Here is a 140,528-nt window from a genome sequence, read left to right as displayed (position 1 = left end):
TAGCTGGGATTACAGGCATGCGCCACCATGCCCAGCTAATTTTTTTGTATTTTTAGTAGAGACGGGGTTTCACCATGTTGACCAGGATGGTCTCGATCTCTTGACCTCGTGATCCACCCGCCTCGACCTCCCAAAGTGCTGGGATTACAGGCTTGAGCCACCGCGCCCGGCCGGATAGTATTAAACCTAAAGTGCAAGCCCTTACATCCTCTATATACTAAAGGTATGATACATATTTCATTCTGAGCTTCCTTGGGGTCAAGTAAAAAGGAGAACCCTCATCTGTTGCAAAGTGCAAAGACTCCATGCAATAAAAAATAACTTAAAACAATGCTGTAAATGCTCAATATGTATTGATTGAATAAAATTTTATATCATTGTTTATATGTCCATTATATTTTAGGAAAATAGAGCATAGAAAGATTACTTCTGGAAAGATTAATGAATCATGAAAATGGGTCAGAGAAACTTCTTACCTATGTTTGGCTTAGTGTAACTCTAGATCAATTACTTTTCTAGATCCAGAGTTGTTAGCCTCAGATTTCAAAACAGTAGATAATTCTGAAAAGAGGATACTGATGAGATAAACCATTCACTTAATACATGCATCTTTTATAAGCTCTTTTTAAAAATATTATTTAAATGCATATCAACACACATGACAAAGGATTTTACATTAGTAAATTCTTAGCTGAGAGGTGAGAATAGTACCTCCACTCATTTTGTACAAATCTTAAGGCAGACAGACTAACAGAAAGATGTTAATAACTTTATTCTCTAAACTTTTAGTGTAACAAAGTAATTAGCTGTTAGCGCTCTAGTTACATATTTCCAAATTAACATGTAAAACTGTTAAGCATAAATGTATATAAGCATAGAAGCTTGTGAGATTATGGATCATTTTTATCTATAATTTGCTTTTTTCAAAGTATTCAATAACTATTTTTATAATCAGAGAAATATACTTTTGAAATATAAAGATTCAAACACTTTGGCATTTTTATTCAGTCTTTTCTCCATATTACCTATCCGCTCTTACTTTATCCTCATTGATAACCTTGAACTGCTTATAAATATAATGGTCATCTGGATTTTCTCTGAAAAAAGAGATAGCATCATACCATGTATTACCCGTTTACTACCTCAGTCATATAAAGCTTGAGGACTTATTTATTATTGTCACAATAAATAAGCCAGATATGCACATAAAATACAAAATACTCAGCATTTTCACCGGCAGAATTCATAGAGAAGCCCACTCCTAGTTTATTTCTATTTACTCCTGCCTCAACTAATGTGCAGCAGCACCTCAGCCTCGATCCTGCAATGTCCTTGTTTATTTAATATGATCTTGGATTTGTTATATTATCTCTTTTCTCACAGCCAAAATTTTCAAACACTTTTTCTATGCTTTATATTCATTACCAAAGCTACACTACTCATTTCCAGAAAGGTACCTCTACTTCTAATAATTTACCTTAAAGAAATATTAATGGATGTCAGTAATGTTTGCTTAAAATGGCATTTATTATAGAATTATTTATAATCTAAACTGTTAGCAGCTTTGATTTCAAGGTAATGTTTATCATGCCTTTTATTTTGTTCTTGATAGCTATTTAAAATATTTAAATCTTTTGTAACTTTTTTTCTGTTATCACATATACACATTCCAATTTCTGATCTGAGGATCTACAGGCAATTGGCATGATTGGTACTTTGCTCAATTTTTAAGCAGGTTATTTGGGTTTATATTTTGCTATTGAGCTATGTGGGTTCCTTATATACTTTGTATATTAACTCCATGTGAAATATGTGGCTTGCAAATATTTGCTTCCATTCCATAAGCTGATTTTCTATGTCATTGTTTCTTTTAATGTGCAGAAGATTTTTTGGTTTGATGTAGTCCTATTTCTTTATTTTTGCTTTCTGTTGCTTGTGCTTTTGGTGTTATATCTGAAAAATCCGCTAAGACTAATATTAAAAAACTTTCTTTCCAATATTTTCTTCTAGAAATTCTATAGTTTTTGATCTTACATTTAAGCCTTGAATCCATTTTGAGTTAATTTTTATATATGGTATAAGACAAGGGTCCACTTACACTCTGTTGTGGATATCCAGTTTTCCCAGTATCATTTATTGAAGAGACTATCTTTTCTATATTGTGAGTTCTGTGTACCTTTATCAAAAATCAGTTGACTGGCTGGGCGCCATGGCTCACACCTATAATCTCAACACTTGGGGAGGGTAAGACAGGCAGATCACTTGAGGTCAGGAGTTCGTGACCAGCCTGGTCAACATAGTGAAATCCTGTCTCTACTAAAAATACAAAAACTGGCCAGGCGTGATAGCGTGCATCTGTAGTCCCAGCTACTTGGGAGGCTGAGGCACAAGAATCACTGGAACCCGGAGGCGGAGGTCGCAGTGAGCCGAGATCATGCCATTGCACTCCAGCCTGGGCCACAGAGCGAGACTCTGTCTCCGAAAGAAAAAAAAATTGACCATAAATGCATGAATTTATTTCAGGACTCTCTATTCCATTGGTCTATGTGTCTGTTTATGCCAGTACTAGATTGTTTTGATTGCTACAGCTTTGTAATATAATTTGAAATCAGATAGTATGATGTTTCAAGCTTATTTTCAAGATTGCTTTGGTTATTCATGATATTTTGTGGTTCCATATACATTTTAGAATTTTTTTTTATTTCTGTGAAAAATACCATTGGAGTTTTAATAGAGATCACATTGAATCTGTAGAAATTTTTCCAAAGAAGACATACAAATGGCCAATAGGTATATTTAAAAGTGCTTAACTTTATTAATTATAAGGAAATGCAAGTCGAAACCGCAATGATGTATCACCTTACACCTGTTAGGATGGCTGTTATCAAAAAGACAAGCGATTTGCAAGTGTTTGCAAGGATATGGGGAAAAAAGAACCCTTTTAATCTGTTGATGGGAATATAAATTGGCATAGCTATTTTGGACAATGCTATAGAGATTTTTCAAAATATTAAAAAGAGAACTACAACACAATCTAGCGATCCCATTTTGGTGTATATATCAAAAGTAAATAAAATCAGTATCTCAAAGAGATAATTGTACTACCATTTTCATTGCAGCATTATCCACAATAGCCAAGATAAAGAAACAAACTAAGTGTCCATCGATAGATGAATGGTAAAGGAAGAGAGAGTGTGTGTGTGTGTGTGTGTGTGTGTGTATGATGTGTCTTCCACACATCATAAATATATGAAAGAATAGTATTTAGCCATAAAAAGAAGGAAATCCTGGCATTTGTGACAATGCGGATGAACCTGAAGTACATTTTGCTAAGTGAGATAAACCGGATGTATTAAAAAAAAAAACTAGATGATCTCACTATACAGCTAGTGCTCGACTTACGACCATGATTGGTTCCAACAGACCAGTCGTAACACGATTTGGTCGTAAGTTGAGTAGGCTGTATGCACGTGGAGATGGTAGTGCTGCCGGAAGCTGGTCCACACTGTTGTACGTCCAGCTGGGCAACGTTTGCGCTGCCAGACGCGGAGCAGTCATGAGTAGCGATTGTGGTCGTAAAGTCGAATGGTCGTAAGTTGCATAGGTCGTAAGTCGATCAATACCTGTATGTGGGATCTAAAAGAGTTGAACTCATAGAAGCAGAAGGTTGAATGGTGGTTAATACGGACTGGGGGAAATAGGGAAATGTTGGTCAAAAGAGGCAAACTTTCAGTTATAAGATGAATAAATTCTGGCATTATAATGTACACATTGGTGACTATAGTTAATAATTCTGAGTTGTTTACTTGAAATTTGATAAAAGCAGATTGTAAGGGTCCTGACACACACACAGACACATACCAACACACACACAAAAGGTAACTGTACATTATGATGAATACACTAATTAATTTGACTGTGGTAATCAGTACACGATGTATATGTACAACAAATCATTACGTTGTACACCTTGAAAATATACAATTTTTATTTGCCAATTAAATATTTTTCAAAATTGAGCAGTACTAAGATGATAAACCCAAATAAGCTCACCTTTCTTATAAGACTTTTTCCTCCAAAGTCAGAGAAGGGTGTTGTCAAAGCCAAGATGCATTTCAGAAGTGTCTATGTTAATCAGAAGGAGGGCCACAAGCAGGTTTTTTAAAAGTCACTTCACATTTAAATGATCTGAAACAATTTCTGCTAAAGTCCTAATTTTCCATTTAGTTTAATAATCCATATTCTCTCTTATACAGTTATAAACCATCAGCCTCCTGGTTTAGTTTTACTTATTGAAAATGGTTCAATCATCATACAAATGTAGAAGTTTCATTTTCATGTATTAATGTTCCTGGGAATAGCCCTTGGTCACAGGTGGTAGCTGACAACTAGTGGCTGAGTAATGCCAGATAATAAATGCCTAAAACCCTCACCTAAATGTATAAAAGTCTCTGAATCAGTGTTTCAACTCTAGGGGTCCCTACGAAGCTGACTGTGGCAGCAGTATGCTGGATCCAGGTCATACCTACTCACAAAACCTAATTTTTAAATATTCAGGAAAGGTACAGTGGACTTCGTTATCAGGAGATACGGGGGCTGGAATCTGACTTAGAAATTAGCTTACGCTCTTGAGCAAAGGTATGTAATCTCTCAGAGCCTCAGTTTGTCATCCAAAAATGGAATAATTTCTGCCTCACAAGAAAATTGTAAGGTTTAAGTAAGAAAGTTCCTGGCTCAAGATTAATATTTGTTACAGCAGTATGTTAGCAAAACCAGTAATTGACCACAGGGTAAATGTTTCAGCGTGGTCGGTGAGCTCTGGCTCTCTTTTTTCTGTTTTCTTTGGCATTTCCTTGGCTGGTAAGGTCATGTCCTGGAAAAAAATGTTGCTTAGAATAAAGACTTAACTTTTAATCCAAGCTTTGAACCTGTGATTTGGAATAATCTTTTATGGGTTAGAATGACCTTAACTGCGCAAGGTGAGCTATTTAAGGTCCCTTCAAGTTCAAACATTCTTTGATCATATATCCTTTCAATATTTTCCATAAACACTTCCATTGCGAATCTAGCTTTAAGCTCTTTACTTCTCCCTTTTCTCACAAAACAGTTTCTTCCTCAAGGAGTCTATTGCAGTCTTTAAATATTCTAGTCACATCTCCAGTAAGCCTGTGTAATAAAGGGTTAGAGAGAGATCTCTGAGAATGTTGTGATGCAAATTTCAACTTAAATTGCTTCCAATGAAGACATTGGCAAACAGATCTTTCTCTTCCTCAGTTACACAGTCATGCATTGGTAACTAATTGGGTCTGATTTATTACACGTCGCAGCTGACCTTCCAGCTCACTGCTAAGCTATTAGGTTTGTCTTGAAGTCAGTAAACCTTGGGTCCCTCTGGTCCTCAATCTGGGCCTTAGGCATCATACGAACATCATTCACCTTGATTGTCTCAGTCAATGACCTTTCCTTTTAACTCACTAGAGCTTCTGGGATGTTTTCTTTTTATCTTCTACAATGAAATACCTTTCACTATTGAGACCTCAGAGCCTCAGATAAGAAACCAGTTAAGGTGCTTTAGGCCTTTTTTTATACCTCAGAAAAGATATTATTGCGGTAATATATTGTTTTCTTTAAACAGAATTTCCCCTGTGAGACCGTTGTGTACCTCTTGGTGCCTCGGATTATTCCTGATTTTGAATAGAAGCATTCTAAATTTAATACAATAGCTATATACTGAAAGTCCATGCCAGAGTCCAAGTTGCCTTGGAGACCATACTTGTAAATGTAACTGGTACCTAAAATTTATTAAATGTTGCTTTTTGGTTATAAGACCAATATTTTATTTTTTTTTATATTTATTTCACAGCAGTGAAAATTCTATAATTCACTTAAGGGATAACATGGGAAGGAGGAAATAGCCTATTATTTTTAGTTCTAGGTTAGATCCTGGATCTATAGGTTCTAGAAAGAAATTCTGAGGCACCATCAAAGAAACTCCCTGTGAGCCATGTAATAGGCTGAAGCTCCTCATCAGTGGTAAAGCTTGAATATATATTAAGTATGTACGTTAAGTATGTATATTAAGAGGAAAAAATTCAGACAGTTATAGAACTACTATTTGAGGAACAGGTACCCAAGAGCGTCATAAGGCATAACTTATGCTACACATATAAGCGTTGTCCAGCCATTCTTTTTGAGACAAAGAACTTCACTAGCTAACAAGCTCTTTATGAATTCCAGAATGCTCAGTAGACTGGTAGCTTCTGGAAAGCAGCTGAAGTTGTAGCACTGATTAGAACAAACTTGGTGTTATCTAAAGTCTATAGCAACAGAGATTTATGTGCAGGCCTTCATGACAGAAGACCTATGTTTTTGTTGAGTGATGTCTAACAGACAAGGAGTCTGCGACATCATGAAGGTGGTCCTGATGTCTAGTGGCAGAGCTGGGGGCTTACCCAATCCCTCATTGTGGCCTTTGCATTACTATCCAGAGGTCACACCTTTGTGTTGTATTGATGTAAACCAACATAAAGCAATCCCAAATGGAGTAATTCTTGCTTTTGGTCTTGGTTGAGTAGAAGAGTGTTCCAATTCTAGTGCCAGTATTCATCAGCAATATGATTTAGGCCAAGTTCCTTCAACGTTCTAGGCCTGGCTTTCTTTATCAACATCTGTTGAGCATCCCTCATGCCAAAATGCTTGGGATCAGAAATATTTTGGATTTTTTCAAATTTTTGCATATACGTAATGAGATATGGAGAATGGGACCCAAATGTAAACACAGAGTTTATTTATATTTAATAAACACATTATATGCATAGCCTGAAGGTAATTTCATACAATATTTTTAATCATTTTCTGCATGACTGTGACCTGTCACATAATATCACGTGTGGAATTTTCTACTTGTGGTGTCATGTCAGCACTCCAAAAGTTGTGGATTTTTGAGCCTTTTAGAGTTTAGATCTTTAAATTAGGGGTGCTCAACCTGTATACACCTTGAGGGGTCATTATATGAATTAAATTGGATTAAAGTACTTGAAAAATAATGTGTGTTTAATAAATAGCAACTGTCATTACTATTAGGATAATGATGAATATGACAGTTGGAGATACTGACTTTTGAACAAATTTTTATCACAGAGCTTGGCACATAGTAAAAGCTTAATATTCATTTCCTTTCCTTTCCATTTTGAGATTACTTCATGTCAAATATTTACAGTGCAGCCTATTTATAGTCCGTTTCTCCCTGAAGCCTCAAAGAAAAATGTCTTGCATCTTTCTCTTTAGGAGTTATCAAACACCTTCTCTTCACAAGATACTCCATTGTGCTGTGTTAAGAAGTGGGGGAAAAAAATGGCCTTTGGATTCGGAATAGCTGGAATTTTTTCTCTCACTGCCCTCCCAAGTATTAATAAACATCTTTGTTAGTCATATTTCTCTTCTTTTATATTCAAAGGCCGTGAATCACCCCAACACTCCTGATTCTTATTCCATTTCAAAGCATTATATAACGAGAGTAGCTACCATTTGAGAACATTTACAGTGTTTCTGTACCATCTCATTTAAAGTTTACCATTTTATGATGTGATTATTACTGCCATTCTCGTTTATACATGAAAAACAATTGGCTAACAAAAGTAAAATAAAACCAGACTAAGGTCACATAGCCAATATGTAACAAGAGTTGGGATTTAAACTTCTGTCTGACCTTAAAGCCTTTGTTTTCATCAACTGTGCCATCCAACCTCCTCACCAAAGATGGAATCTCTAGGAAAGCTGATTATCTCAGTAAACCAGATGTCAGCTTCTTCATTAAGGTAGGAAGTATACACAATATAAAAATGACAAATCATTGAATTTTTTCTTTTTACAACCTCAGTGTTCCATGAGAAAACTAAACTCATCAATCTTCTTCCCAACTAATCTTCTCAACATTAATCATTCTCTTCAGTAAATTAGAAACTGGGAATTAATTTAATGAGTTTTCTTCCCAATGACACAAACCTCATATCATTGTGGTTTCCAAATCAAATTACCATCTAAGTAATCAAAGGACATAGACTGCAGACTGCTATGACACTCAGAGTTAAATATGCAATTGAATAATTAAAATTTCTCACTGAAGTGGACACTTTTCATTCTTGGAAATAATGTGTTTGAACATAGCCAGAGGTCTCATTTTCTTAGCAATGTAAGGATGTTTGTTTCTTGTCATGTGTTACCTGATCCACAAAACACATGCTGCCAATATAACATATGGCGTGTATACATTTTTAAATATGCAATTATAATTTTCGATGAGCCGTGTACAAGAGATGTATTGATTCATGTCATTTGCATAAAATGTCAGTCATATTGGCAGCTAGTTTATCCTTTTGCTGTCCTTGAAGCAGAGTACAGAATGCTAAATCCCACAGTGTCATTAGTAATGCCAATCAAAATAAGAATCAGTCACTCATTTTTAACTAAAGAATGAAAAATTGAATTACCCCCATTTGTCAAATTATTTCACTATTAATAAATCATATTAATCCTACAAAGGGACCAGCATTCCCACCATAACATTTACAGGCAAATCATTACATTTGAGGAGGAAGAAGATTAAATCAAAAGATTTGGATACTTTAAGTAAATTAGTACTTGAAAAGAATTGAATAACTTTATTCTTTCCAGTCAATGTATATGTTTCTTTATTTGTTTTAATATATACTCTGGACAAGATACCCTTTTCATAAGGGGAATGTCAGAACAGTTAGAAAAAGTTCAGAGTTGTCGCTGTACTAAAGGACATGTGATTTACAGTTTACAAAAGGGGTTGAATTATAATGATGAGAGACTGAAACGTATGAGGAATCCTTGAGAAAATCGGATTTAGCCTCATGAAAATTCAGCAGAGGACGTGCTACATGCTTTAATTTATTTGAAGCTGTCATGGAAATGGATTAATAAACCAAACAAAGGTAAATGGGTAGAAAACACAGGAGGTAGATTTTGGCTCATCATAAGAGAAGATTTTGTAAATGTAGGAGCTGTGCATTGCTATCTAATCTGGATATCATTGGAAATATTCAAACACAGTTTAGAATACCATAGAGGATAGAAACTATTTCATATAAGAAAATTAAATAAATAGCCAGTGATATGTCTTTTAATCCTTAACGTGTCTATTCTAGAGAATAAGAAAAAAAAGACATGAAATTACCCAAGAATAATTTTGAAAGAAAATAACAGACTAACAAATACGAAAGAGTAAAATTCAAATTGAGTAGAAAATATTATCATAGGCTGTGTTCCTCCGGAAGCTGATTCTAACACTGAATTTAGTTGCTACGTGTTTACTAAAGAGCTCATTTAGGGATGATCCTGTGAAGGAGACAGAAAGGAAATAGGTTTGAGTAAAGAGAGAAGTCGATTTGTGTGTCAGAACAAATGACAGCCTCAGCCTACGGCAAAAGTTGCTCTGGAGCTAAAATACTCCTTTAGACTTGTTCTGACTTGCGTCAAGATAGCCAAGCCTTTACACGGTTTTATAAATCATCCATTCTATTATATGAGCAACCCCAGGAAGGAATGCAACCCTGGGCAAAGTGAGTCTGCAGCTGAAGCAGAACCTAGAACAGCTGACAGCTAAAACACTAGTGAACCAATCTCATGACTCTTCCTCTTCTATCAGGTAGTCATATGGTGTGATTTGATGGAGAGGCGCTATGCAAGAGTTGTAGATTATGTGTGGATCTTTGGCTAGCTAATAGAGGACTCGTACTCGTTTCTTTTCATTTTCTGAGACAGAGTAGAGCTGTTACTCAGGCTAAAGTATGGTAGCACCATCATAGCTCACTACAGCCTTGAAATCCCAAGCTCAAGCAATCCTCCCACCTCAGCCTCCTGAGTGGCTGGGGACTACAGGTATGTGCCGCCATGCCTGGCTAATTTTTTTATTTTTATTTTTGTAGAGACAAGGTTTCATTGTGTTGCCTAGGCTAGTCTTAAACTCCTGGGCTCAAGCAATCCTGTCTCGGCCTCCCAAAGTGCTGGCATTATAGCTGTGAGCCACCATGCCTGGCCTCAATTCTTGTAACACTTTCATCTTAAAATTGATAGTTGCTGGACCCACCTGGCTTTATAACTTGATGAGTCTGATAAGAGAACCTAGCTAATAATGGGAGCATATAAGGGCTTGGTAATAAATTAAAACTGGCTCAGTGGAGTCCACTGGGTGCATGGGCCCACCTAGTGGTCATTTCTCTGATCCCAAGTATGACAACCTGAGTTAACAGCACAATACTTACATTGGATCTGTAGGGCAAAGTCTGTCAGTGTGAAATTCGAAGAGGAAGCCTCCGGTACTGCAAAACTCACATCCAAGAGAGCAATTAAAGAAGTAATACCATATCTCATGAGGTTGGCAGAAATTAGAGCCAATATAGCAGAGTGGAGACTTTGTGGTCCCTGCCATTTCTCAACTTAATTCAACACTCTGGCCTCTCAATGAGATGAAGGAATCTTGGAAAATGGCATTACATTATGGCAAATTTAAGCAAGGAGTAACCCTGATTGCAGCCACAGCCATTATGCTAGATGAAGTATCTTTGCTTGAGCAGATTAAAATAGCCCTGGAGAATGGGAATATAGCCATTGAATTATCAAATGTATTATTTTTCATTGCTATCAGAATAAGGGATCAGAAATAGTTTGAATTAAGACAAGACTATCTATTTACAGTTTAGTTCCAGGACTACAGTAATCACTCTTCCCATTTGCTATCATAATATGCTATGAAGAGGTTTTGACACTCTAAATCTCTTGCAGAAGAGCGTGTTGATCCACTGTATCAATGATAGTATGGTCACTGGTCAAGATGAACAAAAAGTGGCTAGAATATTAGAGGCCTTGTTAAGACACACATACTTCAGAGGATGGGAGATAAACCCCAGAAAGGCTCAGGGGTATTTCACATCAGTAAAATTTTAGTGGTTCAGTGGTTATGGGCATTCCAGAACATCTCATATAAAGCAAAAAATAAATTTTGCATCTTGTACCTTCCAACACAAAAACAGAAGCCCATCATTAGCTAGATTCTCTTATCAGACTCACCAAATTATAAAGCCAGGTGGATCCAGCAACTATGCATTTTAAGATGAAAATGTTACAACAAGAATTGAGGCTTCCACAACTATTCTAGGCCCCCCACCCCCTTTTTTTTCTCTCCCTTTAGCTGGAAGAGAGAATTTCTTGGACTTTTTTTTTTTTTTAAATCCACACCCACTGATTTGGGATACACTGAAACCTAAGGTAGGAGACATAGGAGAAAAAACAAAACAAAACAGGAAGATGTGTTGGTTATTCTTTGAGTTTTTATTTCCCTCTCAAGTATGCTTCAGAATTCTCAGTTAGTGACTTCATGTATTTTGTCCAGGGCTTTTGGTTATAATAAGTGAGAGAGAGAGGGTGAAGTGTATTTTCTCTGATTTAATTGGAACTTCAATCCCAAAAATTGAAGTTTGAAAAATATAAGAATAAGTATTTGTAAAGCTTACAGAAAATATCATGTATTACTAAATCATTATTATTTTGCTACATTAGAGTCATGATGTTTAAGAAAAATAACAGCAAGAAACATTCAATAGCCTTTTCTTACTTGATTATTTTTTACTTAGTTGGTTGATTTTGAATTATCCTGTAGTTTCAGTTCTTTTCATGCATTAAATGATTTTACCAATTTTTTTACATAACAAGGATTTTAAGTGTCCTGGTTTGACAAATGATTCACTTGACCTATTTATGAACAAATAAAATTGTTTGGCATTTCTACTGCAAACTGTAAAGATCTCAATTTTTCTATATTATTTTTCATCCTAAGTGAAATGACTCCTTAAATGTTAAGTATTTTAGTCTTGTTTGAGAATAAACTGCTTCTCAGCAAAAATGATTTTAACACCTATATTTTATAATAAATTACACAGTAACATCTATATGTGCTATATGTAACTTACACATTTTAAAATGCATTATAATAAGCAGGAATACTGACCCTATTACTATCCCTAATGACGTATTAAATTGGTTTTTATAATTTTTACCTTTTCAAATTCCCTTAAATATCTTCTTCTTGACATTAAAATTCAATTTTTAAAAACTTGCTCTATTCTGCCTCTGTCATTCTGTGCAAATTATTTCAACTGTTTATACTTCAGGTTTTCTGCTGTAAAATTGGAAAAGTTCCTACCACTTTACATGACTATTGCTAAGGCTGAGGATAAAATATTTATAAAATTGACAGGCACAGTAATTTGTAGTTATTAGTACTGGAAATGTATTCTCATTTCTCCATACTACCATAGCTTCCCATGATCAAATCCACCCACTGTCAATAGATGACATTTGGGGCTACTGTTTGTATCCAGGGCTGGCCAAGTATAACCCACGTGGTCCTATCATCTAGGTGCTCTTACTAGAGTCCTCCAATATTCTCCCTTTAAAATGTATGGGGTGGACAATGTTACCTTCTGTGTCAGTTTCTAGTGATGATCGGTTCAGTGTAGCAGGAAGGATGTAATGACAAGCTTGTATTGATGAAATTACAAGGCTAAAATGAATCAAAAGGACAAGTAACCTACTTTTCAGGGATGCAAAGAGAATTGATGTGTTCAATATATATTTCCTGAAATCCAATGTATACCAAGAACTGGGCTGAGATCTGGAAATCAAAAGGGAGAAAAAAAACATATCCCCAGATTTGTGGAGAAATTAGAAATCCCCGAACTAGATTATAAGTTATTTCAGGATAGCTATTTCATTTTATTTCTTACTGTTCTCTGTGTTTAGCAGATTTGCTGACATATGATAAGGTAGTAAGTACTTCTTCTTCAATGGATGCATGAACTATCAATTGGAATATCGTTCTAATAGTGCTGTGATGGAAGTATGCCTTTCAATTATAAATCACCAGGCAAACTGTTAACTTTCAATCATTCCAGGTTCCCATGTAATCTCTTCAGGAAAAGAGGCCCACCTTCAAGCTCTTGCAGCCTTTTTTAATATTCATTCAAGTATCCATTCAAAAAAATATGCATTGGATAATTACTACACTGTACTATAAGTATTTTATTATGTGCCTGTTCCACTCTTTCCCAATAAATGTCCTTCTGGTTCACCCTTCCAACCTCCACCAGCAGAACTAGGACCGAGTCTCAGTTCTCTCACACATTCTTTCTTGGCAAAGAAAATAATAGGTACTTCTCAGAAATTACATAGAGGTTGAACTACAGTTTTCAGTTAGCTTTCACGGCTACATTTTATTTTCAGGTAGCATCTTTAGGACATACTGGACCTACTTCTAATCTAAACTGAGAGGTCCGGGTCCCCATACATTCTAATCTAACTTTCTGATTTCCCAGCTGAAATCTCTTCTTTCTCATTTTTGTGTCCTTCTTACCACCCTAAGATAGGGAACAAACAGATACACATTAAGTAGGGCTTAGTGCTACTATACCAACCTATTCTAAAGTTTTAATTTTTAAAATGTATTTAAATGCTTTTTAGAGTCACATCTTCTACAAAAAAAAAATCTGTAATCCAATAGGAAAGAATAAAACATCTCTGCTATACTCATGGACAGGGACTCAAAATCATTTGGCTGCTCTCAGCCCCTTGGCAATATGTCTGTGAAACCCTAGGCAACACAATTTGAAAACCGTCACTCTAAAGAAATACTACTGCTTGTCTTCAGCTGTGAAGGATGCCCTGTTGAACAGTACCTGGGCCGTCTATATTTTCTTCAGTGCCTCCTATTTTCTCGTATGTAAAAATATTATCAGAACAGCACACTGTCATTGCACCCAACAAAAATTTTAAAAATTATTCTTTGTTACATTTTGATCAAAATAGTGAGAGTCAGGGGCCTGATATACAAAAAGAGAAGAATGAATGATCTTATCTGCCTTGAAAGTAGCTGTGCTTCTAGCAATTCCTACGAAGTCTTGTGGATTTCAGGGAGGGTACACTTCTGTAAAAAAAATTTGATTAAGCCTCTCTGTTTGGTAATGGTTTCTGTAAGTATATTTGAGTGAGATATTATAAATCCCAGTCGTGTCTATTCTCTAATTCCTTGTTTCAATCCACGTGCCTCAGAGTTCTCCCCTTTACATGATATACAGAAATATACCAATACAGAGTAGAGACATGTTAAGCCCCATTGTCTAAGGTGGTGGCAGAAAATAAGTGAGATTGAAGTTAAAATGTGAATAAAAATATTACATATTTAGAAGTATTTCGATCTTTTTAATATCCCTGACTGCTATAGGACCGGTGAAAAGTTAGAGAAAGACTGTTTTTTGATGTCCTCTGTAATTCAGAATTCAATTTCAGCCACTTTTTCCCTCCCTACTCACTCGTTTCTTGACTCCATGTTAGCCCAGTTCCTAGGACTGAGTTACTTTCTTATTTGGTACTCCTGTTTTGATTTCCTGGGAATGGAGCTATGTAAATGCAATTCAAGTCAATCCCCCAGGACTACCTCTCTTTCCAATCATATTCCATGTCTAACGTCTCCTATACACACAGCCGGCTCTGGCCTTTTAGATAGACATATTTACTAATTCATTCAGTTATGAAATCTTATTTATTCTCTTTAATATGTTATACTTAACAAGATGTCTATTAAAGTAATATAAACAAAAACATCAAACAAAAAAGCACCAAAAAGAAAAGTATTCAAGAACACCGAACATTTGGAAAAGTGTTTATATTAATATATCTTACAGGGAACAAGATTTGGGAGGAGAAAGTGTATAGCTGAGGATACTGATAAGAGCCACTCAGAGTGGTTGAATAGACTGTGTCCTGCTTTGGCATGAAACTATGTGTGTGTTTGCAGGGGGAGGGTGGGAAAAAAAGGCAGATAGATAGAAAACTATTCAGAAATGATGAGCTGACCTTTATGTTAAACCCAGCAACTTTTTAAAAAAATAAAGCCTACCCAGTACTTTTCTGATGAGACAATACCATATTACTCTGTGACCGTAGGCATTCCATCATGCCTTGGTTTCTCTTACTGTTCATAATTGCCTAACTGGCTTCTCTAGGCAGAGAATGAAGACTATTCCACCCCAGTGCCTTCTCAGGAATTAGCCTGTTAGTTTTTTCTAGGCTCTGCTCCTCATGGCCCCCACTTCCTTTGCCCTCCTTAACACCTATCTTGTACTGACCCCAATATACCCATATTAGCAGCCTCTTTCAACCATCAAAAGCTTTTACCCATAATACAAATGTTTCAGAACAAATATATAATTCTGTTCTCCAGTGTTGAGGCAGGCCATAAAACATATTCAGCATTGTTATTTAAAGTTCATCTTGGCCTAACTCCCTGGTAAGAGTGGGGTTAGAAAATTCAGAGCATGAAAAGGTTACTAGCAATATGTATAGATTAGGAAAGCTCATTTATATAATAAATCTGGAGGACAAGTGTAAAAATCATCCACAGATAAGTTATATCATGACAAGACAATGCACTAGTCTACATAAACTATGCTATCTTAGAAAATATTATAGTTTTCTTCTGTCAGGATAGAAGATATTGTGAGCCATAATTTCCTAAATATTATTTTTGTTCATTTGTGGATTTGTCCACAAAAGAGGAATATTTGAGCAAAAAGAAAGTGCAGCATTATAGGTTGTTCCATTATGAATCTTGTCTTAGAATAAAGTCGATTTGCCGTGTCTAGCTGGTGGAAGTCATTTACACAGCAAGGAACAGGTCTATTACAATATAAATGATGCAAACGTGTAGTAGAATGCATGGTGGAATTTCTACTCAAAGACAATGAAATAGGAAGGTCTCTTCCATAATCATTTGATCAAAAAGAAACGTACTCAAATAACTTCATGGTACTGACACAATGGAAAGAGGAAATTGGTAATATAAATTAGGACAGACAAATAGAAATGGTCTAAAAGGGTTACTCTGGAAATAGAAACCCAAGTGGAGAGTGGGAGAGAATTTTTTTAGGTATAAAATATAAATCTTGAATTTCTTTTGCCATGCCCATGTACACATTATAGCAGAATTAAATATTTAAAGTAATTATAATGATGTAATTGAAGGCTTGAAAAGAAAAAGAATGCCCTGGTATAATTGTAAAATTCTAGCAATAAAATTTACTATGATACTTAACATATTTTCAGTATTGGAAAGATCTTAAAGGCAGAATTACACATTTGGTACTAAATTTATAAATGCTTTGAAAAATAGTCATTTAACAAATAGTTATTAGATACCTACCATGTAACAATACCAACCTGGCCTATGTGGTGAAACCCCAGATCTACTAACACACACACACACACACGCACGCACGCACGGACACATGTGCGCGCGATAGCCAGGCATGGTGGCGCGTGCCTGTGGTCCCAGCTACTTGGGGAGCTGAAGCAGGAGAATTGCTTGAACCTGGGAGGTGGAGGTTGCAGTGAGCTGAGATCACACCACTGCAATGCAGTCTGGGTAGCAAAGGGAGACTTTGTCTCAAATAAATACAATAAAAAATATATATGACTTTTGGATATTTTCTTTTACAAAATATGAACAATTTCCATAATTATTTCTATGATTTAAACATAAATGCATTCTATCCCAGTTATAGCATATACATATATATACAGCATACATGTATTTACGGAGGGTATATGCATTCAATGATGGAACGCATTAAATTATGCACATAATTAAAAATTATGTAGTACAAGAACATTTGGAAATATGTAAATTGTTCAAAATGTTAACAAAATATATTTAAAATGCTCCTTTTAAATTAACAAAGTATGTATTATGGGCTGGGCGCAGTGGCTCTTGCCTGTAATCCCAGCACTTTGGGAGGCTGAGGCGAGTAGATCACCTGAGGTCAGGAGTTAGAGACCAACCTGGCCACCATGGTGAAACCCCTGTCTCTACTAAAGATACCAAAAATTAGCCAGGTGTAGTGGTGGGTGCCTGTAATCCCCGCAACTCAGGAGGCTGAGACAGGACAATTGCTTGAACCCAGAAGGCAGAGGTTGCAGTGAGCCGATATTGCATCATTGCACTCCGGCCTGGGCAACAAGAGTGAAACTCTGTCTCAAAAAAAAAAAAAAAAGTATGTATTATGCATGTAACAGAAATATGAAAAGTTCATACACGATAATGTACACTGGTTATAACTACATAATGACATTATGAGTGATTTTTATTGTCATGTATTTTCAATAAATACATGACTAGGTATTTTCAATAGTGAACCATATATTTTTGTAAAGAGAAGTTGTTTACAAAGGATACAATCAAACCTTGTCCATCCTTTTTTGGAATTGCAAAGGCCAATAAAAACAGGCGTCAAACTATTCTATGATTAGTTATGCAAGAGGGAATATGGGTGTATTTGTCTATGTTTGAATTGGTGACTGTACATCATACATTACAATAAATCGTGTGAACTTGAGAAGCATACTCATATTTGATTCTTAGCTCTGTGTACATTGTTAGACTAGAGTGGTTTATGCCAGAGTAAGTTTGGATTTCTCCATGTTTTTGGAATATGATTCCTCATCCAAAGTTCAGATTCACAAGGCAGCAATCTGAGCAATGAACAGCCAGTGTTTAAATGCACAAGTGAAGTTAATTTAGCCTGCACATATGAAGTTAATTTAGGCTTTGAAGTTGACTTTTTCAACAGTATGTCAGTAAATTAGTAGCTAAATTGTTTCTAATTCCGTTTTAATGCTTCTAATAAAATTCACAGTGCAATAAATTTAACATTGCAGAATTATAAACTATGATTATAAATAAATTTTATTTTGCACGAAATACAGATTTGTGGCCACCTATTAATTAGAATGTTGACTTCTAATGGAAATGTGGTAAACATTACTGTGCTGTATAGCTTCTTTTGTTTTATAGAGCTCACTTGTGTATTGTAAATATAACCTATTTGAATTCATTACAGATAGCTTGTCAAGTAAATTTTTAAATCAGAAACAATGAAAAGCATTTAAATTTGGCACCACTGGGATACAATTTGGACTATATATAATTTTAAGTGGAAACTTGCTTTGGAATTCATTCACTGTGTGATATTACAAATATGACATATTTGTAGATTTTTTCTTATGTTTTTAAAGCTGCAATATAGTATATGGTTGTCTATAATTATTTGTGTAAACAATTACCATGGATTTTAAAATTGGGGAAACAAATGTACCTTTTAGATAATTTATGCAGTAAATATCATACATTTACAAAAAGAGGTCACATTCTGTGTGCTAAATCTAAGCTTAGTCTACTATGAGATGAAGATAAAAATGTTTCTTCCTAACTAAAGTGATTGATAAAACCAATCATTGAAATGGACACCAATGGGAAGTGATATAATCTAAACAGGGAAATTCTAGGCTTTGGGATGGCACAGGCCTGTACTACAATGTCACTTCTATCATTTATTAGCTACGTGTCCTTGGGTACATTACTTAACTAACCTGACTCTTATTGTCCATATCTGCACAATAGACCTGATAATATCCACTTTTTGAGAATGTTGTAAGAACTAAGCAAAACCTTTCAAAGTGTCTACCAGAGGCTGGGTGCAGTGGCTTACACCTATAATCCTAGCACTTTGGGAGATCAAGGTATATGGATCGCCTGAGGTCAGGAGTTTGAAACCAGCCTGGCCAACATGGAGAAACCCCATCTCTACTAAAAATACAAAATTAGCTGGGTGTGGTGGCACGTGCCTGTACTCCCAGCTACTTAGGAGGCTGAAGCAGGAGAATCACTTGAATTCAGGAGGTGGAGGTTGCAGTGAGCCGAGATCGCGCCATTGTACTCCAGCCTGGGCAACAAGAGCAAAACTCTGCCTCAAGGGGGGAAAAAGTGTCTAATAGTGAATACTGCACAAATGTGAACTACAAATTGTTAGCTACTCGCTTGATCCCGTTTCATATGGACAAATAGAACATTAGTACTTTCTTAGTGTATATTTATGGAAACAGTATGAAAGCCTCTCTCTCTGCAATATCCAAACATTTCCTAACGAAAGTATGACATTTTGGCACATCTCAAAGATTGGTTCTGCCCATTATGCTGGATTTGTTGGCCCGGTACATCTCAAAATCTATTGATTGCTTTCTTTCAATAATTAATTTTTACATTTACATTATTTTATAATCTTTAAAAATTTTTTAAATATTGATTTCAGTGGTCACCGTTAAACTTTTTAAACTGCAACTTCTCTATTGGATTCTACATTTTGATATATCCATTGAGCAGCTGAACTATTGCTTTGAGTTCTTTTGGGGTTTGTTTTTCTCATGGAGACTGTGTGGATGATACTTTTTATTGAAGCTTTGCATGATTGGGAGTGACATCCTGTTGCATTCTCACATTATTAGCAAATTTGGTTGAATATAGAAATTATGAGTTTTTCTCATGTAGATTCTATTCAAATATCTTCTGCTATATAATATCATGAAGGAGATAACCAGAGACCAGTCAGAATTTTTGTCTTCTGTTAGGCATTTTTGCCAAAAATCTTATGAGATTCTTTATTTACAGTTTAAAGTGCATGTGTATAAACAATTTAATTTGTATATGTATTTATATATATACATATACATGTGTTTCTATGTATCCATGTTATGTGTGTGTATATATATATTTAAAGAATTTGTGTTTTTCTCTCCATTAAGCATTAAAAATCCTCAAAAAGACCTTTTGAAGTCGAGCCTTTCTTCACCTTAGGAAAATATTATTTCCTACATCTTTGTTTTTATCTAGTCTCTTTGTTCTTGACTATTGTTCAAGAACTAATTATTGTGTATTAGGTATCTTTTAGCTGAACTCTCAGTTAGAAGTATTTTTAACTTTTAATTTTAATTTTTTTCTTTTTTTCTGTAACTGAAATAGTACTTTATGTTTGTTTTCATAATATTGATTTGATTTTTCAGACTGAACTACTTCTAATGTAAATTTTAATTCTATCTGCTTTTTAGTATTATGATGAATTTTCCTATGCAGTTTCCTTTGCATTTGTCTGCTCTTATCATTATTTGACTTTAGGCTATTGTGTGGTTTAATCATATCTTTCTCTTTTCATAAAATTTATCTTGTTTCATAAACAGAAAAAGGAAAAGCCTAATTCTGAATTTTTGTGTATTTAATATATTAAAATACTTACAGTGTATTTATCTCTGCATTTTGTGTATTTAATATATTAAAATACTTAAAGTGCATTTATCTCTGCATTTAAGTACTTCATTCTTTCTATTTTATATGCAGCATGCAGAAGAACTTTATATACAATATTCCGTTAGAATCTTCCTCTCTTACGTTCAGATGGATAGCTAATATACTGACATAAATGTGTCTAATCAGTTCAGACTTGGCTGATCTGGAAACAGGACAGAGCCAGGTAGTTCAAGTAGGGAAATGTTCTATACTCACTAGATTTCTTGAGTTGAATCAACTTTTTCACCAAATGTCCTTGGTGTCCCAGCATATCATTCAGATACAAACTTTGGTTGTTTCTAAACTTCTTAACAAGTTATGCTTATAAACATTATTTTTAAAAAACATAAAATATACTACTATGACAATAACATGACTGAATTATTTGAATGTAAAAGAACACTCAGAATACCCACTGTTCTATAAGTGATTTCACATTTTTGCATACTGTTTTTAAGCTTTATTTAACCTTTTAAAACTCTACATGGTAAAACAAATACTTATACGTAGTGTTTTCCTAAAAGCAATAAGAAATAATGAAACATGCAGGTTTGTGGTTCACCAAGAAAATCTTTGTAAGGCATTTGGGGCCAAGAGTTTGTTTCCCCCTTAGGGTATAATTTTCTTTTTGTCCAGAGGGGAGCGAGATAGGTGAGTGGACCATGCCAAAATTGATTCAATATTGTCTAAACAGAGTCTCATCTACTTTTCAAACTATATAAAACGATGCTGCTGATTGATGAAACTTAAATAACTAGACATGTGAGAAGCAGCATAAAATCTGACAAAATGTTGCCTTGAATTATTTTATAAAAATAATTGAATGGCATCAGAAACAAGCTAGTGTTCTGTTACATTGGTGCAAAAGTAATTGTGGTTTATGTCATTGAGGGTAACAGCAAAACCTGGCCAGGTGTGGTGGCTCACACTTGTATTCTCAACACTTTGGGAAGCTGTGGTAGGCAGATCACTTGAGATCAGAAGTTCGAGACCAGCCTGGCCAACATGATGAAACTCCATCTCTACTAAAAATACAAAAATTAGTCAGGTGTGGTGATGCACACCTGTAGTCCCAGCTACTCAGGAGGCTGAGGCATGAGAATCCTTGAACCTGGGAGGTGAAAGTTTCAGTGAGCCAAGGTCATGCCACTGCACCCCAGCCTGGGCAACAGAACCAGACTCCATCTCAAAAAAAAAAAAAAAAAACAGTAATGGCAAAAAATGCAATTACTTTTGTACCAACCTAATATATTTACAGTAAGAGTTATAGACATAAAAAAAATTACCAATGAGAGAAAGATAAGTGTGGAATAATTTTATATGTCATTCCAATATAAATCTTGTTTTAGGCTAAAGTTGATTTGTCATATGTAGGTTGTGAGAAGTCCACTGGAGAACTCTACTACATAGCAGGGATAGGTCTATTACACTATGGAGAATGCAAATAAGCAGTAGAATGCATGATGGAATTTCTGCTCAAAGACAGTTAAATAGGAAGGTCTCTTCCATAATCTCCTCAATCAAAAATAAATATACTCAAATAGCTTTATGGTACTGACACAATGGAAAGAGGAAATTGGTAATGTTAATTAGAAACGATTAAAATAGAAATGATCTAAAAGGGTTACTCTGGAAATAGAAACGTGAGTGGATAGTGGGAGGAATAATTTTTTTTATAGGTATAAAATGTAAATTCTGAATTTCTTTGCCATGCCTAGGCACACGTTATTTATAATAGAATTTAAAAATATTTAAAATAGGCTGGGTGCGGTGGCTTACTCCTGTAATCCCAGCACTTTGGGAGGCCGAGGCGAGGGTGGATCACCTGAGATCAGGAGTTCGAGACCAGCCTGATCAACATGGAGAAACCCTGTCTCTACTAAAAATAGAAAACTTAGCTGTGTGTGGTGGTGTATGCCTGTAATCCCAGCTACTTGGGAGGCTGAGGCACAAGAATGGCCTGAATCAAGGAGGCAGAGGTTACAGTGAGCTGAGATGGGGCCACTGCACCCCAGCCTAAGCAACAGAACAAGACTCTGTCTCAAATAAATAAATTAATTAATTATAATGAGGTAACTGAAAGCTTGAAAAGAAAAAGAATACCATGGTGTAATTCTAAAATTTTATTAATTTTATTAGTACTTTATAACTTTGTTCCATAGGCATGTAATGCAAAAGCTATATGTTGTTTGATGCATTTCTTTTTCTGTTTTTTGTTTTTCTTTTTTGAGACAGAATCTGGCTCTGTCACCAGGCTGAGGTACAGTGGCATGACCTCAGCTCACTGCAACTTCCACATCTTGGATTCAGGAGATTCTCCTGCCTCAGCCTCCCAAGTAGCTGGGTCTACAGGCATGCAGCACCATGCCCAGCTAGTTTTTGTGTTTTTAGTAGAGACGGGGTTTCACCACATTAGCCAGGATGGTCTCGATCTCTTGATCTTGTGATCCCCCCACCTCAGCCTCCCAAAGTGATGGGATTACAGGTGTGAGCCACCACCCCCAGCCAATGCATTTCTTTTTTAAGGAAATGGTGAGTAGCAGTAGTCAACATATAGCTTGCCTCATATTATTTAAAACACATGATCTACAAAGTGACAAAGTGATGCTGATACCTCTCCATATAGTTGCTGTCTACTTATTTTGTATTCTGAATTGCACCAGTCAAAAGTAAGAAAAATTTATATTGAAATCTTTTAACACTGAATTATATACATATAATTATATATATAATTACATACATGCAGCATATATATGTGTGTGTGTGTGTATAACACACCAGTCTACACTTATTTTTCTCTCATTGGTAATGTTCTTTTATGTCTACACACACACACACACACACACAACCACTTGAAATTGTGTGCTTTCATTGCAGAAAGAAATTTGGAATAAGAATGGCAATTTGGGTGAGAAGTTAAAAACTAGAACTGAAAATCTATGAAATCTATGACCATTTGTTTTAAGGGAAAAATATATATGAAAACATGAAGATTACTAATTGTAGTTTCAGCAGAATTTGTCACAAACTGCACATGGCTCAAACAGGCTTTTGTACCAACACACTAAACTGTTGTTTTTCACTTTAAAAAATTCAGTGCTAAGAAATGCTTTCATTTGTGACAGTTGCTACACTTTTTAACTTACTGTGCAACATATCTTTTTATCTGGATTATTTGATAATGTTTCCTGTGAAATGTTGGAAGTCATCGTTATTTAAAGTATTTGGAAGTAATTATGCCTACTTAGATTCGTTTGGTATTACTCTTCCAAACTTTTTATTTCCTTTCAGAGAAAATAAATGACTTAAGTTGCTCACTAGAATATTTTTAGCTGAAAATATAAGAGTCCAAATTCTTTTCTCAGATGAAGCAGAAGGTCAAGGGCTTAGCTTGGGCTATAGTTCTGGGAATGAAGGCTGGACCTAGGAGTAGGGTAGAAACAGGGTTTCAGAAAAGAAATTGCAGTTTTAGGAGAAAACTGTCCTACAGAAATACTAACAAAAGACCTACAAGGGTGGGCAAGTGATTCAAAACCAAAAGACGCCTGCAGTGCTGCAAATCTATAGTCTCAGCTACTCAGGAGGCTGAGGCAAGAGGATCTCTTGAGTTCAGAGGTTCGAGACCAGCCTAGGTAAAATGGTGAGACCACCCCATCTCTAATAAAAGTTTTTAAAAAGAAGACCATGAAAAAATATAAACATTAGGTTTGTAGTCAGCAAGACTTGAGTGGGGAGGTTCAAGAGAGAAGAAAAGAGAAAAGCACCTGAGGCATGGATGAAAGAATGAGAGGAGCCTCAAAGAGAAATGCTAGTTCTGACACAGTTACCCAGGCTCTAAGTTTCAAGCATCGAGTATAGGCCAAACTTTATTACCATCCTAGGTTCTGAGTTAGGTCTGCTCTGGTATCCATAAGTTGGACAAAGCAGGAGGCAGCAAAAATTGTAGCAGATGTTCACTGTGTGCCTGCAACTGAAAAATGAGTGAATTGACAATTTTTACATTTTGAATTTGAGTTTGAATATATCAGTTTGCATATTTAGCTATGGATAATGCTTTGTAAACAGAAAAGAAATCAGAAGGCCAAGATAGTTTTCGGTGTGGTTCCTTTTCCCACTGATTTTGTCTAAAATACAGGGAAAATCTTGGATTTGCCTTTGTAGTATTTTTCTCTGTATTTAGAAAAATTTTAATTATGTCTCTGGCTTTTGCTCTTGTTACAATTGTGCTAAATTCTCAAGGTTAGATCAGAGTTCCACATCCACATTAAAAAAATTTTTGTCAAATTGCTTTTCTCCTGATTGATCATTGTTTTAGGATCTTTGTTTTAGGATCTTCTAATTTTCCAGTCAAATCAGATTTGTTAGAAAGACAGAGTTTAAAGTCAAATGCTTTTCTCCATCTAGTTGTAGAACAGCGTTTCCAGCTTCTTTTCTTGATTCTATTTACACAAACTATGACCCAGGCATATAGAAATATTTTTAGTTCCCCAACCTTTAATGTTTCATATTTTCATCCCTTATGCATGTCCTTCTCTCTCCTCTGAAATGACATTGTCTTCTGCTACCAGTCAAGGTTCATTCATTTTCCACTTTCATCTAGAAGTATTAATAATCAGAGCCATCATGCCTATAGCTGTCTTACAAATAGACTACTTGTGATTTGGTTACAAGTACTGTAATGGATATCCTGAAAAACCATCAATTCTACCTCTTGCCCAAGTGCTTGAGATTTCTTCAATTGTAAATTCATGAATAAAAAAGCTTTTTAACAAGTCTAACACTTTCCATTTAGAAGTACTTGTTTGCTAGAAGAGGTAACTGGAAACATTCACAAAACATAGATATGATAAGTGCTAAAGGCAGTGGATGCCCCAAATCCCTTGACTTGATTTTTACACACTCTGTAGTAGTCCATAAATATGTATACCATTATGTATCAAGTGAAGAAAGAAACATTTGTTAATCCCTCTGTGTCAGGTACTATGCTAAGTGTTAAGAATAAAGTAGCACATTAAACATTCTCCCTGTCCTCCTGGATTTCCATGGGGTATAACAGGGAGAGAATACAATATAGTAAGTATCCTGAGAGGTCTTGACATACTGAAAAAGTAGGAAAGAGGCAGTATCTCATGCTATCTGGCAGCAAGGGCTTAGTAGATGTACCATTAAATCTGATACTTGAAAGAAATAAGTTAAAGAAGTTCCTTAACATTCCTAAATTTAGATTGCCTCGTAGTGAAAATAATTATGGGGTTAAATCAGACAAGCTCTTTAGGAGATGTGTGTGTGCGCGGTTGGGTGGAGGTAGGATTTAATTTATACAATCCTTTCCTACTATGTTTCCTGTATTTTGTTGGTAATAGGAAGATAATTTAAAAAATAGAGAAGTCTAAAATAAAATTTTTGGTATTACAATGTTTCATGTGAATGTATTATCATATGTGAGGTGACATAAACAAGAATTCACTAATTCAGCAATTCCTGATTGATAGGAAAGACTCCTAAGTGCTAAGCACTAATTTTGGAACTGAAAATACTAGAATAAGCCTACTCTCCAAGTCCAGGGAGTTGGGTTTGTTGGGGTGACAAATTAATCCAAAAGACATGATAAAAATATAAGTGGAAATGTACAATTGAAATAGCGTAGAATAATTTTGATTTATGTTAGTGGTGACAGAGTTTAACATTTTTTACTACCTTATATGTGTCAAGAAACTGCAAGAACATTTACCGTGTTCTAATTTGGCTAGCAGTCTATTATCATATTATCATTTGCACATTATGAAAGAGAAGGCACAATAAATAGATTACATTACATTTAGCATTTGTGCAGGACTTTGAGAAATTCTAAGCTAGGCCTAAATGGAAAGAGCTATTACAACTAGCTTTTCTTTTCTTTTATATTTTTTTGAAATTTGCCTGTGATATATTAAGTAAAACCAAGCATTATTATTGTAAAACATTTTGTCTAGTATTATATTTAGGCGTAATATATATACATACACACATATTGCTATATAAATATATATTTACTATTTTCTATTACATATTTGCTGTAGATATTAAACAGTAAATTGTTAAAGGGTGTACATTTGTAGAGGATGGTTAGATTAAGGAGAGATTTCCGTTTTTAACTTGCATTATTTAAATTCTGTAAAATAAACGTGTTTCATTTGAATAAGCCAGCATTTTAAAGACATTTCTATTTTGAAGGAAAGTAAATGAAGAGGGAAACTTCATGTGTTGAGAAATAAATAAGAGTAAGATTCTGAGATGCCAGAGGGAGGCTTCTGAAGGTCATGGGAAATTTTTCAAGAGATCATAACATGGAGTGTTGTGGGGGGCTGGAGGAGGCATTGTGATGAGGCCGATTTAGCCACATATTGAGCCTTCAGTAGATACACAGTGATCAAGTCAGCAGGGCCTCCTGGTCTATGCCAGCTAGCTTTTCTTAGTCCCAGCGTCAAGAAGGGTGTTCTGAAGCTGTCACTGTTTGGGACAATGGGGAAAAAGCTTTACACAAAGTATAGTAGGCCACAGATGAGAAATACTAGTAAAAATTCTCTGAGGAAACTGTTACTGTGGAAGAAACTTTCATCAGAGAATAATGATCCTGTATACAAAGCATGTACAGTTTCATATGCTACAGTGCAGTCTTCAAGCAGTTTGAGGGCCTCTGGGGAGGGGTCTTAGGATACATTCTCACATCTATAATGTCTTAATATTTAAAATATTTAAAATTTTGTGCTTTTTCATTTAATAAGTTTAAAAATGAGTATAGGCATGTTTGAGGCTCATCTTAATAAATAACTTGTATTGATACAAGTGATTTCACTGCGTGCCTTTATACTTATATAACAGTATCCTTAGCATGAAGTAGGAGTACTTTAATGCAATTGGGCCGTTAAAGAACAGAAGTGTTCTTAGTATGTACATGGTTTTGTCGTAGTAGGTGATGACAAAATACCATACTGTACAAGATTACAGTGGTTTACATTGAGAAAAGTGGTGGGAAAAATGAATCATGACATGTTCATAATATATGTTATCTGCTCTGTAGTAGATAGTATCTTAGTCTCACTCCATGCAGCAACTTTATTTCACCCCTTTATCTGCATAATTAGATGTTGAGCTAAATTTTGTTTTCAGGGTTGTTTGTAGTTATTGTGTATTTTTTGTTATTTTAGTTTAAAAGAATGGAAGGCAAAAGAGTTCATTTCAAAGTTTATGATCCTATATATTTAAGTAAATCTGTGTAGGAAGTTTTTGTTTCCTTTCGTTTTTACATTATTAAATGGCATTTTAGAAATACATGTTGAAAAATCATGAACCTTGGGATTGAAGAGATATATTCAAATTCTGATTCTGCTGTACCTCCGTTGAGGGGAGGTAAATTAACTTCTCTGAGCCTGTTTTCTTATCGATGAGAGTAATAATGACAACTTTGCTGAGTTGTTAAAAGGAGATAATAGATGAAAACTGTGTGCAGTCAATGTATCCTTGATTTCTTTCTTTTCCCTCTTTACCCCGAACCCACATTTTTCAGTCTAAATTGTTCAGTGGCAAGGCACCGGGATAGCGTGGGCCATGGAGTGGCAGCACAGTGCATTTTTGCTTCATTTAGTCCTAATAGAAATTATGTGAGAGAGGCCGTGGAAGAGACGGCTTAAAACATTGGAATTATTTATAAAAGTAAATTACCTGTGGTCTTGCTGATCCCACAAGGCAGAGGTAATCAGGATATGTTTAATACCTGCTTGCTTATGCTGAGCTAGAAGCAATCGCAAGATAAAAATCTTTTTCTCCTCCATTAGATTTCTTTTTCCTTTTCTTCAAATTAACATCTGCCTGGAATTTTCAATTCTAAGTAATTAGCAATATAATAGATTTCTATAACTAAATTACTAAAGGATTTAAAAATTTGTCTTTGATTAAAGTTGGAAGATGTGAAAATTAAAACCTTTCAACCTTGAAACACAATAGCTCAGGCAATTCATATGCTTTTCCCACATATAAAAATAGAATAGGAAGTAATAGGTGCAATGCTGATAGTATTGATTTTTTTTTTTTTTTTTTTTGAGACAGAGTCTTACCCTGTTGCTCAGGCTGGAGTGCAGTGGTGCGATCTCAGCTCACTGCAAACTCTGTCTTCTGGGTTCAAGTGTTTCTCCTGCCTCAGCCTCCCAGGTAGCTGGGAGTACAGGTGTCTGTCACCATATCCAGCTATTTTTTTTTTTTTTTTTTTTTAGTAGAGATGGTATTTCACCATGTTGGCTAGGCTGGTCTCAAACTCTTGACCTCAGGTGATCCCACCCGCCCCAGCCTCCCAAAGTCCTGGGATTACAGGCATGAGCCACTGCACCCACCCACTATTGATTAAAAAAAAAAAATCTTTAGAGAAAAAAATGTTTCCAGCATAAAATCATTGCTTACAATATTTTACTGTGAGATTTCATTACAAGCATGGCTGTATGGCAAAAATCCGAATAGTAGCTTTTTGGAGCGTGAATATGGATAAAACAATCTCGTACTAGTCAGTCTGCTAATTCATACAGTGTGGCACATGAGCTAAATGATTACCATGGATTCTTCCATCTCTAACTTGATTCATTATACTCATTAATTAAACAAATAATCTTTGAGATTAAGGCATCGAACAGGCAATGTGGGTGCTAACAAGATGCACAGAGTTTACACACTATTAGAAGAATTAAGACCTGTTCAGTTACCACTGTCATGAAGTCATTTCTGCTAAATACCTGATGGAAGGAAATGGGAAGAGAAAGATCCACAGAAGTGGTGATGTTTGAGCAGAACCTTGCAGGATGAGTACACTGCTGACAGAAATGGTATAGAGTGATGGTTCCACATTGAGGGGAGAGCAGGAGCAAAGACAGAGACAAAGGAATGAACTGTTTGGGAGGGGCAAATGTTCAGACGGGGTGGAATATTGAGTTCTTAAAGTCAATTAAGTTGAGACAGACTGGAACACTAGAAAGTAGGTAATTAGAGAGCTTAAATTTCAAACTGTTTAAATAGGGTAGTAGTGTGGTCTAGAACTACTATGTAGCATAGAAAAAGAATGATCCTTGAGGTTTGAAAGAATTTTAGAAGATTCTTTGTGCCTGTCAAGTAATATAGCCTATGGGAGAAACCACATAAAAAAAAGTTGTCTTGTAAAGGATAACATTTGAGTCCCCAAGGCATATAAGAAAACTTAGGTTTTTAACTGGTAGCAAGAGAAGGGACAGTTTATGGCTACCATTCTGCCATACATTTAGGCATTAGTAGCCACATTATCTCACTAGACTGGAATAAAACGATCCAGTTACATGAGTCTCAGGACCAAACCAAAATCTTTTTCTACCATATATTTAAATCTGTCTCTCCTCACTCCCACCCATGCATGACAAGAAACAAGAGAATATTGTATGTATGTATGTATGTATTTGAGACGGAGTTTTGCTCTTGTCGCCCAGGCTAGAGTACAGTGGTGTGATCTCAGCTCACTGCAACCTCCGCCTCCCGGGTTCAAGTGATTCTCCTACCTCAGCCTCACAAGCAACTGGGATTACTGGCACCCACCACCACGTCTGGCTGTTTTGCATTTTTAGTAGAGACAGGATTTTATCATGTTGGCCAGGCTAGTCTTGAACTCCTGACCTCAGGTGATCCACCTGTCTCAGCCTCCCAAAGTGCAGGGATTACAGGCATAAGCCACCGCACCTGGCCAGAATATTGTATTTCTATGCAAGGGGTAACCAAATGTTATCTCAGCTCCAGATATAAATTTAGGAGTATTCCCATTCATTATAGTGGTATAACAAGAGTATGGGCTTATCAACTAGACAGTCTGAATTCAAACGTTGGCTTTTCTCCTTTCTAGCTGTATAACTTTAGGCAAACTGAGTAACTCAACTAGAATTGAGAACAAAGAGGAAGTTGGGAAAGGGAGAAACATTTTGAAGTCTTTTCAAATAACGTGAATATTTTTCCTTAATACTAATGATGTGACAATAGCTTCTTAAAATCTAGTTGCAATGTGGAATCTGAAACCATATCAATAAAGTTTTTGTTCTCTGTAATATTAAAACCATTGATCATTCCTGTACACTGAATATTTTACCCACATAATGAGTTTGCAGTATCACACATTGGCCACTGAAAAATACCATTCACTGAATTATGCGTATTTCCAAATTTGTTAACACATTTCATAATACAGTATCAAAAAAACTTCATTTGTTAATATTTCTGCCAGTTGTATTAGAAAAGTCTTGAAATACTAAGATATCTCAAGCTAATAATGATGAATATAAGTTTGCCAAAATTCTAATTTTCATTTGAAAGCTGCAATTTTATTATTGGCAACAAATATGTCAGGTTTATATGACAGGCTCACTTTGTTCAATTCTGAGAAATGGCCAGCGAATACCATAAACTAAATAACCATAGTTTGTCTGTAAGACATCAGTTCAAGTAAAAATGGCATTCCTTGGAAAAAAAAGCATTTATATCAGACTTCAAATAAAACAACTGCATTTCTGTAACATAACTATGTTTTGCTATGCAAAAGTGCTTTACATATAATTGTCATTTCATCATACAGATTATTCAAGACATGTAATCAGAAAGTTGAGATATTAAAAATTAGTAATCATTGGCTGGGTGCAGTGGCTCATGCCTGTAACCCCAGCATTTTGAGAGGCTGAGGTGGGTGGGTCACAAGGTCAGGAGATAAAGACCATCCTGGCCAACATGGTGAAACCCCCTCTCTGCTAAAATGCAAAAAATCTTAGCTAGGTGTGGTGGCATGTGCCTGTATTCACAGCTACTCAGGAGGCTGAGGCAGGGGAATCGCTTGAACCCGGGAGATGAAGGTTGCTGTGAGCCAAGATCACGCCACTACACTCCAGCCTGGCAATGGAGCAAGACTCCATCTCAGAAAAAAATAAAAATTGATTATTATAGCTGTATTACAGACAGAAAGTGCCATTAAAAAATTCAAATGTGTGGCAGTGAGAAATACAATCATTACAAGCACAGTGCGTTGCACTATCTTGCATGCTAAGGTGTCTTCAGTTTTACTCAGTCTACCACTCAGTTGACCATTCATGCAAATGTCAACAAGTGGTTTGCAAGGAAGGGTTCTTTATACATTTTGGATGCAATTCTAAGTGTATATATTGTAAATAATTTCTCGTATTCTGTAGCTTGTGTTTTCATTTTCTTAAGGGTGTTTTGAAGAGATTTTTTTTCAACTTAATTTTGATGAAGTTCAATTAGTCCATTTTTTTCTTGTGTCTTCTTTGTCCTAAGAAATCTTTGCACAATGTAGGGTCACTATGTTTTCTTCTGAAAGTGTTAGAACTTACTTCCGGGCCTATGACCCATTTTTATTTTTGTACATGTTGTTAAGGGTCAATGTTGACATTTTTTTCATGTAAATATCAAGCTGTCAGCACCATCTGTTAAAAAAAAAAAAAACTTTGTAATGGCTAATCTTTTATAATGTCATTAGATTTAATTTGATAATAGTTTAAGAATTTTGTTCCTATATTCATGAGGATTACTGTCCTTTTTTATTTTGTAATGTCTTTGTCAGGTTTTATTATTAGAGCAATACTAGTCTAGTTACAAAAAAGCTGGAAAGTGTTTGCTCCCCTTCTGTTTTCTGAAAGACTTTGCATAAGATTGGTGTTATTTCTTCCTTAAGTGGTAAAATTTATGAGGGAAACCTAGAGTATTCGTTGTAGGACTGGAGTTTTCTTTGTGGAAATAATTTCAGTTTCATTAGTAGATGTGAGGCTATTCAGATTTTGTCTATTCTTATGTCAATTTTAGTTTTATTTTTCAAAGAATTTTTCTATTTTGTCTAAGTTGTCAAATTTATTGGCATAAAAATGGTCATAATTTTGTATCTTTTTAATCCAGGTAATCTTTTTAATCCACAGTGGCTGTTCTACTTTCATTCCTGATAGTGATTTGTGATTTCTCTGGTTTACCTGATTGATAAGGATATACACATTTTGTTGACAGTTGAGAACTTGATGTGGGTTTCATTGTCTCCATTGTTTTATATATTATGGATTCCTGTCCTTTATTATTTCCATCTTTTTACTTGGGTTGACTTTGTTCTTATCTAGAATACAGGTTAGAGTAGAACCTTAGGCCATTAAGTTTGTGGCTTTTTGTTTTATAATAAAAGCATATAAGTCTATCAGTTTCTCTCTAAATTTTTAAAATTGAAATGATACCAAGTATGATCGCTGACCAAATGAGAATTAAATATCATTCTAGTTTAAGTTAAATAGAATTCAAGAAGAAAAATATACTTGGAAAGTCTTAAGGAAGTTAAAAAATACACTCCACCAAAAAACCATGAGTTTAAGAAGAAATGTTCAAGAAAGTAAATTAGAAAACATTTTGAACTTAAAATGAAAATGGAACATGACAAAATCTGTGAGATGATCCTGAAAGATTACTTAATAGGGATGTTTGTAGCATTCCATGCTTATCAGAAAAAATTAGAGTTCTCAAATTAATAATGTAAGCTTCCTCATGAGTAACTAGAAAAGGAATATCAAAGTAAGTCCAAAGCAAGCAGAAAAAAGAAAGTAACTAAGCTAAGAGCAGAAATCAATGAACTGAAAACAGAAAATGAGAAGAGAAAGTTAATGAAACAAAACACTGGTTCATTGAAAAGGTTAATAACACAGACAACAGATAGACAAACTTTTATGTACCAAGACTGACAAAAGTTAAAGACACAAATTATCATATTGAAAATGAAACAAGGGATAACTGGAGAACCTGAATACATCAAAAGAATAATAAGGGAATACCATGATTAACTCCACACACAAACTTGACAGTTGAGATGAAAGACAGTAATTCCTCAAAAAGAAGAAACTAAATTGCAATTCATCCTATATAAAATAGAAAAAAGATATAAAGTAGTCCTATAACTACTAAGGACATTTTTACTAATAATTTTACCACCCACTGCCACCCTCCAATCTCCAGAGCCAGATTATTTCACAGAATTCTACCAAATATTTAAATAAGAATTAACACTTGTTCTACATAATCTTCCCGAAAATAGAGGGAACATTTCTCATTCAATTTCATGAAGATAGTATTATCCTGAAACAAAGTAGAAATAAAGAAAACCACGCCAGTGCCTCTCATGAATACAGACATTAAAATCATGACCAATGTTGCGCGCAGTGGCTCACACCTGTAATCCCAGCACTTTGGGAGGCCAAGGCTGGCAGATCACGAGGTCAGGAGTTCAAGACCACCCTGGCCAATATGGTGAAACCCCACCTCTACTGAAAAAAAAAATACAAAAAGTAGCTGGGCAGGGTGGCATGTGCCTTTAGTCCCAGCTACTCAGGAGGCTGAGGCAGGAGAATCGCTTGAACTTGGAAGGATCTCACTCATATGTAAAATCTGAAAAAGTCAAACTCATAGGGAGTATAATGTGATTGCCAAGGGCTGGGGACCAGGGGAAGTGGGGGAGATGTTTATCAAAGAATACGAAGTAATAGTTATGTATGATGAATAAGTTCTGGAGATCTATTGTACAGCATCGTGACTATAGCTAACACTTTGCTATATATTTAAGATCTGCCAGAAGAATAGATCTTAAATGTTCTCACCATACACATAAAAAGGTAACTATGGGAGATGATTTGTTAATTAGCTTGATTGTAGCAATCATTCCACAATATATACAAATATCAAAACATCATTCTGTATACTATAAACATTACCACATCCTGTGGCACAACACTTGTTCCTTGCCCCAGACATTTTAGCCTGTCATCCAGTCCAGGAAGGGAAGTCACTTCCTGAACGATGACATGTCTGACAACATTGCCCAACCAAATGGAAAGATCAGATGTCCCTGCACTATTAGAAGGACTCTAGCACTCTGGCATTCCTTGATCCTTTCCACCCTTGAGGGATCCCATAGTGGGGGTACCTGATGGAAGCATTGACTCCACATTAGAGTTGGGGGTACCTTTTTGGGGGTACTGTGGCACCCTGAATTGCAAACCACCCACAGGATGTACCCTCTAAAAAAAGAAAATGGCTAGGATCACTGGAATTTTGATTTCACAGGCAGAGGCAGTCATCTGGTCCACATCTACCTCCTCCAAGCTCAGTGTTTCTCAACATGTGCTGCAATCATGTGGTTCCCTTACCCTGGAGCACAGTGTTCTGTGTTCCTACTGCCCTATTCAGATGAGGTGGTACCACCCTACTAGTAGGCTGTCTTAATGTCCTTTCTTCACTAGTTGTGAGCTGGCTTTCCATTAAACAGCTCTATTGGCTTGAGAATGACAGGGTGCATGGAAAGCCCATTGTGTTCCATGAGTGTGCCTGCTGTCATGTTCTTTGGGGGCAGTAAAGCAGTTTCCTTGTCAGAGCAAAGTTTCAGGGGTATCCAAAAACATAATTTAAGTTCCCCTAAAAAGTGGCTATGGTATTCCCAGCATCCACAGGGGACACGTATTTGTCCTTTCCAGGTAGCAACTTTTTGCCATACTCTTTGTAAACACACAGATCTTTTTACACTTGGTTGTCATTTGTCTGACGAGATAGCCAGGCTGTTCTTTTTGACAAGTAGTGAGAAGTGGGGGAGCAGTGGATTGGTCCAAAGTCACCTGGAGAACCATCTTGCAGGTAGTGGTCCAAATCACAATTCAATTGTATTAGGGTAAATGGCAAACTACTTGTCTGTTTCATAAAGAGCCTCTGAGCCCTTTCTAGGGCTAAATAAACCTTTGTAAAGATCTGAAAAAACACTAGCAGTTTGGATTGCTGGGTCAAATCGAATTCCTATTTCTAGGTCCTTGAAGAATCGCCACACTGTCTTCCACAATGGTTGAACTAACTTACACTCGCACCAACAGTGTAAAAGTGTTCCTGTTTCTCTGCATCCTCTCCAGCATCTGTCTACAGATTTTTTAATGATTGCCATTCTAACTGGCGTGAAATGGTATCTCAGCATGGTTTTGATTTGCATTTCTCTAATGACCAGTGATGATGAGGATTTTTTCATGTTTATTGGCCTCATATATCTTTCTTTGAGAAGTGTCTGTTCATATCCTTCATTCACTTTTTTTTTTTTTTTTTGAGACGGAGTTTCGCTCTTGTTACCCAGGCTGGAGTGCAATGGCGCAATCTCGGCTCACCGCAACCTCTGCCTCCTGGGTTCAGGCAATTCTCCTGCCTCAGCCTCCTGAGTAGCTGCGATTACAGGCACACGCCACCATGCCCAGCTAATTTTTTGTAGTTTTAGTAGAGACGGAGTTTCACCATGTTGACCAGGATGGTCTCGATCTCTCGACCTCGTGATCCACCCGCCTCAGCCTCCCAAAGTGCTGGGATTACAGGCGTGAGCCACCGCGCCCGGCCCTTCGTCCACTTTTGAATGTGTTTGCTTTCTTTTTGTAAATCTGTTTTAGTTCTTTGTAGATTCTGGATATTAGCCCTTTGTCAGATGGGTAGATTGCAAAAATTTTTTTCCCATTCTGTTGGTTGCTGGTTCACTCTAATGATTGTTTCTTTTGCGGTACAGAAGCTTTGGAGTTTACTTAGGTCCCATTTGTCTAATTTGGCTTTTGTTGTCAATGCTTTTGGTGTTTTAGTCATGAAGTCCTTGCCTATGCCTATGTCCTGAATGGTTTTGCCTAGTTTTCTTCTAGGGTTTTTGTGGTATTAGGTCTTATATTTAAGTCTTTAATCCATGTGGAGTTAATTTTAGTGTAAGGTGTCAGGAAGAGGTCCAGTTTCTGCTCTGCACATGGCTAGCCAGTTATCCCAACACCATTTATTAAACAGGAATCCTTTCCCCATTGCTTTTGTCAGGTTTGTCAAAGATCAGTTGTTTGTTGATGTGTGGTGTTGCCTCTGAAGCCTCTGTTCTGTTCCATTGGTCTATATCTCTGTTTTGCTAACAGTACCATGCTGTTTTGATTACTGTAGCCTTGTAGTGTAGTTTGAAGTCAGGTAGCGTGATGCCTCCAGCTTTATTCTTTTTGCTTAGGATTGTCTTGGCTATGTGGGCTCTCTTTTGGTTCCATATGAAGTTTAAGGTGGTTCCAGCTAGGGGAGGGACAGCAGGGAGGTGGGGAGGGATAACATGGGGACAAATGCCAGATAGGTGACAGGGGGATGAGGGCAGCAAACCATATTGCCATGTATGTACCTATGCAACAATCCTGCATTATACCCCAGAGCCTAAATTAAAAAAAAAAACAAAAACAAAACCAAAAAAAAACTAGCAGTTCCTAACAGCTCAAGGCTACATCCATAGATTGACTTTATCCTCCTCCTGAAAGTGCTTACCTGAGAAAACTCAAGGTTGCTAAGAATTTACTGTTTCTTCTAACCAACACTTGAAGGTAGAGTCCCAGTCTCTGGGAGGGTAAGAGCCTAGCTTGGCATTAGGGGCAGTTAACAAATCCAAATGGGTTTCACATCAGCCAACTCCCTTTCCTGTTTATATCCCTTACTCTACTAAGCCCCCACTTATCTTCCTCTCTATTCCCTCATTCTCCCTTTAAGACACCCAGTCACCTCAATACAAATCAAAGTTGAGTTCAGTTCATACTGGACTCTTCTTATTGCAAGAGTATGTTACTGATGTAAATCTATCCTTACTATTTTTACTAGTATCTGGCTTTGTCTTTGATATGTTCTGTATCTTCATAGTTCAGCAGCCAATTACTTTGGCTAACTCCATCTACTTAGATTGAAGTCATCTACTCAATCTGGGGACCTCTTTCTCCAGGTTCTCGTTATCCCTTCTGAGATTTCTCCTTCACTCTCTGGAAGATGTGGTTATCCCAGATCCCATCCTTTAGTTTTCCAGACCAGAAACCCTCAGGCTTTCCACTGCAGCCTTAGCTTTCCTACAGCTGCATGGTGACTACAGCTGGTACTTAGGTCAAAAACATGAACCTTAGCTTGTGCCTGTCTCTTCCTCCAAATTTCATTTCGTATCCAAAATCTTTCTAGTTTTTCTTCAGTTTCCTGAGTTCTCAGGTAGTTGTTTCTACAATATATATTTACCATCTGTGGGAATGTTGGACTTTAGATTATGCCACCGTATTGGAAGAGAAAATTTCATGTCTTTGCTTTGCATTTGCTGTGAGCTTACTTGAAATGCCAAGACTGTCACCACCATAATGAACCGTCTATTCATGTGGTTGAGGTTCTTCTTTAAGATAACATTAATGTTGTACATACTTCTCATACAAGTATTTTTCTTAAATTTATTTTGTACAACAAATACAAATGTTAAAGCAGTCAGTGAGGTGGTATATCTTAGGTTCTGGAGACAGGCAAGATCTTTACATGGGCCCTGGCACTCACTCACTGTATTATCACCCTGAGCAAGTTTCCTAATTTTTCTACTCAACTCAATTCCTCACACAGTGCTGACAACAATATTATCTGCCTTACTAGATTACTTTGAGGATCAAATATGAAAATACATACAAATGATAACAGCAGCTAATGTACAGAAAAAGCTTGGTAAATACTAGTTAACTCATATTACTGCAGACGTGTGAAACAAATGTCTCCAACCCCCTTAATGTCTTCCCTCTAATAAAAAAAAACAAAACATTACTCACAAACATTTAATACATGTTTGAGGATTTTCAAAGATCAAGGTTATACAAGACAAAAATTAGAATGCATACACACAGAAAACTTGTAGCAAAGGAAATTAGTACATCAGTCAAAATAGTCAATTTCCTAAATTATTTTTAAAACATTGACTAAAACAGCAATGGAGTACCACTTAATAACTATTAAATCAAGAATAAAATTAACAGCAAGTAATGACTAATTTGTATACTGTGGTATACTTTAATGTTGACAGTGTGAATTGATACAATTGTTGGGCACAGTTTGCAATACATTTGAAAGGAAACAAAAAAACTTTATTATACGTGACATTGGACTTTCTGTAACTCAACATTTACAGCATTATTTCCCCTCCCCTCCACAGTGGACAGAACTAATTCCAGATTCAGTTCTTTCCAATGTGTCCCATAGTATCAGTTACTGCATGTTTTCTGATATACGTATGGAGAATGAAGGATGAGAAATGTCAAGCCCAGGGCCAGGAAGTACAACATATACCAGAGAAAGTATGATAATAATACTAAGGAAATAAGACTCAAAAATCAGGAAGAGATGTGAGGCCAAAATCACATACAGAAGATCAGATTACATCACATTAGAGCTTTTATGACTCAGTTTGGAGTCAATGTTCTAGTGATGTACCTAGAGATACTAAGAACTATATAGATAGTATTCTCATGATGTTTGCTGGTGTCATCTTTTAAGTACTAAAGGAATTTCATCCCTTTAAACTGGAAAGCAGAAGACACAAATAATCATCCAACTTTTGAATTATTCTGCTGTAAGAGATGGATTGATTTATTTATATTTATATATTTGTCAGGCTCAGGAAACAAATTTGGTTTAGTCTACTGGCTCCTACATTCTCATTTACCAATAGGTTGTTAATGATTGGATTATGAAAAGGCTGACAAAAATCTTAGAAAATATTAATAGACTTCAGATAAACATACAGGAGACAGCACCACACCACCCACCTCCTCCTCAGCTTCGATTTAAAAATACTTACAATGCTTAAAAAAAAAACAAAACACATTAAAGTTGTAGACCAATTATTAAGCATACAGGAACATGATATTCATATACCATTAAAATAAATCTTTTAAGACCTGTTTTCCATCTCAGTCTAAATCAGGGGTCCTTAATGAACTAACCTCAAAGCTCCGTGCATGCATAATAACTTTCTATGTGTTCCCTTTAATTCTTCCTTACCTGAACGACTTCATTACAATAGAAAACACATTAATATTGCCTTAGGAATTAAATGAATTAAACACTGATAATCAGCTACATTTATCACGTAATTTAATTTGCTTTTTTGTATATTAGCTTTTACATACAGAATCAGGTATCTCAGGATCCCTAATATATAAAGGACCTGCATAAGAAAAAAACATTTGATGATATGCATACAATCACAGCCGCAATAATTGGACCATAATTAGACAAGAGATGAGGGAATATATCCTCATTTATAAATGATTATATAAAGAGAAAACATGGGTTAAGTAACATAACAACATTATTTTTATATAAACTATCTCAAGTCCTTAAAAGTTTAAGTTTAAAAAAGCAGGTCAAGGTGAAGAAATACATTTGTAGTTTAAATGTCCATATGTGCTCCTTTGGGTGCTTTTGCCTTAGATTTTGCTTCCTTTGAAATCTTTCCATTTTGACATTGAGTAAATCTGGCTACTGTAGAAACACCATCCACAAATTTGGTTTTGAAAAGAACGTTTGCATTGTTGAACATACCTTCTTTTAGTGACACCACAATGAACTTAAAGAAAAAAGAAAAAAAGCATAAAAAACTTTTGTGATATATTTAACGTTTACTCCTTTATACTGGGGACAAGAATTGTTTGGAGATCATTTTGCTTTTCCTATTTTTTTAAACAGTTATATTAGGTACCTGAATGAATGCTAGCTTTCCATATTGTTTTAGAAATCTCTTAATTTTACTTTGAATCCTTTGTTACCCAGTTTTACTACTTCCTGGTGGTTGACTGCTTGTTGCTATCTTTTGTAGCTGGCATTCAGTTTTGCAGCTAACTACAGCTGCTCCAGTGAAATATTTTTTCTTATATATTTTAATAATGTTAGAGGTTTCAAGTTCCTATAGCACACCACTAGCCCAAATGGAACTTTTGAATACTTAGGCACCCCCTACCCCCCAGTTCAATGTTATTTGCCAAAACACTGCTATAATAAATACTCAATCCATGGTAACTATGAGTGAAGTCCCAAGAGTTGTCCGATGCATAATTTATGCAAACATATTTGGCAGCCTCAGCTCCTAAAGCAATAGTGCAATAAAAATAAACTGTTCTTAGCTTCAAGAGGCTTTCTTCTACTTTTTGGCCATAGAAATTAAATTCTCCCATCAAGTGTCATGTGATTTTCCAATACCTGAGTTAAATATTCCTGAGACAGTTTTGACTGTACAACTTTATGGCAGCTAACTAGAAAAACAATAATATTAACCCTAAATCAATTCTGTATTATGACTAAATTGGAATCTCCCTCATGCTACAACTAACATTTTTAATGCCTAGCTCTTTCTTTAAAAGGAATAGTGAACCTTTTTCCCTTCTATGCCTATTAAATAAGGGTATATTTAAATAGATACACAATGCTTTAGTATTTATCAGCCCTAAATATCTTACTAACATTTGACTACTACTAAAGAACAGTTTTTAGGAGACATTCTTTTCTGGTTCTTACCTGAGAATGTGTGAAATGAGTACGCAGCATCTGTCCAATATTTTGGGTATGAGAAAGATCCAAGGCTGCATCTACCTCATCAAGGATATAAATTGGAGCAGGTTTGAAGAGGAGCATGGACAGTATTAATGACAAGGCCACTAAAGACCTAAGAAAAGATCAGTGGAAGAAAAGCCATAAAAAATTGATCTTATCATTTATCAAAAACACTGAAGCAGATATGTGATCCTATTATTGTGAATACAGCAGATTTATGTGAAAGGTAGTCATTTAAAAAAAATAATCTTGAGTTTCAAACTTTAACACTTTTGTTGTATTAAAATATTTGATTTTAGCTTTCCATTTTTCCTCTTTTCAGAAGCATGCTAGTTTCATAAGACAATTTTAATACTGTCATATTACATTTGGTACCTATTCTTAAGATCATCTTAGTTTTAAAAGTTCTTTTTCTTTTCCTTCCCCATTTCGCTTATTAGAGCACAGGTAGCAGGTGACTAAGGGCTATGTAATTATTTAAGACAACAGCTATTGTCTTGGTAACAGTAACTGGGTTAGATGTCATTTTTCAAACTTTCATAATGTACACTTATGTAAGCATGCATATACAGACAGACACACACTCTCTATATAGTTTTGGCACCACTGCGAGGAAGTTGTACAGATGATGGCCCATTAGTCTAAGTACATCACTGTCAGAAGTTCAAACAAGCTTACGTAAAATTTATAGTTACACAGCATATTTTCAGTTCTCTTCTAGCTCACTGCAGTTCATTCTAATCTGGTACGAAGCATCATACTTCTATTTTTTTCTTAAAAATATATAATTCATAAAAAGTCTTGATACAAAATATTTATAAATACTTCATATTAGACTAAAAATTAGAGTAACATTTTTAATATTCTGTAACTAACTTCAAGTATCTCCTGGCATATATAGTACGAGAATAGGCAACTCAATGCTTGCTGCATTGTTTTCTTTTTGAGACAGAATCTTGCTCTGTCACCCAGGCTGGAATGCAGTGGCATGATCTCAGCTCACTGCAACCTCCACTTCCTGGGTTCAAGTGATTATCTCACCTCAGCCTCCTGAATAGCTGGGATTACAAGTGCCTGCCACCACGCCTGGCTAATTTTTGTAGTTATAGTAGAGACGGGGTTTCACCATGTTGGCCAGGCTGATCTTGAACTCCTGACCTCAAATGATCCATCTACCTCAGCCTCTCAAAGTGCTGGGATTACAGGCGTGAGCCACTGTACCCAGCCCAAGGCTTGCTGCATTGTAATACAGGTATTTATTAAAAAATATGTAAGTAGGGAAAAAAATGTGTGCACAAGTACAGAAAAAAAGAATCCTAGCCAAGAAAAAAAAAAAAAAAAAAAAAAGAATAAAACAGTATAATCAAAACCAATCACACTGAGACTGTTAATCACCTCTATAAATGGGAGCTAAGGTCATTAAGCCAACCTAAAATTATGTTTCATTGTCTTTCTCTGTGATGAGTGTCTTAAGTATTGAATTTTAAACTTAAAATCTGCTATGCTGGAGGGTTTAACTGCCATGCTGTATAGTGGTATAACTATAAATAACTTTATAGCATCTTAATTATGGAAGTAATTTATAGGTCCCAATAAGAAGAGAAGCATACATTTTTTATTTTCTTCAAAACATTTTCTAGGGATTGGCAAATACAGCTAAAGATATTAGGATCTAAACTATAAAATTCAATTTTGATGAACATGCAGCAGGAGCTGTCTTTTCGATTCTTAAATTATTTACAAACCTTATCTATCGTAAATATATAAGTAAAATATATATCTACTCATAAAAATGATAAAAGGGGTTATAAGAAAAATTAACAGGTTTCAATATTTTCTATGTACATAAAAAAGGGTTACATGATGGTATTACAGGACATAAACAATTCAAGGTTTATGGATTATATATCCTGCAGGAGCAAAAAAATTATTAAACACTAATTTCAATTATGTGAATATTCACAACCTCCTTTCAGAAGGTTTTAATTGGCTATCTGCAGGTAAGGAGTGAGGACATATGACCTTTTGGGTTTCTGTCACTATGCTGATTTTCTGAATCACTGTGTAAGGCTGGGTGAAAAGTGCCCGGAACTCCAAATCCACACTATTTTCCAACACTCTTCCTTTATACAGATCCAAGGTTCCAGTAGTATGGTTCTGCTAAATCAAATCCTTTCAGCTTTTGTTTCTGTCTGAAAAGTATTCATATTGTCTTCAATTTGAAGAATATTTCTGTTAGAGATGCAATTTTAAGTAAGTTGATAGGTTTTACTTTCAACACTCTACGGATGTTCCAGACTTCTGGCTTGCATAGTGTTTAACAAGAAGTCTCAAGTCATTTCTATTTTTGTTCACTGGTGTATAATATGTCTTTTTCTCTAGCTACTTTTAGGATTTTCCGCCTAATCACTGGTTTTCAACACTTTTGTATGTTTCTGTTTATCCTTGAGGTTAAAAGAACTCAATTCTGTGGGTTTACAGAATTCATCAAATCTGGAAAATATGGAGCTATAATTTCTTCAAGTATTTTTCCATCTTCCCTGTTCCTCTCCTTTGGAACTCCAATTACTTGTACATTAGACAGCTTCCCATAGGACACTGAAGCTGTTTTTTTCCCCTGTTTTTTATTTCTCAGTGTAGCTTGAATACATTGTTTTATTGCTGTGTCTTGAAATTTACTCATCTTCCTTTTACAGCTGTTAATCTCATGCAATGAACCTTTCTTTTTTTAATCTCCGGAAGGTCCACTTAATTTTTTTTAGTAGCTTCTATTTCCCTCAGTATGCTCATGTTTTATTGTAATTCTTGAAAATTAATGTTAACTCTAACTTCCTTGTTTCCTACTTTGATCATCTGTCATTTCATAGTCTTGTTTCTACTCACTGATTTTTTTAATTTAATTTTTCATTACATGCTGGACATTGTGGTTATGTTGTTTAATATCTCAATTTTTTTTTTAAACTTTCTTGAAAGAACGTTGGCCTTTATTCTGACAAATAAGTAACATGTAGATCAGTTTCTTAGGGTGTGTCTAGATTAGTCTTCAGTTCAGGGACAGTAGAGACCTAATACCAAGGTGTAGCACTCTGGGGCACTGAAAAATTCTAATCTGTCTTTTTAAGTTAGTTAGACCGCTGACCTCTGTTTGGGTTCCCATTCTGCATCTGAAGTCCAAAAACATAGGTGAACATAGGGCTCAGCATTTCTGTTTCATCTTGTCCTGGACTATTCATTTTCTAATATTTGAAAATAGATTTTTTTAAAAAACATTTTGTCTAATTTTCTATGTACTTCTTATTTCTCCTTTGTCACCTGCTATTTAAATCAAATGTTACCAAAATGTTTAGTCTTATATCTGAGGCTCCTTAAATTCTACATGCAAAGGTAGTTAAGCAAATTAAAACAGAAATACAATTGTGAGGTAATGAGATGAATTATAATAAAGTAAGAGGAATTAAAATTCTAATATTGCAAAGTGATTCCTCACCTCTGACCACCACTAAGTTCGGTTAGGTTTTCCTTCCAGGTATTTCCTAAGGCAACCTTGAACTCCAGGCCATCCAAAACAGTTTGACCCTCTGGTGGTGCAAGCATAGCATTAGCACCAGGCAAAAGAGTAGAAAATATAGAGCCAAAGTCCTTGTTCACCTGGATTAAAAAAATTAAAACATCAGCAATGCTTTCCAAGAAGAATCAATTGTTGATATATGTACATGCAACACAGCAGGTCTATTTTGTTGTCTGCTACTCTAACTGAGGGGCTGACAAACTATGGCCCATGTGACAAATCTGGATATGCTCACAAGCAAAAAATATTTAGTATCTGGCCCTCTACAAAAATGAATTCCTGAATCCTGCTGTAATTTCCAGGGGAACTAGAATGTACACCTCTAACTCTACTCCAAAGTTTTGATACTTTGGTAGAACATACTGCAGGAATCATCAAGATACACACAATTGTATCCCATGAGAATAAAAGACAAAATAGAGAAGCAAACAAAAGTCTTTTTGGAATAAAGTCTTCTCTTATAAACTTTTCTTTTTCCTCTTGACTGATAGAATGAGTCTATGGTTACTAAAGGCCTAAGCAGATTAGGGTGAGACCCAGGAGAAAAAGGGGCATGAAATCGAAGGACCAGATCTGTTCAAGGTGTTAAAGGTTTCTTTTCTATATGCCTCATCTCCTAGATGAAGAGGTTAGGCTGGTGAGGGCCAGAAATAGGATTAGATCCCAAGAGAAAAGAAAGCTGTTTGGCCTGCCCCCGTTTTGCCACAGAAGGAGACAGAGATTTAGGACCAAAAACCTAGCTTCTAATAGGGTTAACTAACTTTTGTTCACATGCACTTGATTGATGATTTGGGAATTTGGCCATCTGTCTTAAAAGACATGACTAATATTCTTAGTGCAGCAGTCAAACTTGAAAGGGTAACACACACACATACACAAGGACTTGACAGCCAAGTTCTCTAGAGAAATCTCCAAATTCAAATGCAGGTACACAAAATTCAAATGTAAATACAATTTTTAATGAATATTAACAGTAACAAGAAAATCTCAGACTCAAGCAGTACTACTAAATATAGATTTACTCAGCAACACACATTTTAAGAGCAATCCCACACCTGCTGAATAATATCCTACAAAGTGGAAGCAGGTTCTAAGCCAAGTGGGGGAGCGGCAGCTCAGGACCAAGAGACAGGAATGCTCCTAAACCTGAACATAACCGTGGACCCAGTGTGAAACTTCCTCTAAAAGAGAATGGACAGAGAAGAATAGAGCCCTATGCTATATAGAAAATAAGTAATATTCATAGATTGATATATAAAGACAAAATAAAATAGAATTCTGCAAGTCTGTCGAGGCTAAGAAGGAAACAAGGAAGAAACAAAAAAAGCCTAGAATACTCTGGCTTTGTCACTTAGTCAGTCAAGTCTGCCTGAAGCCAGAGGGAAGAATATAACGCTGATGATAACCGTACCTACTTCACTAGGTTACTGTGAAGATTAGATGAGAAAATTAATTTGAGAATAGTGACTAGAATGTAATAAGCACTGAATAAATGTTACTTGCTTTGGAAGAACTGTGGTTACTGGGGAAGAGCAGGTTATGCGCAGACAATAGACTCTGATTTGTACTAAGTCCAGGAACCCTGGCGGGAAAGAAGGAAAAAACCTCTAAGATCTAGTGTTAAATCGACATGCTGTACAACAATAACAGGGTCAGCCTTTTGCTTCCATTTTTAAAGGGGACAAATACTACAGGGAATGGAGCATTGAAAATAAGGCTTAGAGAAGAAAAAAAACAAGGTGACTAAAAGAGATAATTGTGCTGCATTATTGAAGATAAACTTCCTACAGAATTACAAAGAGAAAAAGAGGCAATGTGCCCAATTAAAACCCAGAAGGCACAAGAGTCTTTTACTATGGTAAAAATGGAAAAACTTCTGCATGAGAGGCTAAGGAATTATCCTACAGGAGACAGATATATGAAGTCAGGGAAGAGGAAGTAAAGAAGCCTGAGATCTGCCCATGTTGTCATAATACAAAAATGGAATTGGGATTTTGTTGAGTAAGCATCTTGTAAAAGAGAATACTAAACTTGCCTTGTTTATTGTCCAGTTTCTAGAGGTACAAGAACGTCTGCATCGGGTGGCAATCAAGTCGAAAAAGAAAAAATGCATTTAAAAAGTCTGAGGTTTTAATTAAGGTGTGAACATGTGCCTCACTCAAACAAAGATCAGCCATTTCAGATTTCTCACTGAGTAAAAATGCCCTGATAATATATTTTTATCCTTGCCACTTCAAGTAAAACAAAACAATATTCTGGGGTTCAAATACCTTTTGCCATGCAATATTTAGGGCTTGGTTTTTCTTCTGGTCAAGGTCTTCTATAGTTGTAAGAATTTTGGATTTGTCATTTTCCACAATTCTCTTCTTCTTCATCAAGTCATTATACTGTGAGAATGAAAACATAATTAACTGAAAATATAAAATCACTATTCTGGAATTCAGTCAGAAATAAACAGGTTTCATTGTTTTTATATTATGATATATACATTCCTATTACCAAAAAGATATAATGCACTAAGAGTTATACATACTCTTGTAATATATACTATATATATGCTATATGTGCGTGTATATATACACACTCTTAAAAAATTAGTAAAATCATCCATATATATATATATATATATATATATATAACAAAATTAAATTGCTAGAACCAAGAATTTAGAAGACAAGTTCTTAAAATATTTTGACTCCACTAATACTTCCTTATCTCCTTAGCACCCAAGTCAAAAAAAAAAAAAAAAGTGTTATATATAAACTTAAGTAGCCCTGAAAGCTCTCATCTTAACATCAGCCTTAGCAGTGACGTGAACAAAATTTTGATCCTTCACCATGATGAGAGTCCTACATAAATAGAACCTTATTGTTGTTTTTATTTTAGGTTCTGGAATACATGTGCAGAATGTGCAGATTTGTTACATACAAATAAATACATGTGCCATGATGGTTTGCTGCACCCATCAATCCATAATCTAAGTTTTAAGCCCTGAATGTATGAGGATAAAGAGATTTGGACTTCATTTATCCCTCGATTGTATGGCATTAAACTGCTCCCCAGGTTCTGGCCATCTGGTCCTTGATAGCTCCTTTGAACGTAATTAACTCACTATTGTCTTATGGCCCCTGCACTGTTCTCCCTTCCTGAATGCTCTTTCTCTATATCTGACTTAACGGTTCCCTGAAATTTCAGCTCAAATAGTACCACTTTAGAGTAGTCTTCCTTTGAGCAAGGCTGTAGAGGGGTAATCATACCACCAACAGCAGTGGGACTTACTAACACATTTCTCTTCAAAGCCCTATATTTCAAGGAGGCTTCATATTTACCTTGAACATCTCTAGCCTGCCCTGCTGTCTTCCTTGCTGTCCCTCTCCTTTATGGCCACACTCCCCAAGCCTCCTCTCAACATTTTTACCTTATTTTTGCGTGAAAATCCATGTAATTGCTTACGTAGACGGATACAAAACACAAGAAAAAAATAAAAGCCCATCTGCTGATCAACAATACAGGCTTCCCCTCTGCTAAAGAGATGGGAGTTGATAAATTATTTTGAAAAAAATACTAGACTCAGGTCTCATTAATAGAAGTAAACAAGTAAAAGTGAACAAGTTTCATCATGTTGTGCAGATCAAATTCAGACCAAACTTTTCCTTCCACAAATATGCCACATATTGCAAAGCTTTAATGTAGAAGTGAAAACCAGCAGGAACATTTTAGAGAGAGATCACAACACCTGCATGATTCATCTGTTTGGTATCTAACATAATCTAGACTCTTCATGCATATTCATGCCAATAACAGTTAAAAAAATGTTATGGTAAAATTCTTAAAAGTAATTGTGCTCTTATTATCAGTGTTGCAGATGAATTTTTTACTCTATGATTTGCAAATTCAAACAGAATTCTGCAAAATTAAGGAAGGTAAGGAACATTAATATAAAATTACTAAGCGAGCTATTTCTTATGGTTATCTTAAGAGTAGGGAGTGCTTCCTCTGCTGGGTCTTTCTAGTGATAGAAGTTTATAACTAGATGACAGTAAATTCTCTTCCCAGACTCATAGTTTTGTCAGGTTAGGGGAGATGAATAACATTATCAAGTAAATGAGAGCATTAAAACTGAGAAAAGGCTGCGGGATTTACAGATTAGTGAAACAATATTTATGTATATAATGGATTTAGTCATTACTTATATAATAGTTTCAGTAGACAGTAGAGTCAAGAGAAAGCAGTTCTGGAATGACTGGTGACTAGGCAAACAGCAGCGTACCCTATAACAGCAGCGTATCCTATTCATGGATTTTCAATGCAAGTAAAAGAAATGATAGAAATGTAAGGAGTTAGTTAGCAAGATTCAAAAATGTCTGACAAAGAACAAAAGCCAGCGGAAAAGTCATTCCAGGTGTAAAAGAATGTAAAAACAACTAATGACACAAGAGTAACAAGAAAAAAATGACAAAAAGAGAAAAAAAAAGCAGAAAGAAAAGTATCAAGGACATCTGCAAAAGGTTAACTCTAGTAATTGCTATCAATGCTAGTCATGTCCTAATGTGGCCAGATATTCATAGGAAATTGACTCACCCGCTCTTCAGCTTCCGTCAGTACATTCATAGCTCTCATATTGACATTTCTTCCTAGTTTCTCCTTCATTTCTTGCAACTTCTGAAGTCTTTGACCAGCTTCTTTAGGGTTGTTAGTTTTGAAATCATAGGCAGTATTGGGTTGGCCAAAGAGGTGTCTCTCTGTATTAATCCAGTCATAATCTTTCAACATTTTGGATACCTAGCCACATATAAAAATAGATGGAGATCAGATCTATGAAAGTTTACAAAGCAATATATATAAAGCAGTTTCTTAAATATTTAATACTTTTGAATCAAATACTGAAGAGAAAGAACCCTCAATGACTCATTTTTAAAAATGAGTTTCATTACTGACAGGAATAAAGATGAATATTTTTACCTGGAGCACAGATTACAGAAACAAGAGATTGTATAGCAAAAGATCTTCCTATTACTTTGCATTAGAAAAGTCAACTCACAGAGAAATTTTTACAAAGTACATGCAAAGCACCTCCATTAGAGTGAAACATAAGTCAGATAGAACTCCTTTAGAACTTACCAAATTCCATCTACTGCTTCAAAAACACAACTTGTGAGAAGTTAAAATTCTTTTCATACTTAAGTCATAGATTTGGTAAAATTAAGGAAACTAACGCTGACTGAGACCTAATAATTTTTGTCTCAGAACTATATTCTAAGAAACTGCCCTAAACCTGGACTCTGTCCCTGCTCCCACCCTTCTGAAAAAGGCACAGTATAATACTTTTTCATGTAATACAACTGATCATACAGTTCAAATTATAGTGCTTAAAGAATACTTTATTCTACTAGAATTATGATTCATTCTCACTGGCAGAATCCAATCTTTGTTAATTTGTTAACCTGTTTTAATTCCATGGATATGGTCTCACCTGTAGGCCCCAAAATAAAATTATCATTTCTAGTGTATCTTCCCCTTTTGACCTGTAAGCTCTCTGAGAGCATTCTGTATAGTTTGCTCATCCTTATACTGTCAGTGCCTGGCACAGTATCTGATACTAGCAGGTACGCAATAAATCTTTGATTAATAATGTTTTTCAGAGAATCATTGACTTCTTAGCAGCCCCACTTGCAAGTCTCTCCTTTTACTCTTTCAATTGTAAATAAAATCTCCTAGCAATCACCAGTACTAGCATTTTCAATGACCAAAAACTATTAGCAGTAACATTGGCGTTGGCAATATTTCAGTCAGTCCACTATCACTAAGCTAATGGGAAATCAATAGTAATAAAGTGGGAGATTATAATGTAGCCATAAAAAACGTTTTTTAAACCAAGTTCCACGATTCTTTCAGAAAAGTGAGAGACTGCTTTGTATGGTTCTTGATCTTTCTGAAGTTAAAGTTCATGTATTTTTAGGATGCTAAAAAAAATCCTGGACATAAGAAAACATGCTGGATGAATTATTAATACCATGTGAATGCAGCTTCTCAACCAAGCAATGAATTTCTGCAAATGCACGTGTTCTCTTTAAAGCACTAAAGTAAACGCGCTGTGATACATCAAAGCAAGCAAGCATGGGATAACCTCGAAAACATAACTGCTTGGCTAAACATCAGATTTTTTTTTATAAAGTTGCAAATACTGACAGCAGTGACACTCAAAGACATCTGGAAGCCAATTCAGTCCTTTTTCAGGTTACCTGTATATACAACTCTGTGAGTTCTTTAAATTCAATTTGAAACAAGGTATAGAATCATTACTAGCACATCAGTAATTAGTTCTATCAACATTTGGTGGTGAAAAGTTATTTCTATGGGAGACCACCAAACATTTGGTAAATACACCTTGTAGATGGGAACAAATAATTAAAATGAAATCTAAAAACAAAACATTTGTGCCATTTGTTGAAATTTGGCATTGTTGAAAAGCAGTTAAGAGCTGCAAGCTCAAATTTATGTCAAGCTGTAATTCTGCCATGTATATTTATAGAGTTCTCCATCAAGCAGTTTTCTAAAATTTTTCAAGAGCTCAGAAACAAAAATTTGATTAAGTATAAAAAATGAACACAAACGTGCCTTTGCAGCGCCATCTTCAGCCTCCCGTTTATGTTTGCTGATGTTGTGGTCTAATTCCTTAATTTTAAGCTGAGAATCATTGTTTTGCTCCTTGTGCTTTGCCACTTCCATGTATTTAGCTTTAATTACAGTGTCTTGGGCTGTTATCACCTCTTTTTGCTTGGTCACCTCTTCTTGGGCTTTATTTACTGACTCCTGAAACAAAAAATTAAAATATGTGGTGAGGTAACATGTAAATATTTTTAATTTACTAAAAAACTATCTGGCAGATCCCTAGGCAAGATGGCAATGTGATTACAGGCAGAGAGATGATCACCTAATCCTCTAAATATCACCATTAAAAGGACTAATGAATTAAGAGAGAAGAAAGATTACCTCTGGAAAAAGGGGTTGGGGTACACAGTGTTTATGCTGGGAATTAGAGCATTTCTGCCTGATGTAGACAGAATCAACTGGGTGAGGAATAAGAGGGACTGCTAGAAGCTGACTGACCTATGTGACTCCAAAAGTGGCAATTCTGGATGAGTGTGCCTCATTCTCTCATCATGACGAGCGAAAAGACTGAGAACACTAAAGTCAAACATCTTAAGCTAACGTTTCATAAAAAGATTAGCATTTTCGAATTCTCCAATTCAATAAATAAATCCTACCTTATTTTTAGCCACCTCAGCTGCCATTACTTCAATCTGACTTTCATAGGATTTGATAGCTTCATTTACAGCTTCAAGCTGTTGCTTGTAAGAGGTATGTTCTCTCTTGAGCTCTTCCAGTTCCAGAGTGATAGCTTCAACTTCCTATAAAAAACACAGTACTTGGGTATTCACACGGGTTATTGACTACTAAAAAGCAAATATGTACAGGAAAATTAAATTAGTAATACTCTTATACAAGTAAGACCCACAGCTTTGTTACTACTCTGCTACCAAAGGTACAGGTTAAGCTGCTTTCCCAGGAAGAGGAAGTTTATTTTCCTATATTAAAAAGACAAAAGTATGTGTAATTTTTATAAGTTCAAAGAACTCTGCATAAATTATTCCTTTATCTTTATTCCTACAGGGAAAACAATGTAAAATTCTATGTAACAGATGAATTAGTGGAAATAAAGCTTTTTTAAAAACAAAATTGTTCAATGTGTAAAAAGTTTTTCAATATTCTTCTTTCCCACTATAGCCTTCAGTTCATTACAACAGCAGTCCCCAACCTTTTTGGCACCAGGGACCAGATGTGTGGAAGATGATTTTTCCATATGGCAGGAGCAGGCAGAGAATATGGTTTTGGGATAAAACCACCCCATCTCCGATCATCAGGCATTAGATTCTCATAAGGAATGAGCAACCTCGATCCCTTCCTTGCGTGCACAGTTCTCAAAAGGGTCTACACTCCTATGAGAATCTAATGTCGCTGATCTGACAGGAGGTAGAGCTCAGGTGGTAATCCTCATTCACCACACATCTCACCCCGTTATTGGTCTGTGGCCTGGTGGCTGGGGACCCCTGCATTAGAAAAATATTTTGTGAAGCTATTTAATGACAAGAGTCTTAGAGTGGGCTAAAAAAAAAAATGTGAGGAAAACATATTTAGGTGAAATTGCATAAAACAGTGATTCCAAGTAGCCTTTGGAGAAAAAAACCTACGTTCAAATTCCAGCTTTGTCATTATCTAAAAGATATAATAAAGTATCATCAGTTTACAACTGAACAACACTTTGTAAATATAACATGCTTTGTCTTACATCATGCTCTTACAGTGCACATTCAATTAGGTGCTTACCAAATAAAAATGTCAACTTGCTGAATCTCTGATATGACATCTATAACATCAAATAATCCACTCCTGAAGAAAGGCCATCCACTCTTGAAGGAAGCATTTACCAACTGTCAACTTTGCCCTTTCCTTAAAATTAGCATTCCCTACTCACAACTATGAAACACTCAACTGCAGGGTTTTCAGAAAAAAATACGGATTAAATATCCCTTATTCAAAATGCATAGGACCGGAAGTGTTTCAGACTTCAGAGTTTTTATTTTGGAATATTTGCATTACACTGACTAGTTGAGTATTCCAAATCCAATCTGCTCCAATGTGCATTTCCTTTGAGCCTCAGGGTAACACTCAAAAAGTTTCTAACTGCTGTATTTCGGATTTGAGATGCTCATACTGTGTATTCCTTTGACTTTTAAGAAGCGTAATTTGTTTCCAAAGAAGGCTGCTTTCTTTTAGATTTTGAAATTAATTCTGAGGAATAAGGTCAACCAATGATCCTCTACCACTGTCAGCTCTATGTTGACTTTAAAAGGTTGGTTCAATTTCAAAAGTAAGTTATTACCTGCTGTTTTTCTTTCATTTTCTTGCTAGATGCATCTGCCTTTGTTTTGGCACAATCCAGTTTCTTTTGAGCATCCTTCAGTTCTCGCTCTCTCTCAGCTTCTGCATTTTTCATTTTATTCTCCAGTACTTCATATTTTTCTTCTGCTTTTTTCTGGATTTCTTTAGTGTTTTTCAAAGTCTCCTCACTTTCCTCTGCATCAAAAAGTAGGCAAATGTGGCTAAATTAACATTTATAGGTGAAGAAGGTTTACAAATTCAAGTTTTAATAGAAGAAAAGGTTTGGAAAATTACAGGCTAGAATTTAATTAATGATCCCAATGATATTCTAGAAATGGTATAATGAAACACAGATCCTACCTAAAAGCCATACTTGAATATTCTAAAGATGTGTAACAGAATAATTTTGCTTTGGAATTAAACTTTACCTACAACTTTCCTTTTACAAAGGTATTGAAGCAACTTATTTAAAAAAGAAAAAAAATTACAGATCCTATTTTTAACACATTTATATGCTTCCTAAAACCAGAACAGTCTAACTATGGTGTTTTTCCTATAGTTGCCAGAAAGAGTATAATTTCATAAACAAGCTTACTTTGTGTTCTTTGCCTGTTTTATTCAGGGAACTTCTCATTACAGTTGACAAATAATGTAACAGTATGTCTAGGATACAGCAAAGGAAGAATATCCACAAATTTGTGAAAGAAAAAAATAAAAGAGCAATACTGAATGAACACGTTGCTGTAACAACTGATGTATATTGTGAGTGTTAGGACCCAGGTGCAAATATAACCTCGGAAGTCATTACTGAACAATTTCTTACGCTACTTTTCGTTGCAGAAAATATTATTAAAATATTAATGGAGAAGCAGGTGTGTGGATATTGCCTTAATGAATGACAAAAATTAAAACTACCATATACAATTAAATACTAAGGAAAACATAAAAGCTGTCTTCTTAAAATGAACAATGAACATTAAAAATTTTTGTGTAACAAAAATACTATAAATACAAACACAACTAAGAGACCAGTACATAAGTCAAAAAAGATATTAGTAGGATATCTGCAATGCAATAACCTACAAGAAACTAGGACTCTTAAGAATGAGAACAATGGGAAAAAAATCATGGACAACCCATGAGCAAAAGAAATAAATAGAAAATTCACAGAAGTAGAAACCCAAAGGTCCAACAAACATACAAAAAAGATCTCAAATTTCATCAGCCATTAGAGAAATGCAAATTAAATGCGAATGCATGCTATCTTTTCACAACCAGCAAATTTGGAAAATTTTAAAAGTCTGGAGAGAAAGGAACTTGGAGAAATGAAAACTTTCATATGCCACTAATGGAAATGAATATTGGCTAAAAAAGAATGAATACTGGTAAAAATAAACAGACCTTTGACAATATATAATAAAGATGAAAATGACTATACCTGAAGACCTAGAAATCCCATAACTGGATCTCCCCTAAAGAAACTTTATCATATGTGTCTTAAACATAACACAGGTATAGATGATACCTAAAGTAAGGTAAAAGGAATAAAACCAGAGATTAAGCAGGGGTTTTTTTCATCTTACCAATGGTTTTTTTAAGGGCATCTAATTCTTCTTGTTGCTTGTGATAGGAGCTTTGCTGGAGCTTGGTTTGTAATAAATCTGCCTCTTCAGTTTTCATCTCCCACTGCTGTTTTAGTTGACGATACCTTACAAAACCAGAAACATGTAAGAAATGACTGTAATGTTTCTGGTAATTGAGAAATACATTCAAACTTCAGACTCTTACCTAAAATAAACTCACATACATTATAAACAATCTAAGATACTACTGGTTACAGGAATAATTTTGATGACTTTCAAGTTTCTGAGGCACCAATTCAAATTTAGATATGGTCACTGAAGGTAAACAACTCTAACTGACCAAAATCCATAATAACTATTCATAGAAAACACTAAAAATTTTTAATAGCTAGGTTTCCTTAAAAATAATCTCTTGCTAACTAAATCAAAACAAAACACGTCAACTACTCGCCACGAAAAATGGATGAATTACAACAAATACAATTTCAAAAATTTAGTTATCTATTTATTAACCTCATTTTCTAACGTTAAAAATGACAATAATGTTCCCTATTTTTAGTGTAAGAAAATAGTTTGGAACTTAGTTGTTTAAAACACACTTTCTTGAAAACTTTGTAATTCTATCCCAGTTCTTGGCTGCTTAGTCACTTCTTTGAAAGGTATTTAGCAAATTCAGTTGCAGTGAAATTTCAAGTTAATATAAATTCACAAAGTACCTTGTCACTGGAAATTCATGTTTGGGGGAAAAAAGGACAAAACTTATAAAATATAAATACTACCTTGAATTTTCTTGCCTGAAGCTGTACTTCACAGTACTTAATAATTTTAACTTCAAGTTGATTTAAAAATGTGGAGTGTAGAAATATTTTTTAAAAAAGATATTACTTTCCTGACATGATGTGAAACAATGGCTTTAGCTGATCCTTCCACCATTCTCATATTTTTCAAAATCTATTTTCCTTCCTTGACCTCAGTGTCACAATTAGCAAGGAAGCCAATTCTGCGGAATAAATGATCCAATACTACTGAACAAAATTAACAGTTCTAAGCCGAAATGTTGACTACAAACTCATCACCTTGCTAGAATTTAGACATTTCACAGAAAAATTCTGTTGTACTCTTCTCACAGTAAAATGCATTTACTCTATGGTTAATTTATATTCATGAAGGTAAAATGTGGGCCTTTACATGCATGTGATGTCTGAAAGTAAACAGGGTGGATCACTTGAGGCCAGGAGTTTGAGACCAGCCTCGCCAACATGGCAAAACTGTCTCTACTAAGAATACAAAAATTAGTTGGGTATGGTGGCACATGCCTGTAATCCCAGCTACTTGAGTGGCTGAGGCAGGAGAATCCTTGAGCCCAAGAGGCAGAGGTAGCAGTGAGCTGAGATCGGGCTACTGTACTCCAGCCTGGGTGACAGAGTGAGACTCTTGTCTCAAAAAAAAAAGAAAGAAAAATTCTGATTTGATTTATATCTTTGAATGGCCATCCTGACTATGAAAATCTCGTCCATAGTGTCCCCAGAAGTCTTGGTGCCATTTTAAGCTTTCATAACTACAGAAATTCAATTCTAAAAATACACCCAAAAATAATCACTTCAAAATGTATTTAGATTTAAACTTTATTTACGATTGGGAATTCTGAATAAAATCTTTTTAATCAGTTCCTATTTGTCATCTTCAGAGAGACTGAAAAATAATTACAATTTAATTTTTTTTTTTGAGACCGGGTCTCACTCTGTCCCCAAAGATGATGGAGTGCAGTGGCACAATTTCAGGTCACTGCAACCTCGAAGTGCAGGGCTCCAGCAATCCACCCACATCAGCCTCCTGAAAAGCTGAGACCACAAGCACATGCCACCACACCTGGCTAACTTTTTAATATTTTTTACAGAGACATGGTTTCTCCATGATACCCAGGCTGGTCTTGAACTCCTGAAGCTCGTTATCCACCCACCTCAGCCTTCCAAAGTGCTGGGATTACAGGTGTGCACCACCAGGCCTGGCCAAACTTTCAGACAATGCACTTTGTTAAGTTTGTAGCTTTTATAACTCATGAAGCTTTTAATTCAAGTGTGGACTATTCTCCCGGATAACCACAGAGCCAGTCACTCACTCTTTCGTGTGTTTACTCAACAATTATGTCCTTTGTGAGGCTTTTCTTGGCCACCCAATATAAAATTTCAACATAAAATTTTGCCCTAGATAGTTCCTATCTCATTTCCTGATTTACATTTTTCTTAGAATTAGCTAACATGTTTTACAAATTTATCTTTCTTTATTGTCTGTTTCTCCAACAATAAAAAACTAGATGAAGGCAGAGATATTTGATCCTCAGCCCCTAGAAGAATATGTGGCACACAGGAGGAACTCAATAAATGTTTACTGAGTGACTCAAACGGGTTACATTAGCATGATCCCAATAATGAAAAAACAAAAATACGCCTATACCTCTATTATACAAAATAGAGGTGATGTTCAAAAGTATATACACATATCTTATCCATACCTACACAGAAGAAATACTGCAAGGAAACATGAAAGTTTTAGTGCTGATATTCAACATGAACTTGTTTATCTGCTCACTAGACAACCTAGCAGATCCTTAATACACGTAGAACAGCCACAATGCTATTAAACTTACTTGGGCACCTGATCAATCCTATACTGTATCATATTAATGTCAAATCAAGAAATCAAGTATTCACTGGTATCAGAACCCAGAGTATCTAAGGGTATCTCCACCAACCCTAGCCAAATGCTAGTATATTTCTCAGCAGAAAGAATGGAATATTTCATTGATTTTTTTTTTCATTTCGCTTAAATAGATATAGCTAATTTCATAACAAAGACATCTCTCTTATCAGAAAAAAATAGATAAATAACTAGTAAGTTATCAACTCACAATTTAATCAAATATTTTAAATAAAACCAAAAATACGAGAAAAGTCAGAGGCTGTATTTCTTGAAATAAATTTCCTGTCATCATCTACTATGCAAATCTTTAACAACAAAAAAAAAATTATATACAGTTCTTACTTCTCAGCAGTGTTTTTAAGACCTGCTAATTCCTCCTCTAGAGCCCGCAGCTCATTCTCTTTGATTCTCAGTTCATCCTGAACATCTTTGAGTTCTTGAAACTTGGTTAAAATAGAAGCTGCCTGGGATCGAGCACCTGATAGAGGCAAATTGAAACATGTCCTGCACATTAAGTTACCAGGTATACACTAAACAATAAAAAGTCGTCTTAGAGAATTATACTCAAAATGATTCATCAGTAAATATTTCAGTGAGCTTATGAAGCCACGGAATTCATTCCATCACCTGAACCTTAGAACACAGAGAACTGATAATAGATCCAAGAAGTTGTGGTAGATATTATTTATTCAAAATAACCACTTGTCTACTGGGCCAATCCTCCACCCTATTGACAATGGAGTTGGCTATGTGATTTGCTCTGGCCAATTAAATGAGGAAATGTGTCTCTTCTGAAAGTAAGCTTTAGGAGGCAGTACGTAATTCAACATTTACTTTCCGTTAGCCATGAGAGAAGTATGTTCAAGACAAGGACTACTTTTTCTTCAGACTGAGTCCCAGAATGAGAACAGCACCGAGCAGAAAGGCAACTGATCTGCAGCAGATGCAGCATAAACATGGAATAAATTTGTTGTAAGCTAAGACTGGGGGGCTGTTCCCATGTAATAACCTGATCTAAGTTCTGATACAGTGGAACAAGCAGAGTAAACTGACTGACTTCACATTATGCAACTGTAATTATCTGGCAGTGACAGGTGAGGTATTCTGTTGACAAAGAAATGCTGCAGGTTTGATGGAAGAATGCTAAGGTCAATTAGAAATGATGTTTAAACACTGTAATTAAAATATGGGGTTACTTATTTCCTATCCTCTTAGTAAAAACTTCAAAAGCATCTGAATCAACAAAATCTAAAAAGTTTCTTCTCTTGTAGATATTGAAAAACAATTAGTCTCTTTTTATCTTCCATTTGCAGATACTAGACATTTGACTGTGTACTAGAGAACCTGATACCTGGTCTTGGAATTCATTGAATTGGCTCTTGTTTCCTTGGCCTAAAAAAACATTTAGTCACTTGATACTTCACGTGGCTTTATACTGTCTACTGGGTTAAAAACACAGACTCTGAAATCAGGCTGCAGGGATTCAAATTCTGAGCCTGCCATCCAGTAGTGAGTTATTGAACCACTCAGTATCTTCGTTTCTGCAACTGTATATTGCACATGATAATATGCCTACCTCATCATTGTTACTAAGAATTAATTCTTCTTTAAAGCCCATAGAATAGGGCTTTATAGAATAATAGACATGTTCTATATCTACAATGTCTAATTACCCATTAACCATGTGTGGTTATGGGCTCTTGAAATGTGACTGATACAACCAAGGAAATTTATTTAACTTGATTAAATGTAAACAGAGACTAGTGGCTAGTGACTACTGTATTAGCACAACTGTAGAACACTGTCTGGTATACAGTTAAATATTATTCAGTGTTTCTTATTCTGTTGTCTTGACAAAGATCTGCAAACTCAGTGTGGCAAATATTAGAACGAGAAGAATATGATCACTGTCTAAGAATTCCTTTAGGGCATTAAGGTACCACTTTAAGGGCAGATTTAATTTTTTGTTTTTCTTTTGAGAGGGGCAGTAGCAGCACTGGCAAACACACAAATGAGAAGTTAATGTGTTTCCTGAAGAAGTGGGTAGTTAGGCTAAAAATGTACTTTTAAAAAGCCTCTTCCTGTTTACCACATAGAATTGTGAGGACAAAAGGATATAAAACTTACCTCCACTCAATGTCCCATGAGGATCAAACACATCACCTCCAAGAGTTACAGTTCTAGTCATTATCCTTTTATCAAAGGCCACTTTTTTGGCATTATCCATATTGTCACAAACAAATGTTGTTCCAAAGACAAACTCCATTGCTTTCTGAAGTTCTGGTTTATATTCAACCAGGGAAAGAGCCACATGAACGTTGTCAGGGCCAACCTGTGGGACAAAAACAGATACGCCACAGTACATACTAATTCTCTTCCTTTCAAATGTTATCTTATAAAGCAGTAAGAACTGCTGTAACAGAAATTTAACATTTACCTAGCATTAAAATGATTTCTGAACTTTCTAAAAAGCTATGTAATACTCAAAAGTTTCAGGAAAAATGCAGGTTTAAATACTGAAAGATCTGCTATGTTAAATATTTATTAATAGCTAGTACAAGACATTATGAAAGTTTCTGTCAGTAAGGAGCCATTACCATGTGTCTAAATCCAAAATTGACTGGACAGAACTTCCTTAATTAATACAGTACAGGTTGAGTATCCTTTATCCTAAATGCTTAGAACCAGAAGTGTTTCAGTTTTCAGATTTTGGTATATTTGTATTACACTGGTTGAGCATTCTAAATCCAAAATCCAAAATGCTCCAATGAGCATTTTTTGGGTGTCATCGTTTTGAATTTTAGAAAATTTCAGAGTTCAGATTTTTGGACTTGGGATGCTTAACCTGTAATCCTCAGATCAACACAAGTATATGAAAATGTTGTTTCTATAATCAGTAATTTGGTTTCACAACAGATATATTTTCATACAAATGAAACATGCTAGAGCAGTGGTCTGCCAGTTATAGAATTAAAAACACAACTAATAATTGAGAGAGTAAAAGTTATTTTAAAAAATCCCTCAATCCTTTATTTCGATCACAATGCTTCTTCTCAGCCTTTGTCTATAGAGGATACCTCTGCCCATCATTTTAGAAAAACTAAGCATCTCTTTTAGAGCTTAGTATCAGCAGTGGCAATCACAATGAAAGCAGCTCTATGTAACACATGTTCCGTATTGTTCTTTGATGTGGCAGCTACCATTAAATAGATCTGGCTCAGGGATCTGAGGGCAAAGTATTTTTGCTGTTACTTGAAATCCCAATTTTCTTCTAACGCTGGGACTTGATGTATGGCTGAATTAACTTCCTGAGCCTTCTTGACTTAATGGTGATTTTTCAAGTAAAGGAAATGCCAACCAAAAACACCACTTTTCAATTACACGCACTCATCCTCCCTCTCCTGATAGTATATATATCAACATAACTGTATTTTGAAATCATTTTCATTGAAATCTTCTGAATTTCACTAAGGATATGATATTCAATTAGTTACAAGTGTATTTCTAAGTTTCATAGAAATGTCTTCAACTCATGTACTTGGAGTATCTACTCAATAAAAAATTCTCATTGCAGCTGAATGTTATGACTGACTTCATGTTTTTACAGTATTACACAACTACAATAACTTTCAAATGTATTTCCTTGTACTAATCTATTTTCTTACTAGCAAGCATGTCACTTCACATCAGCGTCAGCAGTTGAATGGGATCTGGGTCACGTGCTATATACCTACACAGGCTGAATGGCAATCTAGAACTCTAATAAAGAAGCATCATTGCAATACTAATGAAGGCCTTCCAAAATGGCTGTCGCTGTGGGCAGTTTAAGTGTGCCTGACATAAAAAGAGACAAAATCCAAAAACCTGGATATTTATCTAGAAGCTCAATTCTAACGTATTTAGGAAACAGAAGTGTAATTTTCACCATCACCTGATAGTCATGTGACTTAAGATTTAAAAAGGACATTCTAATATCACACTTTCAAGTATCAAAGGCAGTTCAAGTCTTTCAACATTTCTATTCTCTCGTTATCTAATTGCACAACCCAACCCATTTTTTTTTAATTTTGTAGTTCTTCATATGATTATGTCCCTCAAAATTAATGCCTTCTAACTTAAATAAAAAACACAGAAGATTAAACATAAACAAGACAAAATAAGACTTACAAGATTCTGAGCAACTCTCAGAGTTTCTGGTGCAATACATCTGGCTGAAATTTTATTGAGTGGAATTATAGTGTATCGACGTTTCAGTTCCCCTCTTTCTAGTAGCTTTTTACCAGTAACCTAAGACACACATTTGAAGTTTAAAAAATACATGTTAAAGATGACAGAAAATTAAAAGAACGAAAATTTAGTAGTCTATAATAAATAAATATTTAGTGCCATTTATCCCAAACCATCAAAGTTAAGATTACATATGCAATGTAGTATCATTTGACCTTGAAAAAGGAGATGCTGCCATTTGTGACAACATGAATAAACCCAGAGGACATGATGCCAAGTGACATAATCAGACAAAGAAAAAAAATACTGTATGACCTCACTTATACATGGAATCTTTAAAAAAAAAAAAATTGAACAAATAAAAATAAGAGTAGAATAGTGGTTATCAGAGATGGGGAAGGAAAGAAAATGGGTAGAAGTAGGTCACAGATCAAAGGGTACATGTTTGCAGTTAGGATAAATAAACCTACCTATTTAGAGATGTAATGTATAGCATGAAGACTATAATAAATAATACTGTATACTGAAAATTTGCTAAGAGTAAACTTCAGGTGCTCTCACAAAGGTGAATGGCTATGTTAATATGCTGGACTAGAGTAATCATTTTACTATGTATATGTACCAGAACATCTTGTTGTGCTTTTTTTTTTTTGTTTTGTTTTGTGTTTTTTGAGACACAGTCTTGCTCTGTTGCCCAGGCTGGAATGCAGAGGTGTGATCTCAGCTTACCGCAATCTCCATCTCCAAGGTTCAATCAATTCTTGTGCCTCAGCCTCCAGAGCTGCTGGGTCTAAAGGTGCACGTCACCGTGCCTGGCTAACTTTTTATTTTCAGTAGAGATGGGGTTTTGCTATGTTGCCCAGGCTGGTCTGAAACTCCTGGGCTCAAATGATCTAGCCACTTCAGCCTCCCAAAGTGCTGGGATTACAGGTGTGAGCCACTGTACCCAGATTTGTTGTACATTTTAAACATACAGAATACAAATTTTTAAAAAAGTAAATTTGGCAATGACTGTAGCACTGACAGGAAGGAGTAAGAGCATTTTACAGTAGGATAAAAAGTGAGAATTGAAATGTAGAATGTTACCTTGATGGAAAGACTGACATTAAAAAGAGGTCATTTATTCCCAGATTATTTTATAAATATATTCAACTTATACAGCAAAGAGACCCAAAAAGTCTAAGATTGTAATATGCATTCTGAGTTCCTGAGTAAGCATGAGACTTCCTATGGAATAGTTATCAAAAGGTTATGAACCAAATAGTTTTACCCTAAAAATGTGTCACCTCAGGGGAGGCCTTAAAACATCAAGAGAGTATTTAATTCTTTTAGCAGCACATGACTTTTCAAATTTTAAATGTTTAAAAATTAAAATCAACTTACTTCTGTGTCTACTACAACATTGTAGAGTCGTTCCCCAGCCACTAATTCTAAAGCTGTGGTTGCAGAAGTATCTTTCACACTAATCAGAGAAGCCACAAGTCCTTTCACACAATTTCTATTCCAATTCTTCTCTGGATCCCTGATATAGAAAAGTTGACAAAAATTAATCTTAGATAAGAAAGTAGAAAAAGTTATACTTTATTCATCAAGAGCTCTTTTGGACAATACCTTAAACTGAAATGAAAGCAGAATCAGCACATGGTTTTAACAAACCAAAAATTTAAAAATATGCCAAATGACTAGCTAGCTGTTGTTTTTAAATCAATCAATAGATATTTCATTATGTTTCAATTTAATAAGAACAACTCTGATGTTCTAATCCCTGTAATACATGATTACTGTAAATATTCCATAAAAAACCCACATAGCAAAACAAATTCTAAGATGAAAACGTGGATATTTAATATTAATGACAGAGTAACTTTAAAGACATTCTGAACTAAGATTAAGTTCCCCTCGTTTTGATTTTATGTTTGGTGGCATCATTAGCCATTAAATTTCACAAGAATTGCCCTGACAACATTTGAAACATTTCAACAAATGTTTAAAGGAAAAATACCAATGACAGAAAAGCAGTTTACAACAAGTTTCATTAAAAAATCTTGATGTCGACAACATTTCAGACTGCTTCCAGCTTAACTAAACATGTCTTGATTACAGAGTTAGACACTGTCTCAAAAGAAAAAAAAGGGAAGTCTTAATTATTACTATATTAAAATTCAAGGCTTTAATCTCTTACTTGTATGCAAATCGAAGATTGGGAAATCTGGCTAATAGAGCTTCATATGTTTCTTTCAATCTACTAATATCACGAGACAGCTGCCTGCGCTTTTCCAAAAGGCTTTCTTCTTTATTTTCTGAAAGATAAATTATAATAAATTAAAACCAAGTTTTAAAAACTCACAGTATACTGTTTTAAGGAAAATATCATCACTACTTCCAAAGCATGCAAAAAATACAAATTTCTGATAAGTATTAAGCATGCTGAACCTTCCAATTTCTATCCAGTGTCAAAAAGACATTATTTCCAACAGCAAATAACACAATTTTCATTCCAAAAACTAACATACAAATTGAATGCCTACTAATGTAGAAATATACAAAAGACATTTCTGAGCTTTCAAATGATTGAAGCAGGAAATTCTCAATACTGAGTTCTCAAAAATTCAAGAGTTATTTTATAATTAGATTTTTTTTTACTATATTTACAAACACTTCTTATACTAATGCTCTTTAATAGGGTAAGAAATGTTTCTTATTTGCTTGTGTTCTTCATTTAAATTAGGTTTTTATAAAAAATCACTACCTCCTCATGATCTGATTATCATGTTTTTAAAGGCAAACCTTCATAATTTAGCTTTTCCATTTCGGCTTCAAGTTTTTCTTTAAGTCTTTTTACAGCTTCTAAAGCTTCTTGATCCTTTCTGTAGCCACTATCCATCTTCTTAACTTCAGCTTGTTTATTCTTTAATTCCTGCTGAGCATGCTTCAACTTCATCTGAGCCTGTTACAGAAAAATGAAACAGACTATAGGATGTATGAGGCAGACAATGCTAGTAATTAAACAGCCAAAGATTCAGATTGGTTTTACTAAGAAACCTTAGCCTTAAAAATTTAATTGTTTGGTCTCCTGGATTAGTATTTCAAAAGATTAGTCATTTCCCAGTATTTTCTCCTCAAAAACTACTCAAAGTATAAACTAATATACGATTAATATGTTGTTTAAAAATGTGAAATTTAAGTCCATATTTTTAATATTTATAAGACATGACATTAAAATTGAAAGATTCTATCAAATACCTGTCAGTAGCTGGTTAAATGAACACAAAGCTAGAAATCACAACTCTAGTTCCTTTCCCTTCCACTTAGTTGTTCATATTTGTATTTGCATATATTTGTGAGTGTTAATAACAGTAAAAAAAAAAAAAAATTGGGTAATAAGATATAAGATTATAGAGAAAAGGAAGCTAAATTGACAGAAAAACTTAAATGCTGACAGTCTGATAATTAAATGCTACAACTCTTGATATTTAAATGCTAGAACTATTTAAATATGTCACACCTTCAAGAACTTATACAACTGAGCACTGCTTCTTAAAACTATGAACTAGTATTCTAAACCCTAGATGGGGGTGTCCTCCAAAACTGTATGATACATTTTTTCCCAGTTCCCTTATAAAATAATAGACAAACTGAGAGTACTTTGAAGATATTCTACTGTTGGGAGTTCCTATAAATTTGTGACTACCATCTCTGTCATGTCTGAATGAAAAGAGTTGCAAATATATAAAGAGAAACACCAGAGGATTAATGCATAATCACACATATTTGTGTGCCTATATTTTAAAATCTGTCTCTTCCATTAAAAACAAAACAATGATGTGCCTATGTACATGTATTTTTTTTCTGCTAGCAAAATTCTTGTGTTCATAGGACTTTAAGTTGCACTACTATGTAAAATCTGAGAAACATTATAATAAACTGACAAGACTTTTAAGATTATGAAATCAGAGTGGGAAGATCAAAGAGTAGAATGTGGATAAATGTGAGGTAGAGATCCTTCCTAGAAAAATGTAAAGTTTCAGAGGCAAGGTTTTAAGAACTAGGTATGATAGGCAAAGCAATGGGAGGGACAATCCTAACGCTTAAGACTTCAACATTATAATATCAATAAAAAATAAAAATAGCCACAAAAAAAAAAAAAAAAAAGACAAGAATAAATGATTAATCTCCAAAATTCCACACAGTGCTGCAAACAGAACAAAGCACTTATATACTGAATTAAGGTAATTTATGTTGTATAGCATCTTAACAAATTAACGTCACCAATATTTAGCAATCAACATATTTGAATTTTGCTGTATTAGGCATTAGAGTTGCAGATTAAAGTAAACAAACAAGTTCCTTGACATTGATTATTTTCAACATTATGTTAACAACTGCCAAAGCATAATGTGAAAAGAAACTTCTTGGGGAAAAAAAGCAATCACATAGTGCTTAATGTCTATATTTACCTGTTTGGCTTCTGTCTGAGCTTTACTTATATCATTTTTACAGGCCATCATTTGACCAGCAAGAGTTGCTTCTGCTCCATCTTCATTACTGGACAGGCCAGCGGAAACAGCATTGAAGTGCTGCTGTGCAGCAGCCAAAGCTTCAGCATCTTTATTACTTGCCTCTTGAAGGGCATGCAGTCCATCTGTTATCTTTTTAACCTCTTTTTCCTTTGCTGCTAAAGTTTTAGAGTCCTTCAGGAAGAGTTTCAAATTGAAAAACATTATATTTCAAGAAAAACATCCACTTCCTTATACACATAAACCCTTAGGTAATCAAATTCCACAGCAATTTGGAATAAGTATAAAATAATTTAACCATCATAACTTTATAAATACTGAATTATCATTTTGAAATTCACTCTCAGTTTTTAGAATAAATGAAACTCTTATACTACATGAAATATTTTCATTCCATGTTACACATTAAATCCATGAGACACTGGGTTAAAAAACAATTGCAGATTTAAACAAATCACTTGAAAGAACTAAAAATGAATTTCTAAAGCTGTAAAACTGAAATAACAGATATCCTAAACTAACTCAAAAGTAGAGATTTTAGAATTAAGAGCATGTATATGGAAATATTTTATAAACTGTCAAGAGCCATAAAAATGTGAGTATTCCTTTTACAAAAAGTATTACTATCACGTAACATCTTTTAAGTAATGTTAACCAGGTATCTGACACTGCACGATACCAGCACTTAAAAAAGAAAATTTAGCAATCTTATTTACAATTCAAGTGACAAGAAATCCTGGCCCACTTGATTAGTTCATGATTCATCAAATATTTATTAGGCGCTTATATATAGCAGGCCTTGTTCTAAGACATTAAAGACACAGACTGAGTCGCTGTCCTAAGGGAGCTGATATTCAAGATATAGTAAACAAATAAATCAAGTACGGGAATAGAGTGATACAAACTATTACCTTAATAATAATAATAAGAGAAGGCCTTTGAGATGCCATTTGAAGAGAAGACTGGATGAAGTGAGGGAAGTGACTGTGCAGATACATGTGGGGCAGTACACTCGACAAGCCCTGAGGAACGTGTTTGAGGAACTGGGCTAGGAGCACAGTGAGTAAATGGTTAAGGAGCCAAGAGTCGTATCATGAAGCACCTTGCAGGCCACGGTAAAGATTTAGGTTTAATTATATAGTTGATCCTTAAACAACATGGGGGTTGGAGTACAGACCTACCATGCAGTCGAAAATCACATATATTTTGATTCCCCCAAAAACTTAACTAAGAATAGCCCACTGTTAACCAAACCCTTACCAATAACACGATTAATCCATGTTTTGTATGCTACAACAAATACTGTATTCTTAAAGTAAGCTAGAGAAAAGAAAATGTTAAGAAAAGCATAAGGAAGATACAGTACTGTAGTGTATTTATTGACATCGTCAGTTTACATCATGTGTTTACAAGATAGATCATGTCTGAAAAGGCAGGCAACCATAGCTGCAGATGTCAATCTACCGTACATTATCAAGCAACTCAACTTTCTCTTGTAGCATCCTGACTTCTCTCTGCTTCATGGGAGCATTTTCAGTATCGCTAGTGGCACTTCATATGGATCTCATGTTATTCAGGTTTATGGCATTTTTCATCCATGATGAAAAATACATGAGAACCACAAGAAATCACTTTCTACTGAGCTCTGCAACTCACTGGAAACATGAACCACTAAGAAGTAAATGATTAATGTCACACTGAGTTTACTTGAGCTCACACAACAGCAATAGGAGGTAGCCACAAAATTATTACAGTAGTGCACTATGTTCTATAGTTAGTTTTATGCAGTTATCATTTAATACTGCATCTGGGCTGGGTGTGGTGGCTCACGCCTGTAATCCCAGCACTTTGGGAGGCTGAGGTGGGCAGATCACAAGGTCAGGAGATCAAAACCAACCTGGCTAACACGGTGAAACCCCATCTCTACTAAAACTACAAAAAAAAATTAGCCAGGCGTGGTGGCATGCATCTGTAATCTCAGTTACCTGGGAGGCTTAGGTAGGAGAATCACTTGAACCTAGGAGATGGATGTTGCAGTGAGCCAAGATTGCGATACTGCACTCCTGCCTAGGCAACAGAACGAGACTGTCTCAAAAAAACAAAACAAAACAAAAAAACCTGCATCTTTACATTTGTTTATATTTCTTTCAACTGCAAATAGTGCCAAGTATGGCGTTTGTGTAAGTTTTGATAAATTTTAACTTTTAGTGACAGATTTTTGCATATTTTATGGTAGTAAATGATAAAATAAGACTAGTGCCTACATATATTTTGTGCATTTATGACATTTTATCTTTTTATTTCTAGGCAATATGGTATTTGTCTGCAAGTTTTTTTCAAATTGCTGCAGACCTCCAAATAATTTTCCAAAATATTTGAGAAAAATCTGCCGATAAGTCGATCCATGCAGTTCAAAGCCATATTGTCCAAGTGTCATACAGTGTACACGTAACTCTGAAACCACCAAAGGATTTTAAGCACAGGAGTGATGTGATTCAACTTATATTTTAGCTTCTGTAAAAAACACACTACAGAGTGGCAAGAAGAAAACAGTAGGGCAACTAACAGGAACATTATTGCAGCTACCCTCACGATAAGTCATGGCTTGAATGAGGTTGGCAGTAATGGAGGTAACAAAAAGTGGCAGTATTCTGATTATACTTTTAAAGTCAACAGAATTTGTTGATAGAGTGGATCTAGATATTTAAAGAAAGGCAAGAATCCAGAAGGACTGTAGGATTCTGGCCTAAATTAGGTCAGAATTTACCTAACTTACAATTAGGTAAATAGTGGTAAGATTTACCAACATGAGGAAAATGCAGTAACTTGGGTGGGTTTGGGTAAGTGAGGAAAATTCCTAAATCTATTCTGGATATGTTAAGTTTTACACTTTTTAAAAGTCATCCAGGTAAAAATGTTAACTGAGTAGTTGGACAAAGGAATCTAGATTTCACTGGACAACTATTTGGGTGTCCTTAGACTAACTTTGTTCTCCCTTTCTCAGTTGCAGTTCTCAAAAACAACTGTAGAATGTGCTAGAAAATGCAACACTCTGATAGAGGGAATAGCCTGTATAATCCATATTCTAGTTCAGTTCCCTCCTAGAAACATGCATGTCCTTTCATGCTTTAGCTCAGGAACTCATGTCAACCAGTCAATCATGTCTGGGTTTATAGCCAGGGGTATAAACACAGGGCAAGCTACTTTCTGGGATCCCTCAGCTGTATGGGGAACATACAGATGAAACTCCATCCAACCCTGGTGGGTTGGCCTACCATGAAACCTAAGCTTCTACTGTCTATTACTGCCGATATGTAAGAAGTAAATCTGTCACACATAACTTGTGCTGTATGAGTGAGTTCTATAAACACCAACAAGTTGGTAACTAGTGCACAGTGAACTTGTTTCACATCATCAGTACAGGTAGTAGGATCTGTTCTGACAGAATCATGGCTTACTGATGAAGCTGGAATGGCTTCACCCTTTCCCTTCCCAGCCCAGGGCAGAGATGTCACCCTGAAGGGTTGAGGGGTTTGAATATGCAGTTCGATGTTTTATAGAGGAGGTGGCATAATAAATGGAATACAGATGACCCCTTCAATGAATGAGCTGGCTGCATGGATTAAGGCAGAGAGAAAAAGAGAAATGAGGAAGCTCAGCACATGATCCCTGGTTATTGGACACATGTAATTGCTCATTCCCAGGGCCAGAGAGCTCAGGAAGTGGGTAGTCAGATGGATCCTGAGAGAACAGACAGTCCCTGAGGCATTTGAGAGAACCAACATGTACAATGTAGGCCTTCATAGAAAAGGAGGCTCACTAGCTAGAGGACAGGTATACAGAAAGGCCAGGGAAGGCTTATACAGTCTGGTTGAAGTGTTTGATAAAGGGACTCTGTGGATCCAAATGGCTAAGTGGCATAGTTTAGAGCGGGACCAAGGTTTCCAGGTCCCCACCAAAGATGGCCCTATATCCTCATCAAGATGAGAAAAAGAAATGAAATAAGCTTTTCTGGAGTTCTTGGATATTGAAGCCCACAGGACATACTTCCAGTTTTCCTAGGGAAAAATTAAACTGATGACCATGGGAGGGTTTCAGGCGAATGTAATGACTCACTATGCTTATCTGCTTGTGAGTAGGATAATTTGTGTCACTTTGGGTGCTGGTGACGACAGTTCCCACCAATGAGTATGGATACTGATAGTTTGGTTGCCTGTAATGCAGATCACCACGACCACCTGAGGAGGTATGCCCCTCGCAGCTAAGAATTTGAGCTATGCCAGTGGCGCATATCCACATCGGCCTGCCACCTATTACTCAAGACCTCATATGTTACTCAATAAAAGCAGTACTGTGTACCAAGTGGAGAATAAGACATTACTTTCTTAATTAAAACCCACTATAGATAAGAATGTCACAATGGCCTATTACTTTCTTAATTAAAACTCACTATAGATAAGAATGTCACAATGGCCTAGTCTGGCTGGTCAGAAAGGCGTGTGGGGCATGAAGACTAAAACTGGAATGTCACAGGTTGAATGCCAAGGTCACATGGACACTAAGCCAAGGAAGTATCCCAGATATAGTCAAACAAAAATTGTTGGTGCTGGTGGCAGTCATTAATAAAAATGAAGCCTCACAGCTGGTAGGTCTCTTGGGTACATAAACACAGCATGTTACCCAAGTGGGTGTCTTTTTTGGCCCCCTTTAATCCAGGTGCCCAACAAAGCCGCCAAATTTGAACAGGACACTTTGCAGTAGCAGGCCTTAGAAGATAATTTAAAGTGGTGGCCTTGGTGCTGCTTTTGAAACATTTATACCCTGTTAGCCTGATGCAATGATATGTGCCCACAATCTCTATGCATGCTGACTGAAGTCTACGGCAACAGAAAATTGTCACTGGGGAAACCCAGCCTCTCAGAAGTTGAACTTTTAAGTTGCTTGAGGCAGCCACCCGATATAACCCTTTGGAATAATAACTTCTTGCTTGCTATTGTGCACTGGTGGAGACTGTGTGTCTTAAGGCCAGAGCACTACATGCGACTCTGTGACTTAAACTGCCCATTCTTACTTGGGTGCTTATAAACCCTATCAATGAATTGGGGCAGGCTCAAAAGAGCTTGATTATCAAACGGAAATGGTACATTTGAAATCAGGCCAAGTTGGAACCCCAAGGGACCAGTAGGTTTCAGGAAAAAATGGCTAGTTTATTAGAAAGGTCCAAACAACCAACAGAGGATGCTTTGGCTTTTCCTCTGGCTCCCTGGGTCCTAAGATTCTGAGATGTGCCTACCAATGGCATAGCACGGTTTATTCAAAGTTCCATGAAAACCAGGGGATCCTCTTGACTGTAACCAGCATCAGGTCAATAAATGGTCATCTTTTGACTGAGACTGAACATGGACATTATGCTCAATGGGCCAAACTATATGCAGTGGTGATGTCCATTCGGGCCATCCCATCACTGTATCTTGCTACATTTTACCAACTCACAGGCTACTGAAAAAAGCCTAGCCATCTGGGCAGAAGGGCAAATGAGTGACTGGAATGTTAAAAAAAAAAAAAAAAATTACCTTTGTGAAGACTCAGTATCATGAAAATGGCCATACTGTCCAAAGTAATCCCCATCAAGCTTCCACTCACTTTCTTCATGTAATTGGAAAAAACCACCTTAAACTTCTTATGAAACAAAAAAAGAGCCCACATAGCCAAGACACTGCTAAGCAAAAAAAAAAAAAAAAAAAAAAAAAAGCTGGAGGCATTATGCTACCTGACTTCATACTATACTACAAGGCTACAGTAATCAAAACAGCATGGTATTGGTACCAAAACAGAGATACAGACCAATAGAACAGAACAGAGGCCTCAGAAGTAACACCACACATCTACAACCATCTGATCTTTGACAAACCTGACAAAAACAAACAATGGGGAAAGGATTCCCTATTTAATAAACAGCGTCAGGATAACTAGCTAGCCTTGTGAAGAGCAGAAACTGGACCCCTTCCTTACACTTGATACAAAAATTAACTCCAGATGGATTAAAGATTTAAACTAAGACCTAACACCATAAAAATCCTACTAGAAAACCTTGGCAGTACCATTCAGGACATAGGCATGGTCAAAGACTTCATGACTAAAACACCAAAAGCAATGGCAACAAAAGCCAAAATAGACCAATGGGATCTAATTAAACTAAGAGCTTCTGCACAGCAAAAAAAAACTATCATTAGAGTGAACCAACAGAATGGGAAAAAAACTTTTGCAATCTACCCATCTGACAAACGGCTAATATCCAGAATCTACAAAGAACCTAAACAAATTTACAAGAAAAAAAAAAAAAAACACATCAAAAAGTGGGCGAACGGTATGAACAGGCACTTCTCAAAAGAAGACATTTATGCAGCCAGCAAACATGAAAAAAAGCTCATCATCATTGGTCATTAGAGAAATGCAAATCAAACCACACTGAGATACCATTTCACACCAGTTAGAATGGCAATCATTAAAAAGTCAGGAGACAATAGATGCTGGAGAGGATGTGGAGAAATAGGAATACAGAAAAAGATGAAAAAGGAGCAAGCAGCATCAGTGTGTGAAGCTTAAGGACATGACAAGACTAAGGAAAAATGAACCCAAACCAAGGCAGGTTCATATGTTTAGAACTTGACAAACCTCACTTAAAAAAAGTAATTGATGAACTGGTTTGAACTGTTGGATGCCGCAACACAGACTGCTACATCATTCATATTGCTTCAAAATTTGCCTAAATTTTCCTCCAGTTTCTTAATTCAACAACTGTATTTCTCTGCAAAAATATCTAAGAGGGCAAATAAATTATTTTGACAAAGTTAATTTTTTTTCCAGTGAAAACGCAAATGTGTATCTTCACTGGAAGAACAGAATCACCCTCAAAAGAAGTACCACAAGCTCCAAAAACACACCTACTCATCTACATACATGTGAGACTATATACTCAACTCTTCTGTTATAGGAATGGATGACCTATTCCTAGTTCTTGCAAATGCGACCTCCTCTAATTATACACTAGTTCCTATCCTATTTTCAGCTACTAAGGGGCACTATTTTAACAACTCTCCCATCTCTCTCTTCTGAATCATAAATGACGCCTTTTCTACTGGATTTTTTCTGCCAATAAGGAATTTATTTATCCCATGTAAAATCAAGTCAAAAAAACTCTTCTGTATTACCCTCGTTAGCTCCCTATTTATCCTCCTTTCAGAAAACTTCTCAAAAAGTTATCTATATTCACTTTTAATTTTTTCTGCCCTCATTCTGTGGAAGTATAAACACAATCTAATCAGGCACTCATGGCCACTTCTCCTTGAAACATCTTTTTTACCTAGACTCCAGGACAACTTACCTGCATAATTTTTCTTACACTATTCAATCTCTTTTGAATGTTGAGATATTCCAACAATAATAGTGAAAATATCCCAGGGCTCCAAACTTCCTATATAAACTTACAGTCTTGATAATTTTATCTAGTCTTATGGATTTAAATAACACCTGTACATTGATGATCCCTCCAAATCTGTATGTTTGCTGAGATTCAATATTCATATATTTAAGTACCTAATCAACATCATTTCTCAAGATGTCTAACAGGCTCCTCAAGCCTATTACACTCATCCTGTATTTCTTAAGCTTATGAAACCTGTTCTTCCTATTCTCCACCTTACTTCAATGGCTACCCAATTTAAAATCCCAAATTGTACCCTTTTCCCCCTACACTCCTAATCCCCTGCCCCCGCTTTACTTTTTCTCCACATTAGTTATCACTATATAACATGTTATATGTTATAACATGTTATATAGTTATAACATGGAATGAAGACCCACAAGACAAGGACTTTTGACCACTGATCAAGTTGTAACCCTAGCCTAGACAACTATACTTAGCTCTGAGTAGACACTCACTAAATATTCATGCAATAGATAAACGTACACTAGAGACATATTAAGCTCACTTACCTCAACCATATTTTTTTCCAGCTCTTTGCGTTTGCTTTCTTCACATGCCAGATTTTTCTTCTTGAGATCAAAAGCACTTTGAGTTTTAGTATTAACTCGCTGAGCCTCCGCAAGAGCATCTTCTAAAGATCGAAGTATACCTCCTATTTCCTGTAATAAAATGAGCCAATTCACTTATGTAAAATTTGTTCCTGTTGTCATTTTCTTGTATGAGTTCTGTATCAAATAAATACTTTTTTATAAGTTATTTCCCTCTTACGGCAAGATTAACAAATCAATAAGGAAGACAATGCCCATCGAAACCTAAATAGTTACTATAATTTAATACTTTTTTCAGAGCACATTATCCATTCTAATACATATGTTCAGACCTTATCTTTTCTTTTTTCCAATTCTTCTATTTCATGATTAAGTGCTTTTATTTTTTTATCGTTCTCACACAATTCTTCCTGAAGCTTTATAACTTTATCTTGCATTTCTTTTAACTCCTCAGCTGAGCGTGCTTTGGTATCTTCAGCCAGCAAAAACTGATAAGCAATATATAAACGACTCAAATGTTCTATTTCTCTCATTACTTTTTGGTACTCCAAGTAGGAAGATCTTTCCTGAAAGGAAAGAAGTCACAAAAAAAGAATAACTCAAAATTGTATTAGAAAAAAAAACCACAAAATCAATTATGCAACATGTATTAAATTTCTCATTACATAACAGATTTCATCCTGTATTAAACAATTATAACATTTTAAAATGGAGGAAGCTTTACATAATATTAGAAGTCAGGATTTTTAGATAGCATTATACCATCTTTAGTGAATCTTTTGGCTATTTCTTTTAAAGAAATATGGACATAAGTTTCGTAAGCTAGTGTTAATTAGTCGATTAAAGACAACTTACACACCCACCAATGATACACTATTAAATTAATTCTGTAGTATTACCAAGATGCCTACCCATTATTTTAAGCACTAACTACTACAAGCATTTCCTCACATTATTACTAAACTTGATTCCCATAAGGACCTATTGGGACCAGACAAAGTCACAACTAAAATCCTTAATTTAGACATAAAAAACAAATTTAGAATGATTAAATGATCTGTCCACGTTGTTAGATTTAGGAAGAAATTGTGCCAGATCAAGTCTAGGACCTAAGTTTAAATTCCTGATGTAGTGTTTCTACTAAATCATGCATACAAAAAGCGCACCTTCAAGATGGTATTTTTTCCAGTAAAATCTACACTACTATATGGATTCACAAGACAGCTTTAAGTCTTAGTACAAAATTTCAATAAGCATTTAATAAATTCCTAAATGGATATCTTTAAAAACAACATTGTTTGGATGGGCACAGTGGCTCACTCCTATAATCCCTGCACTTTGAGAGGCCAAGGCAAGTGGATCACTTGAGCCCATAAGTTCAAGACCAGCCTAAGCAACAAGGAGAAACCCATCCTACAAAAAAAAAAATATAAAATTAGCAGGCAGTGGCGGCATGCATCTATAGTCCCAGCTACTCAGGAGGCTAAGGTGGGAGGATCCCTTAAGCCTGGGAGGTGGAGGCTGCTGTGAACTACGATCATGCCACTGAACTCCAGCCTGGGTAACAGAGTGAGACCTGTCTCAAGAAAAAAAAATGGAGTTTATAAATGCATTCTTTCACAAAATAGCGCCACAGTTTTTGATGTCAGGAGCTGCAAAGATTACAGAGAAAACTCAATTCTGTTTTTATACCTTTTGCTTACAAAATACCTTGACAGCAATAATTATACTGACAGTCCTTATCCTGGAAATTTCCACTCTGTCAATGAGGGTTTCTAAGAGTGCCATTATCTTTAACAAATGTTGTTCCAGTCAATCTTAATTAATACTTCTACGAAGTATTAAAATTTGGCATACCATTTTCTGAAACTATAAAAATTACTCTCCAGTATCTTATGACTTAGTAGATAAGTACGTATCTTCTGCAAGCAGAAGGCTGAGCCTATACAGTGCCAACTCTAATTCTTTAACTCACTGCAGAAAAAAATCCCCGAGAAATAGTATCACTATGTGTATGATTTTGGATACATCACTGACTTTTGAAAGACATTCTAATTGATTATCTTCACATACACAGAATATACCTCTTTTAATTTTTGAATGGTTGGAGTGATCTCTTCTTCAAGTATCTGGAAAATAAAGTAAAATCAGTATTTTCAGTATATAAAGTACCATTAATATTTATTTGGAAGAGAAGTAGCATGGATGACTATGGAAAACTGAACCAAGAAAAAAAAATTCTTCCCTCTTTACAGCAAAAACTCTTAGCCCAAATTTACATTCTTCTCCAAAAATGTTTTATATGAATTAATTTACCGTCTTAATTTCTTTCAGCTTTGCCTCCTTTTTTTCTATAGTTTTCTGTGCAGCTATTTTTTTGTATTCATACATCCTGGTTCCAGCTGCTTCTTCTATCATGGATAAAATCTGGAATGACAATTTTATTAATGTTTAGTATCCAAGACAAAGTGTCCCACTGGAATTTACATTAAGTATATCATTTTTGCCCTGACCTCGCTAAACATCTTAGCAAAATTTGGCCCAAAGGAATCATAAAAATACAGTAATTTCACACAAATCTTATCCTGTAGGCTTTTTCTGTAGGAATGAATTCTGACAAACACCAGTTAAGCAAGACTCCTTTATACAATCAAAATCAATTTTAATATTTGGGCATAGTGCCAAATATTACACAAACATACAACTGTCTTTACTAATCATTCCTAAATAAACAATGTTTCCAAAAATTTTAATAGAAAAAATATTTTTAAATGGACTCTCTGGAAGATTAAAATAATATCTATACCCACTATTTTTAACATCCATAAATGGTACTCTTACCTCTGGAGGTTTCATATTCAATACTTTCGTAATTCGGCCCTGAAAATAAAATGGCAAACTTACTAAGATAACAAATTACAGAAAATGTTTATCTGTACGGGCATTCATGTTTATCTAGATTGTACTGGCATTCATGTTTATCTAGACTGAAACTACTGTGTCTCAATATACCAATCTTTGGGGGTCTTTCTTCTACAATTCTAGAATTTTGGAACTTTGCTATTCACTTTCTCACTCACCGGTGATACAAATTAGGCAAGTTATGAAATGATACAAATGAAATAATCCATTAAATGATACAAAGTTAACAAGGACCAGGTTTCTGAAACAGTTAACATTAATAGGTAGAAATATTCAATTTTAAAACACATAAATATAAGAAGAAATTTTAGCATAATTGATAAACTTTTAAAATTTGTTTGAATGATAACCCTCCAGGATAATTTCACAAAACAGATAACATACTTCCAGGTCTCAAATAGAATAAAATTTTTCCTGTCAATGCCAGAAAACCATTAAATTCATTCATTACCAAAAACAAGTAAAAAGCCTGCACACTCAGGTCTCAGAGAATCATATTACTAGAATGTAGATTCACTTAAAGTAAATTTTCAGCTTTGAAGCTCTGATGTAGTGGAAATATTTTTATTTTGGTTCCACTGACACACTCCCATTGACTTTACTGTAATTCTCTCAAAGGATAGCTGGAAGAGTCAAATTAAATAGTGTAAATGTAAAATAAAATCGGCCTTTATCCCTCATTTGTGTGTCTCTAAATAAGAAAATTATGCAAACTTTTATACTTGTAATATTAAGTCATTAATCCAATAATTTAAAAGGACATATTATGACAATTTTTGTACAGTTAACATGTATTATTCTTTGAGTGACAAAATAAAAAGTCAAGGAAATCTAATTCCAAACATTCTAGAGAATCCAAAGGCCCATAATATAGAATATATTAGTGCAAGTAACTAAACCACATTTCTTAACAGATGGCCGGATACAGCAGAATAATAAATAGAAAATATAAAATCCAAAAATAAGGTCCTTCTATTGTAATTACTTTCAAGTAAAAAATGTCAAAACTATTATGAAAGAGATATAAAGACCTCAAACAGAATACCTGCATGATGAGAAAGTGGGGGTTGTTAACATTAAGGCCAACAGAACAGAAGAGATCCTGTACTCTGGTGTTGTTGGCATTTACTCCATTGATTAAATATTTATTTCTACCACCAATAACCACCTAAAAAAGAAAGCAATATTTTAAATATTAGTGTACATGCACACCTTGGGCTGTGATAAATTACTAAGTATATTAGCTTACATTTATTTGTTCTGTCTGACTAGCAGTAAACAAAACAATTCTGCATAGTCCAACAAGCATGACATGGCCAAAATCACTGAGTCAGGACACCTAGTGTCTAATCCAAGTACTTCTGCTAACTAGTTATATAATTACACACAAGCCTTTTACTCTGCTATGCACCAGACTCGGTCTCTCAGGTAACTTCTAGCTTTATGTTTCCAAGTATATGTAAAACATACTTGCCTTTCCTAGTTACCTTCTTTGTTACTTTTCTACAGAGGGTAACTCTCTCTACTTTATAATGGGAATAGAAGTCAGACAAAGTAGCTTGACATTAACTCATGACAAGATTCAAAAAGCTATTAATAAAGAAATGATTTGTGACTATTTAAAAGAAAGGGTAATCATGGAGCTTCAGTATGATTTCATTAAGTCGTGCCAGACACCATACTCTGCTATCACACTTAAATTGTCATTTATTGGGTATGACCATCTCATCTACCAGATTGAGGTCCTTAAAGACAAGCTCTGTTTCTCATTCTTCTAACTGTGCATCCCAATACATTCAAGAACACCCAATGTACATCAGGCACTTAAATTAATATTGAATAAATGTTAGTTCATTTCTTTTCCTGACAGGATTACTGTGTTGGTAGTTCATATATTAACGTATTTGAAGAGACCTCTCTGACAAGAACTTTATGACAAAACTTTGGTGAAGATACAGGTTTATAGCCTGAATGAGGACAGGAAAAATTAGGTGGATTAGTATGAGATTTAGTGACAATTCCTAGAGGGTAAATATTTGATGGATGCCTAATGGCATAGATCATTTCTGTCCCAACCTAGTCGACCATTTTTTTTTTTTTTAAACCAGAGGTGTTCATTAAAATAGAGAAGAAAATCTGTAAGTGACATAATGCAAAGATGGATAGTATATGGGAGCTGACAACATTTAAAACCTTGACAAGCTGAAAACACTCCCTGACTATATTAATAACACACCTAAAAAAATTTTAGTGGTTTCAAGTAAATCTAATATGAATCCACAATGTATTATCAACACTCCAATGCTCTATGGGAAAAATAAAAGTAGAATGTCTAAAATGAAATAATAACTCTAACTGGACCAATTCCGATACACTCAATCTAAGATGCCATTAAAAGAAATAGAAAGAGATAAATGGAGGGCAGGGAAGTAAACTGGAGCATACTTGGTATAATTAGGCAAGTGAAGGAACTAGAAAAAGACCTGGCAAGATTTCACTTAGAACTGAAATTTGTATACTTGCATATCACTTAAACACTGAAACGGAATAAATTAGATTTGCTCTTGGTGCTCTCAAGAGGACAAGGATCAGTGTATAAAATTTTAAGACAGCAGACTATGACAAAATTTATAGGAATAACTAATAAGACCTATCCAAAATCAGAATACGTTATCTCAGAAGACTTCAAGATCTCAAGTACGCCGGTGTTCAAGAACAGCCAGAGAAGATTCAAGTATGGTTTAAGATTTCAGTATAGTTGAGTACTTATATTGGATGAATAACTTTTCAGCTCTCTTTCAATCCTCTTAGTGATAGAATGTCCATGATCAAAATTTTAATATAAGGAAAATATTCTTAAGGAATCCAGTCAGAATTTAATGCACCAATTTTGCACATGAACTTCCTCTAGCACTTTATGCAAAGGCATAGGCCAAAAAACACATCAGACATAAAACTTCTTAAGATACCCAAATGTTTAACCGGGCACTCACCTGCCTTGTTACTGTGATTTCATCATGAACCTCAAATCCTAAAGGACTTTGCTTTTTGTCAGAATTATCAAAAGTAATTGACACCGAGGCTTTGGTAATACCAGCCTGCCCATTTTTGTAAACTAAATCTTGTAAATTAGAAGCCCGAACCTAAAATAAAGGATGAAAAGTTTATAAATTACAAAACTCCCTATATACAAAGCAGCACTAAAAATGGATTCCTTGCTGTTGGAAAACCCACCAATATTGTGTCCATTAAGTAGACAAGGATAGGCAGCTGCATCCTCTGGCAGAAGAATAAGAAAAAGAGGCAACAACCTGCAGTGGACATTTTTCTCTACAGAATGCTTTCAATTCTGAATTGTTTCCTATTCGTTTTTCGACAAAAAGTTACTTTGCAAGATATAAAGACAGTGCCCATGATTTTCACTAGTCATCCAATCCATGAATAGGATTTGGAAAGGCATCATTACACAGGGGTGAAAATACTCTGGAATGAGACCACTTTAAAGTCAGAATGCCTGAGTTTTGAGACATTGTTATTTCTAAACATCTTAAAAGGATGAACCTTAGGCAACCTCTCTAAGTGTCTATTTTCTCATCTAAAGGAGTAATATTACTTTCCTTAAAAGGTTGCAGTGAGGTGTAATTTACAAAATGTATAAAAACACAAATGAAGAGAATATTGGTAAATCTCCAAAGTTCAGTAAGGATTCTCCTGCCAAACTTAAAATTCACACAAATGAGAAAGTTTACACTTTACCTGAGACAGGTTGGAGATGCCCAGCAAAAAGCAGATGGAGTCCAATATGTTGGATTTTCCACTACCATTTAAACCAGTGATAGCATTGAAGAGGGGGTCAAAACCATTGACTTCGGTCCTCTGAGCATAGGACTTGAATCCCTCTAGAACAATTGACTTAATATGCATTTTCGACACTGTTTTGCGTCAGCAAACCTCTGACAGGCATCAAACAGGCCACAAACCAGTTCTATACGAAACAGAAATAACACCGTCTAAGTGGAATGTGAACCTAGAATCATAATGAACACGAGAGGCAAAAACAGGAATAAGAGGGCGATAGAAATAAGACAGCCACTTGACAAACTATCTCGTCTGATATAGACAACTTTCACTTACTCGAAAATATACCAGAGCCAGCCACTGCCTGGAAATTAAACCATTCAACTGGGAAGTCTTAACTATTTCTCCTACCTGTTTTTCCAGGTTTGCCTTCTACTTTTACCATACTCTAGCTAGCAAAGACTACGGATTATTTCATATCTCGTTCTCTTTGCCCATAACGTGCTTTTCTCTGATACTGGCATAGCTTACTCTCTACTGCACGCACGTCTTTGCTCAAATGTCACCTTACTGAAGTCCTCCCGGACATCCCTATGTCACCTCTCCACATTCCTTCACTCGGCTTTTTCCTTCATGGTACTTAAAGCTAATGTCAGACGGTCATTATCTGTCTATAAGTTCCTGTAGGTTCTTCACCTACATCCATCATGGCATCCCCGAATTGTGCTTGACCGCGGGAGGAAGGGAAGGCATTTAAGTATTTACTAGAGATGAGATGTATCTCTCATATTCTCCAACTTCTAGCTTTTACTCAGGCTGTGACCTAGCTTCTCCAGGCCTGTCTACACCTCTCTGCCCTACTCAAAGGCCGAACAGGAATTAGGCTTTATTCCTATGGTCACCTGAGACGCCTCTTTACCACTACGCGTCCTCCCCGCAGCCCCCGCCTCCCGCCAGGAAGCCTAGCCGCGCTCAACCGGCCGCGCTCAGGTAGATGCCTCACCGCTGCCTCAGGCCAGGGCTTGACGCACTCCAAAAGCTCCTCCGGTTGACAAAGGAGGGGAGCAGGCCAATTCTCTAGCCGCGGCTGCTACGAAGCGAATTTCACCATAGCGGCTACAATCCCCACCACCCCGCTCTCAACACCCGCGCCGGAACTATTTATTCCTTTGAATTTCGGCGCGAGCAAAGGACCCCACCCCCATTGCTTATTTCCTGTGCTGGTGCCTAGGAGCTGCCTGTCTTTAGGGTTCTATTTTTCTCCTGCACTAGAAGGATTAAAGCCGTAGGGCAATAGGCAAGAGAGTCTCGATAATGGCAGCTCCGCGGATCCTGCGGCGCGGGCATGGACACTACAGGAGCAGGTGGTATATGTTCACATCGGCATCCGGCATGCTATGGTCAGCCCCACACCTCGGCCCGGGGTCCTCGCGCTTCGCCAGCCCCGCCCCACCCCGGGCCCTCCGGTGGGCCCGCGGCGCCCTGCGGACCCCGCCTTCTCGAGGGCTCGGCGTTGCTTGCTACGGCGACCTTCTTTCCCCTTGAAGCGACAGAGTCAGGAATTGGGAAGGCTTCCTCTAAGTGTTCTCGTCGGTTCTGTTTTGGAAGCCTCAGAATCTTCTGGGGTTTACTCAGATTGCTGCAAAGTAACAGCTGTACTTCATTGGGCCCAGAGAGGCGCCGGCCTTCGGAGCACTCTGGCTCGCCTTCGGGCTCCGCCCGGTGCTGGCTGCGGACCTGGCGGAAGAGCCTTTTTATCTGAAGTGTCCTTGTCGGGAAGGGACAGTAGTCTACCGAGAGCTGTTCAGATCCCAGAGCGGAATTGTGTGGTGCTAAATACCTGTTCACCTCCCTTACACTGGAAAGCGGTGTAATGATTAACCGACCTAACCTGTCGAGAATATTTCTGGAAACCTTTTAAGACAGGTCACGTTTATTGATTGCTGAGTATTAGGCTATGTTCCAAGAGCTTTTTAAAATCCTCGTAGCAACCCTATGAAATCGGAAATTGCCCTTGTTTGACAAATGAGTAAAATGAGTCCAAATAAAGGCTAAGCAGCCTGTCTAGTAAGCTGGGATTTGTTCCCAGGCGGTCTGGCTCCAGATAACATATTTTTAAATACATATAGGCTTCATGCATAGAATCTAGTACTATTAATAACCGATCCTCTTAATTGGTACGTATCGTTCTTTCCTTTAGGAAGAAAAAAGGTGTCAGGATTACTTACGCTTCCAAGCACGTTCATACTAAAGAGGGAGGGCTTAACGGTGGAATGGGTATGGTGTTATCCTAGGTGAGGTAACAAAAAGATGGAGCGGGCAACAGTGCTATTTTGGGATGGCTTGATCCTTTAGGACTTCCATAACAAAATATAGACCGGGCAGCTTATGAACCATAGAAATTTATTCTTCACATTTCTGGAAAGTCCAAGAGCAAGGTGTGTCTAGGGAGGGGCGCTTTCTGTTTAGTGGATAGCACCTTCTGCCTCTGTCCTAACATGATGGAGAGGGCAGAGGGGCTCCCTTGAGCCTGTTCTATAAGGACCTTATCCTCTTCCTCAGTTCCCAAGAGGCCATCTGCTAAAACCATCAGTTTTGGGGTTAGGATTTCAAAATGTGAATTTTGAGGGACACATCTAGACCACAGCATCTGCATGTTTTTAAAGTTGCTTTCTTGGCCCTGGAATGACAATGCAGTCATCTCAACTGGTATTAACCTACCAGGAATGTGGCAATATTTTGAAAATGTTTCTCTTTAAGGAAGTAAAATAAGTTTTATGTGTTTTTTGTTTAAGAAAGGATTCATTTATTTGATATGCTTACCCACTTCTGTGATGTCAACCATGGCCAATTCATGCTGACATGAATTAAGCAGATAATCTTTATCTACCTGGATTTCTGCATCCCCTAGGTTCCACAGCTATTCACTTGTACTAATTCTGTCAACTCTTGCACATTTACTTTCAGCTGTGTCTCCTTCCTTTTATCATTTTGTGAGTAAAGAATTTGAATTTGCCAGCCAGACACGGTGTCTCAGTCCTGTAATCCCAGCACTTTGGAGGCCAAGGCCGGCAGATCACCTGAGTTCGGGAGTTTGAGACCAGCCTAGCCAACATGGAGAAACCCTGTCTCTACTAAAAATACAAAATTAGCTGGGCGTGGTGACACATGCCTGTAATCCCAGCTACTCAGAAGGCTGAGGCAGGAGAATCAGTTGATCCTGGGAGTTGGAAGTTGCGGTGAGCCAAGATCGCACCACTGCACTCCAGCCTGGGCAACAAGAAGGAAACTCCGTCTCAAAAAAAAAAAAAAGAAAAAAAAAAAAGACTTAATTTTCCAACAAATCCTAATGTGGACTTTGTCAAGTTGTGAAACAAAGTGGTTTTTGCTATGAAAATATGTGTTAAGACAAACTGTAGTCTGGGCACTTTAACAACTAGCTGATACACTTATGTAAAATGGATGAAAATATATATATAAATGCGCTTTTGTTGGATAAGGACTTTGGGGTGGTTATAAGAATGTGCAGATCTACTCCCATTAAGACTATCGATTAAAATGAAAAATGTTTATAAAGGCAGAGATCTCTATCAGTTTTAGATCTCTATCAGTTAGGACCTGAGGAAATCACTGATGACTAAATTGCAACCCTGCCTCCTGAGATCACCACTGGTGGGTGGAAACGACTAAGGCACAAAGCCAATAAAGCCCTCTGATTTGGAGATGCGAGGTAGAAAAAGAGAGTATAGGGTAGATGCAGTATAAATAAAACACTGTTCTTGCTTCATCACTGGATGTAAATTGTTTAAAAGCTTCAACACTAGCAGGCAGTGTTTCAAGCAGAAATCTGGCAGCTAGGGTAGCTGAGTCCTTATATGGAAGGCATCTGTACCAGCAAGGACATACATACAGCCATAAAGCAGGACCTAGGATAAAGATTTGGTCCTCTACCCTTCTAGGGAATTGGGAGGAACCTGTTTTCCCTTGGGTATACTTTTCTAATTTTAGAGTGCTAAAGAAGCTCTTCTCACAGGGACCCAAGTGAATCCTTTCTCCTTGGGACAAAGGACAGAAGAAAAAAAATAAAGGACTTATCACAGAAATAAGGAAGATTCATTTTGTTGAGATTATTTTTAGGTTCAAGGGAATGAATTGATAATGACAGTAAGTTTATATTTTTACATTGTATTGACTAGCAGCACTTTTTTTTTTTTTTTTTAGAGACAGAGTCTCAGTGTGTCTCAGGCTGGAGGGCAGTGGCCTAGCAGCACTTCTTAAAGACAGTCATGCACCACATAACATTTCAATGTCCAACTACGTTATATGACTGTGGTCCCCTAAGACTAATGGAGCTGAAAAATCCCTATTGCTTAGTGACGTTGTAACATCATAGTGCAACATATTACCTTTCTATGTTTAGATACATTTAGAAACACAAACAGAACACTGTATTACAGTTACCTACAGTATTCAGTACAGTAACATGCTATAAAAGTTTGTAGTCTAGGATCATAAGGCTATGCTCTCTGGGTTTGTGTAAGTATACTTTATGATGTTTGTACAACAATGAAATTGTCTAATGAGGCATTTCTCAGAACATATCGTCGTTAGGCAACGCATGGCTGTATTTTATTTCTAACGCCATATTATTTGAACTGTGGTTCACCAAATATAACCTGTTTGACAAACCTGGGAAGAAACACAGCTAAGCGTAATTTAAATGAGGAGTGGAAAAGGAGGTTATTCATTCACTAGTAGGATCTGGTTAGACTCATTCATTTTAATTTCAATGACAATGTTATTTTCAAAAGTACATGTTCTGTTCAGTTCTTTGTGAAATCTGCCTATTCTTCCATTATGATTTCGTTATTTTGCCCTTTTAATTAAGTTATATTTCTTTATTTTATCTTCTTTTCTGGTAGTTCTGTTATTTTTAGCTTTTGAGTTTCTAACTCTTGTTTACAACCTCCACTGACTCTCATTCAGTGATTTATTTCCTCACATGGTGCTCTTCTTCAGTGGGGTTGTTTTGTTTATGGGACTCTCTTATGCCCTTAGTTTCAAGAGTCCCTTTAGAGCAATTATGCATTTACTTCTGCCAGCATACTGTAGCTTTTAAAGATCCTGAAGCATTTTTAAATGATGATTTCTCAGTTTGTGCCTCCTGAATTATGCAAATATTGTAAATTTAGATCTGTTGCAGGGCTGCAGTTTTGGTTTCTCATAAGTACCTTATGTTTTTGTCCCTATCCAAAGCTCCAAAGAACAAATTTTTCATTGCTTCCCCAGACTAGTAGATTGCCTTTTTCCAGTTCCACAGACTGGCAATTCCTAAGGCTCCAGGTGTTACCTAGAGACTTGGTTCCAGCTCACCTGCCTTATCAAAGCTCAGCCTCGTGATTGGACATTAAAACCCAGCTACTGGCTCCTGAGGCATATAGCCAAGTGTAAAATTTTGGAGGGCTACCACAGTATCAGTTTTGCTTTCTGCTCTTCAATTTTTTAAATTTATTTTGGACACAGAATTTTGTTTTTTTTGTTTTTAAGGTTGTATATGGTTTCTGTAACAATTATATTTTATCCATCATTTCTATAAGTTCATAAAGGAAAACTCAGTCGACCATGTTGGAAGAGGCCTTCTTTTACTTCTCATGAACAACATCAGTGATCTTTGTTTTGCTCCCCCTGAGCCTTGCTTCCAGAGCTCACATTCCATATTCAAAGTCGCTTTTCCTAAAAACCAGTAATCACTTCTCTAAAGAAGTCTGGTACTAGTTCTTAAGAAAGTATTTTCATTTACTACTCATAAAATAAGTTATATTCTTACTTGTTTCATATTTGTTTATTTCTGTTTTTCCAACTATTGTTGGCTTTTATCACTTGCATGCTGGTTTATAGCCAGAGCTACTTATCTTGCCTCTCTTCTGCTTCGTGTGTGATCATATCCCTTCTTTTTTTTTTTTTTTTTTTTCTTTTTCCTACATGAGCAAGGATTTCAGAAATCAAATCATACCCCTTCTTTTATGGGGATAATTATTTGCTTCTCTTCCTCAATTCTTCTCTTCCTCTTATTCTCATTTCATAGTTCTCATTGTCATGATGGTCTTGTGTTACTTTTTATTTCAATTCCACACACATCTGCCTGATCCGCCTTCAACTGGTTCCTTTTTATTACCAAACTCGATTCTTACTAGAGCCAAAGAGACTCTTTATTTTAAGATTTTTTTGTTTTACAAGATCTGCTTCTGCAGTTAACATCTCCTCTACCTCTTACACCACTCTGTAGTTCTCTACAGTCAACAAATATATCTGAACTTAATTTCCCACTTCAACAAGACTCGGCCTACTCTAAAGTTTTACAAAACATATATGTTTCTATATATAAATGATACCTCTTCCCTCTCTATAAACCTTTGGTGAAAATTACACACAAAGTTAATTCTAACCTCTTTAAAGTGGCATGGCTGACCTTTCATTGACTGTTCCCAACCTACTTTCTCAAATTCATCTGCAGCTTTCTTCCTTAGAAGAAAGATCAGATTAAGGTAATAAGGTAAAAAATTAGATTAGATTAAGGTAAGGTTAGATTAGATTAAGGTAATCCTTAGATTACTATGTCTTTTTTTTTTTTTTTTTTTTTAACTGTTGTAAACTTACCCACCAATCAATAACAGGAAAGTGCTCACTGACTTTGTTGATGGATGGATGAATCAATGGATTCAATAAGCATTTATAGGATGGCTACATTGTACCAACAATTGTGTTATGTTCTGGGATACAAAGATAAATAAGATGTGTACCTGTCTCTAAGGAATCCACAGTTGAATGGAGAAGACTTGTGTAAAGACGTTAACCAGGAGAAATGAAGAGTGAAAGGCAATCATCTAGAGTAGATTACACAGGCAATGGCATAGAAGATAAACATAATGTATGAATCAAGAAGTACCAAGACTTAATGTAAGAGATCCACAGAAGGCAGGTTATGGAGCATTTTATGCACCATCTTAACTTTAACTTTGCATCATTCCTGAAGCATTTGTGTTCTTTCTTTGCACATGCCCAACTTGAAATGTCCTTCAGCTCTTCACTTCTCCCCCTTGTGTATTTCTACATGTTTTTCCATCCCAAATCTGATCCATTTCTGGAGTTACTTACGTCTTCTGTAATCCCTTAACCCTTTAGCCATACTTTTCTTCTGACCTCTATTCCCATTGTGATATACCTTCATGATACATCTTAGTGCCTGTCACATAGTCGATTCTTAATAAATACTAGTTGAATATGAACAAGTTCTGGGGGTTCACTTGTGGCTCCCTCATTAAGGTAAAAGAAGATAATAGTTTAAAAAATACTTGAAAATATACAATATATTTCACAAAATAGTATTTTAAGGTTCAGTGAGTTCATCGTAGTGATCATTTCTCAGTGATCTAATATTGAAAACTTAAAAAATAACCTATTAGCAACATGTTCTATTTGTGTAATATCATCAGTGACCACTGTGATAATAGGGTGAGGAATGCAATGTGAAATGTTTATTGCAGCTGTATGCTTCAGAGGGCTCTTGGCACCATATTCTTTTCCTCTGGTTTCACATTTTTTTTTTTTTTTTGGCCTATAAGTAAAAACATGCTTCTATGCTTTATGAACAGCTGCAGTTTCAGGTTGAAAGAATCTAATTCAGATACAACTTTCTTTGTTGCTGTCGAGATATAATTACCAAGCCTCCTGTGTATTATCTTATTAATTACACAGACTCCTGTTACATGTATTTATTTATATGTCTGTCTCCCACTGTGAACACCTTGATGTCAGTGGACTTGCCTTGTAACTATCTGTAAACCCAGCATTCAGTCTAAATCTGGACACAGTTGTGCTCCATAAGGGGTAAATGAAGGGATGAGCAACTGTATGAACATACAAAGATTATAAAGATGGTAATTCTCTCCAAATCAGAAACTGTTTTCCAGATTTTTCATATGAAAGTTTGTTGCTGTTGTTTTGTTATTTTTTACCCATAATTAAAACCCTAGGTAATTACCTATATACTCCATCAAACATTACTGTGCATAGAAACTCAGGAATTACTTGATCACTATCTCTCTTCCCTTTCATGCTGGTTTTATCTCAAAACATTGACTTCCACTCCCATCTTTATCTCATTATAGGTAGGTGGGAAATAGGGAAGAATTCATAGACTTCTGTGCATTCTATTTTGGCCTCCCCACTCCCTATAGTCCACTCTCCCTAAACTCCATCTCCACCCATAAGAACATAGTTTTGTGCTTCGGTTCCTGAGGCTCTTCAGGCCATGATGATACTGTATGGCATCGATACATTTCTGAGAATTAAGAGGATATGTTTTTAAATAACAGTATTTGTAGGAAATCCACAGTGGAGTTCAGGTGAAACTTCAGCAACCCGAATCATGTTCTCTTTATGTCCCGTGTTAATAGATAATGAAGATCATGGCTCTGCGTCTTTTCTGCCATTGCCAGGTATCCTCTCCCAGTCTATGGGCAGCTTGTTTGGAAACAAACAAACCTCATGCAATTTCACAAGGACAAGTAATAATGAAAGGCATGGAATGGTCTAGGTACATATGTATTAAAAACATCTTTCTGTCCTTATGCTAAGAAAAGAAATACGTTTTTAAAATAAACCTAACTGCCTACATTAATGTCAATATGTTAAAATATAAAGCAAAGTAGTGCATTTCTTTGCTGCTACATGCCTAAAATATTTCTGTTGTAACAGGGAACCATTGTTCTACATTTGTGTAAATGGGTCTCCATTCAGAGGACTTTACAAAAACAAAAGATTTTGTGCCTGAAAGTTTAATCCTTCACATTTTAAGAGAAGGAAAATGCTTGAAATTTTAAAAAACAGTTTTTCCCATTGTTGCCTTTCAAGGATGTAAATAATCTTTTATTTCTGACTTGGCATGAATTGTTTATAATGATTATTAGAAAGTAATTTTATTGCTTAAAATATTGATTTATACTTGTGCTACACTTAGTTCCAAACACGTTCCCTAAGTTACTTCATGTAATATATGTAATTTCCTTTTCATAGACAAAAAAGCTGGATCTTGGAACTAGGCTTTGATCACAGAGCAGAGCTGAGATTAAAGTCCATCCATTCATTCAACAAACAATTGAATGCTTACAATGTCAGTGAACACTACCACAAAAATTTCTACTGTATGGAGCTTACATTGTAGTGAATATCAATTCTTATTTTATTGATTATAAAGCATAACTTTCTGCAATAATTTTACACTAAGCTACTTATCAGTCATAATGCCTCAAGTAATTGTCCTTTTCATGTGACTACTGAAGCCCTCAAATCTTTGAAACCTCAGATGACCCATTTCACCAGATGCTTGGACATTCCCCATCAAGTTTGGATTTATAGTGGTTACTCAGATGTAGGTCAAGAACATAAAATCTGAACCACTTTAGGCACTGCTCATAAGGAGTAAATTCCTAGTGAAAAAGCAATGTCTCTTAGGAATGATTGCTATAGCAAGCTAAAAGTTAGGTTTATACATGTTTATAAAAAGCAGACTGGATTTAGCAGAGGTAGCAGTGATTAACAGGAGAAATAGGAGGAAATGTTCTTAATAGTGCTGTTTGGTGGTGTCTTCTTTTTATACAAAGAAGTCTTGCCAGCAATTCTACTTGGATGACTAATTTGGAGTAATTTTTATTTTGTGTATTCTTGTTAGTTAATAGGATCTAGGATATAATAACCTGGTGAGAATTTCTCTGTGAAAGGCTATCAAATTTGTCTTATTCATGAAACTCATAAATAAGCTATAATTTAGCATTTTATAACTAGGAAAAATAAAACTGGGGTCCTGCTGTTTAAGAGACTAGGCGAATTTAACAGAACACTGGGGGATTTATAGTAGATTTATGATGAAGAGACACTCTAACCGGAGGTTTAATTGTGATTTAAATTACAGGTCAAGCTGTGCAATGTGTTTTCCTTTTAGGGGGAAATCTTTAGGGAGATAGAGAATGCTTGTTTAAAGAGGAAACAGAACAAATGAGAAAACAGATTGCATTTTCTGTTTTTCTTTTAAAATTTCAAGCTGTGTTAAGTCAAACTGCCCCTGAGTTCCTGATCATGGCTGTGGTGAAATTGCCTTGTTTTACCTTCTTGCCTTCTTTTCCAGAGCAGTTATTTTACCTGAAAATAAAAAAAAGCTATGGGCAGCATATCAGCCAGCAAAGTAATATGGAAACCAGAGATAAAGTGCGCTTAACCTTTCTAGAATTGTGACATCCTATAATTTTAGGCTGAGTTATATAAAATTGGTAAATAATAGGGATGAAAGGACCCTTGAAAAATTATTGCAAATGGGAATATTTAGGCTTCTAGCGATTTTCTTAAAATTTTTATCTCATGTAACTTAAGGTCTCATGAGGAAATGAAATTTGTCCACAAATAATTTTAAATGAATGTATTAAAAAATGGCTTCCCTGAAAAATGAAACTTAGATAACAATTGGTTGATTCTGTAGGGAGGATTTGTATTGGGAAAAGGACATTTAGACCTCACAGCCCAGATACCTACTCTCTAACATTTCCCTACCTCTTGGCAAAATCTTTCAATAACTAACAGCAGGACCACCACACAGACTTAAGCCATGGATGTGTCAGAGGCATTTGAACCAGAGCAACTCCATGTTGAACAGGGGCTGGGTAAAGTGAGGCTGAGACCCACTGAGCTGCATTCCCAGGAGGTTAGGCATTCTTAGTTACAGGATGAGATAGGAGGTTGGCCCAAGATGCAAGTCATAAAGACCTTGCTGATAAAATAATGTGGTACAGAAGCTGGTCAAAACCCACCAAAATCAAGATGGGGATTGTCCTCACTGCTCATTATGTGCTGATTATAATTCATTCTAAAAGACACTCCTATCAGTACCATGACAGTTTACAAATGTCATAACAATGTTAGGAAGTTATCCTCTATGGTCTAAAAAGGGGAGGAACTCTCAGTTCTAGGAATTGCCCACCTCTTTCCTGGAAAGCTCATGAATAATCCACCCCTTGTTTAGCATATAATCAAGAAATAACTATAAGTGTAATAAGTCAAGCAGCCCATGCCAGTGCTCTGTCTATGGAGGAGCCATTCTTTTTTTCCTTTACTTTTCTAATAAACTTACTTTCACTTTATGGACTCACCCTGAATTATTTCTTGCATGAGGTCCAGGAACCCTCTTTTAAAGTCTCCATCAGGACCTCTTTCTGGTAACATCTTCCTGGTGACCACGAAGATATTAAACTAAAGAGACTCCCTATCCAAAGGAAATAGACTAGAGTACCAGTTGGATGACTTTGGGCAAATGGTAGAACATTTTACCTGGGTAAAGGATGGGATTGGGTTACAGGCCCAACTTAGGAGAGTTAGAGTTGCTCCAAAGACAGAGAGCTTAAAGGCCCTTCTTAATAAAAGACAAGGCCGTTTGATGGAACTTAGGTTCAAGGCCCAAATTAGGAAGGTTAAAGTCCTTCCTAACAATAGGGGGATTAGAGCTGATGAGACTGCTGGAAAAGATCGCTTCACCACTGACAAGTGGCCACATGAATTTGAGATTCAGTGTCGCTGCAATGGGTAGGTCTTTCTCTGGCCTCCCTGAGCTCATTGTTTTCCCCACCCTGCTGTAGGCAATACTTTTCTCCCTTTCTCTCCTTTCTCTTTTTCATCTTTTCTATTACTTAGGGCAACCTTCTGCTGTTTCAGTTTGCCCAAAGAACACATGCTGAAACTCCTGGTTGGAAGATAACTACTTTGAGCAGATCAAAGATGACAAGGCCCAACCAGGGGCATGTTTGAGCCTTGCCAGTTTGATATTGGGTGCTAAGCAGAGTGGCTAATGTCTCTGTTTTGTCACTTGTATTTTGCTTTGGCTGGTTTGGAAAATGTTAATTTGGTTACCCCATGCATTCTGTTGGGTGACATTTTGCAAAACTGAGAGGCTTTTGCATATGATTTCATGAAATGGAAAAAAGTGATTTTTCCTTTGTGTTGCGGTTTGGCCCCTACGGCTATGGTGCTACAAGCCAGGTCACTAGGGCTGCTCAGGGAAAGGGCATCCAGAAGCTTGGCATGGCAGCAAAAGGGCAAGAATTTCTTACTATTCAGATTTCTGGCCTCTCTGTGCAAAACAAGCATAAGAAGAGTAAACATCACTGTTTTTTCCTGTGTAAAGTTTTGATTAATGGGAATAAGAATTTTCCCATTAATCTAGTCTTAAGCTGTAGTGAATTTAGTGTACTTTGTGCTACCAAGTTGTCTTTCCATATCATTGTGTCAGAAGGAGGGGTACCTTAGGATAGAACACAGGCTTAAACCCTCATATGATGGTTAATACTGAGTGTCAAATTGATTGGATTGAAAGATGAAAAGTAGAACGATTTGTAATCCTTTGGATATATACCCAGTAATGGGATTGCTGGGTCAAATGGAATTTCTATTTCTATGTCCTGGGTGGGGAGCTGGGGAGGGATAGCAGGGGGAGAAATGCCAGATGTAGGTGATGGGGAGGAAGGCAGCAAATCACACTGCCACGTGTGTTCCTATGCAACAATTTTGCATGTTCTTCACATGTACCCCAAAACCTAAAATGCAATAAAATAAATAAATGGGGAAAAAAAAAAAAAAAGAAAGATGAAAACCCAGGCGTGTCTGTGAGGGTGCTGCCAGAGGAGACTAACATTTGAGTTGGTGTGGCCTGGGAGAGGCAGACCCACCCTCAATCTGGACAGGCACCAACTAGTCAGCTGCCAGCGTGGCTAGGATAAAAGCAGGCAGAGGAATGTGGAAAGACTAGCTGAGTCTTCTGGCCTCCACGTTTCTCCCATGCTGGACGCTTCCCAGCCTTGAGCATCAGACTCCAAGTTCTTTAGCTTTTGGACTCTTGGCCTTACACCAGTGATTTGCCAGGGGCTCTCAGGTCTTCAGCCACAGACTGAAGGCTGCACTATTGGCTCCACTACTTTTCAAGTTTTGGGACTGAGACTGGCTTCCTGGCCCATCGGCTTGCAGATGGCCTATTGTGGGACTTCACTTTGTGATCGTGTGAGACAATTCTCCTAATAAATTCCCCTTCATATATTCCTCTATCCTATTAGTTCTGTCCCTTTAGAGAACCCTGACTGATACACCCTAATACACCTAATAACCCTGACTAAGACTGTTGTTCAAGACAGCCCATCAAACTAGTCACTTACAAACTTTGCTTCAGGTCCCTGAAACGAAAACAAAACAAAAACAAAACTGGATGAAGTTTCTCTCTTGTCTTATGTTCTTTGGAGCTTGACCTTATAGCCATGTGGCAGTACTTCTTCTTTTTCTGTGCCATCCAGAGGACAAGAATTTTGGGGTTCATGTCATAGTTGGCCCTAAAAATCATCTTGAGGAGTTAAAAGCCTTTGCAAGCTCAAAATTGACTGCTTCAGACTCCTGGGATGAGCAATGGAGACTGCCCAGTGCTGTAGAACAATTTCTGACTTCCTTTCTTGAAGTTTCCTTCTTATGAGTACCTGGGAGGTTACCTTTGGTAAAGTTCAAAAGCCAGAAGTATTCATTGTTTAGTCTGGCTAGAGTTTGGTAATGTGATTTAAAAGGTTTTTTGTTTTGTTTTGTTTTTAAAGAGGGCTATGGTTAAAAGTCGGCTGAATTAAAAGTGGATATTCAAGTTCTAACAGCCTGGGACTCCATGGGAAAAACAGGAGGCCCTACAGACACCACTTGGGAAAAACCTCTGTTTTCTTCATGAAAACCCAAAACTGAAATCAGACAGATCCCTCTCAAAACCAAAGACTCTCTTGTTTTGCATTGTGTTGTCTGACATTTTACTTTTGGGGTATCAGAAATTACTTTGCATTATAAGAGAGTTTTGGTGTGTAATAGCTGGGTAGGAAATATACTTTTGAGGATGGCTAATAGAGATACTTGGCTCTTTGCAAGTTTGGATTAGAGAATCATGCACTCAACCACCTAGAAAATATGAAAATGTCCCCATTCCCCACTGAGAGATAAAACTCCCATGAGGGAGGGGTTGATTCCCTCTTTTTTAAAATTTAACTTTATTTTAAGTTTTGGGATACATGTACAGGTTTGCTACATAGGTAAACATGTGCCATGGTCGTTTGTTGCACCTATGAACCCAATACCTAGGTATTAAGCCCCACAGCATTAGCTATTTATCCTGATGCTTTCCCTAACAGGCCCCAGTGTGTGTTGTTCCCTTCCTTGTGTCCATGTGTTCTCATTGGTCAGTTCCCGCTTATAAGTGAGAACATGTGGTGTTTGGTTTTCTGTTCCTGTGTTAGTTTGCTGAGGATAATGGCTTCCAGCTTCATCCATGTCCCTGAAAATGACATTATCTCATTCCTGGCTCCCTCTTTTTTTGGAGATCTAGGATCTAATATAAAAATGAGACCCTTGATTTTGGGGATCTGTTTTGGCTTCCAGCTGTGCCTGCTTATTAAGTCCTGGAAATTGCATGCTTTCCCAGTCCTATTTCTCCAAGGGCTCCACCCTATAGCCAGCAATCCAGTTAAGAAACTTGCAAATGGAAAATCTTACAAGTACTGGATTTTCTGTCTGTCCACATGTTTGTATGTGTTGTGTGTGTGTGTGTGTGTGTGTGTGTGTGTGTGTGTGTGTGTGATGTTTATATAACAGCTCTGATTAATTGGCTTAAAAATAATAGGCAATTAAATCAACTGTTGTCAGAAAAATAAAAACAAATACCTTTTAGTTTATGTGACTTTAGTAATCTTTAGGAATTAAACACAGTTTTAGATTATTGATAAAGGAAAGACATTTGGTCTAAATTATCCAGGTCAGATTTAGGTTTACCCAGTAATTTGATGTCATAAATTGCTTCTTTAACTTGATAATTGTTCTGCTTACCTGCTTTGGAGCCATTAGATTTTGGGTAAGTCCCAAGAACATGTGGAATTATCCATGCCCCCTGGCTATGCTGAAAAGAGTTAGACCTTATCTGCACTTCTGACTAGCGTCTTAGGCTTCACACCTAATACATAATTAAAATCCTTACTTACCAGGTTTTTCACCAAAAATAAAAGTACTCAGTTAACACTGTAACATGTAATTGAGTCTACTGAATAAACAGTTTTACATGAAAGGTGTGTAAAGACAGTGACATGTGTTTTTGGTAAAAGTTTATAAGGAGGCATGGGAATGTGGATTTGTTTGGCCTACTTTAGAGGGTTAAAGGATTTTTTTCCAGTTAGATAGGGAAAAGCTGAAGGTTTGAACAAGTTGTGGAAGATACGTAAACAACATTATAAAAGAAATTCTGTGTGTGAACATATTCGCTAAAGTTAACTGGGTATTATTCAGTTTTTTTTCATAAATTGAACATTGGAATAAAAGCACAACAAAGTTTTCTCAAAGCACCAATCTAAATAAAAAATTGTAGGGGTTATAAAAGTCTTTATAAAAAATTGTAAGGGGTTATAAAAGTTTTATAAGACTCTTACCTTATGATCTAACTGATTAAGGTTGGATAGATTTGTCTTAAGAATTGGGTTTGTCATCAATACTACACTAATGCAAAGGTGAAATTTGGCATTCTCTCTTGAACAAGATTTTTATGTTATATTAAAAAATGTTAAAGATTTTTGTTTGCTTTTAAATAAACTATAGGAAAAAGAAGGGAAAGGAAAGAGTCAGATTGTTTAGAAAGCTAAGTCTTCCCTCTATCAAGGAGCAAAAGATTTATTTGTGTAAATATGTTCTAGGTATATGTTCCAAAATTATGGGAAACTCCTAAAATTCTGATATAATTTACTGCATATTAGTAATAGGTATAATTGTTATATAAAACTGTTGTAACCAAAATTTCCTTGTCAATTGTGACTTTAATAGTGGCTGTCCTAAGACTTTTTGTCATCCACAGACAATTGTTGTCTTATTTTGATCCTCTTCAAAAGGTGGTTTATAATCAGCTATGAGACATTGACAAGTGCTCTTGAATGCAGGTTTCTGATAACTTTGGAGATTGTGACATTAAAATACAGGAAAAACTTTCAGAACTCACATGGAGGGCTGAAATGTTCATGAATATCAAGCAGAACAGGAGTTAATTGCATGGACTGAACTAATAGAAAACTAAGGTAATCTTTTTTGGCTTTTTGCTTAAAACATAGCTGATACTTTGTTTTGTTCCTCAGAGCCAAGAAATCTTTTCTCTTGAGCTATTTACAGCTTTTAACAATTGAGTACAGTATTGATATGGTTTGGTTGTGTCCCCACTCAAATCTCATCTTTAATTATAGCTCCCATTATCTTCATGTATCATGGGAGGGACATGTTGAGAGGTAATTAAATAATGGAGGTGGGTTTTTCCCATGCTATCCTTGTGGTAGTGAGTAAGTCTTATGAGATCTGATAGTTTAATAAAGAGCAGTTTCCCTGTACACACTCTCTTGCCTGCCACCATGTAAGACATGCCTTTATTCCTCCTTCACCTTCTGCCATGATAGTGAGGCCTCTCCAGCCATGTGGGAAGGGGACTGTGAATCCATTAAACCTCTTTTTATTTATAAATTACCCATTATCAGGTATTTCTTCACAGCAGTGTGGAAACAGACTACTACAAGTATACTCCTGTGAACAAAATTTGGAGCATATTTTTATCTTGCTACCTGATTTCTCCAGAATTTGGAAACCATTTGTGAGTATTCTTCACTTATGATAATATATTTGCATATGCAATAAGAATCTGTTTTCTTTTGTAACAGGACACAGTTGGAGAAATTGACTATTTCACTAAGGCTTTGACTAGAATGGCATGGTTTCCTTTAAGGAAGCAAACTTAACTTGTAGAGCCAGTAAAATCCTCTTGGGAAAACTGGCCTCATAGCTTGTCTACACAGTCTCTGTACAGGGTTCTTGACCTGTGGTATGTAAAGAATGAAATATTCTGATAGACCCAGGAGCCCCAGGTTATCTTGGGACCTCAAGAGGAGCCAACTCACATAGGTATTTGACAGTAAAAACCCATGTCTGGGCTCAGCTTTACAAAAGGTCTTATTTTAGATTCTTCCTATGGAAAAAGTTGTATTAAAACCAATGTAAAATGCCTATGTGAAAAATAACCATTCTTGCTGTACTTTATAATAATCAGGACAAGTATAATAAAGCAAGTTGGTCTTACCATGATTTGTCTTTAGGAAAAATGGGAGCCTGGAGAGAGAAAAAATATGCTTCTAAAACTGTGGTGCACCCTATTAGATTCTAGTCTCATCAGTTGTTTTTGAGGGTTGTTTTTTTTTTTTTTTTCCAATTTGGACTTACCCTACTTATTCCTGTAAACCAACCAGTGATCTCTGGCTGCAGCTCAGTTGAAAAAAGAGGGATGGGTAATATAAAATTCCAGATTAGTATTCTAATTCTGGGTGCATTTTGGAATCAGCTAGCAACCCCATACCAGCTGGTTCCAGCAGTGGCCCAGTTCATGGAAAGCCTTCTTATTTACTTTATTGGGAGATAATTTTCCTTACTTTGCTTTACTGTTGTAGAATTTATTACTGTTGTACTCTTTATATAGGAATGCGGAATAAGCTTACTGAATGTTTTCTTGATTGAATACTTATTCATCATTCAGATACCACATTTTGTTGGAACTCAGAGTTATGAGAGGGCCCTTACCATACCTATGCTTTCTGACTGAGTTCCTCTCTACTCTGAATACAAGAGACCCTAATAGGTAGGCAGGAATATCATCACCCCTCTGTAGCCTGAAGAAGTTACAGAGGATGGATATTTGTCCCTCGACAACCCTTAAGATTAAGGATTCCCTTGTAAAAGGGAGAGGAGAAATATGTCAGAGATGTTTGAACCAGAGCAACTTTATCTCGAATAAGGGCTGGGTAAAGTGAGGCTGAGACCTACTGGGCTGCATTCCCAGGAGGTTAGGCATTCTTAGTTACAGGATGAAATAGGAGATTAGCACAAGATACAGGTCAGAAAGACCTTGCTGATAAAAAGATGTGGTATATAAGCTGGCCAAAACTCACCAAAATCAAGATGTGATGAAAGTAACCTCTGGTAGTCCTCACTCCTCCTTATATGCTAATTATAATTCATTAGCATGGTAAAAGACACTACCACCAGCACTATGACAGTTTACAAATGCCATGGCAAGGTTAGGAAGTTACCCTATGTGGTCTTAAAAGTGGGGAACTCTCAGTTCCAGGAATTGCCCACTGCTTTCCTGGGAAACTCATGAATAATCTACCCCTAGTTTAGCATATAATCAAAAAATAACTATAAGTATAATCAGTCGAGCAGCCCATGCCACTGCTCTGCCTATGGAGTAGCCATTCTTTTATTCATTTACTTTTCTAATAAACTTGTTTGTACTTTACTCTCTGGACTCACCCTGAATTCTTTCTTGTGCAAGGTCTAAGACCTTCTCTTGGGGCCTGGATCAGGACCCCTTTCTGGTAACAGATGGGGATGGAGTCATGGGTGGGGAAGGGGCACAAAAGCCCTAAGAAGGAATTGAAATGATCGCTCCTTTGAAGGTTCTGAAGCAAGGGCAAGTCGAGAATGGAATTTCAGAAAAATTCTATACTAAAGCTTTGGGAATATTAATGGGGAAGCAATTCATAGCATATTGTGAAAAGAGAAGAATCTGGCTTACAGGACACAGCTCTGGACTACAGGACACTTTGGGACTCAGCCCTAGCGTTATCTGCATGGGACCCTAGAGGAACATATGAGACCTAAAGAATCTCCTACTGAATTTGTCAAGTTATTCCCCCTACCTCTATCATCTTCCATCTTGGTTTCTTTATGCCTCAGGTTCGAGCATTAGCTCCATAGTCATCCACTTAGAGGGCTTTTTTCTTACACAGTGAGACAGTTTTGGTGCAGAATGCCAAGAATGTCTGCAAGAAGAAGAAGCAATCATGGCTGGCAACATCACCAGGAGAGATTTTTTTTCTGGAGGATTTTACAAATGTTTTGAGCTGAATTCTTAAGGTTAAATATGCATTCGATGCTTGGAGTCAGGGAAGCAGCAGTCCAAGTGGACAGATCATGGTGGACAAAAACTGCAGTAATGGTTTCAACAGGAGATAACCTGGTGGCAGGTTGCCAAAGATTTCATTAGAAACTTATATTGCTTTTACAGTGGTTGATGTGTTGCATAATGCAAAATCCCCCTTCAGGACAGGCATAAATTCCTTCACTTAGCAAGAGTGTTGGCCAGCGACAGCTCACCATTGAATTCCTTCCCAGGCTTTGCCTAGCTGAAAGTTACATCTCCTCCCCTGTGGCTGCCCATATCCAATGTCTGGCTGATGCGGAGACACGAAAGCCCATGCCTTTTGTTTCAACCAGGACAGCCATAAAGGGTCATCTAAATAGCTCCCCATGCCATCAGCTGAGGTCTTTGTTCTGACTGCATTGCAGTTCAGCATCTCCCTCTGGACAAGTATGTTTTCTTTACTTGGTCATGTGTGGTTTGGACAGCACTCCCAGATAAACTTTCTGAATACAAATCTCTATCTCAGATTCTTTTCTGGGGAACTCACCTAAGACAACTCCAGAGTTAATTTGAGATACAATAGGCTATTTTAACAGAAATAACATAGAGTTTGGAAAGCATAAAAGTACACGTGAGTTAGTCATTGGAAGTGCTGACTTGTGGTCTTTTTGGTAACAATGTGGAATTTCAAGATTAGTGCTGATTTACTAAACTAATTTAGATTCCACTGACAAATAATTGGAAAGAAGAGAAATTGTACCAGGGCTGTGATTCTTCTGCTCTCAAGCTTTGCCAAACCCATCAATCAGTTTTGGTCACTAAGTGTATAGTCTATATACGCTTAAGACTGTATCAGGAAATTATGCTGTGGAAAAAAGAAAGAAAGAAAGAAACAACAACAACAACAAAACCAAACCTGAAGGGGTTACAGAGTAACAATGGCTTATTTTTTGTTGATTCTACATGTTCATTTCAGGTCAGAAGAGAGAGAAGGTATTTCTGCTCATGGTCAGTATGGAAGCTAGTCAATGGAGTAGAGTAGCTACCACCTAGAATCTTGCAAATCATTGCCAGAGGGAACAAAAACTTTGAGAGGGTTTAGATCCATGTTTTAAATGTTACACCCAAAGTGAAACACATCATTTACGCTCAGAATTTGCTATGAGATGCTAAGAAAATGCAATCTCAAAATGTGCCTGGTGGGGCAGGAGTTGGGAGAACTGAAATATCTCACAGGTTGCACTAGTAAAGACTTGGGGGAAATCTTGGAACCTATAAAATAAAATAAAAAAAGAAAAATCCATTTAAACTGGTAGCTGAATTCCCAATTTTCAATTAAAAAGTAGATTAGTAGTAAGTAATCATTGTTCCTTTAGTATCTTTAAAATTATATTTGCAATTGTTAGAATTTATTTTGTAAACATGTGTTAGGTGCCTTCTGTTTACAAAGTACTGTGACAGTTATTCTTAGGGCACAACTATGAAGAATACCTGGACAGTTTCTTTAAAGGTGTTTATATCCACTTAGAGATAAAGGTATTCAAACTGTGTAGGGCGGAAAACAAATAGAGGAGGGTAGCAGGAGCAACATTTAGCGAATGTAAAAAAGAGAATTGTTAAGCGCCAACTTTCTATGCTTGAAGCTTGCAGAGGACAAAGTCGTGTCTTCTGCAAATATACCTGAAAATACTCTTTTGATCTGAGCTGTACAGAAGGGGTAGATAAGGAAAAACAAACATTACATTATTGCTTTTAAATCCATTTTTGATTTCTGTTTTCCTTTTCCCATTCCAGACCCTTCTGTTTACTTTTTTGTGGTTAGAATAAATGATTATAAACTGAGAGCCAATATTGTTATTCCTCAAGATCAGGAACCATTATTTTTTGGTATTCTGTATACTCCATTCCAAGTTAATGAGGATTTATTGTGATAATGATAATAAATTGAAACTCTAATTAATGCCTCTTACAGCTTATAAAGCAAGTTTCTATGTGCTGCTAGTGTTGTGCAATAGATTCAGAAGGTTTTAATAAAACTATTCCCATATTGTAGAGAAATTGAGGATGAGAGAATTAAAATAATTTAATTATTGTTACAATTATTTATAGCTGGGAACAAACTATCCTAAAACAATGACTTAAAACAATAACTCATTTTTTTTTCTCACCTGAGGGTTGCCTGGGCTTAGTCAGTCCTTGTTTGGAGTCTCTCATGCAGATGTGATCGTTTATGGCTGGGGCTGAGAGCACCTCAAAGGCTTTATTTACATGTTTGGTGCCTGGTCTGAAATAACTCAAACATCTGAGATCTAGAATAGTTGGGGTTCTTCAGACATAACACTCTCTGTTTTCTCTCCATGGTCTCTCTACAGAGCAACTTCAGGGTAGCTAGGCTTTGTTCATGGGAACAAAAGGCTCTCAGAATCAATGTCCCAAGAGGGACCAGCAGAAATCTCATGTCCTTTGCTCCCTAGCTTCATAAGTCACACAACACAGAGCCACCTTTCTCACCATATTCCTGTGTTTATTGAAGCAGTAGCAAAGATCCACCTAGTTTCACAAGTAGGGAATGGAAATTTCAACTTTTCCGGGAAGAGTGTCAAAAATTTTGCCAACCTGTCAAAGAACCACAAGTATATTTACATGGTAAATAATAAAATAGAAGTAGTCTCTGTGCTGCAAGTTGGGTTCCCCAGAGAGCAGGTGCCACACACTAGTGTAGTGAGCAGGAATTTATAAAAGAGTGCCCTTGGCACCAACATTTGTGAAGGGGAGACTAGGAGAAGGCCTGAGCAGAAGCTGAGTTGCGATACAGGCCTGATGACTGCCAGCCCCACCAGGCTAGGTCCTGCAGGTTCCTGCTGCAGAGTGATCCCAAGTTGGGCTTAGATGTCCCAGCATAAATATTCCCACATAGATCAATAGATCAGTAATTGAATGTGGGCCACCCTGGAAAGGAGCATGACCTTGAGAAGAGTGGCTTTCTATGGCTGAATCAATCTCTGGAGGTGCTGAGAGCTGAAGATTCTCTGCCAATAGGACTCCCAGCACTTGAAGCAACAAGTGTTCTTTATTGAAGGAGAATTATCCCACTTAGGCTTCACACCCAGTAACCTCTCTTTATACCAACACTGTCTCCACTAATAAAACATCACTAATCTGTAGACATTGACTAAACACACGTGAAATGCATTGTGAAACACAGTGAAAATAACATGGGGACACGTTATTGGGATGCATCTCTCACATCCCAGTATCGGACACATCTGTGGAAGTACACAAGACATGGTTTATATGCACTATGAATCTGTCAAGGCAGCCGCTGGATGCCAGCCTCTATTTTTACTCCAGGCTGCGCTACCAATGCTCCTGCCTCTAATTCAGTGCTTGTTGCAGTGCAAACTCATGGCTATCCATCAAGCTCCAGACTCCCGAATGCAACTGCCCAGTCAACATTTCCACTAATGTCTTGTCAACATCTCAAAATTTACTTGTCCCAAATTGAACATTTGATTTTAGAATGCTTATGAAACCCTTATGCTTCAATATAAAATAGCATAACCATTCACCAAACCCTAGAAGTCATCCTTGATTCCTTTCTTTTACATCTTGGGGGCAGATATCTAAAATTACTTTATTTCTTCATGTACTTATCTTCTCTGTTTTCTCCTCCTAAATTTTAGCTCCATGAGAGTAGAAAATTTATTTGCTTACCTAGTATTGTCCAACACCTAGAAAAATTTAGGACCATGATTTGCAAAGAATAGGTACTTAGTAGTTATATAATGAATGAATCCTTGTGGAAATTAACTAATTGCTATTAACCAATTCAGGAATCCACAGGCACTAACCTCAACTGTTCTATGGAGAATCTGCTCCAAGAAGATAAGTCTCTTTGCCTTTGGCATTGGTTCGAGTTCTGTCAGCACTATTTACTGAACACAAGCTCTTTGAGATTGTCTTTTTTTTTTTTTCTTTCATAACCCTTGTTACTAGTCTGATGAGGCTTTCCCAGCTGCCAGATTCCAAAACTACTTAAAGGTTTTGGCCTTACAATGGCACCATTTCCAGTGGCCTAAGATGGCGTGAACCAGCAATACTGCTGCCAAAATGCAAGCACCTCTGCACTTGTGAAGAATATGTTCAGTTGTACAAATAATTATTCTACAGAAGGCTTATTTGAGTCTCAAATCATTGATGATCTAGGAAACAGACCTTGGAATTGATACAAAGCCCGTTTTTGCTCCACTGGTCTTATACACAATCATAGCTGGGGTCTAGGATGGATACAACTAAAACCTTAATATTAAAAGAAGCCAGTTTCTGTTGATACCAATTCCTTCATCCCTAAATAAAACTCTCTTTAAGAGGTCCTATTGTCCCTTTCTATAATCTGACTCCAGTTTATCAGATTATATTTATATGTCTTAACTCTCCAAGGTAGGTGGATCACGAGGTCAAGAGATGGAGACCATACTGGCCAACATGGTGAAACCCTGTCCCTGCTAGAAATACAAAAATTAGCTGGGCGAGGTGGTGCATGCCTGTAGTCCCAGCTACTGAGGAGGCTGAGGCAGGAGAATCGCTTGAACCTGGGTGATGGAGGTTGCAGTGAGCCAAGATCACACCACTGTACTCCAGCCTGGCAACAGAGCAAGACTCCGTCTCGAAACAAAACAAAGCAAAACTAAATAAATAAATAAAATAGAATTGGAATAAACAGGTACAGATTGAACTAAACTGTATGCAGTTATCTGGTTCAGAATCAACTGCTTCAGGACTGACTTATTTCTGAATAAGAAATCATGCAATTACAAAAATAATTTTATCTTGATGACTATGAGCTTTAAGAATTCTAAAATTTTAAGAGAACGTTATTTCTATTTTTGTACCAAAAAGTACTTGAATTCTCACTCAGGAGAATTAGATACCAGGCAAAAATACTGCCAAATATTTTCAGTTCTCTTTACTTCCAGTCACTTGCTAACATTGTATTTCTTGGCCCTATTGTGGTTGGGTTGGTCCGTATAAGTAATTCTGACCAACAAATTTGTTAGTAAAAGTGGCATGTGTCACTTCGAAGTTGAAAATTTAATTGCCTATGTGAAATGTTGAGTTCTTCATGCCTCTGTTGCAGTAACTAGCAATGTTTGAGACGGTGCCTTCTGCATCAGCCTGGGTTGCTGAGAGTCTACTATATATGGTTTCTCCCTGCTAATACATAGTGGATAAACACAAATGAGAAATAAACTTGTTTGTGTTAAACCCACTAAGACTTGGGATAAGTGTTTCTAAAGTATAAACTGCCATTTTTAAGTTGTGTAAACTGGAACAGGTCATTTTAACTTTTTGAACCTCAGTTTCCTAACTTTAAACTGGCAATAAATATTTAGGACATTGGGTTTCTCCAAGAATTTAAAAAGACTATATTTGAAAGGTGCTATAAAAATTCCAAAATTCTTTACAGAGGTTAGCATGTATATTAATAGGGACAATTTGTTTTTTAATTTTTAGATTTACCTAGTTTTCTCGTGATCTTTATTTTAATAATTTGTTGAGCCTTCTGGATAAGTATGTCTATGCATGGAAAAAATATAGTAGACTCACCTCAAATAAATTCCCAGGGATGCTTCAAATCTCCATGAGAGGTATCTACTCTTTGCACATCACCAAATATTTATTTGGTTGTTTCCTACCTCCCTCTTTTCGTCCTTTCCTCCTTCCCTTCCTTCTTTTATTCCTTCCATTCTCCTCTCTCTCCCTCCAACAATATCTTCAGCAAATATTCACCTATTCTGCCAAGTGCTGGGAAAACAAAGATAGTTGGACAAAGCCTCTGATCTCAAGGTACAGCCACATACTTACAAAAGTGCAAAATAATTGTTTCAGGTTTATGACCAATGACATATGTTCAAGTTACAGTGGGTCAAAAAGATAGAAGTGCTCAATTTTTGGTAGATAATTTTAAAAGTCTTATTTCACAAAGAGAAAATAATTGTGTCTGTATGGATGGTTAAGTTTTTTTTTCTTAGGGTGGTAATGGAGTAGTGGAGATGAAAAGAGAAAACTGGATAACAGGCCATTGGAGCAGCATAGGCAAAAACACAGAGTTATGGACTAATTCATTGCAGAATGTAATTTGTAAAATCAGTCTAAGTTGGACACACAAAGATTCATCTTTGTATTCAATATAAAGGTAGTTTTAGATACACTAAATAATTCTTAAAGGGGAGAAGACCTCCCTTGATTGACTTCTCTTTTAGCAACTTTTTAATTATATGAGTTTTACAATTCATAGTAGGAATTCATAAAATATAGAAAAGTATACTTTAAAAAAACTCTAGAGAGAGGCAGTGAAAACATTCTAGCATATTTACTCCTAATTTAAATATATGCTCATATATAATATATATTCCTAATATTTATAGACAATTTACAATGTATAGTTAAGGTTATATTTCTACACTTTGCTATTTCTTTTCTAATTTGTAATACATGTGTGAATCTAATTGCTGAACACCAAGGTGGGGTTGAGTTTGTGATAAAAATGCTTCCCCTAGGCTGATTCTCTGTTCTAGGACTTGACAATTTTTGCATGTTTTATCCCAGTAGGATGCCAATTCCTAGTATAAAATTATGGTTAACATAACTCAAGTTTCTGATTGATCTGATAGATCCCTTGTTTTAAAAGGGGAGAAAAATACAAAATTATTCCTATGCAATTCACATTCTAAAATAAAAATTAGACTGTGTATATGTGTGTGCGTATACATATGTATACGGTACATCAGAATGCCTATAAAATATAAAACTACATGTTTCCTATTAAAATGAAGCACCAACTATGTATTCACTTATTTGGACAGAATAATTTAGCTATGCTTCACTAAACATTGATTACTGGAAGGCGATGTTATCATGCATTATGACATCTAATCCTGAAAATAGCTCTACTATTTTCTCCGATTTATGGGGAAACTGATGCCCAGATAAATTAATTAACCTGCCCAAGGGCACACATCTAATATATACTCAAATTGAATTTAAGCCCAAAAGAACTGTAATAATTATTGTGGTATCAAATAAATGCTGCAATTAATTTATTTATTGATTCTCCTCTTAATGGACACAATTGGAGAAATATTCAATTATATTTTAATAGCAGCTATCTCTGTGTGATAGGACTTTGTGGTGGGTTTTTATTTTATTCTTTACTGCTATAATCAGAAAAAATATGATAATGGTTCTGCCACTTAGAATCATGGCACTGTGCAAGTAACTTAACCTCTTTATATTTTATTTTTCACTTTTGTTTCATTTGGAAATTGAGAAAATTCATCAACTTTTTGAGAGTCCACTTCTACTTAGAACTTCTGCAGCTGTAAGTCTTGACAAGAGAAACATAGTATTTCCCTGGAGAGAATACTGCATGCAGAAGACCTATATAATGTTGAGACTAAAGTTCATGTTTATATAACATTATTTCCAGGAATACATTACAAAATCCAATTTTGTCTAGCAAATACTTACAAAAATCTCAGAGGAAAATATAGAGAAATGAAAGGGAATTATTTTGGGTAAATTGTGCAGTTCAAAGAACATTTTGCTAAAAAGCAAGAGTAGGTTGCATTCTATGTTTTGCTGCATTCTGGCTGTGTTGAGAAAATATATTTCCTCCCTTATTCCCAGTTACCTTCCTTGTAAATAAATGAAGCATCTGGGAATTGGAGAGGTTATTGTCTTGCTAACATATCATGAAAACATGATGCTATATGGATGATCAGAATCAGACCAGTAGGCGCCAATAGGCTTATCATTTTTGGTAGATTGGGAAAGCAGGACAAAAATTGCTAGATGCTGAGCTGTAATATATCAAAGACCGAAGATGTCTTGTTCCAAAGACAAGATGAGCTTCTCAATATATAGGCTTTCCAGGAGGATTTAGGAGTGGAGGGGTAAACATGTTTAACTGTTGATTCCCAGTTTACAAAATATCGAGAGCCCTGCCCTGTGAGATCTGTATGCCTATTTGCAGAGGACTTACTTGGATACGGTCAGTCTTTACCTAATTAAACATTCCCCCCATATGGCAACAGAGAGGTGCCCAATCTAACATTCCTGATTTCTACCTTCTGCAAAATAAATGCCTTCCTTGCTGCAAACCATGCCGAAAGAACTGATATGATTTCTTCCCTATTGTATAACCATGACCCATAATGTTGATGAGGAGAGAATCTAGCAGTTGCCATAGATGGATACTATAATGAGGTCTGAATCCAGAGGAAAAAAGAATCACAGTAGGTTGTAGGTGCTATTACATGATCACAAGAAAGTACATAACCTCTTGTAGAAAGAAAAATGTATAACCTTGATACACAGATAGTGAACTGTACATTGATACACTTCATTGTACGTGGATACATTTACAGTGATATATACACTGTAAATATCTATTATACTTGAAGACGAATATTCCCTGCAATTCAGCAGCTGCTTTTCTATCAGAGAAACTCTTCTATGTGCAAGAAGAACACTATGTTCAAGGTTGTTTATGGCAGTATTGTTTGAAAAAGAGAATAATTGAAAATATTTGAAGTATCCATCAACAAAAGAATAAATAAATAAACTGTGTTGATATAGTCATAAAATAGAATGCTGTAAAAATCATGCTGTGAAAGTAAACTAGAGCAACGCAAATGTTAGTAGGAATGAAGCGTACATTTATAATGTTGAATCAAACAAAGCAATTTGTAAATAATACCTGTACTAAGATAGCATGTAAATAGTTAAAAATTCTGAAAAATCATAATATATATTGTTTACACATGAATAAAAATATAGAAATATTAGAAAAATTAACTGTAAATGATAAACTCGGAATTAACGAGAACAGATTATAACTGAGAACAAAGATAATGGAAATAAAGAATTTTATACTGTAACTATAACTTCAGCGAGTGTGGAATAATATGACAATATGATAAACAGAGGGGCTAGGCACATAATTTTCATTACAGTACTCTATATTGTGGCCTGAGTGTTCTGAACTGTTTTATAATTTTAAAACATTGATTTAAAAAGCTTTAATGTTATATATAGCATACTCAAGCTTGGCTGCTTTTAAAAAAATATGTATAAAAATTGTCCTGAGTAAAAGATAAAATACCAATCAAATGTTGGAAACACTAAATCACGACCTCAGGGTTCTGCAGAAACATATGAATATGCACTAGGTTAGTCAGGGAAGTTATGTTTTACATTATTATAGAGGATTTTATTCCTTCATTTAATGAATTTAATAAGAGAAATCATATCAATATTTATATGACTCAAATCCAAACTGAGTTTTACTGCATATAAAACACAGGTATATTCAATTTGCCCTAACATATCCATTTCTAAAATGGACATTTGGTTTAGGCAGGTTATTATTTAAAGGCCCTTTGAAAAGGAAAGGTGGCTTCTAAAACTGTAAATAAAATCGGTACATTGGTTTGGCTACTAAACACTATATGAGTTTTACTTCAGCAAATAAAACTCATGGGAATGCATTCTCACCATGTCTGGCTAAGACACATTGAGACAGTGAAGTTCAAAGGTGTTATGTTTCTATGGATTTCTATTACAGTAAAAATCCTTGAAGCACGCATGACTACCTATACTGATTTTTTCCCGCATGTGATGCAGAATTTATATACTTCATTTTACTCCAATAAAATAAAATCTATTGCCAAAAATAAGGGCACTGCACAAATTATATATTGAGTATGATCAGGTACCTCCTTTTAAAATTCCCACTTTTTATATGACAGAAAAATATAAATTAAAAACTGAGGACGTTGAAGAAAAATGGTTAAATTTGTGTTGGCTTTTAGCATCAGTGTTTATTTTCTATATATTTTCTAGAACTTGAATTAATTATAATTTTCAGGAAGTAATTGTCCCTATTTAATTGCATATTTGTATTAAAATGTTTTTCAAAGTCTGTTTTCAAAGAGTATTCCAAAATACATATTTCCATCATCCATTCTTTTGGTATTGCTTATAAACCTACTCTACATAAGATATGAGGGGCAAAGATCCATAAGGGGCGTATAATTTAGCATATGTTGAGTATAGATTATATTAAAAACATTTGCTAAGGACTTTTTAATAAAATTTCCTATTGATTTTATGATAACCCTGAAATGTAGATACTCCATTATGCTGATTTTGACAGTTTCTCCCATCAAGAGGTGGAGACTATTCTCCTAGCACTTGAATTTGAGCTACTGTAGTGATTAGAGAGTGTGGAGGAAGAAGTGAGTCCTTCTCTCGTGGCGACACATTGATATTAAGAAAGTGAAAATTTAGACTACAGCAGAGTATTGAGTCACACCTAGACAACTTTAAAGCCCATGTTCTTTCCGTTAACTGCATGGAATACAAACAATGATGTAGAAGAATATAGAATAAAGTCTTATAGCTGTTCCAGAGAGAGTCGAGTTACTTTGAAGTGAATAAGAAAGCTATCATAAGGAAGGTGCCCTTTGGATTGGTCCCTTGATAACTGGAGAAGGAGATTTGCAGTTGAAAATGAGCTTAGGTGCAGAAGTAAGAAGGTAAAAATCAAGTTCAAAGACTGGCAAATGAGCCTATTACACAGAGAAGCACAGTTGGTATAACACAGCATTGGGCTCAGATAGTGAATTTTATTCACCCTGGGATTTCTTTCATCCAGGTGAAAATTTATATAAAGAGAAAACTCTCTTAGTTTGAGATCAGAAACTATTATTGGTTGAGCATTTTAATGACTCATAGTTTATTCATGTTCTGGGTTAAAATATATTTCTGTCAAAGTATAATTTACAATAGGAAATTGAGAATTTTAGAGAAGAAAATACACTTAACCTTTGAATTAAATAATTAAATAAGTGAAAGATCACAGATGTGAAAAAGAGAAAACATTAAACATGAAATTCAGTCTAAGAGTGTACTGAGTGGACCTGGGCATGGTACTTAGCCTCTGCGTCTCAATTTCTTTACCTGTAAAATGGAGATGATGAACATTTATTTTATAGGATTACTGGGATAATTAGCTATACCGTGTATAGAAGTGTCTGGCATGTAGCAGGAACTAAACACATAGTAGCAATCTTTACAAAATACGTTTAAAAAGTCCCCTGAGAATCTAAGTGTTAATCCTGACCTTAAAGCTAGACACAATTATGAGTAAGTTCAACGGTACTCTTAAGTGCAGAGATTTTTCATATTTTACTTATATGATTTCTTAGATGGTTATTTGTCAAATATAAATGATGTAACTATACAATTATGGAGACTACAGCTACCCCTCCCTATCTGAACCCTACTTTCTCTGTAAGGTTCGATACAAAATGACATATATCATGTTCCAACATCAGAACATACTGAATTAGTGACTTTTTGGTAGGAATAAAGCATAATACAACTCCCTTTCAGACATAATTGAAGAATGAAACAGTAACTGAAAGTGGCTTAAGGAGGGTAGGATCATTTCTCCCCCAGAGGATTACCAGCTTCTTTTGTGACCCCATTGTCTGAAGAGTCCTTATATCAGGGCAACAATTAATTTACATAAAACAACCACTTAGGGCACAAACTTTAATGTGATTATTTATTAAAGATGTAAAGTCAAATGATGTATTTTTTTACAATTATTAAATTAGTATATATGTACAAGTGAGCTTGTGTTGAAATTGGTACCTTCATATAAACTACTGAGAGTATAAATTGTAGTCATATTTTAAAAACAAAGTAGTAAAAACTTGAAATTGTTTGTTTTTTTGATCTGTTACTGCTATTATTGAGACTTCGTATTATATTTAGGGAAAAAGGAAAAATCACATGTAAAAATACTCATTATTAACTCAATTATAGTAGTAAAAAAATTGAAAGCAGCTTAATGTTTGAAAAGTAAGAAATGGTTCAGTAAACAACCAAATATCAGTTTGTAGACTATAAACCATTAATTTAAAAACTTATTGTGGAAAATAACAATTTAAAAAATGTTTATAAAATAATGCCAAGTGAAAAAACATTAAAATGAACACTACACTTTCAAACACATAAAACATGCTTCCTTATGATCCAAAGAACATAAAAAATGAAAACAAAGAATTTGTTGGCCGGGCGCGGTGGCTCAAGCCTGTAATCCCAGCACTTTGGGAGGCCGAGGCGGGTGAATCACGAGGTCAAGAGATCGAGACCATCCTGGTCAACGTGGTGAAACCCTGTCTCTACTAAAAAAACAAAAAAAAAAAACAAAAAAAAAAAAAAAACAAAGAATTTGTTAGTGAGTTGGGATTGTGAGATATTTTTCTTTTTTATTTATTTCTTTCATTGTTGTATAATGTTTCTTGTGCTGCAAATAGAAAAGAAAATGGTAAATTCATAAACTGTAACTACTACTCTCATGTCAGACCTTGGAAACACCTATGCAGGTTGATTATTTATGGTTTACTAATACCAGTGCTATTACCTATTCATAAAAATGCTGTGTCTGTCTTATTTAAAATATTCAATTAAATGTTCTTGAAACAATAAACCAACATCAATCTAAAATTAATTTTATGAGGTTAATTGGCTTGAATGTATGCCGTCTGTACAGGGTAGAGTTTAGAATGAATGATAAAACAATTATCCACCAGTTTCTCAACACTTCAGTACATTTGGACAGAGAAAGAAGAGAAAACAAATTCCGGAAAAAGGTGTTTTCAGTCCTGTGAGTTATTTTTTTGAAAAATGAAAACACTTGTTTTTCAATAATACCAGCTTTACGGATTTTACCTAATGATGTCATTTGCATTTCACCTTAAGTTGTATGATTTTTTATAATAATTATAGAGCTTTTTTTTTTTGCTATTTATGCTTCATAAAGAGCTATAGTTTTGAGCCTTTGAAAGAATCATGTTTATGTACTGAATGTTGATTTTCTAAAAAGAGATTTGGGTCTGAATGGTAGCACTGCCTTACGAAAGAGATATTACCTGCTTTGAGCTTCAGTGATCTTATCTATAAACTGATAGTAATTTCTCTCTTTTCTCTGCTTCTCAGGAAAAGTTATGACAACCTATAAATTAGTGCACATAACGGAATTCACTGGAAGTGTATAAAACAATAAATGTCATTTGCTACCCCTTAGAGAGATATTAATAAATGTTAAAAACATTCAACTGCAAAAGAAAAAGAATATCTTTTTATCCTACATTTAGTTCCTCCTGCCATTCAATAAATATTTGTTTGGGAGTCTACAATCATTGTGCTAAACGCATGCAATGCATCATAAAAATGCCAAAGATCTTGATCTACACTTTAGTGTGAAAGACAGAATAATGAATAGACAATAACAGCCCAGTTTGATAATTTTTTATAATAGGGTACTATGGCGGAGTGCTAGACAAACAGTAAAACAACCCAACCTAGACTGTGAATGGGGTTAATCTTAAATGGTTTTTAAAAATTAGATTAGAAATTAGAAAAAATCCTAAAATAATTAGTAGACTAGGAATTAGCTAGTGAAGCTAGGGGTTTGAGGTACATACTGAGAAAAGACAGAAGAGATGGGATTCACAGAAGTCAGCAAAGAATAATCTTTTCTAGATTTGCTTACACACACACACACAGAGACACACAGACACACACACACACACACACAAATTCTATTGTTTTGTTTTCATACAATTTAGACTTTTTATTGCTTTTTATAATGTCAGATTTTGTTATATATCTAAATTTATTTGTTTACCATTCATTTTTGCATTTTAGACCTTATTATTATTATAAGTTCTGGGGTGCATATGCAGAATGTGCAGGTTTGTTACATTGGTATACATGTGCCATGGTGATTTGCTGCATCCATCCCCCCGTCATCTACATTAGGTATTTCTCCTAATGTTAGCTCTCCCCAAACCCCCACCCCCGCTATCCCTCACCTAGCCCCCTACTCCCTGACAGGACCCTGCATGTGATGTTCTCCTCCCTGTGTCCATGTGTTCTCACTGTTCAACACCCACTTATGAGTGAGAACATATAGTGTTTGGTTTTTTGTTTTTGTGTCAGTTTGCTGAGAATGATGGTTTCCAGCTTCATCCATGTCCCTGCAAAGGACATGAACTCATCCTTTCTTATGGCTGCATAGGATCTTTCCCTTCCCCTCAGAATCGTCAGAACTTCCTTTTGCGAAGATTTGTGAGTGGCAAAATCTTTCACTTTTATTTGTCTGAAAATGATTTATTTTGCCTTGTCTTGAAAGATACAAACTGTCTAGGTACACAATACTGAATTGTAATACACTGTATTATTCTTCCTAATTATTTGCTCCCCTCCTTATAAGAACACTTTATATCCCTGCTCATTGCCATATAATTTGCTGTGTCTCTCTGAGGGAGGAGTACACTCCCCTTCCACATGGATATCCATCTTGTCTTCAAGACTTATGTGGGCCCATTGATATGTGAGCAGAAGTGATGTGTACCAGGTCTTGCAGAAGGTTTAAGGGTCATTACATTGTTTTACCCTTCTTCCTTTCCTCTTGTCATGAGAAATGCATGTTCCATATTGGGATTCCTCCAATAGTCTAGATGCTATAAAGACAAAACGTGACCCAGAGTCAGTGCATTGATAACTTACTAGGCCCGTATGTAATACAGGCCAAAAATAAAGCTTTGTTGTTACAATCTGCAGTTTCAGAAGAATGATTTGTTGCTGCATCATGGAATTAAATGACTGGCAGCCAGTTACGTCAACTAGATAGTCTGAGAGCCGTTTTTTTTCTTAATAATTCACATTGAAGAAATTGTTCTGTTTTTTTTTGCTTCCATTGTCACAGTCAAGAGATTTTATGTCAAACAAATTGTTCCTTAGTAAGACCTTTTAACTCCAGCTGCTTTGAAGACATCCTCTTTTTAATTTAATATCCTCTAGTTTTACTGCCAAGTAGGTGTCTTTTGCCTTAGCTTGCTTGATATTTATAACAGATTTTTCTATACTTGTAGATTCATATTTTTTCTAAGTATAAAATACTATTAAATTTTCATGTATTTGTTCTCACCATTTCCTCTAATCTCTTCTGCAGTTGTGATTGGGCATCTGTTAGACCTCTCATCCTACTCTCTAAGCTCTAATTTACGTTTTCACATTTCTTCTCTGCTATAACTTAACGAATTACACTACAGATTTTACATTCCCCCCTCCACTGAATTTTCTTTGCATTTTTGTCAAAATAAGTTTGTCATTTATATGTGATCTACTGTTGGCATCTTTGCTATGTTCCATTGACCTATAGTCTATCCTTTAATCACAAGAAACTGTCCAGATTTTGTAGCTTTTTACTAAATTTTAAAATTGAGTAGCATGGGTCCATCAACTTTATTCTTCTTTTCAAAATTTACTAGGCCATTGTAGTACTTTTGCTTTTCCATATACATTTTAGAATTCGCTTGTTTATACATTTTTTTTTTGATGTTGAAATTTTGAGGGGCATTAGCTTATTTAAATTTTGTTTGGGACTGTATTGAATCAAGAGATAAAATTGGGGTGAAATGACATGTTAACTATATTGAATCTTCCAGTTCATAAATATGGTACGTCCACCATTTATATCTGTAGTAATTGATCTATTCTATCAGGATTTTATGTTTTTCAATATACAAATTCTGGAAATACCTTCTTATATTTTTATTACATGTTTTTTTCCCTCAATGCCATTTTAAATGATTTTTTTAGTCTCAAATTCTGAGCTTTTATTGCCAGTATTTGGAAATATGATTAATTCATGTAGATGTTGTATTGTGCAACCTTGCTAAACTCATTCATGTTTTTGGAGTGATTTTTATAGATTCTCTGAAATTTTCCACATAGGTAAGCATGTGAATACAGACAGTTTTCCTATCTAATCTGTAAGGCTTTTGTTTTAATTTCTTTTTTTATCGCACTAGTGGATATTAACAGTACTGTATTGATTAGTGGAGATAAGAGTACATCTTTGCCTCCTTCCCAGTCTTAGGGGAAAATGTTCAGCCTTTTAGCATTAAGTTTGAAGTTAGCTATAGGTGTTCAGCCTCTTAGCATTAAATTTGAAGTTAGCTATAAGTTTGAAGTTAGCTATAGATCTCATTAAAAAAGAGATGTCCTTTATCCTGTTAAGAAAACATCTTCCTATTTCTAATTTAATATGTTTGAATCATACATAAATGCTGAATTTTGGCAAACGTTTGGTCTATGTCTGTGGAGATAATCATATGAATTTTCTCACTCAGTCTGTTAATATGACCACCCATTTGCACATGATGTATTATTGTATTATCCTTTATATATATATATATATATATATATATATATATATATGTGGTAGATTTATTTTTTATATAATATATAAAAATACATATATAAAATAATATATTATTGAATTTAATTTTCTAATGTTTTTAAAGGATTTTTTAGTCAAGGTTCAGGGGTATCAGCTTATTTATTTTTCTTGTAATGTCTTTCTCTGGTTTTATTACAAACATAATGCTGGCCTCAAAATGGGTTTGTAGTTGTTTTCTTTACTAATCTACCCCCACGAGGCTTTCTTTTCCAACTGCTCTTATAATTGCAGAAGCAGCCTTCTATTCTGTTATCTTTGTATGTGAGGTCATATTTGTTTTATCTTGGTTTATGGAAATCCTGACACCTTTATCTAAAATGCCTTCCTTCAGAAAGATCTACCCTTGCTCTGGCCAGAAGCCTGATGCCACTATCCAACATGTGGCCATCTTAATCTTCTTTGAAAATTCTTAACCTAATACAAGATTCTTAGTTTCAGCCTTCCCACTTCATAGCTGATGTAAGGTGTAGTCTTCCGATAGCAGCTCTGTTACTTGAATTTGTATAGGGCCAACCAAACATTTTGGTTTTAGCACTATTAAAAAAAATTTAGGGTGGTTACTAATATTTTCTTTTTTCTTGTAAGTCTAGCAATGCCTTAGAAAGTGTATAAATACAGACAACATCTAGTTGTTTACTTGCTTCAGAGGGCCCTTCAGAATATCTTGACTCCATAAGGACTCTGAAGTCAGCTCATCATTAGAATCAGAAATGCACCCCCGAACACATTTTTTTTTAATAATGAGGCAACTGAGAACACAGATGATACGTGTTCTGGCCACAATTGTATGGCTAGCAAGTTCCAGATGTAGGATAGGTCCAGAGTTGTCTTCACCAAAGTCCATGCTGTTTCCTTAAAACCACATTCCTGTAATCCACAGGGTACATATACCAGGAAATATAATATAAAGCATTGTAAAGTTCCTCATTTTTATATATGCTTTCCCACTAGCTTATTTGCAGGAAATCAGCTGTTGGTTTTCTTAAGACATCAGATGCTTTATTGTTAAGGCACCTAACCTTTCACCCTTACCTCTGCTTTCTTTTGCACTAACTACATTGACATTTGCAAGGGTAAGAATGTGTGCTTACTGACCAGAATTTCATGACTCCTGTACTCTGGCTGTAGTCATTTATGTGGTCTGTTACATTTCAGCTATGAGAGAATCCATTTTGGTTTCATCAGACCAATGCTGAAATTGGAGTACGTTCATATTAAATATATGAATTTGAAGGCTTGGATGAAAGATTTTTATCCAAAGTTTTTTGTCCTCATAACCATTTTGTGATTCAAACATTTTTGAGCATGTTGTATTATTGTGTGCCTTTCTTTTTTTAAGCAATAAAAATTCACACCTAATTTGACATGATTTCTTTGGCAGTTAATAGGTACACCTTATACAGTTTAATGAATCTACAAACTAAATAATGGTTGTAGTGGGTGTGAAAATGTGGATATTTAAATGCATAAGGAAATTAAGCACGCATCCCAGTAGCCACGTAAATAGACTTCTGATTCTTTAATAAATTGCAAACACTTTCTTGTGCAGAAACACAGTGAAAAATATAGTGCTGCATCCATACATAGATCTCATTATCACACCTCAAAATGCTCACTGCATACCTATTATCCACTTAAAAGCACCATTAAAACACCCAGTCTGTTTCAGCAGCAGATAAACAAGTCAAAAACTAAGCCTCATTTGTCACTATTTATCCCCAGAGATTAAAGACAGTTGTATTGATGAGATGTATTTAAAATTACATCTTCCATTATTTTGATAAAAAGCTTTAAAATATGGCCCTGTGTCATATAAAATCAGTATTCAAAAGCTCATTATCAGCATAAATTCTAGAATAGACAAACCTGAGAGAAATGTTTATGAAGAAAAATGATCATGGGCAGTAGACATTTGGTGGATTGTACTGTTAACTTGCAATAAAACACTTAACCTGTTGGTATAATAGTTGTTTACTTTTATTTACAATCGACATACAAAAATGCTTAACACATTCAATGTTTTATATAAAAGTAAAATAATTAACAAGATAGCATATTGCTGAGAAAGATAAATTGAGTTCCAGCTTAGAGTCAAATAAAGAAACTATTGCATATAGAGGCTGATAACATTCAGAATGTACCACAGTAATGATACACTTGACACCTGAGTTTTTGAAAGCCGTGAAATTTTCTCCCATTTTCACTGTGCTGCATCTATCCTTTATTTGGATACCACTGGTCATTGGCTTATAATTGCCGTTTTGCCATTAAATGGGCAGATGGTAGCAGTGTACATAAACACAAATCAGGATGTGCTAGGTTATGTTTCTAAAACAAATACAAAATGTGTGACTAGTCATATGGAGATCAAGTAATTATTTGTATGCACTATGCCTGACTTTTGGATGTATGCCATGAGATGAATGGTGGTATCTATATTTTGGTGAGCTTAGATTCAAACCCTGTGTGTGTGTTTGTCCTTTCTCGTGTTTCAACATAAAAAATTATGTTACTAACTTGATCCATTCCTCTGTGTTTTTGTGCAAACATAATTGTTAGGAACGCAATACACATATTTTTCAGCAATATAAAAATGTCTTTCAGAGTGCGTATTGAATAAATATTCCTAAAAATAAAGAGATACATGTCACTGTTTAACTATTATATTTAAGCATTTCTCCCTCCCTCTCTCCCTCCCTCTCTCTCTTTCTTTAAAGTCCGGACTAATGCTACCATCTTGCTATTATGATTTCTGGATACAGCAGATTTTGATTGCCTAATAACTGTGGTCTTATCCACACTCCCCTCTCTCCTTTCATTTAAAGAAGCTTGATTTTATTTAGTAGGCAGCAGGCTAAGTTAACATTAATCATGATTAGTCTACACAGTTCCCTATCTCAGGGGTTGGTGAAGGAGTAAGTAGGTGACTTGTTTCTGGCCAAGAAGGTGCTTGGAGGAGTAGGGCTTCTATGAAGGCATTTGCCCTCTGATTAGAGGGGAGAAGACCAGGTGGTCCTTTCCTGCCTCAGACACATTCTGTGGAGATGTGATGCTAAACACCAGTTGGGGCCATGATATCATCAAATACTTTACCTACAAGTGCAGTGAATCAGTTGGAAAGAACACATGTTCATTAAGGAGTAAGAGGATGTTATATGGATCTGAACCAAAGAAATGGCAGTGGAGGTAGAGAAGACGGATTATGTTTCAGAGATACTTGAGTAGTAAAATTGAAAGGAATTCATGATGGCTTTGATAATAGAATGAGGGAGCAGGAGCTGAAAATGAAATTGACTTTTCTGGTACTGAAATGGCAGTGTGGTAGTGCTGTTAACCAGGACAGATAAAATATTAGATGTCATATACCTCTTAAGTGTCAGAGCAGTGTTTTCCAGAAAATGGTTAAGTAGGAATCAAAGCTCAGGCAAATTATAAGGACTAGAGGTATATATTTGGAATCTAAAGTTTATTAACATTAGTTAAATTCATGAGTGTAAATGAGGTTAAAAGATATGTGGGGCGTTTCTATAAATTATTTTTTATCCTTCTTTCTGTCATTTTGTATCTTTGGTTTTTGTAAAGCCTAATTCATTTCCCACGTATCCAACTCTATTGAACATCTTCCTAACTGGGAGCCTTAAAGGCACCTCACAAATAGAATATCTAAAATTGAACAATATCTACAACTGAACTCCTACTTCTAACAAATCCAATCCTTTTATTCTATTTTTTATTTTCAAGGAAAATAAAAAGTATCCTCCCAATGACAGAATTTTTGTCATTTAGAAACTTGCTTTTCTTCAGGGTTTCTTATCTATTCAGTTATTTTACTTCCTTAGTGTATCTTTCGTAAACTTTTCTCCATTTGAACATAGCATTCCTTTTTTTTCCTTTTATTTTTATTTCTCATAAATAATTGTACATATTTATGGGATGCGGAGCTATATTTCGATGCAGGTATACAAGGAACAATGATCAAATCGTGCTAATTAGCACATCCATTACCTTGGACATTAATTATTTTTTTGTGTTGGAAACATTAAAAAATCTATTAGCTTTTTGAAAATATACACTCAATTGTTGTTAACAATGTTTATCATATGGTGCTGCAGAACACTAAAACTTATTCCTTCAGTCTAGCTGTAACTTTTCATCTGTTAACCAACCTCTCCCGATCCTCCCCTCCCCTCCCCTCCTCCCCTTCCCTTCCCCACCTCTAATAACCATAACTCTGCTCTCTACTTCTATGACCTCAAGTTTTTTTTTTTTTTTTAGGTCCCACATAAGAGTGAGGACATGTAATATTTATTTTTCTGTGCCTGGCATTTCATTTAAGATAATGACCTCCAGGCTCATTTATGTTGCCACAAATGACAGAATTTCATTCTTTTTAGTGGTTGGATAGTATTTCGTTGTGTATATATACCATATTGCTGTTTGTTGATAGGCACTTAGGTTGCTTCCATATCTTGGCTACTGTGAACAGTGCTGCTATAAGCATGAGTATAGGTGCCTCTTTGGTATACTGATCTGCTTTCCTTTGGATAAATACCTAGTGGAATTGCTGAGTCATATGGTTGTTCTATTTTTAGCTTTTTGGGAAATCTTCATACTGTTTTTCATAATAGATGTACTAATTTATATTCCCATCACCAAGGGATAAGAGTTTCATTTTCTCTGCAGCTTCTCCAGCATTTTTTATCTTTTTGATAATAATAATTTTAGCTGGGGTGAGATTATATCTCATTGTCATTTTGATTTGCATTTCCTTGATGATTAGTGATGTCTAGCATTTTTTTCATATACTTTTTGGCCATTTATATGTCTTCTTTTGAGAAATGTCTATTCAGATACTTTGCCCATTTTGTAAAAATAATTGTGTGAGTTTTCTTTTCCCGTTAAGCTGTTCAAGTTCCCTGTATATTCTGGATATTAGTCTCCTGTCATATGAATAGTTTGCAAATATTTTTCCATTTACCAGTTGTCTCTTCTCTCTGTTGGTTGCTTCTTTTGCTGTAAAGCAGTTTTTACATTTGATATAGTCCCATTTGTCTTTTTGTTTTTATTGTCTGTTCTTTTTCAAGTCTTAGCCATAAAATTTTTCCTAGATCAATGTCCAGAAGCATTTTCTCTGTTTTCTTCTATTAATTTTATAATTTTCTGTCTTACGTTTAAATCTTTAATCCATTTTGACTTCCTTTTTTCCAGTTTGGATACCCTTCATTGCTTTCTCTTGCCTAATTGCTCTGGCTAGAACTTATAGTATATGTTGAATAAGAGTAGCAAAAATGAGCATCCTTGTCTTGTTCCAATTTTTAGAGGAAAGGCTTTTGTTTTCCCCCATTTAGCTGGATGTTGGCTGTGGGTTTGTCATATATGGGCTTTAATGTGTTGAGTATGTTCCTTCCATATCTAATTGTTGAGAGTTTTTATCATGAAGATGTGTTAAATTTTATCAAATGCTTTTACTGCATCTATTGAGTAATCTTATGTTTTTTTTTTCATTGTGTTGATATGGTCTATCACGTTTATTGATTTGAATATGTTAAACCATTCTTGCATTGCTGGGATAAATCCTACTTTATCATGTCGTGTAATCTTTTTGATGTCTTGTTGGATGCAGTTTGTTAGTATTTTATTGAAGAGTTTTGCATGTCTGTTCATTAGACATTTTGGCCTGTAATTGTTGTCATTATTGCTCTTGTGTCATTTTCCGGTTTTGGTATCAGAGTAATGCTGGCCTTGTAAAATTAGTTATGAAAAATTCCATTCTCTTTAATTTCTTGGAATAGTTTGAGAAGAATTGATATTCTTCTTTAAAAGTTTGGTATAATCAGTAAAACCATGGAATTCTAGACTTTGTTGGCAGACTTTTTACTATGATTCGGTATCATTACTTGCATCATTCTGTTCAGGTCTTCTATGTCTTTCTGTGAATATAGCATGTCTTGACTAGATTATGGATCGTTTCCCAACTGATTTGGACTAGTTTTGGCCCTTCCAGTTTATCTGCCATCCAAATTATTGTTAGAGTGATTGTCTTAAAGTAAAAATGAACAACCAAAAAAACCAACTAATTATAAAATCCTTCCACTTAAAATCTTTAAATGGTCATTACTGTCATTCAGGATAAAATTTGTGTTCCTTAACTTGTCATACCAGCCCCTTCACTGCCTTTCACCTCACTATTTATTCACCCTTTCCCCCTATATTCTCTCTCTGTAGTACCTAGGACCTTAGTTTTCTATTATTTTTGTTAAGGATTACCACAAACGTAGGCACTCAAAACAAACAACAAATACGTATTCTTGTACAATTCTGGAGGTCAGAAGTTATTAATGGTTTGGCAGGGCTACATTTCTTCTGGAAGCTGTAGGGGAGAGTCTAGTTCCTTGCCTTTTCCAGCTTCTAGAGACTCCTGTATTCCTTGACCTGTGGGCCATTTCTTCACCTTTAAAGCCAGCAGTGTGGCTTTTTCAGTCTCGTTCCTGTCTGCCCTCTGCCTCTGGTCCTTTCCTTCTCAAATTCCCTTTCTGCCTCCCTTTTCCCATTATAATGACCCTTATAAGTACATCATGCCTACCCGGCTAACCCAGGATAATTTTACTATCTGACGATCCTCGACTTGATCATATCTGTAAAGTCTCTTTTGTCATCTAAGGAATATATTCACAGGTTCTGGGGATTAGGAATATTGGCATCTTTTGGGTGAGATGTTATTCTGTCTATCACACGTATACTTTTAGTAGCTATTAAAACCATATTGCTTTCCCTTCCTGGAATGCTATTCTCCTCATTCATATTTTCATGACTTCAGGTAATATTTAAAAAAACAAAGCTCAGCTTCAGGTTTCAATTTCCTTTTCTATGGAAAGCCGCTCACAAACAAGAAGAGCAAAACACATACTCTAAACACATACTCTAGATAATGTCCACAACTTTAAAATATTAGCACATGGAATTGGGTGGCACAATAGTATTTGATTTATCAGAATGAAGAAATCCAAATCTACGGGTTTGTAGAGAGAGATACTATAAAATATATGCAGCTTTTTTTCTCCATAGCATCTTGGAAAGGTCTAAAGAATTAGAAGCATCAGATACCACAAAAGATCAAACAGGATAAAGTCAATGGGGTAAGTGAAAATAAAGTGGTTTGAAAATCTATATGAACAGAAGTTATTACTTCAGGCTGTCAATCGAACTCTCGTCTTTCAGGTACCCATTCTCCACCCACATCCCTACAGAAGACAAGAAATGTTTCTGGAGAAACAGAACTAGAAAGTCTCTGGGCTGCTTAAAGGTGGAAGTAACAACACAGGGTGAATTCATGCCAAGCATAAACAGCTGATTTGCCTTGCTAATCGTATAGCACATGCTGATCAGCCCTATGCAAGCCTAACATTTTTCTAATTCTATCCCAATGTACCAGTCTATAATTGTTTTCACTATGTCTTGCAATTTCCTCTCTGTATTGGGTTTGTAGGGAAAGAAAAACTGATATGAATAACCAGTCTTAGCAGAAAGCTCATTCATGGAATCTATGTACCAAAGGGTAGTGTCACATGTAGTTTTAGCCATAAAATTAACAAAAACTAAGAGCATCACATTGATTACTAGGGGAAACACTAAAAGTGTTTTTCAAGTTCTTTCTTCAAACAATGTGGAGGACTCCTGGCTGAAGCAGAGGCAGAGGCAGAATCATAATTGGAGGAGGAACAGAGCCACTCAGTATTAATAGCATGTACATTTTAACATTTCTTATGTGGATAAAAAGATGCTAGAGTTTGCAATGCGAAATAAGCAACGGAAACACCAGTGATCAGAAAATGAGACACTTGGAGAAATTCATCAAAAAGTGCCACTTTTTATATGCTTGTTCCTCTACCTCCTAAGGGCACAGGGTTCCTTCAAAGACTTTTTACAATGTCTAGAGCATGGAGATGGCTCTTTCTCAATGTACTGTAGTTCACGAAGGGACTGCAGTGCCTGGCTAAAATAATATGCCTTCAGTGCTGTTCATGTTTTTTAAACAACTGTATAAAATCTGGAAATTCTAAATGTTAAGACTTTTAAACAGGCTTTCGACTTTGTGATATGATGATGTTTCATCATGACTGGTGAACACACTGCTGGCAAACGTCATTCATTGGGTAGAAGCAGAATTAGTGAGAAATCTACTGGGTTTAATAGCTGGATGGCAAAATAATCTGTACAACCAACTCCCAAGACACAAGTTTACCTATGTAATAAGCCTGCACATGTACCTCTCAACTTAAAATAAAACAGAAGTTAAAAAACCACTCCTTGTTTTACTTTCAAGGAAACTAGATAATATAATATGAAAATGTAGTTTAAGAGAATGCTTTTGGAAAATAGGTTCAATGAATAAATAAAAACAATTGTAATTAGCCTATCATCCTATGTATTTATATGCAAATGATGCTTTTAAATTACTTGAGATTGCCTGAAAGTAATTTCTTCTTTGAATTAGTTATAAACTTTAAGCATACTGTTCATAATGTTTCTGCTCTATTAATTTGCCTAACAAACCATTTCTTTATCATTAGCACAAAGGTAAACATCAACCTAATTAGGATAATTTCCAATGATTGTAATCTATATAAGTGAATTACATTTTATTGGGCAGAAGCAGATGTAAACCTAAATACATTTAGGTTTTCGTCATTGACTATCACGTGAGCCTTTCTAATATATGTCTGATCATCCAAGAACTGAAGTAAGTGCCAGTACTAGTTACAGGATAATATTGCTTTTAAGACTGTCTATGACACAAAGTCAAAGAACAGAGACCACTTCTAAAGACTTTGTAGCACAGAGAGTTCCATCCAGTATGTATGATCAGAGGAGAATCACATGACACATTAGGTCAGAAAAATAAGACAGAGAGAAAATAGATTTCTGAGCTTGGTAGTGATGTTAAGGGCACGATTGAGTGAGTGGGAGCTGCCAAGCAGAATCAGCTCCTGTGACAGATGCTCTCAGTTTAAAGAAGTAAATGCAAAACCATAAGAAAAATAACTTTTTCAGCACAAAAGCTTAAAGGCCCTTGAGGATAGATTATGCCAGGAAAATGTGAGATTATTGTGTCTGCCAGGGTATATAAATACTATAAATATAGATGATTTACTGGGAAAAAAGATCCTTGAAAATGTACCAAATGTATGATGCTGAATATAAAGTTAAACAGCAAAAACAGAATGCCAACAAAACATTGCTTCCTTGCTCGTCTTTCTTTTCCAGGGCACAGAAACATGACTGGATGTCTCATAGGCATCCAGTGGATTCAACTGGGCACCAAACTGCATTCATTTTTTTTTTCCCTCATGCTTCCTTTTCTTTTTAGATTCTTCATCTTCATTAAACTTCAGATAGCCATCTACTAACTGAAAAGCTTAATGCTCAAGTTCATTATTTGGTTCAACGAATGTTTATTAATCATTGGTTGTACAATCATTGATGTGTCTGACACCCTTCTAGGCACTTAGGATATATCAGTGAACAAAATAGATGAATATCCTACCCTATTGGTACTTACATTATAGTGGCGGTAGATGGTATAGACACAAAACAATAAATATGGCAAATGAGTAAATTATATTGTGTGCTAGAAATTTCTATGGAAAACAAGTAGATCAAGTGGGGGGATCAGAATTGTGGTGAGAGGGACTGGCAGGGTGGCTCACGCCTGTAATCCTGGAATTTTGGGAGGCCAAGGCCGGCAGATCACTTCAGTTCAGGAGTTTGAGACCAGCCTGGCCAACATGGTGAAACCCCATCTCTACGAAAAATGCAATAGTTAGCCGGGCATGGTGGTGCATGCCTGTAGTCCTAGCTACTTCGGAAGCTGAGGTACGAATTGCTTAAACCCGGGAGATGGAGGTTGCAGTGAGCCAATATCGCGCCACTGCACTCTAGCCTGGGTGACAGAGTGAGATTCTGTTTAAAAAAAAAAAAAGAGTTGTGGTGAAGGATAGAGGGAAGAAAGTGTTGCCATTTTAAATTGGGTGGTCAGGGTAGGCTGAAATTGAGCAAAACTTAATTCCACTTCCTGCCTCTTCCTCCTTACCTGCTGTCAAACCTTGTTGAGTTCAATTCCATCCACCCAAAATGTTACCTCCTCTGTGATTCGTGCTCTGATTCCCTCAACACTCCTTAAACTCCCTTACATTCCCAAGCATAGCTGACTGTGTTGTTGCTCATCCTGTTTCCCTTCTGAGCTGTGGACAGGCATCATGCATGTGCATGTGTGGTCTGACAATTTCTCACCGCAAGGGCTTTTGTCTCTGCTTCTCTGCCTGAGGACTTTCCTCAGTGCAGTGCTTGTAGTGCAGGGAAGCCCTGATGTGCTGAGGATATAACAGCCCCCAGAGATAACCCTCAAACAATGAAAAATGTAAGTGAATAGATAAATATCTCAGCTTCTCAATCCTCAGGTGGAGCAATTTTAAAGTGCATTCCACATAACTCATCAGAGACTCCTAGCAGAATTAAGCATCAGCTGCCCATGGATATTTCTATTTATTAATGCACTGTTTATTGGTATCTCACATTTCCTTATCTCCCTCTCTGCACTCCCTTGCTTGTGCTTTCCGCACTCACTTTGTACTACCCTATCCATATCCTGAATCTAAATTCAGACATTGTAGTATTTTATTTCTGAACTCTTTATGGTTTTGCTGGATTTTTCTTTTTATTTTATTATTCACAGACATTTGCCTCATCCGTTAACTTGTGAATTCATTAATTTACATCCTGAACATTCTATATTACTAAACATAGCTTTTGACCTTTAAGTGAAAATATTAAGATAGTCACATATTTGGTGAAGGTGGCCTGGGTTTAGTTAACCAATTAGGTGGGTTCAAATCTTGGCTCTGTCATTTGGTAACTATGTTGGTGGACGCTATTCTGTACTTCTGATTTCTCATTAGTAAACTGGAGATAAAAATATCTACCTTGGAGGATTATACTAAGGATAAAATAAGGTGACATATGTAAAGTTCTTAGCATGGTGCCTGGACATATATTAACCACTCCATCAATGTGAGTCCTTTTCTGACTCTCCCTGCCTTGGTCTCTCTTAGTAAATTCAGTTCTTTAAAATAAAGGAACTGGAACAGGAAAACTAGACTTTCAAATCTGAATGAAATATTAACATGCTAAAGCGGAGGCATTTTATCTGAGTAAGAAGTATAACCACAAACTGACACTATTTCTGTCTTTTCCCTCTATTTTTTTTTTTTTTTTGAGATGAAGTCTCACTGTGTCACCAGGCTGGAGTGCAGTGGTGTGATCATGGCTCACTGCAACCTCTGCCTCCTGGGTTCAAGCGATTCTCCTGTCTGAGCCTCCCAAATAGCTGGGATTATAGGCATGTGCCACCACACCCAGCTAATTTTTGTACTTTTAGTAGAGACGGGGTTTCACCATGTTGGCCAGGATGGACTCAATCTCCTGACCTTGTGATCCACCCGCCTCAGCTTCCCAAAGTGCTGGGATTACAGGTGTGAGCTACTGTGCCCAGCCTTCCCCTTTATTTGTTTTAATTCAGTAAAGAATGAAGTTTTGATTTTGGCATCCATTATGCCAAGCTTCCATTTACCTCTTTAAAGTGTTCAATATATATTGTAGAAATGCCCTGGCAATAAAAATTACTTTGGAAAACTAGCTATCTAGGGCAGATGTGTGCAAAAGATGTATTATTTGTAGCATGTGTTTGCCAAGCAAAAAAAAATGTTAATTATTAGATACTTATTTCTTCCCTATTCTATATTTTAAAATACTAAGTTGAGGACAGCAACATACTTTTCTTAGTGTGGCACCTTGCAAATTATAGTAAACAGTAATGTTACTTAACTCACTAATAACTGTACATTGTGATATGTTTTCAAAATATCAGTTTTAATAATGATTTACTCAATATCCAAAATTCTATGTCAGAGGTTTAAAGCATGTGGAGAAGAGTATGAATAGGTGGAAGATTTAACATTGTGCATAAAACTGTAGAATGTGGTTAAATCAGTGTAGTGAAAGAAATGTGAATTTATTGCAATATAGGCTTAAAAGAGGCAAGGATAAGATTCAATTCAAGAATCAGCAAAGTTTCATGAGGAGACAATATCTGAGATGGGTAGTTCTGGAGGGTTTTAGCTTTCAGAAAAGGAACAGAAGGCATTTCTGAAACTAAGGGCAACCTGTACAAAGATGTGGTTATAAAAATTAAAGTATATTAAAAATAGATTCTGGTCTTACCCTAAAAAGTAGAGTGCACTGAAACATGTTTTAGATAATAAGGAAGAAGAAGCTATAGGTAAAGAATACTGAAAAACAGAGAGAGAGAGAGAGAAAGAAAGAGGAAGGCAGATGTGTCAGCTTGCATCAGATGGAATGCTTTCAGCAGCAAGTAATGAAAATTCTGCTTTAATTCATTTAAACAATAAGGAAATTGTATTATCTCACACTAGCAGAAGAGTACTCTACTCTTAGATGCAAGCTACCCATAGTTTTGGTTAATTCAGCATTTCAATAATATAATTAAAGAATCAAGAGTTCTTTTCATTTTTCTCTCAGACAGGCTAAGATGTCAGCTTTGTCTTCCGCTAGCTCACCTCTTGATCACAAACTGGCTACTGAAGCTTCAGGCATTACATGCAGACAAGACATCAACCAGCATAAGGAGAAGAAATGTATCTATAATCCTTTCTCATGAATCTCTTTTCCCAAAACAAACTACCTCTCACTTTTCAGAGGGTAGAATTAGATTACATGCTCCTTCCTAAATCAATTGCTGACAAAAGGAATGCAATGTCTATGTTAGCTAAGAAAATTCAGTTTATATCACTAAATCATTTTTAGGAGGAGTAAATGCTAAAAAAAAAATTTTATTTGTTTTCAGAAAGAAGGGAGGAATTATTGTCGAGTAAGCAATCAACAGTCCCTATTTAACTGTGGAAGTTAAAATGACTACACATTTTGGTTTGCTTGGACAATTCCAGTTCCTATCTGTTGTCCCAATGTAATTAATAATACTATCCCTTTTACTCTGAAAAGTGTACTCATTTGTACAATAAATTGTATGCTCACTGCAGTCAAAATAGGTAATTTATAGACAAGGATTTGAGTGTGAAAATTATGATTTAGGGTGATTAATTAGTTAATAACATGGTCAAAAACATCTAGAAGTGAAGACCAGGACAATAATTAGAAGATGATTAAGACAGATTCTAGCAAACAAGTCTAAACTAGTGTGTGGCAGTGGGAACCGAAACACAGAGGCAAAGTGTCCTTACAGAAGTAGTAATTAAAAATTTCACATCTGTTGATGTAAATACAGCAATAAAGGAGAAGAATAAAAGGTAAAAAGAGGCTTAAATATTTAAATTTGCACGACTGAGAGGACTGCACTGCGTTAATGGAACGAGTAAAGTCAGGAAGACATAGTTTGATGTGTAGAATAATGAGTTTAGTTTTGAAATACTGAGTTTAGTTCTGTTAAGAAAATTAAGTGAAAGGTTCAAGCAAGTATACTGAGGATTTTCAGTAGCCTCTGTGATAATTTAATTAGCTATATAGTTTTTTTGATAGGCTGTCATGGGGCAAATAACCCAGTAAAAGCATGCAAGTAAACAAAAAATTCAATTTACCATTTACTCAATAAATAATTACTAAGTACCAGATGGTTCCGAGAGCTGAGGAATCAGCACTAAACAAAATAGACCAAGCCTCCACTCTCTTGGAACTTGTACGCTAGTATAGGGAATCACAATAAGCAATGCGTGTATTTCATGGCATGTTTTTATAAAAGCTGTGAAAGAAAAATAAAGATTTTGGGGTGGACAGAAAAGTCTTATGTGATAAGGTGATATCTGAACAAAGAACTGAAGGAAATAAGCCTGCTGATATCCAGGCAAAGAATGTTCTAGTCTGAGAGGCAGGAGACATAAATGCCTTTATGGGAGGGTTCCTGGAACCTGCGGGGACATCAATGAGGCTAGTATGTCTGGAGCCCAAAGAATGGGGAAGAAGTAAAAGGTAACAAGGCCAGTCAGGTAACCAGAGGTCAGGTTGGATACAGCCTTAATGGGTCTTGGTAATCATTCTGGAGTTTGAATTGAGTGAGGCAGAAAGCTATGAGGAATTTTAATTCTGATGAGTGGAGAAAAGACTGTTAACAGATAACGTTTATGAGTAGAGTAGGGATACTCATTAGAAGACAACTATGAAATTTTGAAAAGAAATGATTATGCTTTGAGGTAGGGAAGCTGCAGTGGAGATGGTAATAAGGGCTCATATTCAGAATTTGTTTTAAAGGAGTATGGAGATGGGAGAAAGGTTAAAATGAAGTGGTATTACAGATGCCAAGAAAGAAGAGTGTTTCATGAAGGAGTGGTGCTCTGTTGAAGGTCCAGTGACAACAGAAAACATGGGGGTCATTGGAGGCTTTAACAAGAATGGTTATGTAGAGATGGAGAGGGTGGAAGAGAAGCTGCAATGAACTTGAAGAGCGAACAGCTAGGAGGAGTGTAGACAGCATGATGTGGCAACTCTTGCAGTTTGGCCAGGAAAGGGAACAGAGAAATGGGAACAGAGAAGGAGGAGGTCAGGAAACATTGCTTCCAGATGGACTATGGTAAACAGCAGTTGCATGCTAGTGGGAAGAATTTAGTATAAATAGAGAGATTGGTGATGCACAAGAGAGGTAGAATAAACAGGCAGCAAAGCCCTTCTAAAGGTAAATGGCAAAAGGACATGGATATATAAAGGGATTGCCTTTGCTGAAAGTTGGGAGGGAGACACCTTCATTGCATCTAAAGGGCAGAAGAAGATGAGTGCAGAGTCAGGTAGGTTTGTTGATTTGGTGATGGGAAGAAGAGGACCTCCATACAATGGCTTCTGCTTTATCTGTGAACTGTGAGGCAAGATCATCCCAATACAGTGGTTGTAGGGTGGTGTGTACAAAAAGCAATCAAAAGCAGTGGAGCAGAAAATTAAAAAAATAAGCTATTGGAGAAACAGAGTAGGATTACAGGGGGCTCGTGAATATCTACTACAGGCTGGCGATCATGGTGTTTATGAATTTAAAAGTGACATTAATTACATCAATTTCTCCACTTGTGTGATTTTTTTCAGTAATTTTTATTATGTTGTGATTAGAAATCAAAATGAGGTCCTAAATATACATAGCAAAGAAAGTAAAATTTATAATGTTTAAATAGATGGAAGTTACCGATTTCCCTTCTACAGGCACTTATTGAGCACCTGCTATGTGTCAGGCACTACAAATTCACAGGTAGAAGTTATGGTCCCTGCTGTGAAACCCATAGTATAACAGTGTCACAAGCAATTTCAAAATAACTACAATCCACTCATATCAGGATGAAAGCGCATGCTGCTCTAGGCCATGAAAGCATAGTTTTATCTTACAAATGTAAGGTCTCTCAGCTTGAAGAATTCAGAATGACTTTATGATAAAAATATTAATATCTGATATTCCATCAATCATAGGATTATAAAACATCAGGCATTTCTGATGTTCTGTCCACTTTCCTATAAACATTTGAATATTCATCTACAATAACTATCAAAGCAGCCTGATATTCTGTATCCTACAGAAGATCAGACTCTCCAAAGGTAAATTATATGTGTTTTTACAGATTTAAATTCTAATTCTGTTTACATGTGTACATTCTGCCTCTCCATAATATGTACTAAGCACTTAACCCTTATTATCTCATTCAAACATCAGACACACATAAAAAGCAGATGTCATTACTACTACTTCTTTTTAGATGAAGAAATTGAGTCTAAGAGAAGTAAGTAAATTGCTGGGGATCACAGTTTGCAGCTGATTAAACTAAAGTAGGCTTTAAATGTAATCTCCCTCAGTATGAACGTTTAAGAGACACCTCTCTAATTCTAGTTTGATAAATATTTTTACAAATTATTTTAAATGTTCAAATATTACAATCTTTACTATGATACTACCACCATCATTCCACATCAACCGAGATAGAGCATTCTTGTACATCAGACAACATTGAGTTTTCGGACATTTTCCATAAGAAAAATATTTTTTCCATGTTATCTCTGAATAAATTTCTTTTTTGCCCTTAATCCTCATCAAAATGAGCTTACGATGTGTTTCTCCTTAGAATATCTGAGGGCAGACATTGTTTTAATCTTCCATTTATTCCTACTTTTTGGGTTCAGGTTCTAGCACAGAGTTAGAACTCAAAAATGCCTGTTTATCTGAACTGAATATTGGACATGATATTTTGTGTGGTTTCTCAGAAGACACTGCCATAGGAGTTTGATCAGTCTTAGCTCTAGGCTTATGTCATGATGGTACCTGGGTAGTGCTGACCAAATACCTCAGCAATGCCTGGTGATTTGTGAACAGCATCACCTCCAGGATGTTTGAAAGACCATGTGTGTGAGAGAAATAGTGGTCTCGGTAAGCATGGGGTTTTATTTGACTAATAGTCAAGGTCAGGTCTTTCTGAGTGGCAGAGACCAAGAAAAGTGAGGCAGTGACTCTTTTGTGCTTTTATAGCATGGCTGTCCTGCAAATGCTAACTATATAGCTCTCATCCCAAGGTAGTGAAAGAAAGGTGAGGAGAGGGAGTGAAGGGTGGGGTGGTGGGGGCGGCGGGGCCAGGCGGGGTAGAGAGAGAGAGAGGTTCACTTTCTTAATCTACTACTTAGTAGTGCTATAACCTTTAGTAAGTAACTTCTGTGAATTTCACTTTTCTTACTATGTATTTTTCTTTCAAAGTTGATAGGGTTTGTATTTCTTGTGAAAAAAAGCTGCAAGTCTGCCCATTATGCAGAAAATACTGAAAAAGTGGTAGCTGTTTATAGGGTGATATTTTTAGACTATGAATTCTTTGAAGATGGGAATTATATCTTGTCAACCTTTATATTCTTGATGCCAGGTCTAGCCCAACTTAGAGTAGTAAACCAAGAAAGAATTAATAATAGAGGCAGCATTGTTCTATCTTTTTGTCTTTTATCTCTCAAAGACCAGCAAACTTTAGGAATCTGAGGTTATGTATCAACAGGCTTTTCTAAACAGTTATTAAAATCATAGATAAAACACTGCAAGAAGTATGGTTAAACAATTATGAGGTACACATCTAAATATTTAGTTATTAATCACAAATATTGTTGATTCTTTTTTCACTGAACCACTTGTCTAAGTGACAATAAACATAATCATTCTCATTATAAACTAATTTGAAAAGGTAATTTTCCAATTAATAAATATACACCAATATAAATTACGTCCTTATGATAAAATAATTAAAATAGCTGTTGACAACTTTGGAAAGAAAACAAAGAATTTTGTTAATGGCAAGACCTAATAAAAAATCTGATGGGCTAAACTAGAGAAACTGACAAGTACAATTTCCCCCACAAGAATAATTTGTTACCGATGATGAAATTGAGAAATTAACCGGAATGAAACTTGTGAGATTTATAGTGAAAGCCCTCTGGGTAAAATTAATTTCTTTATAACACAGTTTAAAGGCAAACAAAAGGAAATTGCTTGTGCCAGATGGGGTATGAAAGTCATTGTAAATGAAAATGAGCGTCTCTTTTCTGCTTACAAATATTTGAATTAAGATGATACCAGCATGTCTGGTTAATGGAAAAACAGTACTGATGGTTGTACAACTTTTAAAGATTTTCTCATTCTTCTTAAATGGACTTTGTCAACACAACAAAGTACTTTAAGCAATATATTAAGCCTGGCACTTACTATCACAGCACATGTATTCTCCTTGAATTATTGTTCAGGCAAAACAGGAAGAATACAATGGCTAGAATGCTGGGTTGAGTCAGACAACCACTATGCAGGTCTTCAGGTTCTATTGCTGAGAAGGAGGAGGCTAGGAAAGTCAATGAGTCTCTAAGGGACAGTTTCTTCATTAGTAAAATCAAAATAGAAATACCTGTCCTTCTATCAGCTAAGTCTCATGAAAATTAAATTATGTAATAAAGGTGAACATTTCTTGTAAACCGTAAAGCATATGCATATAGCTTTTCATTTTGTGGTTTATCTTTCCGGAATTAGTCTAGAAATTATCTCCAATTTTGTCTCATATTTTATCTGAACTGTTGGTTCACAGCTGCTGGCTTTCTTTTTTCTTATAACCTCATGTATTTTCATGCGTAACATTTCCAATCTAATCATCGATGTTGCAGCTGATGGTGATCTGTCTCTGCCCTAAGCACCTATAATAGTTATTTAGCACTTATCCTATGCCACCATTTATCTTCATTGCCTATGTTCTCTCTACTTGGCTGTAACATCAACTCTTGAATATTAACACTTACACTAAAACGACTACTACTAATAGCTAACATTTATGGTTTACTGTATGCCAGACACTCTACTAAGCATTTTAAATGGACTATTAAATTTAACAAGAAGCAGGAAACACATTGTGTTTTACAGTGGGATTGCATAATACATCTATTATATAATATGTATTAATATTTCACACTCGGCCAGGTGTGTTGGCTCATGCCTATAATCCCAGCACTTTGGGAGGCTGAGGCAGGCAGATCACCTGAGGTCAAGAGTTCGACACCAGCTTGGCCAACATGATGAAACCCTGACTCTACTAAAAATACAAAAATTAGCTGGGTCTGGTGGTGCACACCTGTAATCCCAGCTACTTGGGAGGCTGAGGCAGGAGAATTGCTTGAATCTGGGAGGCAGAGATTGCAGTGAGCTGAGATAGCACCACTTCACTGCAACCTGGGTGACAAAGCAAGACTTCATCTCAAAAAAAAAAAAAAATACACTCAGTAGCTTAGACTGTCCACATATCAAAAAAACCAAGAGACTAAAAAGATATAAAAATATAAATTTATATTGGGTAAACATTTATGCTACCATTTCATTCAATGAGTTTATGCCCTAGAGTGAAAGTGAGATGGGAGAAATGAATCTGCTCTTCCCCAGGTGAATTCCCTTCCCATATACTGCTCGTTGTGTGTGCACCTTGCTGTGGAACACATAATGTTTAAAGACAGATATTTTTGGTACAACTTGGACTGTGAATGCAGGCTATATCTGTTACTAAACTGAGGAAACAGTTTCATTGCTAGAAGACAGCCTGTATTAAATGTAAGAGATGGCATGTCAGTCTCCAATGTGTTAACTTTCAAGAAATTTTCAAGACTAATTTGACCCTGTAGTTTTCTCTATACATGTTGAGTTGTCAATGAAGGAAAAAGTAATGGCATAAGCTGAAATTGAGAAGAGGAAGGAGGCTTTAAATGTTTGAGCAGAGAGGGGAATGTGTGAAATGGTTGGTCGTATGGGGTAAAGTCGGGGGTGAATGAATGAGGGAAGTGTAGATTTGTCTGGCAGTGGTAAAAATACACTATGCATTTGTGACTTTGAATTTAACAGGTGACAAATTAGCAAGATTGTATTTTTTTTTCCTCTCAATAGGTTTAACTGCTTAAGTGAAAGAAGTGGTAGGGAGAGGGTTGTGAGGAATAGGTTTTCCCATATAAATTCTTTCAGAGCAGAGGAGGGTAGAAGGAATGAGTGTATATATACAAGGATTATTTTAATGCTAGGCCATAGAATGAAATCTCAGCCAAGTAAGAAGAAAGGGAGGACATGGATTGAGGGAGTAGACACTGAAGAAATGGTAGGGTCAGTGTGTTGAATATAGTCTGTGAATGGGAGTACAAGAAGAAATTCGCTAAAAAGTCAAGAAGTATCTTTCCTAGAATGTGATGCTAGACATAAAAAATATTGGAGCTAAAACTGTAATTGGTAATGACAAGCTTTGAGGTGTGACTATGGGAATGGGTAGATAAGCAATGGCTATGAGGACCATTAGTAGTCATAGTTACTATTATAACGATGACTTTATTGTCCTAGCCCTTTGATATGGTTTGGATCTGTGTCTCTGTCTGAATCTCATGTTGAGTTGTAATCCCCAATGTTAGAGGTGGGGCCTGGTGGGAGGTAACTGGATCACAGGGGTGGATTTCCCCTCTGGTGCTGTTCTCAGGGTAGTGAGTGAATTCTCTCGAGATCTGGTCATTTAAAAGTGTGTTGCACCTTCCCCACTTCCTCCTGCTCCAGCCATGTGGAGCTCCTCCCTACCCTTTTGCTTTCTGTCATGGTTGGAAGCTTCCTGATGTCTTCCTACACATCCTGCAGAACCATGAACAAATTAAACATCTTTTCTTTGTAAATTAGCCAGTCTCAAGCATTTCTTTATAGCACTGTGAGAATGGACTAATACAGTCTTCCATCCAGAGATAAACTTTGATGAATCATAAAACAACTTTTTCACTATTTGGAATCTGGAGAAAAGATTTCAAATTAATCACTGGACTGCATACTAACGTTTATTTTCTAGGCCCACCCTATCGACCACTGTGTCCAGTATCTCTTTGCCCAGTGGCATAGAAAACAAATTATAATGAAAATCTGCAGGTCTGATTCCCTTCGTTATCCTAGGTCAACACTAATAGCTGATATTCAGTCAGTATGTACAGGTGTGACCACATCAACTGCTAAAGTAAAGATGTAATTCCATGCAATTTGACAAATTATTAATTGCTATCTTAAGGCTTCCTCATGCCCACAGCTTAGGTAACCAAGCCCTTCCCTTTGGGCTACTCTGGTTTCCCTCGGGCTATAAGCAAGAGTTGAAATCTAGCCCAGAGAGAGCTTCCAAGATTTAATGCTTGTGTGTCATCCATTCTGATCGACAGGATCAACTCTACCAACACCAAAAGCAGAAGATCCTCATTCTGTCTACCCTCTCACTGCTCTTCCCTGGCTCCTGGCACTGTGATGTGTTTCTTTTCTACAGACTCATTTCTCTCGTTCTTGCTTAACTTACTGACAAATCCTTTCTGTTGTGCTTTTAATTTTATTGATGACATTGAGAGCATTAGGCAGGTATTTCCTCTGTTATCGCCTACAAATGTATGATATTTATTATACAAGGAGTCACATTTAACAACTTTGCTTCAATTTTATAGTCTTCTATTTGAAATACACATCTCAGCTTGAAATTTGGATCCTATCTCTTCCTAATTCTTTAGGAATCTTGTGAAACCAATAATTTTCTTTCTACCAGTTTGTATTCCCTAAAAAAAAATTTCTATGTTCTTCCACATTTAAATAGAAGACCTTCCCTTTGCCACACAGTCTTCACTAGCTTAGATCTCACTGTGTCTCTATAGCCAAGCTTTTTGAAAATGAATCTCTTCTCGCTGAAGAACTGGTTTCCTCACCGGCCAGTTCCACTTCAACTTACTGAAAGCCTTCTGCCTCTGCCACCTAACTGAAGCTGCCCCCACAGTGGTTATCAACAACATCCTAGCTGCCAAATTCAACATTTTTCTTTCAGTCCTTACATCATTTGAACTTTCAGCAGCATCTGATGCTGTTGACTACTTTCTCTTTCACACAGCTCCATCCTCCCTTGGTTTTGCGGTCATTAGCCTCACCAGTTTATCTTCACGTATCTGGGCCAACTCTTCTCAGTCTCCTCTAGTTCTGTTGAAGCCCTGTTGGTTTTCTCCATGATTCCCTCCTGATCTTTCTGTTCTCATACTATGTATGGATCCTGTGTGACTTAATCTAAATTTTTGTCACAAAAGACCTCCCATGTGCTGTTGACTTTCAATGAGGTATCTTCTTCCTTTTTGTCCCATTTGATATCAGTCCTTTCTCTTGTGCCTTCTATTTATAGGTTTTCTAATTTATTTTTAAATTTCAGCTGTCTCATGAGTATCTGTGCTTGGATCTTTCACTACCACCTTAATTTATATGTACTTGAGTGGAATTATTTATTCTCTCTCACAAACTTGTATTCTCGACAATTCTTTTTTCTTCCTTAGTAAATTGGCACCATCTTCTTCTCAACCTCTGAAATAAGAATTCTAGGACTTATACTATGTTTCTGTATCTTACTCATTCTTCTTTACCTCACAGTATTCACTATATAACCAAAAATTACAGCTTCTGTGCCCTAACATCTTGTATCTGTACTGCCTATAACACTCAGAGCTCATATCCTTGAGTTCTGTAAGCCATTTTCACCCTGCCTTATCCCATTCTAGGATATTATTTCATCAGATAAAGAGTATGACTTAATTAATTCATTCATAAAATATTACATCATATTTACAATAAATTTGACATCTACAGATGTCTACTAGACAATCTGCATTATTTCCATATGACTTGCCCACAGGAAAATTATGCCATAGTTTCCAATAGGTTTCAGGATAAAGAGAACATAAAGGCCTTCATGATCTTGCTTTTGCTTGCTTATTCATTATTGTCATCACATTTCCTCTCCTCGCTGCAGTACCACATACTAGTTAGTTGCCCCAGTCATGCCTGCAGTTTCTACCGTACATCTGTGTTTTATCTGCTTTTGCCTGGCTTTTTCCATGAAACTATATCTAACTACTTCAGTTTTCAATGAATGTCTGATAGGTGAATTCCCTGCACAATGCTTTCAGAACTTAATCATCTGTTGACATCTTTCATTTCAAAAAATGACATATAATTCTATGGCCACTTAAAATTGGTTATAAAGATCCTGAGTACATGAATTTCATTTTATTCCCTATAGTACCTAACGTGGTATTTAGGAGGTACTGAAATGTATTTGTTAAAAATGCATAAACAATTCAGTAAATGAATAAATGAAAACACTGTCTTTGAAACACATCTCCCCTTTCATGGAGTTAGTGATTATCTTGCTCTCTCTGGTGACTGAGTTTAAAAATCGGAATTCTAGTTCAGCAGGATGGCATTTTAAAAGTCCTGTGAGATTCCATGACATTTTACCACAAATAGTCCTGAAATAAGGTCCTTTCAAAACCTTTGAAGAGCTAGAGATTTGGAGGTCCAGACTCACATCAATGGTTTGGTACTTTCAGGGTACTATTTTATCAGTTGGAGTGCATAACTTAATTTATTCATAAAATATTACATAATACCTACAATAAACTAGACATATGTGAGGTGCTGGGGATTACAAGAGTGAGCAAAAGAAGACTCAGTCCCTGCTCCAATAAATTGTACAATCTTGTGGGTAATACAAGTTTAATGTTTAAGTCATATAAATAAATGTAAATTATAAATATTTTAAGCACTGAGCTGGAAAGAAATATGGTGTTATAAACACTCATGAAAAAGAGATTTAACCTAGTCATGATGGTCTTAAAGGAAATGATATTTGAACAGAGACCCACTTGGCCTTTTTGAATCTCAGTCTTTTCATCTCTGGAGTGTACATAAAGCCTTCTTTTAATCATTAGAGGACTGCTGTGGAGTTTGGATAAAATAATATAGTCATGTGCTGCATAAGAATATTTTGGTCAATAACAGACTGTCTATAAGATGGTGGTTCCATATGATTATAATACTATATTTTTATTGTACCTTTTCTATGTTTAGATACACAAATACTTACCATAGTGGTATAGTTGCCTACAGTACTCAATACAGTAACAAGGTGCATAGGTTTAAAGCCTGGGAGCAATAGGCTACACTTTATAGCAAAGGTTGGTATGAGGCTATGCCATCCAGGTGTGCATGAGTACACTGTATGATGTTCACACAATGATAAAGTTGCCTAATGACTCATTTCCCAGCATGTATCCCCATTATCAAGTAACACATGGCTGTGTACATGAAAGGGTTTTGAAACTATGTTATTTCCACTGGATTTCTGCCTCCTCTATATGTCATGCTTCCTTCTCTTCCCAATGAGAGTAGGGTTTTTTTGTTAGTACAAGTCACAAAGCCACAAAGTATTGATCAGAAGTCACAAAGCCACAAAGTATTGATCACTAAATAAAATTCTTTTATTTTTTACTTTTTGATATCTTTTAAATATAAATGGAGTCTCACTATGTTGACCAGACTGGTCTCAAGCTCTTGGCCTTAAGCCATCCTCCCATTTCAGCCTCTCAAAGTGCTGGGATTACAGGTGTGAGCCACCGTGCCCAGACCATTGAATGAAATACTTTTATTTTAAAAGACAAATTAATATACTGCCTGTGTCCTTCAGGTCTTTAGTTTTTCAC

The 140,528-nt window shown here is 35.9% G+C and overlaps 1 protein-coding gene across 3 annotated transcripts; it reads right to left on the bottom strand.

The window, feature by feature from the left end:
• Positions 1 to 37,522: 37,522 nt before the first annotated feature.
• SMC2 (structural maintenance of chromosomes 2) lies at positions 37,523 to 82,363 on the bottom strand. Of its 3 annotated transcripts, none has more exons than XM_032240233.1 (25): positions 81,977 to 82,363; positions 80,932 to 81,202; positions 80,169 to 80,318; positions 78,221 to 78,343; positions 77,095 to 77,133; positions 76,570 to 76,680; positions 76,338 to 76,382; positions 74,586 to 74,819; positions 74,215 to 74,364; positions 66,160 to 66,393; positions 64,490 to 64,649; positions 63,885 to 64,002; positions 63,086 to 63,224; positions 61,643 to 61,762; positions 59,603 to 59,807; positions 57,818 to 57,953; positions 54,776 to 54,900; positions 53,194 to 53,387; positions 51,518 to 51,661; positions 50,868 to 51,062; positions 48,831 to 49,031; positions 46,520 to 46,636; positions 44,169 to 44,329; positions 40,646 to 40,793; positions 37,523 to 39,701 (listed from the first exon to the last, which is right to left on the bottom strand). In XM_032240233.1, exons 2-25 carry the CDS (start codon positions 81,097 to 81,099, stop codon positions 39,525 to 39,527), a joined length of 3,594 nt encoding a protein of 1,197 aa, XP_032096124.1. In that variant the 5' UTR covers positions 81,100 to 81,202; positions 81,977 to 82,363; the 3' UTR covers positions 37,523 to 39,524. The 3 variants fall into 3 exon arrangements, with proteins under 3 accessions (XP_032096124.1, XP_032096123.1, XP_032096125.1); XM_032240232.1 differs by having other exon boundaries at positions 80,932 to 81,160; positions 81,977 to 82,362; XM_032240234.1 differs by lacking the exon at positions 81,977 to 82,363 and adding an exon at positions 81,674 to 81,880 and having other exon boundaries at positions 80,932 to 81,160.
• Between the last annotated feature and the right edge of the window lie 58,165 nt (positions 82,364 to 140,528).

Source organism: Sapajus apella, unplaced genomic scaffold, assembly GCF_009761245.1.
Source record: "Sapajus apella isolate SASKATOON/1434 unplaced genomic scaffold, GSC_monkey_1.0 scaffold46, whole genome shotgun sequence".
In the NCBI taxonomy this organism is placed as follows: domain Eukaryota; kingdom Metazoa; phylum Chordata; class Mammalia; order Primates; family Cebidae; genus Sapajus; species Sapajus apella.
This window is presented reverse-complemented; position numbering and strand designations above follow the sequence as displayed.

Bases quoted from the DNA above. Each gene is read 5' to 3' on its own strand.
- SMC2 (XM_032240233.1), bottom strand. From the start codon at position 81,099: ATGCATATTAAGTCAATTGTTCTAGAGGGATTCAAGTCCTATGCTCAG. The intron at 61,763-63,085 runs GTAAGTTGATTT...TGTGTGTCTTAG, and splicing joins ATGTTGTAGTAGACACAGAA to GTTACTGGTAAAAAGCTACT. The intron at 39,702-40,645 runs GTAAGAACCAGA...TTTTTCTTTAAG, and splicing joins CTCATTTCACACATTCTCAG to TTCATTGTGGTGTCACTAAA.